We start from the raw sequence: 144,179 nt of genomic DNA on the forward strand, positions 1-144,179 counted from the left end.
TACATGGACTGTACAGGTTCTATCAGTGGAACATTTATAAATCTATTGGATAAATGGACACAAACCAACATATATGTGGAAGAACACATCATCATATACCTGGAAAACAGCAGCAAAACAGCACTTTGGTCATTAGTTCAACAAATAATCTAATTAAAATATGGAACATTTAACACATTTGATGTCAGAGGCAGATCATTTCTATAAAACTTTAGACCAGTGAGTTTTTGTGTGGATGTAAACAGGCCCAGTGAGGCCTCGGTCCCCTTACTGGACTGTAAACTGGACTAGAACGTGTTTATATAGATTTAACATCAGCCCTTATGAACTGAGGTGGATATTTCCATTTGTCTCATGTAAACTGACATGTACTGTTTAACAATCTTTGAGGATAAAATGCGTCTGATGCGTCCACTCCTTCCTGCTCTTTATCTCTGGCCTAAACATGGGTCAGATGTTACAGTAACAGCTCTATTAGCCGCACTTCGACGCCATCACATGATTTATCTGCACATTGTGGGAAAGGCCTCCATCATAAAGCGAGTAGCCGAGTGATTTCATGGACGGTAATGGAGCGGCGGCGGGTTAACACGGGCAGTGTGGCGGCAAGACCAGGTTGTAAAACGGGAAGTAAAAAGAGCAGAGCATGAGGACAGAGGTGGTCCAGATGACGAGGGTTTGAACACGCTTGAAAGCACGTGAAAAACGATCCAAATATTAACCTTCAGCTCTGAAAACCCGGTAAATGGCTTGACAGGACGACGGCTGACGGATTTATACAGCAGCCAGAGTCCTGGCTTCAGCTGGTTTCAGACACATTGAATTCATATTTTTCTGCAGAATAACGGTTTGCCCTTTGTCACCACAGTAACAGAAGCTGTGGTAGCTCTGCCCTGTTATGTAAGTTTTCCAGATGTTCTTCATTGTTAATGAAGCGGCGTTATTCAGCGTTATTCAGCTCCTACTGTCACCGTTTTCTATTCCAGCTCCACCTTCAGTTGTGTAATCCATCATCTACAGGAGCATCTGGATTCATGCTCAGCTCCGACGCCTCATTTTTACCTTTTACTTTATTAAATGAACTGATTCTGAAGTGATGGATGCATTCAGGACTTCACATCTGCAGTTTCATCTACGCTATGAAACCAAATACAGCTGTTATGTTTGGGTTTAAAAAGTTTAAAGTTGACTCATTAGAGGAAAAAATACACAGTAGGATAAAAAAAAAAGGCTCAATAATAGTTCAAATCCTTCCATCGGATCATTATTTCACTCATTATGTTTCTGTTTTTTAACTGGATTCACTTAGTTTCATCATCTGTTGTAAATGTTTTAACCCTTTGTCATTGCATTGACACATTTTTTGCACCCTTTTTAAAACAGTTAACACGGATGTCATTCAAACATCTGTGCTAAACTTCCCCCATATTTCCTAAATGTGTTCTAAACAGAAGTGTGTAATGTTGGTTTTTCTATTCAATCCCAAATGTGCTGATTAGTGTCTTTATTCTGGTAGATGTCAGTGGAAGTCCTTCCATAAACATGAACATAAATCTGTGTTGTTTTGAATCTAGAATGCTGGTTATCCCTCTATCTCCTGCTAAATTCTAAACTGATGTGGTTTCCTGGTGTGTCCACACATAGACACACGTTTGGGTTAAACTCTTCTTCTTCTCTTGTTCTAACATCCATCAACATCCTTTTTTTTGTCATTCATGTGATTCTAGTTGCGCAAAAAGGTCTTTCCATTGCAGTTTTGTGCGATATACCAATTTAACTATGCCCGAAAAACCACCTGTTGGAAGAGCAAAAACTTTTCATCTAAAAAGGAGTTTTGGTTAAATTGTCGTCTTTCTATTAGACAAATTTTTATGCACAAGTTATATTCACGCAATTTGAGGGTCAATGGAAAAGGGACTACAATATGAAACCACAGACGAGTTTAGTGATAAACCAAACTGACCAACAGGTGGAGATGATACATACGGAAATATTCCCTTTGACACTAAATTAGGTCCATTTGAACCCAAACTAAACAGTGAACTCAGTTAAAAAATAAAAGTTCATTCAGTCACTTATTGAGAATTAAACCCACTGAGGTTTTAGTTCAATGGAGGTCAAACCAAATCTGATGAAGTCGGTGTCAGATCTGAGTTTAAACATCATATGAATGTAAACTGTTGGTTCTTCTTTTATGGTGTTAAATGTCTGGTGTTAATTAGCATTACAGTGCATTAGTGCCCCCCACTGTTGAGGGTGTGAATGGACAGGGCTCAGCTCCATAAGTAATAACCCACAGATTGGTTTATTAACATAATTTTAACACAGACAAAGGCTCAAAGACCCACTGGAAACATGTATGGACTCACTTAAGGGTCCTGACCCACCAGTTGAGAACCCCTGGTCTAAGCAGTTGAATCATTTATAAACAGGTTTCCCTGATGATCTGGTGTCAGAGGTCGTCCCTGAAGGACCCCGGACAGACACCCAGATCCTCCATCCTTGGTTCATGGTCCAGTAACCACATAATCACCACATAATTCCTCGTATCCCCACCCATCGTTGATCATAAAATGAAAACACATTGGAGTCTGTCTGTGGTCGTACACGTGCACGTTTGGATGTGAGCGTGCTGGGTGCCACTGGAGGCAGGTAACGGTGCAGTGTAATGGAAAAACTGAACCTTACATTCACTCATTAGCCGTGTGATTAAGTCATGTAGGAAAAGCTGCAGCGCATGTGTCGACTGAGCACAACAGCTGCACGTTTGGACGACGGACCAGACGACACAGGCCACGCCCCTCCTTCTGATGTCACATTACAGACGTGAAGCTTCTGTGTGTCGGCTGTAAAAGCTGCAGTCAGACAAATGTGTGTGTGTGAGGGTGTGTGTATGTGTGTGTGTACGTGTCTGTGTGTGTGTGTGTGCGTGCATGTGTGTGTGTGTGTGCGTGTGTCTGTGCGTGTGTGTGTCAGTGTACGTGTGTGTGTGTGTGTGTGCTATTACAGCTGCTGTGCTGAACTGAACCTGGCCTCATACCAGTCTCCTTTACTGCAGATTTAGGTTTAGGTGTGGTCCAGCTGAGGTAAAGCCATGGAGCTGGCAACACACACACACACACACACACACACACACACATACACACCCACACACACACGTACACAGAGACACACACACACACACACACACACACACACACACACGTACACAGACACACACACACACACACACACACACTCTGGATAAGGGGAATTATGTGCAGTAAGTCAGCCAATAATCATCCTTCCATTAACAGTGTAATATTTATTCATAAATGTAGTATTTTTAATAGACCTGAGTTCATACTGTTAATACTGTGTCTCCTTTTGTTTAGGTTTATTTTTATTCTACTTTTAGGTCTATACTATTTTGCTTTTCATAAACTTTATATTCTATTTACTTATCTTGTTTTTAGTTTTTGTAGTTTTATATTTGATCTTTTCTTATTTTCTGAGTATTGTTTTTTTTTATATTAATGTTGCACTGATTAGAGTTGCACAATTACAATAAAGGATATTCTGTTCTACTCTATATTATTCCATATTACTCTATTCTATTGTATTCTATTGTATTCTATTGTATTCTATTCTATTCTATTGTATTCTATTGTATTCTATTGTATTGTATTCTATTCTATTCTACTCTATTCTACTCTATTCTGTTCTGTTTTTCTATTCTATTCTGCTCTATTCTGTTCTCTTCTACTCTATTCTATTCTCTATCATTGTCTTGTCTTGTCTTGTCTTGTCTTGTCTTCTCTTCTCTTTTGTTCCATCCTATTGCATTCTATTCTATATCATTCTATTCTATTCAATTTTCTTCTATATTATTCTCTTCTATTCTCTTTTATATTTTTCTATTCTGCTGTATTCTATTCTCTATTATTTTATTCAATATTATTCTCTTCTCTTCTCTTCTCTTTTATGTAAAGCAGATTAGCTGGTGTTGATAGACCACATAATGGTGACGCTCATTATTATCCATCGTTAGCGTGGACTTAAATGCTGTTCAGTGGATCCTGTGGTCGTGCTCGTCTTGGTGGGTTCTTAGATTCATGCTGTTATAGATTCTACCACTGTTTCCTCACATGCAACGTATAAATCATGACAACAATTGGAAACAGATGTGTGCAATAAGTTAATGCTCAGTGGTTTATTGTCGTTAATATTTTGGATTTGGATAATGTGTCTTCCACCGCTCATGTGAACAGTCTGATGATGATTCTGTGGAAAATCAAGGCTCTCATTAAAAACCCAAATAACCAGAAGGAGGATAACGACGGGTTTGTCTGGTGTATTTTAGAACATGTCATGATATGGAGGGGGAGGGGCCAAGGGGTGAAATGGGATTGGGCCTATGTGACTGAAAAAAACAATGGACTGATCCACACCTCTTCTTTTTATTATTGTTTTTTATGGCGGTTGGCATGGCAACGATGTACATTGTGTACTGGAGAAATGCGTGAAATCTAAAGAATTTAGATTTATTATTATGGGGTCTATTTATCTGTGAAAATTTTAATTATCTGAATTATTCAAATGAATTTTTCAATATCTGACCGATAATTATCAGTGCCGACAATTATTGTGCATTCCTACTAAAGCCTTGTCTGGACACGTTCCACCTCTGGAACAGTAGGAGGTTTCATTCCTCTGAGCTGCTGCTGTTCACCTTTACACACTAACAATGAAACCCCTGCTGCCAGGAAAGAAATCATACAAAATCAGATCAAAATGAGGTTGGAAGTGAGTGGAGTTTAATGTAAAGTGTCAGGTCGTTGTGTTTCAGACACCATGAGAATGTTGGATCTGAATAAGAACATGTTCCGTATCTAATGTTCTTGGTGGAAAACAGAGTAGACTGATGGTAAGAGAAGATCTGAATGGTTTCCTTGTCTCATGACTGATCTGTGCTGTGTTTCCCGACTATTAATGTTATTGGCGCCATATGCTTGGCTCACGCTGGTGCAGTTTACCATGATGTATGTAGTCTGGGCTTCACAACGCCAATAAACAGCAGCTAGGAGGGAGCAGCGAATGGATATGGACCTAATGATATCTGGGCTGTAAACACTGAATGTAAAGCTGCTGCAAACGTGGACATACATGGAATCAGGAACAAATACAGACAAAAAAAAGCACAACCTTTATTGGGAAAGAAGGAAATACAACATATCATTGGTCAGTCATACACTATATGGACCAAAGTCTGTGGACCTGTTGGATCCAGGTGTTTCTTTTCTAACAGGGTTCTGGGATCCAAAACAATAAGGACTAATGTCAGAATATAGTTTTATATAATGGGATAAATATCAGTGCATTGGTTTGTTTGGGTTCAATTGTTATCTTTGTTTCCAAAATAACTCAGAGATGGTTGGGACTGAATTTATATCAACATTGATTTTTTATTAGTATTTTTTGTCCATGACTCAGATTTTAAATGTTCTTCCTCTAAATGTCTAAAATAGTTTTCCTGCTCTGACTATAAATAATAATTTTCTACCACATCTAACCATCTACTTTCATCACATCTGGCTGAACAAGAAAAATCTACCATTAAACTTTAAGGAAATACTGACCATTTGGATGTTGGTAAACAGTGATGATGTATTTAGTGGGCGGGGCCAAAGTGGTGTCAGACAGTGACAGTTGTGGTGTCAGCAGTAGATGAAACCGGTGTGGGCGGGGCCTAAGTGGTGTCCACAGTAGATGTGAGATGTGGTGTGAGTTGTGTGGTCCTCTGTGTCTTTTATTTTTTTATTTATCTATTTTTATTGATTTAATTACTTTTTAATGATTTGATTTTGTGTTATTTAGAGCATTCCTGTAGTTTTATGTACTTATTTATTGTTTTTAGTATTTCTCTTAATTGTTTCATTGTTTGTATGATGTGCACCACTTTGGAAACGTTCTTGTTGTTTAAATGTGCTATAAATAAAGTGGAGTGGATTGGATTGAAGCCGTTGTCTGGTCAGAAACAGAGTCATGGCAGATCCAGATCCTTCTTCCATTATTGGAATGGTCTGTCCACCAGTGACAAGGTGTCTTCCATAGTTCCATAGATAAGTGGACCATTAGCGGTGGGGGGAGGTTTCCTGATCCAGACTCACCGTGGGCTCAGTGGGCGAAGCCAACCAAATGGACCCAGCTCCAGTGGACGGACATGTGTTTGTAGGTGGGTGAAAACCCCAGAGTTAACACTAAAAAAAAGCTGATGGCAGACAAACCTGTCCATGACTAGAACTGTGGACTATAGGGAAATGTCAGGATGTTGAAGACCCAGATTAGTCTGGTGGTTCTGGTGTGTTGGACCGATGTGCTGCCTAGTCAGAGACAAGGACATAAAATATGGTTTGACCAGACGTGGACGATCATGGACCAGTGGACCAACTCTGTACTGACAGACCAACTGCATTTGTATGGGTGGGATAGTGTTGGTTAATGGACATTAAAACCATGTCAGTCACTGCTAGTGTTGCTACTAGTTAAGTCAGACATGAGCCACATACGACATAAGGGCATCTGACGTGAACCATCTCAATCCAGTATGCAACGACCTCAAAGGAAAACAGAACCACCTCCAAAACATCAATAAAATACAGCACTGAGTTAACAGAAAACAGACCAATCAGAACAGAGGATGAATGAATGAATGAATGAATGGATGAATGAATAAATGAATGAATGTACTGGTGCAGGTCTGCTGCAGAGTTTATCAGAACACAAAAGGATTTATTCATCAATAAGACACTATTTGGACAACGTTAGTGTCTGAATATTCATATTTCCTCATTCAGTGATGGATCAGGTCTGTCAAACAGGCTATGAATAGTAGTAGTAATCTGTCATGTATACACCACATTCATGGAGCCTCGTTAACACTATTCAACTCCATGTTCCATGAAACCATCAGCGTCTACAGTTTGACTCCAAGGGTGTCTTCAACGACGGTATTCAGTAAAAGTGAAGGTTGGTTATTTAGCGTTTTTTTTCTGACAACCTACAGCACTAGACATTTGTCCTCCTCTTTTCTCTCCGTTCTCTCCGTTTACCTCCATTCATATCCAGTGTTTTTCTGACACCAGACTGTGAACAACTGCGGTGACGTCGACTCTGAAGTGGTCTATAGAAAACAATAGAAAAGATCTTAATTACAAAACATTACTGTACAAAAATATCACACAAAATACTGAAAAATGTAAGCAATGTACGAAGCTACAAGATAAAATAACTTAAAAAAAAATCGTATCGCACTAAAACAAAGAACAGCCTGTATTTGTTATTGTTTACATGTTGTTGTGTTGTTATTTTGCTGGTTCTGATCCATTTTAGATCATGTTGGTCTGAATGTAGAACCTGAACCACAGTGCCTTTGACGTGTCTGGACTAAAACATTATAATAAAGGTTGAACATGGGTTGATGTGAAGCCCACGGTGCTGTGACGGACCACCTGAGTCTGAGTCTGTGCTGCTGGAGTCATGTTGGATTAGAGTGCGGGCTGAAGATGCCGACCACGCCGCCGTGTCCGTCCAACTGGTTTGAAAATGATGAAGTGCAGAGTTCTGCAGGTGAGTGGACCATCTAATGACATGAAAGAGAACATCTGTTGAGGAGATGTGAAACCTGAGTGGAAGCTCTGCTGCTTGTTTAACAACAAAGCGTAACAAAGTGTGACGGCAGCGGCCATTTGGCGGCTTAGTGCTTGTGGCGGCGTCTGCCCGTCTTTCTGTGAGTGTGTGTCCAGGTGTTAAAGACAGCGACAGGAAATCCTCAGTGACAGTGAGGACCAAAAGGCGTTTACTGAGTGACGGGCCGGAAGGAGGGGCTGGCAGCTCTCTGGGTGGCGGACTCCCTTCAGAGGTGGCGGCGTGCTCTGATTGGCTGGCTGGGACCAGATGACTGATGATGTTTGTGGAGTGTGGGTGAGTCTGGGAGGAGGAGGTTGGCTTTAATCCTGCTGGTGTGTTGTTAACAAGGCTGAAACAACACGATCACCCACATGGTTTCCTCTGGTGGATCCATTTACAGCCTGTCTTTATCTGGAAACGCCATCCAGACGCTCAGGGGTTAAAACAGAAACACTGATAAAGGCTCTGAGGTGGACCTTCAGGACACACACACGACTCATGATCTAATGTTTAACCCACCGGAGTAAAACTGATCTTACATAGGTTTCCTTTACTGTCAAGAATCATGAGTTTTTTGTCCTTAATTGTCTTATTTTTGTTGTTTGTTTGTGGTTTAGAGGATGTTTATCAAAGAGGGAGAAGGGAAAACATGACACTTCTTACAGAAAACAGTCTAAAAGTCATGTTAATGCATAAAATAATTCAGACTCAACCAGCTGTTATTTATTCTCTTTACATCAATACAATACTTTTCCATTCACTGCAAAAATCTAAATCTTACCAACTGTATTTTTCTCATTTCTAGTCCAAATATCTTACCACACTTAAAATAAGACAGAATCACCTAAAGAGGAACTTTTCAGTGAGATATAAGAACTGATTTATTGACAATAGATCTGGAAAATCTGATTTCAACATTTTTTTTTGCTTAATTCAAGCCCAAAAATCTGCCAATGGTACAAGTGAAAATTATCTTGTTCAGATTTGTTTAAATCAGATTTTCCAGATCTATTGTCCATAAATCAGTTCGTATATCTCACTGAAAAGTTCCTCTTTAGGTGATTCTGTCTGGTTTTAAGTGTGATGAGATATTTGGACTAGAAATGAGAAAAATACACTTTGCCAGATTTAGATTTTTTACAGTGTTGAAATCCATGTGTATGATGAACTTTTACTTCTGTTGAATGAAATGGACTAAAATGTGTGAATTAATGTCAGATTATTTTCTGCTGTTTTTCCCTGTTTACATGACAAAAATTGAAATAAAGAGAATCATATGGAATGAGTCTGGATGGTTCTGTAAACCTGAACATTTTAGGAGCAAAGATAATCATTTAAAAAGGGATTAACTAATGCAATGACATTTGTACAGGCTTTCATCTTTGCACATTCAACAGTGGTGCAGCAAATAAACACTGACTTTGAAGAACCGTGATGTGTTAAATGTTATTACCAGTTGTTAGCTGCTAATTAACCAACTTGGCTGTTGTTGTAGGCATTTAACCAACCTCCTCCCTCCATACCCTTTCTGCCTACGCTACTGAAACAAACTATCTGGAATCCATACAGAATGGAACAGAACCATTGTGGAACCAGGTACATACTGTAGCAATGTTTTCAGACCCACTGAACTGTACTGTTGCCAGTGCAGGTGCCAGTTCCTGCATGTAATCTGGAACCAGCCGACGTGTTCACACCCAAAGTCAGAGCGTTTGGGAACAGAAAATTTGGTTCCCAACAGGCACCAAGGTCATCACCAGGTCACCAGTCACCAGGTCCATCTGGGTCAGAAGCAGAAAAATAAACCAACCAAGAAAAATGAGTGTGGAAAATGGACCAGAAACCCAGTTATTATGTTCTGTGTTGCATGAAAACAAAACCATCTTTGAAGAATTCTGGGTCGTCTTTATTGACGCTTGCACATTCACTTACAGACATTTGGTTTTTCTCCTACAACCTATCCCATCATGCATCAGTTGTACTACATCTACGGTAAGTGTTGAGGGACAAAACAGTAGCAATACGACATCTCCCTTTTTGTTTTTTAGTCTTTTTGTTATAATTAAGGCTGAAAATCAATACAAAATGGTCCTTAAATGAGGGAACGATTCAAGATAACTTGAATCTGGTGATTGGTCAGTTGGAATTTGTCAATTTGTTTCCACAAAACTCACCAGAAGTCACAATTTAAAGGGTTATTTTGCAAAATTTTCCTCCGGGGGACCATGCCCCCGGATGCCCCTAGTGTTGCTAGGTTACTGACAAAGCACTGCTGATACAAAAATTTGTAGAGGAAGCACTGTTTATCTCAATATAAAACTATGTTCTGACATTAGTCCTTATTGTTTTGGATCCCAGACCCCTGTTAGAAAAGAAACACATGGATTCAATGGGTCCATAGACTTTAGTCCATATAGAGTATGACTTAGGCAATTATATTATGAGAATAACGATATGTTTTATGTTTATTTTCATGACTGGGTTTTTACATTTGGAAGCTGAAGACACCGTTGGTTCATTCATCTCAATTAAAATTATATAAATGATAAACTAAAAGCTTCTAAACCTGTCACTGAAACATGTCTACGTTGTGTTAAATACTGACAGTAAATGGAATTGGATGTTTCAAATGTAAATGGTGAGATTTTGAAGGATCATGTCTTGGCTGAAGCTTCAGTTTCTCTGTGACTTTGGCTCAAACGTCATGAAGACGCTGAATAAAATAAGGAAATAACGACGTAGTCTGTCGAATCCAAGTAAAGTGCAGTGAAGGAGGCGTCCAGGTCTGTGGAGACGGTTTGAACAGAAGCAGTAAATGTGCAGGAAATGGGCCCTGAAGCCTCTGTAGAGACGACAGGACGACGCTTTACTCATATACGATTAAAACAGTCGGGTTCGTTTATGGAATGGGTCCTGATGGGATTAGAATTTAACATGTTTCCTGTTCTGTTCTCACTGGGTCTGGTCTAAACGCTGGATTCAACCAGATCTTCATCAAAACTCTGACCACAAATGAAAATCTCTTACTGGTGCTAGTCCTTCTGGGTCTGAATATTACCGGTCCAAACAGCACGGCGGTTCGGCTCTAATCTCCACATACTGACCTGGCGGCGGCGGCGTTTCCTCCAGCTGGAACGGCGTCCGTCTGGTCTACTGGGACAGACACATTCACCAGTGTGAAGTTCCCACTGCTGCTGGATCTGAATAATAACAGATCTCATTTCAGATTCTGGACAAACTCACAGTTAACTGACAAAATGAAAATCGCCTCAATTTGTCTGTGTCTTTGCTTTTCAGAGCGGCCGCCAATCACAACACGGCGCCTGATGAAAAGAGGAGAAGGTCCAAATTCTGCATAAATCCATCTGACACAATGGGCCGTGGTGTTTGGTGTGAGTGAAGCCCTACCACAGTCTGAAACACATCCTATAAACCTGTCAGCCCAGTCAGTCTGTGGTGGATGTCCAACTCACACTTCTGTTCAGACTGAAGTCAGTAGAAAGTCTACATCAAATCAAGTTTAAGGGGATGGACACATGGATGCACAGTAAACTGAACTATAACAAGTCTCTTTTCCATCGTCCATCTTAGCTAAACTGTCCCCATCAGGGGTGTTAGAAAATATTGGTTCTGCAATATATCGCGATATTTATTTCACAATAGTGTATCACTATTAAAAAGTACTGTATCGATATTTTTAGGTATTTATTCAAATGCAGATATTGTGGAGGTTCGTTTTTGTTTTTTGTTTTTTCTTTGTTGTTTATATTTTATTTATTATTATTTAACACTGTTTTATTAAATAATAGTTATTTGAATCATCCTAAAAGCACTTTTTACTGTCTGAGAGAAGCAGATGTTAGTTCCTTTGTTGGGACTGCACAAAAATAAAGTTATGATGTTAGTTCTGAACTAATAGAATATGAACATTTGAACAGGATCTTAAACTGTAATATCTATAAAACAGAATTTCAGTTTGAACAAAGGAACATTTTGTGATATAGCATTAGATCCTGTTCTGATCAAATAAAAATGTGTTTAGTATTTGTTCATATTTCTGGTGTAATTCAATTCTTCAGGAAATAATCATTTTTATAAAAGAAACAAACAAAAAATTGCCTTTTTAACAATATGATGTATCGTTTTATATCGTATCGTGATCCTAGTATTGTCATTTGTATCGTATCGCATTTGTATTATATCGTATCATATATGATACAAAACTGTAATGGAAAGACCTTTGAGTCCAACTAGAGTCACATGACCAAAACAAACAGATGTTGATGGATGTTAGAACAAGAGAAGAAGAAGAGTTTAACCCAAACGTGTGTGTATGTGTGGACACACCAGGAAACCACATCAGTTTAGAATTTAGTAGGAGATGGAGGGGGAACCAGCATTCTAGATTCAAAACAACACAGATTTATGTTCATGTTTATGGAAGGACTTCCACTGACATCTACCAGAAGAAAGAAACTAATCAGCACATTTGGGATTGAATGGAAAAACCAACATTATACACTTCTGTTTAGAACACATTTAGGAAATACGGGGAAAGTTTAGCACAGATGGACGATGGAAAAGAGACTGAGATGATGCAGATATATTTATGGATAACTAGGTTCTGATTATCATGGTATCATGTGAACCTACTTTTTGAGGTACTTTTTCAGGTTCCTGGTCCCAGAGCTCCTCAGACTCGTTCTGTGTGATAGCAGAAGCTGTGACAGAGGTTGACCAGGCGTCTGACTCAGCATTTGACTCCTTCAGATGCATTAGTCCAGTCTGTGCTGATTAGATAACCCAGATTCTCTGTGTTCACTGTGATGTCCTGGGGTTTCCTCTGCACGGACACCAACACCTGTACTTTAAAGTATCTGCACGTTATCAGATGACAACCATTATGAGCTGCTCCAGCCTCTGAAATGAGTCTGAGCAGCTGAGTGCACTTAGTGGGAAACAGAGGAAGTGTGTGTGTGTATGTGTGTGGTCAGATCATTGGGCTACAGCATATATTTAACAGACTGAATTCACACACACTGATCCTGTTTGAGCTTCCACCTCCTCCACATGCATGTCATGGTTCTTCTCTGCTGCTACTGGTTGAGTTTAATCAGCACCAGGTTTAACCCTTTATCAGGCAAGTGACTATTTCCACATACATTACAAGACAGTGACATCACCAGTTCCAGTGAAGACAGTGAGTCCCCAATCTGAGGTCCAGTGTGGTCTACAGGGTCTGTAAAGTCCACCTCAGAGATCCAATGTGGTCTCCAGGGTCTGTAAGGTCCACCTCAGAGATCCAATGTGGTCTCCAGGGTCTGTAAGGTCCAATGTGGTCTTCAGGGTCTGTAAGATCCAATGTGGTCGCCAGGATCTGTAAGGTCCAATGTGGCCTCCAGGGTCTGTAAGGAACAATGTGGTCTCCAGGGTCTTTCAGGTCCACCTGTGCATGAACAGTGAGTGGACCTGCTTTGTTTGGTTCCATGAAGTGATGGAACTAATGTAAGGAATAATGTTCAAAGGGATCATGTGGATGTGGACAGGGGTCTGGACCAGCACGCATGGGGGTCTAATGGGACCAAAGGAAGGTTCTAATGGGACCAAAGGAAGGTTCTAATGCAGGGGTCACCAATTCTGGTCCTCGAGGGCTACTATCCTGCATGTTTTAGATGTATCCCTCTCCCAGCATACCTGACGGTCATTATCAGGCTTCTGCAGAGCCTGATGATAGGCCTATCATTTGAATCAGGTGGGTTGGAAGAGGGATACATCTAAAACATGCAGGATAGTAGCCCTCGAGGACCAGGATTGGTGACCCCTGTTCTAATGGGACCAAAGGCAGGTTCTAATGGGACTAAAGGCGGGTTCTACAGGGACCAAAGGAAGGTTCTAATGAGAGCAAAGGAAGGTTCTAATGGGACCAAAGGAAGGTTATATTAGGACCAAAAGAAGGTTCTAATGAGACCAAATACAGGTTCCTTTCACATTACATTAAAATCTATCTATCTATCTATCTATCTATCTATCTATCTATCTATCTATCTATCTATCTATCTATCTATCTATCTATCTATCTATCTATCTATCTATCTATCTATCTATCTATCTATCTATCTATCTATCTATCTATCTATCTATCTATCTATCTACCTACCTACCTACCTACCTACCTACCTACCTACCTACCTACCTACCTACCTACCTACCCACCCACCCACCCGTCTGTCTGTCTGTCTGTCTGTCTGTCTGTATAGCCACATATGAACAAGGAACCAAATATGGTAACTTCATTGACCTTGATTTCCTACATGACAATAAAAAATTTGAAAAATTTCACAAAGTCCAATAATACACTAAAGTTGAAATTGCAATGGAATATATCCCATAGATACTGAATATATTCCTGAATATATGCCTCAGATATAGAATATATTCCATATAGATGTGTAATATGCTGAATCCTACTGTCATATGTCGTGACAAATGTCCATAATGAGACCGTTTTGGTCCAAACAGAACGTGTAGACTTAACCTGGGTTAAATTCTTGTTCTAGCGTCGTGTTCAGAACAACAGAATCGTGTTCCTGTAGAGGTAGGGATTTATCTGTTCCTGCCATCCTATCGGATGAAAGGTCGACCCTGGACCATGACAGATGTGGGCTGTGGCTGTGATCCCATGGCAGGTATAGCCTACATCCATCTGGAATTTCAGGTGCAGGACATTACATGTGGACACAGGTCTTGTCTCAGACCGTAGTCCATCATGGGACCCCATGTGGAGAGGGCTATGTTCAAGGACTCACTCAGATATATGTACAGTACCAGTCAGCAGGACGCTGGATGAGAGGTGCATCATGGGAACGATATTCACACTGTGGACGTAACGGGAGACCGACGGCTTCAGCAGCTTCTCACGAAACACAGACAGCTTTACTGAATGACAACATGTGTGTGAGCACGAAGGGGGGAAACTGACACAACCTGTGTGTGTGTGTGTGTGTGTGTGTTGCAGTCGTGTGTTCAGAGACACATTAGACTTTTGACACCTGAAAAATTTATAATGGATCTAATATCACCTGATTGTACACATTGATATTTGTCTTTTTAGAACAGAAGCTTCATGTCACTGTTAAAATACCACTGGACAGAACAATGGAATCATGTTGTTATGACCTGGAATGTACCCACAATAAATACTTCTGTTTAGCTCCCCGGTCAATAGGCTGTTGTGAAGGTGTGTCGTCTTTGCAGTTGTCGTTTTTGTCATCTTTTTCATTTTTATCTTCTTTAGCAATTTCTTCAAACATCTTCTACTCCTAAACTACTGATGGATTAATTTCATATATTATCTGTTCCTTCTTTCTTCTTCAAAGTCTGTTCACAGTTTTCAGAAATTCAGATTTTTGAATTTATGATAAGTGTTTTAAATATTTTAACTGTTCCTTTCCTTCTACTGGTCCATCTGTTGATGGTTTAGAACATGTAAATGGTTCCAGATATCAGTCTAGTTCCTACTGATCACTGATAGAAGTCATATATGGACTGTGATTGGATGAGTTGAGTTCTCCTCCGGTGAAAGTCCCGCCCATTTCTATAGTTAGATTGATATGCATCCAGACCGCAGGACTGGAACATAGAACAGAACCTGACAACCTCACACATTCAACTGGTTCTGATCCACATAGAACAGATGCTGATGTACAGGGACACTGGACCTATTGTTTTTATATATATGGATATAAATGAAGGTTCTGACAGACATAAAGGGTGTTTTGTATGGTGTATGGTGTCAGACTGGACTCAAACTCAAACACTGACATATTTACACACATACATAAATGTTCCATTAGTGTAAACGTCTTATGTGGGTTTGGTTTGGACTCATCCCATCCACACATCCCTTCTATATTATTATAGATCGGAGCTTTTTCTGACCACATTCACATCCACAGAACAGAAAGAGGCCATGGACTGAAGAACATGTGCACAAAGGGTTAAAACGTGCTGAATTAGAGACTGACATGTAAACGGACGTGGGTGGATTTCTGCAGCTAAAATAAAAGTCCAACAGAACCACAAATACTTCCCATCGACAGACATCACATATCGACACTATAAATACAACCGTCAGTATGGACATGTGACTTCAGTATCAGGACAGAGTTACATTTCACTGTTTCCTTTAAATCTGAGCTGATATTTTTCTCCAGTAGCTGTTGTCCCATGTCTAATTTAACTGTTACAATAAATTAATAATTAAATACTAACCACATAGAGACTGAAACAGGATGTACTGTAGTGTCTCCACATCCTTTAGTCCAATAAAGCAAGAAATCAACTGTCAAATGAATTAATTACAGAAAAAAACAACAACAGTAAAACAGTATCAGAAGGTTTTTCTCTATAAAAATAAACAACTCAAAACACAACTGGAGTAAGATTGCAACGATCCGATACTAGGATCAGATATTGGCCCCAATATCAACATTTTAGCTGGATTGGGGATCCGTAAAAGCAACCGATCCATAATTCTGATCCTTCCTCTTTAAATTTATGTGACACAGGCCACGTCATGCATGTCGAACGTAATTCTAAAAGTAACACGATGGACCTGTAGGTGGAGGATGTGGTGGGTCATAGAGCTCTGTAGATAAAGCTCCCATCACTTTATCATTGACTACCTGGTGAATCTCTTCCCTTATGGTGAACAGTTTCGAAGTGTACTCCATAAACACTCTATGTATAGGTCACTCGGGCATTTTCAGAAACGTTGCTTTGTGTGAAGTCCACACTCCTGCTTTTGTTTGGTTGACATGTTTGTTGTTGCTGCTACTGCGGCTGCGTGGCCAGGTCGCATTTATCCAACTTTTACGCTATTGAAATGCGACTAACGTCACCATTCTGTGTCCCAGGAGTGTTATTTCCATAAACACAGTGTGTGTCTGCGTGGACAAGTATTCCATTAGGACCTCTTTAGTGCATGTGGGTCACTTCAGGGTCACATTCAGTTCAGACTCAAAACTGATAGAAGTCGCATTTAATGTGGAATATGAACCAACACACACAAAAAAATCAGATTTCAAGAAAAAAAATCCAAATTATGGATTAAGACCTGCAGTGTGAATGTAGTCTATGAGTATTTTTGTTTATAATCTTTGAACAGTTGTTTTACTGCATGTGTTTACTTTTTACCAAATGCTGCTGGGATGTTTTATGGCAAGAGAAAGGAGACTGTTGTCACGGTAACTGACGAGGAGGTAGATGACGACATCCAATAACACACTACTGTTGAAATGTTGAATTTCAGAGTATTTCAGTGACTGACCGATAAAGGGTTAATTCAATTCCAGGTCAGAGTTTGAACAGATTATATGTGATTATGTTCTGTTTTCTCAGTATTATTGACATTCATTTTCACTTTCATTGAAGGATTAATGTGTGAAAGTCATAAAGAAACAGAGAGAATATCAACTAAACTGAAATATACTTTAGTGAAACACCACAGGAGCCTTTATCCACCTTTTTATCCACCGTTCCAACAGTACTGCCTTCCCCCCTGAGTGGTACTTGGGGAATATGATGCATTACATCATCACTACATTCCTCAGTTTTCTCTGTAGAAAACCTGACAAGTGTCTGAATGTAAAGAAACACTGGGCTGTGTTCTTTGGCAGAGGTTCCTCTCAGTGTAATTCCCTGACTCAATCTGGCCTCTGTCCCAGAAACAGACGCAGCATATGGTTGCCGTGACAACGGAGGTAACGGGACACGAGGATGAGGAAGGTGGATGGAAATGCAGAAAAACAACACTCAGACTGAACACGCAGAGGTTTAAGGCTGATATTCAGATGTATTTACAGACGTGACACATCTGTGACATCATGCACCAGTGGGCGTGGCTAATGCCTGCCACCATCCGACCCCCAATCGTACATCACATCTGACAGTTAGCATTCTTGTGGAAAGTAACATCATGTACAAACACTTGTCCAGAACCCCAGCGTAACCACATGTCTGATGACAGTATTTATGAATGCACTTAAACGCTACAGACGCTGCCAAGACGCTTGGAAAAAACATCTTAATGTAGCGTCAGCGAAAACGGCCAAATGCAGCTCACAGATGACGGATCAGCGCCTCCTTCGTACAACGTTAAAAATAAAACCTACACATAAATCAAACTGCACTGGACCAACATCTGTATTTAAACCCACAAAGACTCACTGATCAGTTCATGGATGTTCGCCTTTCATAAGTGATTTATCTGCATTTAATAGAATATTATCCTCTGTATTTTACATTATTTTCCGTGTAAATCATGTATTGTCCTATATTTAATTCACTGATCATGTAGATGTTAATGAAACTCAGAGTACATTCAAAGGTTATTCTATCAGAAACAGAGAAAAATGAATAAATAATGTCTTTTTCAGTCCAATCTGTCATTAACTGAACATAAACCCAGTGTGTCCATCCACTGTCATTGCTCCAACTCCATGGGTTTTACTGGTGAATCAGTGTTGTAGAAGATGATGGTGTTTCCACGGTAACTACGGAGCCTCTGAATGTCCAAATGGGTCATACCTGATCCACAATGATCAAACATGAATAAGAACATTTTTCAAAATAACAAATGAAATGGAGAAAATAAACAACAAATTGAAGAAAAATTAAGGAAATTTAACAAAAACTGCAACTAAATGACTGAAAACAGCCAAAGTCATCAATAAAATGAAAAAAAAAAAGAATAAAAAAAAAAAAAAAGTAACATGAACAAAATAAGCCACGAGACAAAAAAAAGAAAACAAAAACAAGAATGAACAGATGAAAAGATGAAAAACTGTATTTTACACCAATTATTGACATGAATTGATAGGATTAGTGGATCTATAGGTATTAAACAGTTTAGATCAGTAGATGGTTTAGGTTAAAGGAGTCAAACTCATTTTAGTTCAGGTTCCACACAGTTCAATTTGATCTCCAGTGAACCAGACCAGTAAAATAATAAAAGAATAACTTAGAAATAATGAAAACTCCAAATGTTTCTCTTTGGTTTAGTGTAAGAAGTTAAATTACAGCTTGAAAATCATTATACTTGCAAACTATTCTTAACAAAAAAAGTGAATAAGCTGAAATTTATTAAGAAAATAAGTGAATTTTAACAATATTCTGCCTCAGTTTATGATTGAAATGGGTTTATTACAACATGCAGGTCATAGTGGATCTAAAGAACATTTAATAACAGGCATCTGGATCTGAAACATACAGCTTATCAAGGCTCAGTCGTGGCTTTTCCATTCATCCTCAAATTATGTGAATATAACTTGAGGATTAAAATTTGTCTAATGGAAAAGCGACCATTTTGCTTAAAGTCGTTTTTCGATTAAAAGTTTTTGCACTGGCAAGAGGTGGTTTTTTTTAGGTGTAGTGTAAATGTTATATCGTGCAAAACTGTAATGGAAAGACCTTTTTCTGCAACTAGAGTCACATGAACAACAACAACAAAAAAAACAGATGTTGACAGATGTTCCAACAAGAGAAGAAGAGTTTAAACCAAACGTGTGTGTATGTGTGGACACACCAGGAAACCACATCATTTTAGAATTTAGTAGGAGATAGAGGGGTAATATATAAGAATAATGAATATATCTGTAAATAAACACCATATTTACGTTCGTCACCATGTTTATGGAATGACTTCTTGTGATAATAAATAAACAAATCATCACATTTGTGATTTAATGGTAAAACCCATATTACACACTTCTGTTTTTGACAGTTAGTAAAGTATATCGGTAAAGTTTTGTGCAGATGTCCAATGGAAAAGAGACTAATGACACTCAGGACTGTCAGTGTCTTAGTAAATGTTGTACTTTGCAAATTAATCCTAAGGACCAGATTGAACCATTCAGAGGGATGTTGTTGGTCCGTGGGCCATATGTTTGACACCCCATCCCTGGTTTAGGTCTTTATGGGTTAAAGAATCATGACAGAGGAAAATAACCTCATATATATATATATATGTATATATATATATATATATATATATATATATATATATATATATATATATATATATATATGGCTGTGTTTTAATGGCTGTGGTTGATGCATTTGCAACAGTTGTCAACAGACTCGAATATATGTGGTGGAACCTCTGAACTCTTCACTGACTGTTTGATGAATGAAGTGTGAATCTGATCCACTTCCATCCAACATGTTCTAATGTCACACAGTTAATGAACACATACTGGAGCTAATAAGACGCTGACGTCCACTCACCTTCACCTCATCACATGGGATCCATGTGTCTGATGGAAACGGTGTGAAGGTGTTTCGTCATCGTCGTGGCGACGCCGTTTCCCTAGCGTTGGGACCAGGTGTTGAACAGAAACAGCTGTTTTAATGCTGCAGTAGAATCGACCTGATGAGGACTGAGGTAAAGCTGAGCAGGATCAGCAGGAAAACCTGATGGAGCCACTGGAATCTGCAATAAAACACCATCCATCCAGTCTGGGCCTGGGTCTGGGCCTGGGTCTGGGCCTGGGCCTGGGCTTGGGCCAGTGCTCCAAACCACCTTTTTGGTGTCATTACTCAGAAATAGGGTTGAAGATGGACCTGTGGAGTTGAATTAATGAAGAATTCAGACCCAAGCAGAGCATTTACAGTTTATGGAGAACACAGGGAAATGTGGGAAAAGGAAGAATAACGTTGAAAAAAGACTAATATAACTGCTTTAAAGTTCCTGAGGTGGAAAAGGATCATGGATGAAACGCTTGAATAATTAATCTCATAATGACCTATTGAACTGGACGTGTTTTACACTTTATCAGTGAAATCTGGAAGACGATGCAAACAGCTGATCAGTCACATGATGGGTCACATGTCATCTGTGTGCATTTAGGGGTGGTGCCAAGGGGTAGGGGTAAGGGGGGGGGGGGCAAGGGGTGAATTGGGATTGGGCCTTACTCTTCAACACAACCTCAGCCTTTTCTGTGAAACTGATAATGGTTTTATTTTGTGGTTTCTGTAAATGCACTTTAAAACCATTTGTAGAAAAGCATGTGTTTAAAGAATGGATGGAAGTGAAACCAACACAAACACAGTGTCCTGATGCTCTGGTGGGAAGTGAACGCCTCATGCATGTCAGACCTCCTCTGCTCATGTAAATCATGTAAATCCTGCGCTGGCGAAGGTTAAGACTGTTGTGAAATCTGGGCTTCTTCTGATTCTGGGGGCGGTTGTTCTTCAGGGAGGTGTGAGGAGGATGAAGGAGGATGAAGGGCTGGAGAAAGTGTCTGAAGGGTTAAAAAGGGACAAACAGGCACAGACGTGAGGAGGTTAACACACTTAAAGATGGGGGGGAGGTCACACGTTCAGGGAAAGTGTGTGTGTGTCACTGGTAGCAGCAGCAGATGTGAGTGCAGGGGGTAAGGCTTTATCCAAACTGAACGGCCCCCCCACCAACAATAGTTACCAACAGACCACAAGGAGCAGACGTGGGGGGTCGAGAGGAAGAGGAGAGGCCATGAAAGGATAAGAGAGTGGAAAGAAAAACCCAAGGGGGGAGGGAGGGAGGAGGGGGCATGAGGACGAATAGGAAATTCAACAGTAGGAGGTGAAGGGGGTGGGGGGGCATTAAACCAGGAGATCACAGGGAAGGATGTGTCCTCAGATGTGTTAAACCTGGGGGTGAAGGGTGTCACAAAGAAACAAAAACAGTGGATGGAGACGCAAAAATGGACAAAATGGACAGAGTTAGAGGAGTTGGACCAACAACCCTCCAGTCTGGAAGATGTCAAACATAAAACAAACGGACGACCGAAGACGAGGTCATGGATCTGAAAATGGACGACCAGCGACGGATCTGAAAATGGACGACCAGCAACAAGGTCATGGATCTGAAAATGGACGACCAGGGACGAGGTCATGGATCTGAAAATGGATGACGGGAGACAAGGTCATGGATCTGAAAATGGACGACCGGAGACGAGGTCATGGATCTGAAAATGTCCACCTGTGTTCACACCTGGAAAGTCCTTTGGTCCGCTTATGGTTCAGATTAAATCCAGACTATTTTTTTCATTTGTTCAATGTCATTCCACTTTTTTACTAGTGGACCAACATGTGTAAACAGAAGCAGCATGTGACAAACTGCACTGGCACTGGACAGACGAGTCGTGGGCAGGGTCAATCAGAGATGTTGTGTGTTGATGAAAACAAACATGGAGGTCCTACATACAGTTATCGTTCTCAGAATATGTATTCTATTTGTACAGACACAGATTTACTAAAATAATGTGAACTGTGAAGAACAGCTGATTGGAGCCAGATTGGTAAAATGGACATGTGACCAAATGAGACATTCAGTGTTCTTATTGGTCCAAATGTTTGAATTTATATGAATATTTAAATAAATCCTACATTCATAACATTCAGCACAGACAGGTCAGGGGCTAAAGGGTTAACATGTGATAATTCAGTTATAATCCAACAGACAGTAGTTTGGAAAGAACAGATAAATATATGTTTACGAGGCACAAATGATCATTTCACACTCACTTCACGCTGTCATGTCTCTGTAGGTTTGGTTTCATATATTTTCATGTAAATTATATTTGATCTCTTTTATGTATTTACATCCTGTTTACTTTCACATCACATGACCATCAGGACGATGTCTGACTGATATTTTCACATTCATTCCATGGACGTCTGGTTTGAAACGTAGAATGAAATGCACAGGGACAGTTTTAAATGTGATCCAGTGTTTTCTTTTTTTGTTGTTGATCCAGTATTTTCGACTGTAAACCCCGTCTTCAGACTCTAATGTGTGGAATACATGAAGCTCTGGTTGTAGAACTGTGTTAGTTTCAGTTTACACAGGTTCTGTCCAACCAGTCAAATGGTTTAAATGTACTATTAGAATGACTGAAGTAGTGGTGAATCCTTGACAGGGTCTAATCAGTTACGCTACAGCTATGTGGCAGTGATTATTATTCAAACACTGGTAAAACTGGTCAAGTTTAGTTCCCACTCTACAGTTTTCATCCGCTTCATCCATGATGATGTTTTCAGTTTTACTTTTAATGCCTTGTACTCAGTGGATTTTAATGTTGACTTTACCTTCTATTTATTTATTTTAACCCACACAGACCCAATGCTACTCTGGTGACAGTTCCAGAATATTTTGTTATGTGATTTATCACCATGTATTCTAACATTATCCTCTGTATTTTGCATTTTTTCAGTGTAAATCCTGTATTTTCCTATATTTAATTCGCTGATCATGTAGATGTTCATTAAAGTTCAAATTAAAGTTGATGGTTCTTACCTCCGCCAAGGAGGTTATGTTTTTGTCGGTGTTGGTTTGTCTGTCTGTTTGTCTGTCCATGTGCAAGATAACTCAAAAAGTTATGGACAGATTTGGATGAAAATTTCAGGACATGTTGATACTGGCACAAGGAACAAATGATTAAATTTTGGGGGGGTGGGGGAGCCACTGATCTGCCTTGGCGGAGGTATGCGCTCTCCGAGTGCTTCTAGTTATTTCAGAAACAGAGAAAACTGAATGAAGAGTGACTTTTTCAGTAAATATGTCAATAACTGAACATAAAACCATGCATTTCCATCCACTGTCATTGATCCAACTCCATGGGTTTTACTGGTGAATCAATGCTTATCAGTACTTGTTTTTCCTTCTCAGTTCAGTTTGTGGCTAATGTTGTTAATGTTGCTTAGTATTTTGTTGATTTTGTTTTTGTTCATTTTTTAAACTACTTTGGCTCTTTTTGTTCATTTTGTTGTTTTTTAAAATTCTTTTTACTTTTAGCTAGTTTGCTTATTATTTACATATTGTTTATTATTTTGTAGGTTTTTATACATTTTTGTTCATTTTCTCCACTGTCATTGATCCAACTCCATGGGTTTTACTGGTGAATCAATGTTGTAGAAGATGATGGTGTTTCCACAGTAACTACAGAGCTTCTGAATGTCCAAATATGGTAATATCTGATGACCGTGAAAAGATGAATAACTGTATTTCACACCAATTATTGACATGTATTGATGGGATTAGTGGATCAACAGGAATTAAACAGTTTAGATCAGTAGATGGTTTAGGTTAAAGGTGGATTACTTTGTTTAAAACATTTGGCTCTGTTTTTTTTTTTGTGGTGCACAAAACAATAACTGACGTTTATCTGTTTGTCAAATTTTTATTTCCTGAAATGTTAATTTTCTGTCTTTGTAGTGCCACGTTTTTCATTAAAAGAAAATATTTTTAAAAAATCAGTCCCAAAGCAAAAGCCCAGATCAATCAAACACATGTATTATATATTAATAATATGAGGTTGGGTCTCAATGGCACATTTTTTGTGCAGAGCAACATGAATATAAGACTTTTTTGTGCATATTTTAGACTGACTGCTGATCTGGAAATATTAATACAAAATAAAAATACACAATGTTTAAAAAAAAAAGGAAAAAAATAAGGTGTATGTTTGGGTCTTTAAAGGTTAAAGGTGTATGTTTGGGTGTTGAAGGGTTAATATCATTGTCAGTGTTTCAATTTTCCATAGTTTAATGTGTGACGGTGCGATGACAGTCCATGGTTGTACAAACCTCCTCAGAGTCCTCTTGTGGGAACGCTTCAGTCATGTGGACGGTTGTGGTTCAGAGGACATAGAATGACTGTCTTCCATCCACTGCCATCCTCATCCTCATCCTCCGTCAGTTTCATCTCTCTGGGGGGCAGATGATGAAGGGTTTCTGGAAACGCTGACGAACAGACTGGAGCAGATGGAGTTGGCTGAGGCTCCACCCAGAGAAAACAGGACCAAAGCTTCACTGACAAACGTATAAATGTGTCACAAACACATTCCAACGGACCACCGTCTTCAAAACCATTTCCTGTTGGAAGAACAACTGTCAAAGTGTCTTTGAACAGTCAAGTGTTCCTCGAATCCATCTGTTATTTGACTTCTCACATTAATCTGACTTCAGTCTGCACTCTTCAATCTGCTCATGTCAAACTGTTGGTGTTGGTGAAAACATTCACATTCCATTAAAGTATTTAACAAACTGAAAAAACAGAGGCCGATCTGTGGTGTTCAAACAGCCTCTGAAATAACACAACCATGGAGATACACTCAACCCTGTCCGTTCTTTTATATATATATATATATATATATATATATATATATATATATATATATATATATATATATATACATATATACATATATACACACACACACACACACACACACACATATGTATATGTATGTAAAATAGTTGGATTATCACTGATGACTGGGTTTGTTACATTTGTCTTTTGTTTCTAGACATGAATGAGACAAATGAAGGTAAAAAGGAACCAGGAAACATTTGACTAGTAGAGTTCTACACCTCCTCCTCCTCTTCCTCCTCCTCTTCCTCCTCCTCTTCCTCCTCCTCTTCATCCATCTCCTCTTCTTCCTCCTTCTCCTCCACCACCTCCTCCTCCTCCTCCTTCTCCTTCTCCTTCTCCACCTCCTCCCCCTCTATCTCCTTCTCCTCTACCTCCCCCTCTATCTCCTCCTCTTCTTCCTCCTCCTCAGTTTCAGATTAATCGTCGGTCCACACCCTGCTGGAGTCACGCCCTGGTGCATTGTGAGGCTACTCCCCTGTTTTCTCTGGCTCTGGTTCCAATTGGACTCAGCGGGTATGAACCCATATTCCCACCGGGTCGTATGGACCGGGGCTGTTTGGCATCACAGCAACACATGCACAGAAACACAGCAGACGATTTACAGACATAACCACCACCAGGACAACATGCATCCACACTCTAACTCATGTTGGTTCTGTTTGTGAATCGGTGCCTCCCACAACATTTCCCACTCATCTGCAGAATAAATCTTCATTTGTCCCATGTTTGAACAGTTCAGAGGATTAAACACATATTGTCTGTGTCCTAATCGGTGACAGCTGCTGGAAGACTTTTATCCACTGGTTCATACCATGGTTCTGTTTGTGGCTTCAACAGTTTGAACAGCTTTTATGATGAACCAGTGGAGACGGTAAAAGAGGTAAAACTAAAAATGTTTTTATTTCATGGTCATCAGATGTGACCCATTTGGGCATTCAGAGATTACCATGGTTACCATGGAAACACCATCATCCTCTACAACATACATTCACCAGTAAAACCCATTGAGTTGGATCAGTGACAGTGGATGGACACACTTGGTTTATTAATTTTATACATATTAAATACTAATTAAAATGAGCAAAAAAAATATAATAATTATAGCAAAAAATGACTAGAATTAAGAAAAAAAAAATTAGTGAGAAAATTAGCAAAAACAGCCAAAGTATGCAATAAAAATGAATAAAAAGAATAGAAATGGACAAAAATAATAAGTAACAAGAACAAACTAGGCCACAAACTGAATGAAATAATAACAAGAATAATAAATAACATCATTTATAATAATAAAAATGAATAAAAACAACCAAAGTAATTAATAAAATGAAGAAAATCAAAACAAATTAAGAAAAAAATAAGCAAAAAGAACAAAATAAGCCACAAAATGAACAAAATTGAAGAAAAAAAATAAACCCACAGAGTTGGATCAATGACAGTGGATGGACACACTGGGTTTATGTTCAGTTAATGACAGATTGGACTGAAAAAGACAGTTTGATCTGTTTCTGACATAATAACCTTTGAATTTACTCTGAGTTTAATGAACATCTGAAAAATTGAAAAAACTGAAAAATACTATGTACAGAGGATAATATTATAATAAATGGAGATAAATCACTGAATAAATGTTAAACATTCATTTGTGAACTCGTTTGCTCTGGGTGTGAATGGGTTAAAGACAATTTTTGCTCAGAACAGATCTGTGGATGTCATATTTAATGCTTGAAGTGTGTACGACAGCAGAGGTTGGATCTTATCTTGTTTCGTAGAAATCAGACAGTTGTGTCATTTGGCGTGGGCTGCTCACATCTGTTCTTCTGCACATGTTTCAGATCCAACAAACACCGATCTGCAACTGTATGTGCACAATGTGACATGTATTTACACATGTTCTCCTAAATGTGCAAACACATTTAATCTGTGTGCATTCTGGGTAACGTCTGCATGTGCATCATCCTGTTAGCGCTGGTGCACATGCACATGAGTGTGTGTGAGTTTCCACCCAAACGCTGAGTGTTTCCTAGAAGGACAGCTGAGCGGTGGTCTGGATGTTTGGGCTCAGAGGCAGGGGATTTTCCTCAGCAACCTAATTAGACCAGCGATGATGTCATGAGGCAGCCGTGGGTCACTGTTGTCAAGACGACAGGTACTGTGTACACTCAGAACCACAGACAAATTAGAGCACAGGTGTCAAACATACGGCCCGTGGGCCAAATCCGGCCCACCAAAGGCTCCAGTCCGGTCCATGGGATGAATGTGTGACCTGGGTCTGAAACTGGGTTTATTTAGATGTGGGTCTGTCCATGAAACTGGGTTTATTTAGACCTGGGTCTTTCCATGAAACTGGGTTTATTTAGACCTGGGTCTGTCCATGAAACTGGGTTTATTTAGACCTGGATTTTTCCATGAAACTGGGTTTATTGAGATCTGGGTCTGTCCATGAAACTGGGTTTATTTAGACCTGGGTCTGTCCATCAAACTGGGTTTATTTAGATCTGGGTCTGTCCATGAAGCTGGGTTTATTTAGATCTGGGTCTGTCCATGAAACTGGGTTTGTTTTAGTATCTGTCACTTTTCCATCTTTTTAGACCCAATAATAAAAGGTAAATGTAGACACATTTACCCCCAGGATGGACCTAATGATGACCTCAGATAAATGCAAAACAATTATACTCCTGCTCTGACTCATCCCATAATTAATGAATTTATAATCAAATATTGGGTCCAAAAATAGGACCCAGATATGGACATTAAATCTCCCTAGATATCAGTGGATTAGTTGTGAAAACGTGTGTAAATGGTCTTCTATAGACTATAAATAAAGACACTGTGTTAAATGTGTCGATCCTAGTGGTTTTTCTAATCCACACATGTGGGTTTTTCATCAATCTCAGTCTCATTCCAGGTTTGGTGTGGAACCCATCGTGTCCACTGGTGTTACATGCGGAACCTGAACATTTAAACACTAATAAAGCACCAGTGATTATACAACAGCGGTCATTTTTGTCAAACACTCTGCCTTGAATATTTACTTCAATTCCCAGAATGCACCTGCGAGAGAAAATGGGATCACCATCTCACCTTTTTTACGGGATCTCTGTGTAAAAGTGGCTAATGTTGTAGAAGATGACGGTGTTTGCATGGTAACTATGGAGCCTCTGAACGTCCAAATATGGTCATATCTGATGACCATGAAAAAATGAAGAACTGTATTTTACACCAGTTATTGTCATGGATTGATAGGATTAGTGGATCAACAGGTATTAAAGAGTTTAGATCAGTAGATGGTTTAAGTTAAAGATGGACGTTTGGGTCTTTGAGGGTTAAAACCATCAAATCAAAGCAGCCATTGTTGTTCTGCTGTTCAAACCTCTGTGTTTTCATTTTTCACTTATTAAAGTCAACCCATTCACATGTGTAAGTATTTGACATGGATGATGAAAATGAGCATGTGTCCGTTCACCGGCCGTTCCCACCTCTGATCTTGGACATACATATGTTCTGGTGGGTCTGTCATACACGCATGCGTGCATGCACGCGTGCGCACACACGCTCGCTGAGCTGCAGGATGTTTGTGTGTGTTGCTGTAATTGCCTCAAAACAATACAGTCTTTCTCTGAGCTGAAGGAGCTGTAAAGGATGCATGGCCAGATGTTGCCAGGCTGGTTGTCTACCAGTGTTTGGGTGTTGGGGGGGCTGTGTGGGGGTGTGTGTGTGGGGGGGTGGTTTGGGTCCTCATGTGTTCCTCATTTGATCAGCACGGTGACACACCACAGACCCACTATCTCCATTTAAAGGCTCCAACAGAAGAATAAAGGCTCTGTGCAGGTTTCTTGGAAGTGAGTGGACATGCATGTGCATAAATACACATCCATCCAACGTACAGAACCCTTCAGCGTCTGACGGAACATTCTGTCAGCACAGGCATGAACATCTAACCAGTCAGTCCTACTTGTGTTAAGGTCAGTGTCCTTAAAAGAATAGAAGCCTTTCACAACGCCAGGCGTAAAGAACATATTGATTTGATGAAAAGTCTATGTGGCAGATTCAGGCTGTTCCCACTACTGTCTGCTGAGAAACAATAGAAGTGTTCGGAGATGAATTTGTTAGCGATACGTCCACGGAGCAGAGAAAACAAACACACTGAGGAGAAAAAAGACAGACCAGCGAGAAAGGCCCATCTAACCCCAACACAAAGCTGTTCTTACAGTCAAGTGTGTATGTTACCCCCAAAGAAGGAAGAACAAGTGATTAATGATTCATTTAGTAAGAACCAAGTCAAAGTCAAGGGGATTCTGGAAATAGAGGCAGAGGAGACAGCGTTGTTTATCACCCAAATACAGACCTGGCCAACAAACTGGAAACAACCTGGGAGTGATTTTCTGAGACAAAAGGTAGTCTGTCTGCTTCCACAGCTGACGCTGCAGGAACAATGTTTGGTGCCTCATGTACATGATGATGATGATGATGATGAAATAATAGTGGATCTGGAACAGACTAGAACTGGCAGAACCTGAGGAGGCGTGGAGAAACAGATATGAGAGGTCAGATATGAGGACGATGGAAGAGCAGAGCAGGAGCAGATGAAACCATGGACCATCAAAGAGCTGATAGATGACACCTATAGACTTGGTGAAGGGTTGGAACATTAGTTACAAATGCTGACGTGTGTTGGAGGCGTCTACCTCCTGCAGTCCGACTCTATCTACAGACAGTCAGCTGAAACTGGGTTTATTTGGTATCTGCCACTTTATACAGATTATACTCCCGCTCTGATCCATCCCATAATTAATGAACATTTAATCAAATATTGGGTCCAAAACTAGGACCCAAATATGGACATTAAATCTCCCTAGGTGTCAGTGCATTAGATTTGTAAACGTGTGTAAATGGTCTTCTATAGACTCTAAGTAAAGAGACTGTGTTAAATGTGTCGATCCTAGTGGTTTTTCTAATCCACACATGTGGGTTTTTCATCTCAGTCTCATTCCAGGTTTGGTGTGGAACCCATCGTGTCCACTGGTGTTACATGTGGAACCTGAACATTTAAACACATATAAATCACCAGCAGTCATATTTGTGAAACATTCTGCCTTGGATAATTAGTTCAATTCCCAAAATGTACCTGTGAGAGAACAAAAAATTATTCACAAAAATAGTAGCACATAATTTTGGTGTCCTTTTTACTGTTACATGCAGATTTTTGTATGAAAGCGTCAAATAAGTGTGTTTTATCTGAAAAATGTTTTCTCTTTTGTCTCAGTGAACATTTATTTTTAAAACAGAGCCAAAGCTCTTCCAAACCTGCTTCATTCGTCTCCATCTGGTTTGAATGTTTAGCCCCTCTGTCCTGCTTCAGAGACCAGTTTGACAGAAACACCCAGATACAACATACGCTGAAGACCAGCGGATGATGTTATGAAGCAGCAAGGCATCATGGGAGTTTTTGTTTCAAAGATATATATATATATATATATATATATATATATATATATATATATATATATATATATATGTGTGTGTGTGTGTGTGTGTGTGTGTGTGTGTGTGTGTATATATATATATATACATATATGTATGTATGTATGTATGTGTGTGTGTATATATATATATATATATATATATATATATATATATATATATATATATATAGTATTTGATGTGGCTCCGGTTGAAAAGGGTCCGTTCACCCAATACCAGGGTTTGTCATATTATCTCATGGTCTTGGTATTTATGTGTATTTATGTCAGTGTCAGATTGACTGTATTTATACAACACAATTTAATAACCAGTGTCTCTGTTCAAAATGACTGGACAGGATTAAAATATCAAGTAAAAAATAACACAACAATAAAAATACAAAAACAGTTAAAAAGAGAACAGAATACAGTAAACATAATCCATATGTGTGTTCATGTAACTGTACGTGTTCTGTCAGGGTTGTATATACTGGATGTTTTTGTGGTGCATTTACCGCCCACTGATGGAATCAGATTGTACAGTTATAATAGTATTATTTGTGTTCATGATTCCAGCTGCAGCACAAATGAGGAAAGGTTTGATGTGAATCTCATAAATGTCAACCTGGACTCATACAATATGTACAGGGTTATTTAAAAAGAATGAACTGATTTCATGAGGCATTACTTCAGTTCTCAAGCATCGTCATGGAATGAGTCAGTGTCCATTTGAAAGAGGAGTTTTTTAAGTTTTGAATGGCTGCTTTGATGACCTTAAACATCAAATAACAACAGCGATCAACTCAGTGGATGGTGATCTGCTGATACAAGTCTGGGAGGAATTCTCTTATCACACTGATGTTGTCCGTGCTGCAGGTGGTGGATACGTTGAACACTTATAAGACAGGAAATAAAAGTTGATTTTGAGTAGAATATTTGTGACTTGGCTGGGCTTTTCTATTGCTGTTCCTTATTAAAATATTGCGTAATCAAATCGGTTCATTCTATTTGAATGATCCTGTATGTTGTCTTTCAAAAAAAAAACAAACAAACAAAAAAACTACCTGAAATAAAAAAAAACAAATATTCACTGTAAAGGTGATAGAATGCTGTCATTCCACTGTTACATTGAGTAAATATATAAATCTGAACTGTTATATTGGACCAGATCCACAGGGTTGGGCAGGTTTGGCACAGTAAAGTACTGTGTATCGCTGTAATCTGTACTGACTTTGTGCGGTAATGAGCACACATTCAGATGGGCAGTTATTACTTTACCCGATGTACCTATGTCAAACTAATTAAGTCTGAATCTGGCTTAAGATGGCGTACATCCCAGCCCCTGATATTGTCAGTGCTACATGTATACATATACACTTTCTCGACGAGACACCCCCCACAATTATTCCTGGCAAATCCCAATGGTGTTTTCCCTACTTTTAACCTTTTTCACAATACCACTGATGTTTCCATGGTTATCCTCTTCACAGAAATGCCGGCTACACACAAACATACTTCCTGATTGGATTCTGAAGTTCGGCTCCTCATCTCAACAAAGTACAATGACCCAATTCTTCTTCTCAACTAAATCTGAAGGAAAACCATGAGAACTTGACTATGGTTTTCTTTGTTTATTGGATGTCCACTGGGACACACAGCAGTGACACTTCGACGTCTCCTCTTGACACGTAAACCAGTAGAAGCCGAACTCAGACTCAATAGAGGGTATGCACATACATCACTTCCCCCCCCGGGCCACACCCCTCTAAGTCAGACTGAGTGTCAAAAACCAACCTGCTCAACATGACGGTGTATAGCAGTAAACACTGTGAGACTGGGAAAATGTGAAATATGAAATTAAATTGAGGTCAGTTGGACTGAACATGAATCTGTACGAGCTCCCAAAGAACAAGTGGTCAATGAACATTGACACGTGGACAGAAATGGAGTATCCTGACATCCAGGGTGTAGGGGATCATCGCTATTTTTCCCTGAAACAAATATACATGGCTTCATCATTACTGATGACCAGGGTCCAAAACTAGGGCCCAGAACCAGGTGATCCAAAGTGCATTTACAGTAGACCGTGTACTGACCCCAGTGAATATATGCATGATCTACTGGTACTGAGGAGATTTACGTCTGGTTCAGATCAAGTACTTTATACAACACAGATACTGGTGCTGTGGACCAGCAGGGGACCACTGGATTCTGGGAAATTAGGAGATTTTTACCACCTGTTTTTAAATTAGGACATTATTCTCATAATATTATGGCTTTATTGTCAGAATATGACAACTTTTATCTCATAAACAAATGACATTTTTGTTAAATTATGAGGTTTTTTTTTATAACTACGACTTTATTCTCATAACATTGTGATTCTTTTTGTATTCGACTCTATCATACAACTACGGGTTTTATTTCGATATTTTATGACTTTACACTCGTAGTGACAAGCGTTTTTATTTTCTTATGTGGTCCTAATACTCTGTCGTAGCTTTATTCTCCAGTTTCCCCGTATTTGAAAAACTGGGTTAGCCTCAGTTTAAGTTAGTTTACTAATCATGTAGGAGCACAAGGTTCAGAATCACAAAATGAAGGCAAAACCCATGAAAGATCGGATAATGAAACCAAGAGCTTTACTAAGAAGTAATGTTATGTCATTTAAGGTATGATTTTACCCAAAATAGAGCATAAATTAATGTTACCTTTCACTAAACAGGATCCACAGATCTAGGTTTGGTTTCCTGGATTTGTGGATCCATCTACTTCTCTTTTCTTTGTCTTTCGATGTCTGTAAAACGATAGCTCTGACTACTTTTCAAACTTGTTCATACAATCAATCGCACAACAGCTCTTCCCCATTTTTTTTATTAAATATTGTTCTTCAGTTTAGACAGTATTAAAGCCAATGCTGTCACTCATCTCCCTCTTTCTGCCACTCAGTGGGCGGAACCGCGGTGACTTCTACTAGTGGTGACGTCACGTGCGTACCCTCTATAGGTTCAAACCATTTCCTGGTTATATGTGAAAAACTGGACTGTACCAAAGTCTACCTGCAGTTGAAGCCAACATGACAGAGGGAAAAGCAGCTGAGGAACTTTTATCTGATTGGTTTCTCATTTAGCACAAACAGCTGTGAACGTTTCTTCTAGTTCTTAGAATAGAAGCTTCATTTCAGTCGAATCATCAGCGTCAGTTTGATTCTAATTCGTCTCATTTGTCCTGAAGCGCTGTCGGTTCATCATTCATAATCATGTCAGATCGTTTTAGTAATTATTGAACGTCTATAAACAGGACCTTTATCCCATCATTTTATTGCAGATTCGTGTAAATATGTCGGTGGGACTCATCAATTATATTTGGACAGAAAACATTTGGCTGCTGTAACCGTAGCAACTGCAGAGTTGTTTGGCCGTCCGAAGCCAAAGTGAGTATGTTGAGTGCGTCCTGGGACTTGGGGTCGTTAGCACTTGTTGAAACCCCCGCTCATGTTTGGCAAAAACACCCCCACGTGCAAAACCTCTGATTATTGTAAAGCAGCTCCGATGAAGCCGGATCGGGTCAGGTTCAGCCGCGTCCACGTCTGCCGACTTCTGGCATCTGTAACGTGTCGACTTTTCAGGAATAGAGGAAAAAGCTGCTCAGTTTCAGTTCTGACCTCACGGACATTTGACAAGAACCAATGCATCATCGGTGCACGTTGAAACATGTCTTTAAACGGGAAATAATGTGCAGTGTGAGTTCCAGCTCCTAATGCTTCACATGTGGTCAATGAGACGCGTGAGGCTCCACATTAAGGAGTTTAACAAAGAAATTAAGCAGGTTAAGGTCAACACGGCCCAGAGGAAACACTGCGGTGGTCAGGTCCTTCTACACAAAATAAATACAGACCCAGGAGTTTGTTTTCACTGTGGCTAAATGGGGGGGCTGGGGGGCTTGAGAAAAAGAGAAGGAGAACGACAAGAAAAGACGCAGTTAGAGAATGGGAGAAAGTGGTTTATTTTTGCTGCGGTAAAATGGGTTTGTTTTAACTCTGCAGTGTTTGGAGTCTGCGTTATCCCCTCTGTGAAGTCAGAAAAAGAGGGGGGGGGGGGGGGGGGGGGCGGCGGCACAGGAAGGAGTAATACAAGGAGGGAAAACTGGAACACAAGGAAAACCAGGAGAAGAGCAACGGAAAACAACAACAGCACTCTGTGTCCAACACCAAATCCACAAGTCTCTGTCCGAGTCCATCACATGGACGCTCTTGGTGTGAATGGTGACCGAAGATGTGTCCTCTGGCGTCTCCTCTGCATCATCCTGACGTTGTGGTCTAATGGATCCCTGCAGGAACAAACAGAACAGACTTGTTGGACTGTGTGTGTGCGACAGCAGATCCTTCTGTTACTAAGTCCTGTTTCTAATCAGACAATAAAACTCCAGCAGCTTTTTGTTCTGCAGTTTGGGGGGGATTTGGACCAAAGGTTGAACTGTTTTTAACTGTTTCCTGGAGGAACATGAAGTTGGACTGAGCCATGGTTTTAATCATAGGATGATGTGGGACATGAATCCTGCATCATTGCAGTTGTTATCGGAGCAGAATCGACCCACGGGTCCTGTTTTATGGTTTGGTCCAAACCTTTTCTACTGCTCTGATGTTTGATGTTATCCCACTGTGAACGTTCACTGTTTAGTATTTAGGGAAATCCTCTAACGTTAATGCTGAGCAGACAGAGGTGAAGGAAGGTGATCAGACGGTTTACATCACAAGTGTGAAACATGCGGCCGGTGGGCCAAAACCAGCCCACCAAAGTGTCCAATCCGACCCGCCAAAGGGTCCGATCCGGCCCGCCAAAGGGTCCGATCCAGCCCATGATCCAGTGGATTTGAACCAGTAAAACACTATCATAATAACCTCAAAATAATAATAAATTATATACAAAATCTTTGTTTTGGTGTAAAAAAGTAAATTATATGAAATATTTCCATTTACAAACTATCCTTTAACAATAAAGATGTATAACATGAACAAATATGAACATCCTGACATGTCTGAAATAAATGAAATTTTAAAATTTTGCTGTTTCTCAAATATTTGTTAATTTTTGACCATGTGTTCTTGTTATTACTTATTTTCTTTATATTTGTAGATTTTTTTGGATTACTTTTTGTTTATTTCTGCCCTTTCTTTTTTGTCCATTTTTGACATCATTTATAGGTTATTGTGTTATTTTTTTTACTGGAACACATGATTAAAATGAAAGATGTGAAAAACCTGAACAAGTATGAAAAACCTGAAATTTGTAAAGAAAAAATAGTACAAATTTACCAATATTCTCCCTGTTTCTAAATGTTTTGTGTGTTTACTGTGATCCTTAAGTTGAAATGAACATGTGTAAATGAAAAACTGAGACAGAAGGTTGTTAAAATTGAACTTACTTTTCTTAAGAAATTTCAGGTTGAAGTTATTCCCATTTTTAGTAAACTTTGTAGATGCAGACACTTTCATAATGTAATTTTTACTTAATTGTGCTTTCTTCACAGTTTTATGCTACTGTACTGGTCCGGTCCACTTCAGATCATACAGGGGTGAATGTTGACAGTTTTGGGTTAGATGAAGGTTCTACATGTACATAGTGGGTAATTCAAGGTAGGGCTGCTTGATTATAGAAAAAAAAATAATCACGATTATTTTAGCAATAATTGAAATCACGATTATTAAAAATGATTATTTGTTAACCTTAAAGTTGTTTATTTTTTTCTTGCAAAACAATGTAAAATATACTCTTTAAACATAAATAAAGCTTTTAAACACTAAAACAAAGTATGTTCACTTTTGTACGAAACAAGAAAATCTTTGAATGCAAATAAGTGTACTGTAAATTCAAGTATGTTTCCTTTTGTAAACAAATAGTGCACTGGAATTAAACTGCTATAGACTTGCCATAGAACTGTAGCAATAAAAAAAAAAACCTCACGTAAAGTGCAAATTATAAATTCAAGTATGTTCAGTGTAGAATGAAACAGTGAATTCAGTGGCGTGCCGTGAGGTTTCAGTTCAGGCCCTCTGTATACATCAGCCATGTAGAAAACGCACGTTAGGGTTATACGGGTTAGGTTAATACAGGAGTTGCAGTGTAAAGAGATTCGGAGACTGAAGATTGCATTGCGGACGAAGTTGTAGACGGAGTTGTTTTTATGCCTTTCAGTTTTTCATAAGATTATGATAAAGGTCGCGGTGGTTAAACTTTAGATGGTTAAAAAGGTTTGTTGTGTTACCGGTCGGTGCGGACACAACTACGAAACACTTTTTGCACGTGATGTGTTTTTGCTCTTCGTCTTCTTCATCAAACCCAAAGTGATTCTATGCAATTGAATTTGACTTGCCTTTTTTGTTTACCAAGCACTTCAGCTGTGATTCTCCTGCCATTTTTCCAGACCGCTAGGTACAACTTTCCTCTTTGGGTGGACCTGCCGGCTAGCTGGCTGCAGTAGCTTAGAGGGGGGCGGGGCAGAGCAGCTCATAGTAGCTTGCGTGCGCGTGAATTAAAACAACACAAAATTAATAATAGTTTTTTCTCGATTACATAATTTTTGTAATCGTTGCATGTAATAATCGAAATCGTAATTGAATTTCGATTAATTGCACAGCCCTAATTCAAGGATCCATTATTGTCGTCCATCAGGAGCCATGAAGAAGGAAATAAAAAGTAAAAAGATAAAAGAAAAGTAAAACAGCTTGAACAGTTATGGATGTAAAATTAATTTAATATAAATGTAAATATCCCCACGCCTGTTAAATAACTACTTAATAAAACCAATTATAACAAAAGTTAAGTGTTAAACGTGGATAACAGTATTATCTCCACTCATTACTGTAAAAACACTTTCTTTGTGACACTCGGGAGTTAAAACCATAAATCTCCCTCTGCCACATGTGTTGACACACATGAATCAGATGACCTTTGACCTTAGGACATATCAGATCTGTCCAGGGTCAAAGCCTCTGTGTTTGCATTTAACACCTGAAAACCTGGTGCAAACCCAAACACCATGAAAAATGATGACGGCAGCACGTCAAAGAGCAGATAATGAGCAGATCTGACGAACTTAACCCTTTAAAGACCAGTGGAAACACATGGGGTCAAAGGTCAGACCACAGTTAGTTACCTCCTCTTGGAAGTACAGTCTACTCTCGTGAAACCGCCTGCCGTTATACCGCCATTTTCGCTCACCGCCGACCAAAACCATTGCACAAAAATCCCCAATGCATTATTCCATTAGCTACCGCCATTTCCGCCTATCGCCATCCGCCAGCCCAATTCCATGCACAAACAACACTTATACCATTGATTTCCTGACCGTTATACCGCCAGCGTGATTGCCATCGAGTACACATAAATTTTAACAATGCACTGAAACAAACGCGCCAGACGCTGATCGCAACAAGCTACAAGTAGGTCTACGGAACGGCCACTGTTCATTTATCGCAGAACACTCAGTAGGTCAGGATGTCGGGAAGAGGACGTGGGATTAAGCCAAAGCCTCAAGAAGATGGGGTGTCATTTCCCGACACGGTATAATAATGCTTAAAATGTTTCCCCACTTTAAATGATCCCTTACAACATAACAGAATCAAGATTTATTTAGAAACGCAATTAGAACGGGTTAACGGAGGCAGCATAGACATCATATAGTAAAGATATGCACATTATGGACGCAACCCTTTGTAATGCCATTTTCGCTATACTGCCAATTTGGCCGCGAACGGAAGTTGGCGGTATAACGAGAGTAGACTGTATTGTGATCGCTTTGCTTTGTGTGCGTGTTTTTTTGTTTGTTAGCAAGATAACTCAAAAAGTTATGGACGGATTTTCATGAAATTTTCAGGAAATGTTGATACTGGCACAAGGAAGAAATGATTAAATTTTGGTGGTGATCGGGGGTGGGGGGCTTGCTCCTTGCTTTTCTTTCATAACAAGAAAAGCACTTGAAGGGCTCAGACCTCTGCCAAGGCAGATCAGTGGCCCCCCGTGGCTCCCCCACCCCCGATCACCACTAAAATTTAATAATTTCTTCCTTGTGCCAGTATCAACATTTCCTGAAAATTTCCATCCATAATTTTTTGAGTTATCTTGCTAACAAACAAACACGCATGCACGCGAGGCAGATCTGTCTTGGCGGAGGTCTGCGCTCTCCGAGTGCTTTTCTTGTTATCTATTGGTTTATTTTACAGGGACATTTACATTAAATCCATCCATCCGTCCTTCCTTCCTTCTTTCCTTCCTTCCTTCCATCCATCCATCCGTCCATCCATCCATCCATCCATCCATCCATCCATCCATCCTTTTATCCATCCTTTTATCCATCCTTTCATCCATCCATTCATTCATCTGTCCTTCCATCCTTCCTTCCTTCCTTCCCTCCACCCACCCATCCATCCATCCATCCATCCATCCATCCATCCATCCATCCATCCATCCATCCACACAGCTTTACCTTCACTCTCTACTTCTGTCATTTATCCTTATTTCTGCAGTTGTTGCCTTGGCTTTTATTTGTGGATTTTTCTGTTTTTACTTTGACTCCAGACAAAGCAGTGACTCATCAGACACTGGACCATGTTGGACCAGGACACTGAGGTCCACTGGATCAGAACCTTGGACCTCTTGACTATAAACCCGTTGTTGACTCCTCCCACCTCCTATTCGTCTGGATTAGGCTGATCCACATGGTTGGTTTCCAGTTGGCTTCGATTACAGTCGTGTCGGTCCAGTTGAGATTTGATACAAACCCCTGAACAGAGAATTAAACGTCAGTGATTGATGAGAAGCAGAGTGGACGTCCAGCCAACAACGGCGCCAACACAAACTCTGACAGGGCGTCGCTGGCTGCTCAGGTGATCACATTCACATCCAGCACTGGTTTATGTCAGAGTCTGATTGGACGCCAACATCAACCTGGATGTGGTGTTTATCTGTCAGGTGTTAACCATCAAACCTGGAGTCAAACGTCCAGGCCATCATCTTCACTGTCAATAAGTGATTAAATCTTAACCCTTAGGGGTCTGAGCCTGTTTTGGCCGTTTTTCAGTACTTTTGATTTTGCCTTTATATACTATATACAAAAATGTTTATTATATCCATGTTTGTTTGTTTTTTCAGCACAACTTCATCTAATCTGTTTATTTTTTTTTTTCACTTTAACCTACTATATCAACACAAAAGGACAAAAAAAACACACAAAGAATATAAAATCCAATTTGAAAAATTTATATATTTTATTGGATAAATAACACAAAGATGCTTAACAAACCTTTTCAAAGACTTTAAAAGTGAATATTGGTTCCAAATATTAGGTATATGAAATTAAAATTGTAATAAATTAAAACTATACTCAAATATTTGACATAAAAGCAGATCTGTACATAGACATTTTCTACGGTTTTCTTACCCCCCACCCCCCCAGTTTCTTCATCCGGTTCAGGTGGGGGTCATTCTCACCCTTACCTGTAATACTAATGTAGTCTGTGGAATAGAAGCCGCAGATTCAGACAGTTTTTTCTGTTTTGAAAAAGGACAAAAAATGATGTAGGTATGGTCAGAAATCTAACCCCCCCCCACCTCATTTTTATACTTTTATTCACGTTTGTTTGCTCCAGTTTCAAACCGTCATATCTCCGATTGTATTTGCTCTATCAATATCAAATCAAAAGTGGGAGGGTGTTTCAAGTCAGCACTTGCGAATGCAAAAGTGGACCAACTCCAGACGGAACGACGTGTTGAAAATGTCATGTGACTGTTAACCCCTAAGGGTTAAACTATGGACAACAGCTGAGAACCCACTCACTATGGAACTCACACTATGTATTCACTGGTTTCACTGCAGGCCAGTACTTTTAACAGTCACTACTTTCTTTTCAGTTGCTTTTGCTGCAACATCTGAAACATAATGGAGCAGATTTTGAGGGTTTTGCAACAACCATGTGTTATATGAGCGACAGATGAACGTCCGCCTGAGGATGGGTTAGAGTTAGGGTTATGGTTTAACCCTTTAACCTCTGACACATGATTCCAGCGTCTGTTTCAGGTTCATTAAAGCTGCTGTGAGTATGTGCTTGTGTTCCTTTTCTTCAGTGGTTTTGTTTTACTGTGTGTTTAGGGTCAAAACGGGTGGAAGAACAGAAAAAGACAAAGAGAGGAACTTAAGTTTGACAGGTCTGAACTAAATAAGGCACTAGAATGGACATCAATAAGAGATTTAGGATGTTGAACAACAACTGTGAACTGGAACACACTGAACAACAAGGATTTGAACTCTTTGAACCATGTGGAGGTAATGGTGGTTCATGAACCTCCACAGATGAAGTCCATTCAGCTGCTTCACCCTGAACTAGACCTAACTGAAGTTCATTTGATGGGTTTTGTTGACCAGAACCACAGTTTACTAAAGGACTGTTCTCCTCCTGTGACTACTCTTTTCTTTCTTTTTCTGACTCTTATGTTCGGACTTGTCTGTATCGATATCAGTTATTTTCAGATGTTTTTCTGTGATTGACGAGTCACTGCAGGTCGTCCGTTGGTTTATTTCAGTCTGATTGTTATGTAACTCGGCGCTGACCCGGTGTTTGAGGATGGATTCGACCCGTTGGAGCACGGCGCCCTTCCATCCATGTCTTCACACAGATGGTCTTTAACCCTTAAGTGTCTCATGGACAGTTTTGTCCATTTGGGGAAAAATGTTTCGTCTTCATCTACATGTTGTCATTTACTTACGATCCTTTTTCTCATTAGTCTCTTTTCCATTGACCCTCAAATTGCGTGAATATAACTTACACACAAAAATTTACCGTAATAGAAAAATGACAATTTTGCCAAAACTCTCATTTTTCCAATGAAAAGTTGTTGCATTTGCAAGAGGTGGTTTCTTAGGCCTACCTAAATTGGTATATCGCGCAAAACTGTAATGGAAAGACCTTTGAGTCCAACTAGAGTCACATGACCACAACAAACAGATGTTGATGGATGTTAGAACAAGAGAAGAAGAGTTTAAACCAAACATGTGTGTGTATGTGTGGACACACCAGTAAACCCAATCACTTAAGAATTTAGTAGGAGATAGAGGGGGAACGAGCATTCTGGATTCAAAACAACACAGATTTATGTTCATGTTTATGGAAAGACTTCTACTGACATCTACCAGAAGAAAGAAACTAATCAGCACATTTGGGATTGAATGGAAAAACCAACATTACACACTTCTGTTTGGAACACATTTAGGAAATATGGAGAAAGTTTAGCTCAGATGGACAATGGAAAAGAGACTAATGATGATGCATTCAGGTCCTTGGTTTGTGTCATAACTCATGTGTTTTTACATCATTTATAGTTTCCGGTTTGTAGTTTAGTAAAATGAGTCCTTGAACATTATATTTGTATCTTCATCAGGTCCTTCATCACATTTACAGTCACACATCCTTATCCTCATATCATAATTACTGAACTCATCCACTATATGGACCAAAGTCTGTGGACCCGTTGAATCCAGGTGTTTCTGTTCTAACAAGGGTCTGGGATCCAAAACAATAATGACTAATGTCAGAATATAGGTTTATATTATGGGATAAATATCACTGCATTGCACTAAAGTATAAAAAAATGCAAAAATACATTAAAGTAAACAAAAACTATGCAAAAAATACACTGAAAATGCACAAAAGTACACTATAACTTCTACTGACATCTTGTAACGGGTACAACGGGAACCCAGATGCAGACCGACACTGAGGTAAGAGTTGGAAAAGCTTTTACTGAAGCTTAGCAGGAGTTCAATGTTACAGTTCACAGTTTTAAACAAAGTCACAAACACAGTCTCAGTAAACCAACAGGGGTTAGGCAAAGGGGGGCGTCGGGGACAGGCAGATAATCCAGGAACCGGAGAGACCGTAGAATCCAGAGGGGCAGTGACTGAAGACAAGGTCTGAGGTGGAAACAGGTCGGTACCAGGCGGCGGTCAGAGACGTGGTCTAGGAGGAAGGGCAGGTCGAGTACCAGGCGGCGGACGAAGAGACGTGGTCAGGGGCAAAGGGCAGGTTGAGTACCAGGGCACGGACGAAGAAGGCAAAACCAGGCAGACAGATCAGGCAGGGGATCAGGCAACGGGTAGGCAGGACAGGTCAGGGACGAACAGGATCAGGCACGGAGAATCAGGCAAGAACAACGCTGGAGAGTTTCACACGGGGTAGAAAACAATCTGGCAACGACAGACATCAGAGCAGTGAATATATACACACCACCCCTAATGAGACGCAGGTGCGCTCATCAGGTGAATGGAATCATGATAATTAGGAGGTGTGTCAGGGTAAGAGGTCAGAGAGAGAAAAAAGCAGAGAAAAAAGCAGAGAAAACAGACAGATATGACACATCTCACTGTAATAAATGAACAAATCATCGCTTTTGTGATTTAATGGAAAAACCTACGTTACACACTTCTATTTTTTTGTCATTTAATTAATATCTGTAAAGTTTTGTGCATTTGTCCAATGGAAAAGCACCTACTGACGCTGAATTAACTGTGAATGGAGGTGATTTATGATGCGTTCTGCGGACACTCTTATGCAACAGCTCCAGGAGACGACGGCTGGGAGGTTCTGACAGGTTCTGATCCAAGGTTATAATAGTTTTGGATTTTTAATTATAGTTTAGTTTTATTTAGTTTTGACTTTTTTTTTTCTCTAATTCAGTTAATTTTAATTAGTTTTTAGAGCATGCTTGCTAGTTTTTGTTATTGTTTTTTTTTTTTTTTCTGAATGCTTAGTTTTAGTTTAGTTTAGTTTTAGTATTAGTTTTAGTTATTTCATATATTTTATCTTCCTCACCATCCTATTCAAAGAAATTAGTGAGGCACAGCTCAGCAGGTTACCCTGGACACTTTATTTGGGGGTCGGGTTAGGGTGGCTCATTGACTAAGCAGAGACACAAACACATGTACATTATGATGTATAAATTCCCTATAGCAGGTTGGGGGGGTGGGGGTGTGATCCATACATAATGTCACTTACGTGAAAACAATGCGAAGATGTGCAAAGCGTAAGAGGAGATGCACAAAGCAGCCAGCAGTTTAACCAGATAGAATCATATGTAAACCAGCTAACCAGCAGTTAAAGCAGATAGAAACATATATAAACCAGCTAACCAGCAGTTAAAGCAGATAGAAACATATGTAAACCAGCTAACCAGCAGTTAAACCAGATAGAAACATATATAAACCAGCTAACCAGCAGTTAAACCAGATAGAAACATATATAAACCAGCTAACCAGCAGTTAAACCAGATAGAAACATATATAAACTAGAAGCACTCGGAGAGCGCAGACCTCCGCCAAGGCTGATCAGTGGCCCCCCCCCCCGTGGGCCCCCCCTACGCCAAGGAGGTTATGTTTTTGCCAGGGTTTGTTTGTTTGTTTGTTTGTCTGTCTGTCTGTTTGTCTGTCCGTTAGTGTGCAACATAACTCAAAAAGTTATGGACAGATTTTGATGAAATTTTCAGGGTTTGTTGGAAATGGGCCCCCCCGTGGGCCCCCCCATCCCCGATCACCACCAAAATTTAATCATTTCTTCCTTATCCCATTTCCAACAAACCTTGAAAATTTCATCAAAATCTGTCCATAACTTTTTGAGTTATGTTGCACACTAACGGACAGACAAACAAACAAACAAACAAACAAACAGACAAACAAACAAACAAACAAACAAACCCTGGCAAAAACATAACCTCCTTGGCGGAGGTAACCACTTAACCAGCAGTTAAACCAGACAGAAACATATATAAACCAGTTAACCAGCAGTTAAACTGCATAGAAACATATATAAACATATATAACCCAGTTCAGCAGCAGTAAACCACACCTTAGCAGATATGTCATATCTGAGTCATCTACAGTTCCATTATTAGCCAATTTTGCTTCATTTCAGTTCAGCTAGCTGTAGCTAGTAACATCAAACGTTTTTTAACATTATAACAGGTTCCATACCTCTGCAATTGGATTAGTTTTCATCCTCCTCTTTTCTCCTCTTCTAAACTGTGCAGTTCAGGCCTTGGAAGGCCTTTTCATGGTGATAAACTCTCCAGTCTTTACCTGGATGCTTAGTTCAAATGCCTGTCTGACATTGTCTGTCCTTTAGCTCCACTCTGTCTCTGTCATTCACGCACACACACAGTGAGTGAAAAAAAAACAAAACAAACAAACAAAAAAAAAAATGACCCCACACATCACTAAAGTAAATCCCATACAGGACTCTGCTGCTATGTCCCATCTTTAGTCTGTATGTTCCAGGTAGAGTGGGGACCAGAAAACGACTGGAAACCACCAGTGACCAGACATGACAGACTGTGAAGTGTCGTATGGTGCCGCTAGCTCAAACTGCTGGAGTGAAATAAATCAATTTGATATCAATCCAACATTGACAAAGACGAAAACAAAGGGAATTTTATCCATAATTTTTATACGTTTTAGTTAGTTTTGTAAATGCACAATACAGTTTCAGTTAGTTATTGTTTTTTTATTTTAATTAGAGTTTTTTTTTTATCTCAGTTAATAAAAATGTTTTTTCAATTTTAGTTTTTGTCATTTCTGTCGTTTTCGTTAACGATTATAACCTTGTTCTGATCTCGGTCGGCAGGGGTGTGTGTGTGTGTGTGTGTGTGTGTGTGCGGGGTGGGGGGCTTCCTCCTGATTACTGACCACCACAGGCTCCGGTCCCTCTCCCCGTGGACTGCTGTGTCTGCTCCACTCTGACCTCTGGATGAAATATAGCTGCATGACCTGTACTGGTTATCTGCACCCGTCCTGCTGGGACAGGAATGAAAGAAGAAGATTGACAAGCATGGTGTTTGGGCGGGTGTGCAGAGGTGTCACTGTTAACGCTGGAGGAGGACCCGTTCAGTCCGCCCTGATGGCTGCGTCTGCATCAGCCTTTGTGCAGTAGAAGCCTTAACGCCGTGCATGCTCTTTTAGCCTCTTATCTGCAACTTCACAGGCGTCAGTGATGGAGTGAAAACACCAGAGGAAAAGTCGGAAACAGAGACTCAGTGACGGATTAGGGTTCAGATAGGGGATCTGCTCCAGAGGGTTTTAGTGTTCAACACTGGTATGAGTGATGGAAACTGTAATCCACAGGATGGAGAGGGAATGAACATTTAACAACATGAAATAGAAAGAAAACAGAGCAAAGCGCAGATGATAATAATAATAATAATAATAATAATAATAATAATAATAATAATAATAATAATAAACACAGAGGAGGAGAATTGACTGAATGTAAACAGATTATTACATTATTACAGTAATTGCACTGATGCCATAGTAGTAGAGGTTAGTGTAACTGAGGTTCAACTGAAACGGAACTATTTCAGTTTCTAAAATAGATTTAAACAGACTTTATTGATCCAACAATGGGAAATTCACAGCTCATGCAGCAACAAAAGAAAGTGCAAGAAAAGATGTGCAGCTTAACCCTTAGGGGTCCAGGGTCACAGGCCCGTGACTCAATCACATGATATTTTCAACATGTCAGATGTCAGTCGTGTAGACCACTGGGGACAATTGCATTTGAAAGTGCGGACTTGAAACACTCTCCCACTTTGAACCCGGAGCAAACAAGTGAAATAAAGCAAGTGTTATATTTCTGACCATATATACATCATTTTTTGGTCCTTTTTCAAAATGGAAAAAAACTGGCAGAATTTGCAGATTCTAATCCACAGACTGCATTAGCAATACAGGTGAGGGTGAGAATGACCCCCACCTGAACCAGGTGTGGAAACTGGCAGGATTAAGGGGTGAGAAAATGCCTATGTAAAGATCTGCTTTTATGTCAAATATTTGTGTATAGTTTTAATTAATTACAATTGTAATTTTCTATTCCTCATATTTGGAACCAATATTCACTTATAAAGTCTTTGAAAAGGTTCATTCAGCATCTTTGTGTTATTTATGCAATAAATTACATACATTTGTCAAATTGGATTTTATATATTTTTTGTGTTTTTGGTCCTTTTGTGTTGATATGGTAGGTTAAAGTGAAAAAATAATAGACAGATGAGATAGATGAAGTTGTGCTGAAAAAAAAAAGATACTAAACATGGGTATAGTAAACATTTCTGTATATGGTATATAAAGGCAAAATCAAAAGTGTTCAAAAATGGACAAAATAGGCTCAGACCCCTAAGGGTTAAAGATAGTACATAAAACAAACAAAATAATAACAAGTAATAAAACTCTACAGACTGCACACATATTTACAACAGTGGAATTGCTGTGATAAAAGAGCGATTTAGTGATAATAGAAATGTCAGCGTCTGTGTTTCTGTGACAGTAGAATCATCAAATCCAAACCATTTCAAAGAGACTGAAGCGCAGCTGAAACAGATGATGTTTACAGGTGAATGTTTAGGAGACGATGCAGATAAAAGACATACAGTGAAAGCACAGACTCAGCAACATCAGCATCAGTCTGTGGGTTTGCATTAATGAGTGGGCAGGTCCTAAATGTCCATCTGCGGTGGGACAGAGCCGGCTTCAGTTCAGGCTCCACAGGTCCAGGTCTAGGTCCAGGTCTAGGTCTAGGACCAGGTCCAGGTCCAGGTCCAGGTATAGGTTCAGGTCCGGGACTAGGTTCAGGTCCAGGTCCAGGTCCAGGTCTGTAAATAAGGTGCTGGTTTCTGGTTCTGCTGCTGGAGGCTCAGAGCTTTGATGCATGGGTTTCCAGCTGTGTGTTGGAGGGTTGGAGGGTTGGAGGTGACACTTGAACTTGTGGGATGTGAGCCCTGCCATGGTGCTCTTTGGCCTCTGGGGCTGGAGATCATCCAGGCCGTTATGTGTGGCCACTGACCATGAAGAACTCAAAAGGAAAGCCCGCTTCATTTATCACTGTTGGACCTGACTTCAACACTTCCACTGCTCTGCTGTTTCTACTGTTTCTGTCGGACACTTGGAGCGTGTGTGAGCGTTTCTGCTTGAACGGCTCCAGTTTTTACACTAAACGTGAACATTTTACAGAAAAAAGAAGAATTTGACCCGTGGTTCCCCTGCTCCTGGACCAGCAGGGGTATGGTTCTGTCACATGTTCTGCTGTCAGCTCAGATAAAGCTCAGTAGAATGAACAGACAGCAGGATACTGTGGTACTGTAATGGGTTAACATGCACCTATCACCCCCCCACACACACACACACCCCAAAACCCCCCAAAAACCCTCACATCATCAAAGCCTCTAATCCTGATCCAGATAAGAAAGACTGTTTTATGGTGTCAGTACGCAAAAGAACCACCGTTTACAACAAGAACAGAGAAGATAAAGATGAAAAGTCAAAGGAGATGCAGCAAGAATCAAAGAATGAACTGAAACTGTTGAAACCGTGTCCTGTGGGTTAACGCTGCAGTGCATCATGGTCCTTCATGAACTCACTGTATCCTGTTCTGACAGGAGACCAGCTGACACTTTGAATCAACTCCAAGCACAAGCTTTCCCTCAGTATCAGGAAACAACAACAGTTTCGTTTCTGTCTTTATTTTTTCAGTCTTAGTTTTTGGATGAAAAGCAGAACCTTCACATTTTCAGCTCCTTCATCATTTCTTCTCCTGTTTTGGCTCCTTTATTATTTCTTCTCCTGCTTCAGCTGCTGCAGCTTTAATAAATCTGAATTTTGCTTTAAAATCCATCCATCTTCTTCTATGTTCTGGCTCCATATTGTTCAATATTTTTGTGTTTGCATAGGTTAAATGTTTTCTTCTTCCCACTCCTTTTTGAGCAGCACATATTGAATTTATTTCGTTATTACTAGTGTACATGGCAATTACTACTTCGTCTTGATCACCTTTATTCATTAATGTATTTACTCTGCCATTAGTTCCTTATACACAAAAAATGTTTAATTTTTTTCTGCTGCTCAAAACAAATGAATGAAATGTAAAGTTTATTGTCCACACAGTAAAAAAGTGTTGGTTCCACATAAAGTAAACAGGATATAAGAATGTAAAAGAGACAAAATATAATTTATATAAAAATACATGAAACACGTGTAAAAACAAACCTGCAGAGACATGATGACGTTAAAACAGTCTGATAATTATGAATGTGAGATAGTAATTTGTGACTCGTAAACATATGTTCAGCTGTTATTTCCAAACTACTACCTGTCTGGATTATGACTGAAGTAACACATGTTAATATGTGAACCTTTACCTTTAATCAAGGCTCAGGGGTTAAAGGGTTAATATGTGAACCTTTACCTTTAATCAAGGCTCAGGGGTTAAAGGGTTAATATGTGAACCTTTACCTTTAATCAAGGCTCAGGGGTTAAAGGGTTAATATGTGAACCTTTACCTTTAATCAGGACTCAGGGGTTAAAGGGTTAATATGTGAACCTTTACCTTTAATCAGGGGCTAAAGGGTTAATATGTGAACCTTTACCTTTAATCAGGGCTCAGGGGTTAAAGGGTTAAAGGAGCTGGACTGTTGGACTTTATCTCCACAGTTTCAGTGAAACCTAATGATCCTTCACCTGATCTTCACCTCAGTCCAGGTTGTGGTTATTTGACCTCATCTGCAGGTGACCTTCATTTTCTTCATTTTCTGATTCTAACCCTGGTTCTGGTTCTGGTCTCACATGCAGACGTATAATATTTCTGCTTCATCCATATGATGAGCTCTTACATAACACTATTGGAAACCAGAGGACAGCGTTTTGGTGAAACATAAGTAACTGGTGTCATGGTTCCACTCGTTTTTCATCCACTCTTCACTGTTTGACTGGTTTAAAACCATGTGTGAAGCCCAACGCTGAAGCTGGACTTCATTACCTGAAGGAAACGGGTCATGTGATCAGTGTCATAAATGAATCTGGTACAAAAACTATGCATCTAATTTCATGAAACCTGTGGAAGGGTCGGGCCTGGGCTGAACATGAGTCCAGTCCAGTTTAAACTTTGGTTAAATCTGTCTATTTTTTGTTCAAATGCAATGAATCCCCCGTTAACTCTAGAGGGTCTGTGGATGCGTCGGTGTGTCCTGATGACGCGTGATTTCAGATGACGTGTCAGAAGGCGGAGCTTCACTGAAACTCTGTTTGAATGTGTGTGTTTAGTGCAGATGTCAAACTAATCCCTTTTTTTTTTTTTTACACACCCTGTTTCTTTTCTCTTTTTTTTTTTTTTTTACACACCCTGTTTTTTCCTTTTACACACCGTTTTTTTTCTTTTTTTAACACACCCTGTTTTTTTTTTGGTTTTTGCACACCCTTTTTTACACACCCTGGTTATTTTCCTTTTTTTATTTTCACACACTGTTTTCTTTTTATACACATCCTATTTCTTTTCTTTTCTTTTTAAGAACCCCCACCCCCCCCACCCCCATTGGTCCATTTCTGCCTCATGCGCTGGTCCAAACCCATCCAGCCACACTGTAAAACTGACAAACATAAACTGAACCTTTTCAAGCTCTGACACATGAGAGGCTTCATGGTCATTATGTCATGTGACACTCAGACGTTGTGTTCAAGTCTGTAGTTTTTCGCATCGTCGCCACCACACGAGGCCTGTTTCCCTTTAAGGTCAGCGTCCAGTCGTCATTAACCCACATTTACCTGGAAATGTTTCACATGTAGGTACACACTGAACCAAAAGAATGAAGTGACATCTACAGCAGGTTCCATCTGCTCATTTAGTGACTGTGGTTCCTGTTCACGTCTGATGATGGAAGCTCTTTGATGGAGGACTTCCTGCTTCAGTCCGGTTCTTCAGTCCTGGGTTTTGGTGGTTTTCAGCTTGTCCAGAGTCAAAGTGGATGTTTTAGATTCCATTAGTGAATTAATTAATTAATCATCCAGTTGAATTCTACACAATGTGATGAACAAAATGCTTTAAATTCTTCTAATTAATAATGTTATTTTTCTATTTAACAGAACATTACAGTATTTACAGTTCTGTGTTTTAACCCTTAAAGTCCCAAATGTCCACCTTTAACCCTTAAAGACCCAAATGTCCACCTTTAACCCTTAAAGACCCAAACGTCTGCCTTCAACCCTTAAAGACCCAAACCTCCGCCTTTAACCCTTAAAGACCCAAATGTCCACCTTTAACCCTTAAAGACCCAAATGTCCGCCTTTAACCCTTAAAGACCCAAATATCCACCTTTAACCCTTAAAGACCCAAATGTCCACCTTTAACCCTTAAAGACCCAAACATCCACCTTTAACCTAAACCATCTACTGATCTAAACTGTTTAATACCTGTTGATCTACTAAAACTATCAATACATATCAGTAATTGGTGTAAAATACAGTTCTTCATCTTTTCATGGTCATCAGATATGACCATATTTGGATGTTCAGAAGCTCCGTAGTTACCGTGGAAACAGCATCATCTTCTCCAACATTGATTCAACAGTCAAACCCATGGAGTTGGATCAATGCCAGTGGATAGACACACTGGGTGTGACAGATTGGACTGAAAAAGACACTGTTTATTCAGTTTGATCTGTTTCTGATAGAATAACCATCAACTTTAATCTGAGCTTTAATGAACATCTACATGATCAGTGAATTAAATACAGGAAAATAAAACAAATACATTATTTACACAGACAAAACAAAAAATACGGAGAATGACAATATAATACATGGTGATAAATCACTTAATAAAGGTTTAATATAGAGAAACATTTGAGAACTGACACAAAAGTAACATTGGATCTGTATGGGTGAAGTTCAGCAGATGTTTAAGGTCTGATACTTCATCTAATGTTCATATCCTCCAGGTTCTATGGTCTTTTTTTTTTTTTTTTTCTTTTTTGTCTTCTTCTCCTTCATCTTTTTCTTCTTCTGCTTCTTCTTCTTCATGTTCTTTTTCATCTTCTTTTTTTTCTTCTCCTTCTTCTTCTTCTTTACCTGATGTTTTCATATGGATTCCACCAGTTCATGACACATGGATCATTAGTTTGACATGAGTTGAGGTTTTTTTGGCCTCACAGTTGTGAGGTTGTTGTAGAAGATGGATGTGTCTCAGAAGACGAGCTGTTGGAGCCTTAATGACGTTCTTCATCTGCGATTAAAACCTGGACCCATCCATCAGTGGGAACCCCTCAATCCCAGGTTTAGTCCCACATGGACTCGGCTGCATTTGGAATAAATCTGATCCTGAAAATAGAGACAAATCTGTGCAGAGTCTGTGTTTTATCTGTGTTTATTTAATGGAACGGTGTCGTCATTAATGTCATTATTCTGATTAAATGTGATAATTGGTGGATTTTACACAAACATGGCAACCCTTATTATCATGTATAAACCATTGTAAATATGTCAGTTGATCTGACTGTGCATTATTGTTCTGTACATGTATGTTTATGTGTGGTATATCCGTGTATATACAACTCCTTCTATACGACATATAAACATGATGACGTGTCATAAACTCTATAAACTGTAGCTGTTGTTCTCCTTTTACTGCGTCTTCATAAAACTACAGCATATTTATCAGTGCTGAAGTTTTCTCTCGGCACATCTCCGCTGCCACTCATAAACTATAGCATGCACCCGTCGCCAGCCTTTGGCGCACATGGACTCAGTGTGAGTGCTTTTTTGGCCTGGACTCGTCCAGTCTCCCTGGGTTTCCATGTTGCAAACATATGGTGCTATTGGTAAATGCTGTGCATTGTCCTGTGAGGGGGGGACGATGATTGAATACATGTCAACTGTAATTCACACAGGTTATGGCCCTGAGGTCTACATGACCTCAAATCACCCAGCAGAGACATGTCAGAGGGAGGGAGGGAGGGGGAAGAGGAAGAAGAGGAGGGAGCGGGAAGAGGAAGAGGAGGAGGAGGAAAAGGAGGGAGGGGGAAGAGGAGGAGAAAGAAGAGGAGGGAGGGAGTGGAAGAGGAAGGAGCAGGAAGAGTAAGAAGAAGAAGAGGAGGAGGAAAAGGAGGGAGGGGGAAGAGGAAGAAGAGGAGTAGGAGGAAGATGAGGGAGGGAGGGGAAGAGGAAGAAAAGGAGGGAGCAGGAAGAGGAAGACGAGGAGGAGGAGAAGGAAAAGGAGGGAGGGGGTAGAGGAAGAGGAGGAGGAAGGTGGAGGGATGGGGAAGGGGGAAAAGGAAGAGGAGGAAGAAGAGGAGGAGGGGGAAGAGGAAGAAGAGGTGGAGGAGTAGGGTCAGTGGATGGTCATACCATGTCAGTCCAACTCATGTTGTTCCACATTCAGTCCAGTTTGATCTGAAATGGACCAAACCATTAAAATAACAGAAAAACCTAAAAATAAAGACAAACAAAAACTTTACTAAAGTGGAAACAGTAAAATGACATAATGAAAAGGTTCATATACAAACCATCCTTTAAAAATGACAATAACATGAAGAAATATGAACAACATGACAGTTCTTATGAAGAGCCTGTTTGGACCGGTTTGGGTCCATGGACCGTAGGTTTGACCCCCCTGCAGTCACAGAAACCCAAAGTGGACTCAGACAGAGGGAAGAGCACTGGGATACTGATCCTTTAACACTTTAATAACTGCTCTAATTCCTCACGGTGGCCTGAGCTCAGCCGTCACCATGGTAACGACACCACAACATAGTGGGTGGGGTCTCCCCCGGCCCAGACCCTCTCTCCGTCCTCTGACTTGTTCTGCACCGTCCTGATTACTGCAGCCTCCGCTTCCTTTGTTCCTAATTTGGTTCCTTCAGTCAAATCAGGGTTTGGTTCATGTTCAGATTAAACGTGTTTGTGATGCGGTGGCGGTGGAGGCGTCAGCGTCTGATCGTTGCCTCCACAGATAAAAACAGCTGAAGCAGGTCAGCGCAGCGCTTATGGAAACTCTGAGCCAGGACTCAACTACGACGACGAAGACGCTTTCCGTTCCCTCTGGGGTTCAAAGGTCACCTCTACCCATTACCCAGCAGAGCTCCACCTCAACCCACGTCTGCACAAGCACACACATACACACGCACACGCACACACGCACGCACACACACACACACACACACACGCACACACACACACACATCTGAACAGTGTAAAGTCGCAGAAAATTTTTTTAGCTCATCTAAAGTTCTCCAAAATAATGGTTCTGTAATCCAGTACTAACTCCTGTGTGTGTCATGTGACTAAAACAGACAGAAAAGAAAACATGGAATGTCTAAAAGCACTGTTTTTGTCAGTACAATGACATTTGATTTTGGTTATTATCAAGAAAACATGTTAAATGGATAGATATCAGCTTGGCAATTAAACTACTATGAACTATATTTGTTGTTATCATTATATTTGTCCAAACAAATGTACGTATAGTTGGACCAGGCATTAAAATGAACAAGAAACTGAAGAAAACAAGGAGTGGTTCAATCATTTTTTCCACAACTGCGTTCTGCAGAAATGGAGGTGCAGGTTGTGTAATATTGCGGCATAAAAGTGATGTGCGTGGTGGAATGTATTATCAGATCCTGTTCATTACACAAACAACATTTCAACAGTTTAGAACATTTATTCAACCATGTACAAATGAGCAAAAATAGTTTAGAAATAAATAATTAAGTAATTAAAAACTAAGATAATGGTGGAAAATAATACCGTTTTCCTCTTTTTTCAGTGACTAGAATTACAGATACTGTGAAAGTGAAACTACAGACTCTACTAATTCCTCTATTGCCGCATTTTCACTGTGTGGAATCGGTTCAACTCTGCCCGTCTACCATTGTTGTGCATCTCATTTCCGTTTTCCTACCTTCGGAAACTTGTATTTGAGGGGTTACGACGTTTGTTGCCCGCACCGGAACCGGAACTGGGCCTGGATGACGGCCTGGTGTTCACTCTGCTGCTAGATTCACAAGCGCCACTAAGTAGCGAATCAAATATATGACATTCCTGTAAATGAATCACATGCTGTTGACAAATGTTTGAACATATTGGAGGGATTCCACCCTTTAGAAGAAATGGAAGCTTTAACAATGTTCCAGTGGACCTGGCGTTGTCTGTTTAGACCGTTTTTGCCTCAAGGCCATGTTGGCTAAGTTCTGACCAAAACAATGCAGCATACGTGTGACGTCATTGCGCATGCACAACGAAGGAGAAATCAATAAGCAGTATCGTTAAACAGGCAGGCAAACGATTCCATGGAATCGAGCTACTGGGATCCAGTTCTCAAAAAGAACCGGTTCTTGATTCCCATCCCTAGTTTCCTGTCATAAATCCATCCCAATTTACATTTTATCTGTGAACTACAGATACATGAAGTAAAGTGATGTTTGAAACCACAAATATGGTTCACATCAGCGTTTCTAAATACGTGTAAATCCTACTTTATAGCTTTTCAATCACTTGAGTCATTTTTCAACCAGAAATCACATTCATGTTTATGTTTTATGGTTATGTTTGGACTCTAATTGGAAAAGATATGGATTTAATACAACACAAGAAACACAACCATGTAAAGGATGGATAAAGTAGAAAAATGACAAAATACAAATTCACAGATGGGTTAAACCACACCAGACACTGGTAAAAAAAAAAAAGAAAAGAAAAAAGAGACTAAACTAAACAATGGTCAAACCAAAGTATTTGACAGTTAAACCAGATTTAAACGTGACAAAACTGGACTCAAGTTAAAAAAAAAACAAAGAAAGAGGATGTTTGAACACAATAAAAATAGGTTAAACCTTTACCAGAGGCAATAAAAACTAACTAAAAGAAAACTAAAGAAGGTTCAAATCAGACTGAGAAGAAGAAGGGATTACCCATGATGCCTAGTGCCTATAGGGGCAGTCATTACCCATGATGCCTATTGCCTACATGGGCAGTCATTACCATGATGTCTAGTGCCTACAGTATCAGCTGAAGGTGGTTCTCTTACATCTGTGCTTTGGAACGTTGCCTTTTTTGGTCCACGTTGTGAATATATTTGTGGTTTCCAGAAACGTGCAGATAGTTGTGATGTCATCACACACATTTGACCAAACACTGAAACATGAGGCTGATTTAATGAAACATAACTCACATGTGTTAAAGGGTCGACAGACACTTGAGTTCTACATTTCCATTAAAATAATAAACGGACTGTGACTGTACGCGGTGCATTTATGAAACTGGGAGATCTGCCTCAGATTTAGTGCCCTCTAATGACAGTGCTTGACCTTTGACCTTCCTAAATATTATTCTTCCTGATGACTGATTGCACTTTGAGGAGGAGGTAAAAAAGATTTCCCCATTTTCCTAATTTTGAGTAAAACGCAGCTTAATGTACAGCCCTCCAGAGAGCGAGCGCTGATGAAATAAGCGCCTGACAGTTGCCTGGTGTTCCAGCGCTCACACACATGGTACCAATTGGACCCAAACTCCAGCAGAACCTGTTGTGTCACACAGAGACCCAGGAAACGCATGTGTTGGACGTTTCTACCACAGCTTGTCACACCCCAATCAATCCATTCATGTTGTGGTTCTGCACATGTTTGTGCGTCTCGGTGTAATCCCATCAGCCCTGGGTCCGTGGTGCCATCCAATCAGACGCCGTGTTCTGATTGAGCTGTCGACAAACTTCACGCCCTGAAACCACACCTCCAGACACTGCTCATTTGTGAGTGTGGTTTAACTACTATTAGCAGTAATTTACCACCCCACACACACACACACACACCCACACCCCCACCCATCCACACCCACACCCACTCTGAGCTGCATCTTCAGGACTGTTTTCCTTTTTCCGTGACCTCATTTAACCTCCACCGACATAAAACCAACGTAATCCAGATGATAGAGTCAACATATAAACCACCTGGTTTAATTATTTTTACTATATTTGTGTTACTTTGTTGAACGTTGGGGAAATGTATGTAAAACAAATATACAAACAATACATATAGTGGGCATAAAGTGTACACACCCCTGTTCAAATCACAGGTTTATGTGATGTACAAACATTAGACCCAGATAAATCATTTCAACCCTTTATCCACCTTTAATGTACCCTCTAACCTGTACAAGTCAAATGAAAAACAAACTGAACTTTTTTAATGGAAATGAAGTAAAACTAAACAACTGAGATCATGTGGTTGCACTAGTGTGTCTACGGTCCGTGTATCTGTTGGTAATTGGATTTACTTTAAAGAAACAAAACAAAAACTAGTGGTTCATTGATTTTTGTTTTAAAATAGAAGAATTAGAATTGAATTTCAAGGCATTTTTCTTTTTCAGTGTCAAAACAGATAAATCAAATTTAAAAAATGGATTTATATTCATTTTCACTTTCTAATAACAAAACAGAAAGTTACTATCTGACAGAAATGAAAAAATGGACCAAAATTGCCTGGTTTTTGATTTTCTGAGGCTGGATGTTGTCATTTTTAAGGAAAGAGCGCTAATGCCATCGAGGTCACAAAGATTTTCACAAATGATGGGTTTGTACGAATCTTCCAGTTCATACAAAATCTGGACTTCATAGACATTCATGGAGGGAGCATGTTTATGATGTCCAGATTTCATACGATGGCATTAGCGCTCTTTCCTTGAAAATTACAACATCTGGTCTCAGAAAATTAAAGAAACAGGCGCTTTTGGTCCGTTTTTCCATTTCTGTCGGGTAGTAATTTTCTTTTTCGTTATTAGAAAATGAAAATTGATCCATTTTTTGAATTTGGTTTATCTGTTTTGAAAAAGAAAAATGCTTTGAAATTTAATTAGAATTCTATTTTAAAATGAAAATCAATGAACCACTAGTTTTTGTTTTGTTTCTGAAAAGAAAATCCATTTACCAACAGATACACTGACCGTCCACCCTCTGATAACTTGGGGCGTGGCTGTGTTCAGAATTAACCAATCCCATTTAAACTCTTGTTAAATGCTGGCCAGCTCACACCTGACACCGTTTAAAGACCCTCTGATGCACCCACATCCAGTTGGACTGGTCTACAGGCTGTTTCTGGTCCTCAGAGCTTCCAAAGCATCAGTGGGACGTCAGAATTCAGCCAAACACTCTCATCTGTGGGAACGTTAGTGTCAGAAAACTCACTGGGATCATGGGGCACAACATTTCCCATGATGCCTCTGTGTTGCCCATACATTCAGGAAGCCTCTGTAAGTGTGTACGTCCTTGTAAAAATAAATAAGTGAGTAAATGAGGTTGTAGTGAAGCACAAAAGCAGAGTTAAGGAGTCATTTGGCCCCTGAGACGGAGCGGAGGCCCCGTTTTATAAATGGACCAATGGAGCTTGGACGCTGTATGTTTTTACTGCGGTGGCTGTATACACATCATGTCTACGGGGGGGGGGGGGGGGGGTACGTCACCTTGGCTCAGGTTCCAAATGTGAAGCTTTACAAACCTTCACATCCTCTGAAAAACTCCACAGTTAATGTACAGATGTGAATCAATGGGTTTCATATGCGTGTGTGTGTATCTGTGCAGTGACGGGACCCGTGTCCTCACATGACCTTTAAATTAGATGATGTGCTGCTGCTGGTACTGTGTCTGTGTCCAACTTGTCTGGTTCTGGTTCTGGTTCTGTCCTGTATGTGTGGAACCTCACATATCATTAACAAGCAGAACTAAACTCATAACAAGAAAAGCATTCGGAGAGCGTAGGCCTCTGCCAAGGCAGATCAGTGGGCCTGCGTGGCCCCCCCACCCCCCCACCCCCGATCACCACCAAAATTTAATCAGTTCTTCCTTGTGCCAGTATCAACATTTAATTTCATGAAAATCCATCCATAACTTTTTGAGTTATCTTGCTAACAAACAAACAAACACGCACGCACACAAAGCAAAGCGATCACAATACCTCCTGGCGGAGGTAAAAACAGCCTGGTTCCTGGATCCACATGGACTTTTCCCCAAGTTTAACTCAGCCCAAGATGATCTGAACCGAACCAGAACCAGAACCAGTACAATAAGAACACAATAATATATAAATAATGTCAACTCTAAACTATCCTCTATGTTTATGAAAGAAAAAAATGAAATTACATGATGAAAATGTTTACATCTATAAACCATCCTTTAAAAGAATAAAAATCAATTCAGTTTTAACAGTATTATGTGTGTTAATACTACTACTACTACTACTACTACTACTACTACTAATAATACATCGGTTTTATATAGCGCTTTTCTAAGTATTCAAAGACGCTTCACAAAGTGTTCTTTATAATTTACAGATACAGTGGATCCACAAACACACAGAACATTTAAGAACAGACAGAACATGGGTAGAATTACACTGGAGACATTTAAGGGTGTTCATATCTTTTCAGGTTATTCAAGTTTTTTGTGAAATGATAATCTGTTTTAGTATAAATACAGTAGAATTACATGAATGTGTTTACATTTACAAAGAGACAAATGTGGACCGAATTGGACCCTTTGGCAGGCCGGATTGGACTCTTTGGTGGGCCAGACTGGACCCTTTGGTGGGCCGGATTGGACCTTTTGTCGGGCTGGATTGGACCCTTTGGTGGGCCGGACTGGACCCTTTGATGGGCTGGATTGGACCTTTTGTCGGGCCGGATTGGACCCTTTGGTGGGCCGGATTGGACCCTTTGGTGGGCCGGATTGGACCTTTTGGCGGGCCGGATTGGACCCTTTGGTGGGCCGGACTGGACCCTTTGGTGGGCCGGACTGGACCCTTTGGTGGGCCAGACTGGACCCTTTGTTGGGCAGGACTGGACCCTTTGGTGGGCTGGATTGGACCTTTTGGTGGGCTGGATTAGATCCTTTGGTGGGCCGGACTGGACCCTTTTATGGGCCAGATTTGGCCCCTGGGCCACATGTTTGCCCCCCCTGGTTTAAATCCTCCTTAAACTGAACCCTGGTATCTTCAGAGTCTCCGTCTCCTCTGGTTTGACTCTTCAAACTCGTCTTTTCTCGTGGACATCTTTGGATTCAGTGGATCTGAGCCAGAGGAGAACCCTGAGTTCTGGTTGTGGTTCTGTTCAGATGTTGCCTGTCAGTAGCAGATCCAGTTCCAGGCCTGGATCCGGTTCTGTGACGCACAGCACTGCCTGCTGGTCACAGACCGGAACTGCACGGGACTGAATCAATGAGGTGACAGATTCCACTCAGTCCAAGTCCCACTGGTGCGTGTAAACTTCACTAAAGTGCTTTTATTTCCGCCCCTGTCGGTGTGTATAATCACTTTTATGCCTGGTGTGTCTTTTAATCATCATTTCGGAGCCCAGCAGCTCCTGTTGGCAAAGCTCAACACCTTCTCAAAGTCAGGACTGCGTGGATCTGTGCCAAATTTCACACTTGATCCAGTGGATAATGAGGACAAATCCTGGTTTAAGTGCGTCTCGGGGACCCTCCACCTCCTCAGATGTGCGTGGGGACGCGGGGTGTCGGTATAAAGTGACTGGGACTGAGTTTGAGGACTTTGAATGAGTGGATGAGAGTGGATGCGCCCCCTCTGCTCTCCTCTGCGCTCCTTCGCTCCTCCTCACACCCCTCTTATTAAAACAGGCCCGTCGGTTGTGTCCCGGTAAAGGGCTTTGGGAGCCGCAGCAGCCGTGAAGGAGGCTCCGCTCCTCCGTCTGGAAGGAATTAGACTGTAGAGCCTCCGACGGCGGCACAGGCTTCGGCCGCTTCTCTGAGTGACCTGGATGCCTGAGGAAACTGCAGACAGCCTCACCTCCACCCCCCAAAGACACAGAAAACCCAGAGGGTGACATGTTTGGAGCATTTGGTGAAGAGTCACTGCTTTGAACCCATGAATGAAACTGATGGAAACATATTTATCATATTCAAACAGCCTGTTTTTTTATTTATACTTTTTTTGTGATCAGTGCTCAAGTTGACGTGTGTTCATGTCTGCACAGTGAAACACTAAAGACCAACTGTTTTCAGTAATTTTGTTGCGCAAACACAAACTAACGTCCGTGAATATTCTTTTCTTTTTCTTTTCTTTTTTTGTTGTTATTGATGAGAACCTTTTTGAGCGGATTCATGAGACTCGTTACCGGCAAAGTGTCCTCAGAAGGTTTTTCGAGCCTTTTCGTCCCAGTGGAGTGGGACCAGAGCGGCCGGAGCTGACCGCATCCCTCTGGAAGACCGAGCGGACAGCAGCTGCGTAAAGGTAGGAGGACCGGGCTCTGAGGGTCTGAGGTCTGAGGGTCCGGAGGGGCATGACTGGGCTTATATCTCACTTCTGTTTAAATGCTTTTTAAAAATATTTGAGCTCTTTGTGATCTGCTCTAAATGTTGGAAACAGAAGTGAGGCTCAGTTTCTGTTTTTTTGCTCAGTGCGTCTCAACAGGTTGTGCGTAAAAGTTGTGCGTTACGCTCTCATCTCTGCTCTGATTCCTGCTTTTTCTTTTCCAAACAAACGAAAACAAAACGAAAAAGTCACTAATTTGTTTGTGTTCTGTTGTCAGATCCTTTATCCATCCGGTCGAATCAGTGATTTACACTTCTATCCTCATCAGGTTTTATTTATTATTATTATTTTTTAATCCTTTAAACTGTCTCGGTCTTGGCGCAGCCTCTCACTGGAACAGGATCATAAACTGCATTAATGACGTTGCATTTTTACGTCATTGTTTGAGGTTTCTTGGCCAATGGCAGGACTGGATTTGGGCACGTTCGGTGTGCCTCGTAGTCGGAGCGCGTAATTTGATGCGTAACATGAACACTAGCATTTGTGCGTCCATTGAAAGTGAATAAGGTGTATTTAAGACGATGTTATGATGAATACGATGAGGTTGAGTGTGTAGACTAATTATAGAGTCCAGACCAGGTTCAGACCAGATCCAGGTCTAGACAAGTTCCAGATCCAGACCAGGTCCAGACCAGATCCAGGTCCAGACCAGTCCTGTATGTGCCATGGTGTGTCCCAGGTGCCTGTCCGGTCTAGGTTGGGATCAGATGCTGGTCTGGGTTGTGATCGGATGCAGGTCTGGGTTGTGGTCTGATGCAGGTCTGGGTTGTGGTCTGATGTAGGTCTGGGTCGTGACTGGATGCAGGTCTGGGTTGTGGTCTCATGTAGGTCTGGGTTGTGGTGGGTTGCAGGTCTGGGTTGTGGTGGGTTGCAGGTCTGGGTTGTGGTCCGATGTTGGTCTGGGTTGTGACCGGATGCAGGTCTGGGTTGTGGTCTGATGTAGGTCTGGGTTGTGACCGGATGCAGGTCTGGGTTGTGGTCTGATGTAGGTCTGGGTTGTGGAGGGTTGCAGGTCTGGGTTGTGGTGGGTTGCAGGTCTGGGTTGTGGTCTGATGCAGGTCTGGGTTGGGATCAGATGCAGGTCTGGGTTGTGACCGGATGCAGACTTGTCTCTGTTGGCGTCCTCCCACATATGAACCCAAATGCAAATGCACATCTGTCTCCTCCGTGGACGTGCTCTTGTCTCCGTCCGCCCTTCTTGTCGTACATATGAACCCACATCAGGAATGTTCATCTGTGAGTTGGATGTCTAAACATTCCTGACATTTATCCCTGATGCATGCCTGGGCTTCCGTCCTACACGTGGACTTCCTACTGTCCTGGACCGTCCTTTCATACATGTTCATGTCCATGACTGTTTCCTCCGGTCAAACTCCTCTGTCGTCCTCATGGAACTGTTGTGTTTGGACGTGTTTTCAGACTTTATTCCTTTCATTTATTTCAGTTTTGTGTCAGTGCTGTTTCCCACCCAGCCTTGGGAATGGGTGGACTCCTCTAGACCTTCAGTACGAACCCTCTGGATGGAGTCACACACATGGACTAACTGGTCCACTGCAACTCACTTTAAACCAACTGGTCAGGGTTCAGGACCCACTATCACCCCCCAATGACAAGACAAGACCCAAAAGGACTAAAGTTAACCCTTTCATGCATGAATTATGAAACAAGTACCTAGATTTTATTTTTTTTTAGATTGATTTTATTTCTCAAAATTAGGCTTAAGTTGAAATGTATTTTGAATTTTTTTAAAAGTTTTATTAAGAAGATATTTTCCCTCCTCAGACCCAGGAAAGGAAAAGTTTGGGCTGTTTTTAATTCAATAATTGCAGATGCTGGAAACATCATGATACAACAGGTTTTACCTACGGTTATAAATAAAGTAACCTTGACCTTTCAGATGCTTTTTTAAAATGTTATTACCTCTGCCAGGAGGTATTGTGATTGCTTTGCTTTGTGTGCACGCGTGTTTGATTGTTAGCAAGATAACTCAAAAAGTGATGGACGGATTTTCATGAAATTTTCAGGAAATGTTGATACTGGCACAAGGAAGAAATGATAAAATTTTGGTGGTGATCGGGGGGTGGGTGGGGGGGCACTGATCTGCCTTGGCGGAGGTCTGCGATCTCCGAGTGCTTTTCTTGTTTTATGGAATGTCCTCTGCGGTGGACAGTTGTTTTTGTTGTTTTTTTTGTCTAAAACTGTGAACCTCTGGTCCAAATGTGGACAGTAAACCCATGTCTGGGTCTGAGGAGGTTCTCTGTAGCAGATCCTAGATCAGTCCACATTCTCCAACTCAGAGGATCCTTTAGTTCATTGTATGTCTGAGGGTCTATACAGACTGAACACATGTGGTTTGGGTTAGGTTTTAGTCCAATGGAGGTCAGACCAGATCTGATGGAGTCCGTGCCAGACCTGAGTTTAAACATCATATGAATAGAACCTTTTGGTTCTTCTTTTATGGTGTTAAATGTCTGGTGTTAATTATCATCACAGTGCATTAACGCCCCCTACTGTTGGGGGTGTGAATGGATGGGGCTCAGATCCATAAAATAAAACACAGATTTGTTTATTTAACATTATTTTAACCCAGACAAAGGCCCAAAGACCCACTGGAAACAGGTTTGGACCCACTTTAGGGTCCTGACCCACCATTTGAGAACCCCTGGTTCAGACCTCTATTGTACCTGGACCGATAGAGACTTGACTTTAATTCACAGGTTCTGCATAATCTGCATGTGTGGATCTACTCCAGACTGTGGCCCACATGTGGTCCAATAGCTGACCCTGACCGGCTCACATGAGATCAGTGGAAAATTAAAAGTCAATGCAAATATGTATCAGTATAATAGATGGAACCAATACAAGGACAGTGCTTTTATTTGGAAGGATCTGCTAAATGAACATAATTTCACATGTATGTTCTGTCCTCAGTGTTGGGCTAATGAACTGATTGGTTTGATGGTCTGTTTAAGACCATGAAGATGTCAGCAAAAAATACAGATTCATTCAGAAGATAGAGTTTTTAACATGACATGGACTTCCAAGTATTTCTTCCCTGAAGTCAGAGATAAAGAAAAGAACAGAGACGTGCAAACAAACCTGGATGCACTTATGGTTTTTCATGTAAAGTTAATCACTATATTCATGTATGAATATCATTGTATTGTTTCATTTACTCATTTACTGTTTTTATTTTATAGATATATATTGAGCAGAGCTGCAGGTGGTGTCCCCCCCCCCCCCGGTCTACTCAGACTAACACCATTGTCAGTCTCTAGGACAGAGAACAGACCCCAGAAGACATTTAGACCTGATTAATCCACCAAAGTGTGCTGGACCAGTGTTCTAATCTGTGAGGATGTTTGACACACATAGTGAAGTGCAGACTCATCAGAGCTGCAGGCTGTTCAGAGGGAGCGCTTTACTACTCACACTAATATATCTGGTCCCTATTAGGGTTCCAAACTGGACTCACGTGCCGTTACTGCTCACAGTGAGGGTTGGTCAGAACAGAGGCCTGAGGGCTGGAAGCACAACTACTGAAGGAGACCAAATACACAGCCCCCCCCCCCCCCCCCCCCCCCCCCCCCCCTCCCAAAAACACACTCACCTCAGCACCTACCTCATCTTTTTACATTAATGCTACAGTTTTCCAGGTTCCCTCCCAGAAAAAGAGAACATGTGTCTGTGAGTGAGGTTTGGATTCCCACTACCTCATCTGAAGTCACAGAGAATCTCACAGGGAGGGATGATGCCAAAGCTGAAGGGTCCAGGAGTCACAGTTTACCCCAAACCAACACAAACACACGTCTGACAATCTGCACAACAGGCTTAATGTTTGGATTTAACCAGTATTTAACCAGAAAAAGAGTCCTGACTGACACAGGCAGCAGCAAATACAACAGACTTACAGAAGACACATTTTAAACACAGAACACACGCATTTGAACATAAATACGTACTAAAAATAACACTTACAAACAGATTAGGAAAAACTAGTGCCGGTTATGCAGTCATTTACTTTGTCTACATTTACTCGCCTTTAAGATGCAAGATTCAGTGTCCATTTACAACAGAGGTTCCTAACCTTTTTTGGCTCATGACCCCATTTTAACTTCACAAATTTCTGGAGACCCCAGACATTCAAAATGGAGACTTTTTTTTTTTTTTTTTTTTTTTTTTTTTAATTTTTTCTAAAATTAATTTGTTTTTAGACATGTAATAGTTCACTATACTACGTTGCAAATAAACGTAAATTTTAGAGGACATTAGTCTATATAATGTATATTATTATGGACGGAGGCAGTAAAGCCAGGTGTAGATTACTGCACAAAGGGAGATTTGGATTTTCCTTGGTCAGGATATGTACAGTCAGTCCAGCTTGCATTTACAAGGCTGACGATTAATACTGAACAAACAAGAACTCAAACTATGAATTATGAAAGAGCTGCAGCATCTGAAACCGACCACAATGAACATTTGACAGATAAATACAAACACAGTTCTGCAGTTTCACAACCACAGTATGTCATGTCTTTTATGTATTGGGATTGTCTCTCTCAACTCACAATATATGTTTTATTAGTAAGTTGTTTTTTTTTTAATCAATTACTAGAAATTTCAGGTGACCCCATTTGAATTCCAGGCGACCCCACGTGGGGTCCCGACCCCAAGGTTGAAACACACTGATTTACAAGCTCATTTGGAAATATTTCCCTGATAAAATGTGCAACATTCTAAGTCCAGATCTGCCCTTCTGTCTATTGTTTGTCTGTGTGTCCACTCATGTGTCCGTTCACAGGGAGGTAGACTTCCTGTTTCCAGTGTCTCTAATCTGTGTCCTGATAACAGTCGATGCTATGAATAGTTTGTGAAGTCCAGATAAGGGTCAGATCAGAGGCTGGTAAAAGGACAAACATGATGATGCTCCAGAAGCTGTGTTCGATTCCAAGGACATGTCCACGTCACACCACACCTTTTACTATCCCATCTGTTTCCTTGTCATTTTCCAAAAAGTGCTTCGTGAACACAGAGTTGTTTTAGGAAATATCTGCGTCCGCTTGAAGCCACTGAAACCATGTCGTACTGATGCCAGGCCTGTGGGTGGTGGTGTGATGCTCTCACAAAAACAGAGAAGAAGACGTGGAGTATGTGCATAAATCTTACTTGGTTGTAATGGGTCTGATCCAGTATTTCCTCCTGGTTGCCCTTCTCCACTCTAGATCCAAGAGCATGTAGTGAATATTGTATCTATGGTTGTTTGTTCCTCATTGTAATGAAAGAGTAGATGAAGATTTGGATTCAATAGTTCCAATCCGATCAATAACTGTTGCAGCACCAGCTCTACTCTGGAGCAAGGTTAAAGTAGTTTTGGATTTTTCACTATAGTTTAGTTTTATTTAGTTTTGACTTTTTTTCCCCTCTAATTCAGTTAATTAGGTTTTCGAGCAGGTTTGCTACTTTTTATTAGTTTTCTTTTTTTCTAAATGCTTAGTTTTAGTTAAGTTTTAGTATAAATTTTAGGTTTGTCGTATCTTTTATCTTCTTTGCCGTCGAATTCAAATCCCAGACAGGACTCTGCTGCTTTCTCCCAACTTTAGTCTCCATGTTTCCAGGTAGAGTGGGGACCAGAAGATGACTGGAAACCACAAGTGACCACAAGTGATGGACCGTAAAGTGTCGTATGGTGTCGCTAGCTAAAATTGCTCGAGCGAAATAAATCGATTTCGTATCAATTTGACATTGACAAAGACAAAAACTAAGGGAAATTTAGCCATAATTTTGATACGTTTTGGTTAGTTTTGTAAGCACACAATACAGTTTCAGTTAGTTGTCATTTTTTCTTTTAATTACAGTTTTTATTTATTTCAGTTAACGAAAATGTTTTTTTCAATTCTAGTTTTCGTCATTTTGTTAGTTTTCGCTAACGATAGTAACCTTGCTCTGGGGTTCGCCGTTGGTGTTGTTGTGGTTGTTGTTGTTGTTGTGAAGTGGCGTCTTACTTCCGCGGTGAAAGGTTAGAGAGGTGGGACTATGACATCATCGTTTTAGAAAAGTTGTGGTTTGGTCATACAGATGAAGATGTGAAACTGGTGTTTTCAAATTTATCCACTCTGGGACCCAGTTTCAAAAACCTGCGGTTTCAGCGACTGAAAACACTGGTTTCATGTGTACGAAAGGACAATCCAGTACAGAAGTTTTACAGATGTGACTGAAACCGTCTTCATCTGGACAGGGTCTGAGACTGAAACCTTCCAATGAAAACCTTACTTCAGCATCCACACTGATTGAAAAGAGAATTTAAGATAAGGATGAAAATAGAAAAACTAGAAAAGTAAAAAAAAAAAACCCCAAAACAAAACAAAGTGGCATTTAAGAACAGCAAAAAGAGAATGAGCAGAAAATATAAGCTATTATTACTGAGTAAACATATATTTACATAAATGTATAATGTAAATTGTATTAAACGCTCCAAAATGTGTTGTGTAATTGCTGCAAATGTAGAAAAAACCCAAACCCATCCTCAGACACGTGGTTTAAGGGACAGGAATGTAGATCTGTACTTTGGAAACGCTGGAGGTGGTGGCGTGAGTCCAATTCTGCAGCAGAACGGGGGTTAGCCTGGGTTTGGTCCATTTACCCCCCCTTAAGTCCTCCTTCACTCACCTCCTTCTCTTTTTTTTTTTATTTTCTGCTCTTATTCATTCACAAAACCAGGGAGCGAAGGATGAGTCAAAGGAAGACAGAGCCAAAATACCAAACAGAACCTCTTGGCTTCAGATGCACAGTGGTTGTTTAGATGATTGAGTCCAGCTCCAGCTCCATTAAACCACACTACAGTTCTACAGACCAAAGCATGCACACAGAACCCTGACACCATGACAAACAGCTTTAACACACTTCTCAGCCTGGTGGGAACTGGTGGGATTGGCCACTTTGAGTTTTATCAAAGCGGGTCGTAACAGGCTTCAGAACCGGGCCGGGGGGTTCTGCACCTTCACCACCTGATTCTAATCAGTGTGTGGTTAGTGTTGACTTCAACAACAGCACTGGGAGCACATGGGCGGTTTACGAGGAGGAAGAGGAGAGGCAGCCACTTCCTTTTATGACCCGTCTGACCTTTTAGTTCATTTAGCGGATACAGTTTCAAAGCGTCCACTGTTCACCGCGCATCCACTCTGTTCTACAACCGTTCTACAACCGCTGCTTTTACATCACTGACCCAAGTCTGGACATTGTTCTTCCACTTCTTCATGTTTTTAAAGAACAAACTCATAATAATAATCATGTGTTTACATGCAGAACGTATTGGATCTACAACCACAGCTCCACTAAACGTGTGGTTCTCAAACTTTCTACAGTGGAGTACCCCCTGAAATGTACTTTTTACAGTGGAGCACCCACCGAAATAGTCTTTTTACAGCGGAGTACCCCCTGAAATAGACTTTTTACAGTGGAGTACCCCTGAAATAGACTTTTTACAGCAGAGTACCCCCTAAAATAGACTTTTTACAGTGGAGTACCCCCTGAAATAGACTTTTTACAGTGGAGTACCCCCTGAAATGTACTTTTTTATCCAAGTATCCCCCAACTCTCACTTCAGTGTTTTTGATTGAAAAAAAAATTGTCTAAATGTGTTCCTGTGCCAAAGGTGTCTGTTTATACTTACAAAACTGTGTCGATAAACAACATATATTTAACTGCATTATATTAAAAAAAAACAAGTTTTTTAAAGTAAATTTTGTGCAAAATATCAACTGAAAAGTGCCCTGTCACTGATAAGAAAAATAAATAAATTGGTCATTGATTAATAAATGAACCTTTCATCAACAAAAAATAATAACTGAACTAGAAGCACTCGGAGAGCGCAGACCTCCGCCAAGGCTGATCAGTGGGCCCCTCCGTGGGCCCCCCCACCCCCGATCACCACCAAAATTTAATCATTTCTTCCGTATCCCATTTCCAACAAACCCTGAAAATTTCATCCAAATCTGTCCATAACTTTTTGAGTTATGTTGCACACTAACGATCAGTGGCCCCCCCCCTGTGGGCTCCCCCCACCCCCGATCACCACCAAAATTTAATCATTTCTTCCTTATCCCATTTCCAACAAACCCTGAAAATTTCATCCAAATCTGTCCATAACTTTTTGAGTTATGTTGCACACTAACGATCAGTGGCCCCCCCCGTGGGCCCCCCCCACCCCCGATCACCACCAAAATTTAATCATTTCTTCCTTATCCCATTTCCAACAAACCCTGAAAATTTCATCCAAATCTGTCCATAACTTTTTGAGTTATGTTGCACACTAACGGACAGACAAACAAACAAACAGACAAACAAACAAACAAACAAACAAACCCTGGCAAAAACATAACCTCCTTGGCGGAGGTAATTACTCAAACTCATTTTGAATAATATAAAATATAAATGTTCTTCCAAAGCTTAAACAAGATGATTGACAATAAAACTATTATATGAAAGTATTTGTTGTGTTTTATATTTCAGCATTAGTTCTGATTATTTTTTAAAGGGTTAATTAAAGGGTTAAAGTGTTACTACTTGTTGTGTTGTTGTTGAGTGTAATTCGTTTGATGTTTAAATCCTGTCTCCTCCGTTATCACAGGTGTTGATATTCACTCTTTCCTCTTGTTTAACCAATGCCGTCACAGACACAACAATAGTCAGTAGTGAGTTCATCACCAACCAGACGTTCAACTGGAACCACCATGGACATGTGGTCATGTGGACATTTGGACATATGGGGTTGGGTCTGTTCTACTGTTAGTGCAGATCAGATGTATGGTGTTGGATTCACAGATCCACTTTAACCCCATTTTCTGGGTTTGCATGTCCTTTTTCAGTCCAGTTTTAGTCGGACTAATGCATGTATTCATTTTTTAAAGTGTGTTGTAAACCCACTGAAAGCTCCAGTCAGGAGGTGTTGAGCATTTCCACTCTGCTCTGCCTTGGACGGCGGCCAAACGTCCAGTGTTTCCCAGCCTCGCCCTCTGGTCTGCCTCGTCATCTGCTGAGGAACATGCGTCCTTCTACAGCCACCATGAGGATCGTCTCCTCTTTAATGCTCTTCATCCTGGTCTTTTCCAGCCCAGATCAGACTCAGACACACACCCACATTCTGATGCACGCCATCACACTTCCATTTGTTCGTTCACTATCTGAAACCCTCCCTTCCACTGTCTGCTCTAGGCCATGACATGAACATATCCAGTATTTATTAACCCTGTCAAACCTGACCCATTAAAATTAGCCACAAAATTCACAATTTTTGGAACTAAGATGTTTATTAGACCTTTTCACAAAATCCAAACAAAACATTCTGCCATATCATTTTGTTTATTGGGTGTTTTTATAAAGTCCCTTATATAACTGCAGTATCAAATTTGTTAAATTTTTACCACAAATTAACTGTACCATAAATAATTAATTATCAAGTAACTATGCATTATTTCAGTACATGAAGTACTTATTTAAAAATGAATAACAATCTAAATGTTTTTCTTAATGTAACTTTTTGAAAATTACCAAAGACTTTCCTGCAAAAAGTGTGTGGACAATTTAACGTTTAGCACCCATATTGAAAAGGACAAAAAAAGCCCTTCCATTGGCTGCAGTGGGACGATAGTCCACCAAGGGGGCAGAAAACAGGTATCGGGTCAAATACAACAGGTTTAGAAGGAAAATATTGATCTTATTGATTAGATAGAGGTCTGAGAACCTGGTGTAGCACATATGATACAATTGGTTTTGAAGGGTTTAGGGACTGTGGTTGTGATGTGTCACCGTGGGTTCAGGGTCTGTGCAGCTTCTTGTGAAATGCGTGATGGGAAATGAGTCAAGGACATAAAGAAGAAATGAAGGAGAGTCTAAGGCTCCGTTCACAGCAGGTCTAATGCACAGTTTGGATTTTTGGGTGAAATCTGATTTTTTTGTGTGTTGGTTCATATTCCACATTAAATGCGACTTCTATCAGTTTTGAGTCTGAACTGAATGTGACCCTGAAGTGACCCACATGCACTAAAGAGGTCCTGATGGAGTCTGAGACCACGCAGACACACACTGTGTTCACAGAAGGAAATATGGTTTTCCTCCACTCCAACCAACAACTGGGACCAACAACTAGGACGTTTGTTGCATTTCAATGACGTAAAGGTTGAATAAATGCGACCTGGACGTTCAGACTGAAGTCACATTGGAAAATATCAGATCTGGATCAGATTTAGGACCACATATGAAAGTGGTCTGGGTCAGATTTTGAACCAGATATGAAAGTGGTCTGGGTCAGATTTAGGACCACGTATAAAAGTGGTCTGGGTCAGATTTAGGACCACATATGAAAGTGGTCTGGGTCAGATTAGTGCTGTTTAGACTGTCTTTAACAGATCCGATTCAGGTCGCATATGGGTAAAAATCAGATTTGGGCCATTTACCTGCAGTGTGCTTCAGCTTCTGTCAAAGTCGTTAATTTTACTTTCATAACTGTAGGTCGACTGATTCATAAGGCTGTGAAATGACCATGACTGTAAATGTAAAACCGATAAAACCACTGGATCAACTTTAGATGAAGATGATGAGGAGGCTTTTAGCAGAACTCTGTTGTGCTGCGTTCATGCTCACAGTTGATGAACAGCCTTTTGTGGCTCTGGAACTGTACGTCATGTCCTTGACGCAGCCACAGGTGTGAGGCCACTCCATCTTCAGGGCTGCATTAAAACGTGATTTGTGAATCTGCACACAGCGGTGGATTTGTGAGCGTTCCACTCCCAGTGTCTGCTGAGTCACGGTAACATAAAGATGTAGTGGGGGTGTTATCTCAGCTCCAGCGGCTGTGGTCTTTGGCTGCGGTTCAGATCTGCAGTAATGGCTCTCACATCCACATCCACATCCAGGACATGATGTATGGACACGGCCGGTCTGCAGAGTCCTGTTAGACTTTATGTTCCAGTGCTGGCGTCCATGCTGACAGAGATTCCACTTCCTGCTCTCCAGGGACCTCAGCTCAAACTCCTCGTCCTCCCTCCGTGGGGTTAAACATGCACACGTGCACACATGGCATGTCGTCAGCGGCAACGGCCCGGCTTAACGGTGTTCATATACAGTATATGTGAACGCCATCCGCTGTTACGTAACATGCATGTGGTGATTCCTCTGGCAACAATAAATCACTAATCCACAGAACCGGCTGTTGAACCTGACTGTAATGGACTTCTCAAGCTGAGTCAGTCCATTTGGTTCCCACGGAGACAGGTTATCCCAAAGACCCTCCATTCATTCATTCATTCTGTAAAATTAGCATTAGCATTAGCATCAAATATTAACATGAGTGATAATGTGACGTGTTGCTAAATATAATGAGGTCAGAAAATAGATGTAAGCCTGTTTTTTCATTCATATGTTCATTCACTTATTTATTCATTTTAGAGTATTAGCATTAGCATGAGTTATTATCATGAATGATGTTGAGTGTTGCTGAAGACTTTTAATATGATTAGAAAATACAAACAAGTGGTCATTCATTCATTCATTGTTTATTCATTTAGTCATGAGGCAAATTTAGTGTTAGCATGAATTATTAGCATGAATGACTGTGAATGGTGCTGCTAAAGTTTGAAGGATAGCGCTTTCCAATGAGATCAGAAACGTAAGTCCATTCATTCAGTCTGCAAAATTAGCATTAGCATGAAATATTAGCATGAGTGATATTGTGAAGTGTTGCTAAAGTAACAAGGATAACACTTTAATGCAGTGTGTTTCAACCTCTGGGTCGGGACCCCATGTGGGGTTGCCTGGAATTCAAACAGGGTCCCTTGAAATTTCTAGTAATTGATAAAAATAAAAACTTACCAACAGAAAATATATGGTGAGTTGAGAGACACAATCACAATCCATAAAAGACACGACAAACTGAAGCTGAAACTGAAGCACTGTTGTTCTGTTTATCTGTCAAGTGTTCATTGCGGTCGGTTTCAGATGCTGCAGCTCTTTCATAATTCATAGTTTGAGTTCTTGTTCAGTATTAATTGTCAGCCTTGCAAATCCAAGCTGGACTGACTGTACATATACTGACCAAGGAAAATAAAATTCTCCCTTTGTGCAGTAATCTACACCTGGCTTTACTGCCTCCGTCCACAATAATATACATTATATAGATTAAATGTCCTCTAAAATTAACCTGGATTTACAACATAGGATAGAAAACTATTTTAGTTTAAGGGGAAAAAAAAGTCCCTGTTTAGAATATCTGAGGTTGCTAGACATTTGTGATGTTAAAATGGGGTCATAAGCCAAAAGTGGTTGGGAACCACTGCTTTAATGAGATCAGAGAATGAATGAATGTATTCATTCATTCATTCTTCATCTTTTCATCTCTTGTATAACCCTCCATTTGCTCTTTATTGTTGTAAATGCCTCATGTTTGTGTTAACACAGACTCTGTAATGGGAGTTTACTCATGAGACTTAATAACGTCAGAAACTCTGTGCTGTTGCATCAAACATAAGGTCAACATAAGACAGACAGACAGACAGAAACACACACACACGCACACACGCACACACACACACACACACACACACACACACACACAAATACACACACGAGTCAAGGAAAAGTAACAGTTCCAGGATGCAGACGCTCAGTGACATCATTCACATGCACTAATGATGGCTTCAAAGACAGACGCCGACTGTTGGACAGATCTGCACATGTGCATCATCCATGAACCCAGGTGTGAGTCCACATGCACAGCACAACACAACACAGCACAATGACATCATCCACATGTGTCCAAGATGCCCTCCTCTCAGATCCTCCAGTAGGTTTTATCTCCTCAGACTGAGGACAAATGTGATGACCAACCTGACTGAGAATTAGTCTGGGTTTAACCTGTGTCTGAGAATTAGTCTGGGTTTAACCTGTGTCTGAGAATTAGTCTGGGTTTAATCTGTGTCTGAGAATTAGTCTGGGTTTAAACTGTGTCTGAGAATTAGTCTTGGTTTAACCTGTGTCTGAGAATTAGTCTGGGTTTAATCTGTGTCTGAGAATTAGTCTGGGTTTAATCTGTGTCTGAGAATTAGTCTGGGTTTAACCTGTGTCTGTAACCAGTCTAATCCAGATTAAACCAGTCTAATCCACACCAAACCAGTCTAATCCAGACTAAACCAGCCTAATCCAGACTAAACCAGTCTAATCCAACTCAAACCAGTCTAATCCACACCAAACCGGTCTAATCCAGACCACAGGTGGTCTACAGATCTGATCATCATCTCCTGAACTTCACCTAACTCCTGGTTTTCCTTTACCTGTCTATGACACAACAGGAAGTGACCTCTTTTCCTGGGACTTGTAGCTTTTGGGCGTAAACACCTGGTTGAACCTGGTTTTATCACAGATGTGTTTGTTCGTTAGTATCTGTCTGACTTGGAAGTTTGATGTCAGTATTTGGGTGTAGTTCATTTAGATGCACGTGTAAAATGGACATTTGATTTGAGTTTCTATAGTTTATAAAATGAGTTTATATTGATACTCCTGTTCATTTTTCTGTGGTTTGAAAGGACTTTGTCACATTTCCAGTTTTGAAGGCTGTGGAGGTCTAGTTCTACGGTGGCTTCTAAAGGGTTAACAGGTGCGTTTTGTATTTGATGTGTGTATGGAGGGTCTAGTAAATGAACAGCTGACGTTAAGAGCTTCTCCACGTGCCAGAGGAGGGTTTACAACGGTCATGGTTTTCTCATCCAATGATCACATGAACAAACCATCATGTGTGAATGTTCTGGTCTGTGCTGGTCTGGGTTTGGACTGTAGACCCTGTGGACATGTTGGTCTGGGTTTGCACTGTAGACCCTGTGGACATGTTGGTCTTTTATCCACTGTGTCTTTCTCCTGCCCTGTCTTCAGCTCTTTTCACCCTGAGTGTTTCTGGATCCCTCCCTCCATCTGTCTTGTGTATTTAGGTGTGGTGCACAGTATTCCTGCCAAATCACATCCACTGCTGCTCTTTGTGTTCTGCTCTTTTGATGACTTTATGGCTTCCCATCATCAGCGTTTTCAGAGAATGACTTAAACATCTAATGAGTGAAAGGCCGTCACCATGTGTCTGATTGGTCCTGATCCACCAGGGGGTGCCCTACTGACTTCATCATGTCCAGGGGTCAAACCTTCTGTGATCTTTGCTCTCGTTCATATTCATCAGATCCACATATTCTCCTCATCCTCCTCTGTACGTCTGTCACTGAGGCTTTCCTTCTTCTTCTTCTGTCAGTTTTTCTCTTGTCGTCAAGGAGAGAAAATGCACACGTGCTGCATCTTAAAATCTGAAAGCCCTTGTCTTCTTCTTCTTCTTCCCACGGAGATATAAACAGATGACATCACAGGGTGGTCCGCTCGGCACTGAGTCGAGCCACTCTGAGTGGGTCTTCGTGGGTCTGCCAAACAGATGGCGGTAGCAACATAATGAGGCCTGGAAACAAACTCAGCATTTGAAGCAGAGGATTGTGTTGAACAGAATGCTGTCGGACGGTCCTCCCCCGATACGAGCTCCTTATAAGGGGAATTCTACCAAATGTTCTCAACTCTGTCTTTATTATGTTGAAGAAAAAAACTAATCGTCTTAATAGTTTCTGTGAAGTTTTCAGAGTGTTTAGATGTGTGGCGAGGGCAGAGCGCCCGTTGGTTAATTAGGTCAAGAAATGTTGTAATTTGGCCCAAACACACAAAAGGAGAGTTGGAACAACTGGCCACTCACAACCCTGACATTTAGACGGAGATGTGGGGAGAGGGAGGGAGGGAGGGAGGAGTAGGAGAGGAGGAAACTTTACTGCCTTGAATGTGCATTAAGTCAGTATACGTGTTCAGACGCCGTGAACACATATGTCTGCACTTGGACTTAATCTGCATGTAGATGTTTCCACAGACTATTCATTAAATGCTGTAAACTGTGACCCCCCCCCCCCCCCCCCCCGTAAGAAGCAGACAGGAGAAAATGTACTGCAGCAAAACTGGTATTTAACACTTAAAGAATCAGTCAGATTTAGTGTTCACTATGCATCACTTCTACTAAAGTACACATTTAACGGAACCAGAACATCTGCTAAAACCTCAACAAAACCAAGTGTCAGAAAACAAATAACAGTCTGAGATCAGCGTATGTCAGGAAGAATTTAATAGAACAACAGATTTCTGTGGAGGTTCATATTTGACCAGGTCATCATTCTTCTTGGTAGTTCTTTTACAGTTGCAGAAGTCTCTAGGATGAGGGACGAAACATTTTCAAAAGAGCTAAGCCAGTGCAGTTGACCCGAGAAGAACTACCAAGAAAAAAAAACAACAACAGAGCAATGAGACGAGATAATGAATGTTACCTTTGCTGTTTTCGGATCATAACTTGGTTTTATATGAATGAAGCCTCTGCTATTGATGCTAATCCATCGGTTAGTGTTACATTGAAATGGTTCAGACTAAAACAAATGGACCAGAGTTTAACAGATTAAAGGGAACTGAAGTCCTGAAGCTGTTTTAAAACCACAACACTCACTTGACAAAATAAAGAATTTTTACCTCTTAGTTCAGGTTTTACCGGTCTGCTCTGGACTTGACTGAGTAGTTTTCTGACTTTGGTGTTTTAACATTTTAATCCCGATCCAAAATGACAGAAAAACAAACTGATTGAGGCACCAGTGGAACCAGCAACACTCATGTTCTGTGACGTAAAATTCCTGTTTTTATCAGAGGAGTCTGGCGGCTGTAACTGGAAAACCCTCTGTTGACCTCCACCACAGCTGTGGTGATGTTCTCCCATCAGCTTCTCCAAAATGACCATAATACACGGAATATTAATGAGGATATCATATATTCACACTAAAGAGAAATCCTTAAAAGTACCAAAAATGGAAATCTGTGCAAGATATCACACTAAAGTGTTTTTTATTTGCTTGTTTTATTGAATCTGTTGTTTCCAAAGTCACTAAACTCATCTTTTTCTTTTAATTCCAGATGAAATGTCAAAGAGTCCTCACCTACCTGAGGATATTTGGGACCACCATGTTTGGTGTGTCCCTCCTGGTGGGCATCTCCACCGCCTACATCATGGGCTACCAGTTCTTCACCACAGCACGCAACCATCTGTCGTTCGGCCTGTACGGTGCCATTTTGGTGGTCCACCTCATCATTCAAAGCCTCTTTGCACTCCTAGAACACAGAAACATGAGGCGGTCCCTAGAAACGCCAATCAAGTTGAATAAATCGCTGGCGTTGTGCATTGCGGCGTATCAGGAGGACCCCAACTACCTGAGGAAATGCCTGGTGTCGGTGAAGAGGCTGACGTACCCGGGGATCAAGGTTATCATGGTGATTGACGGGAACTCGGACGACGACATGTACATGATGGAGATTTTTAAAGAGATCATGGGTTGGGACAAAGTGGCCACGTTCGTTTGGCGGAGTAACTACCACAACAGAGGTCCAGACGAGACCGACGAGAGCTACGCTGACAGCCTTCAGCACGTCTCCAGGGTCGTCCTCAACAACAAGTGTGTGTGCATCATGCAGAAGTGGGGAGGGAAGAGAGAGGTGATGTACACCGCCTTCAAAGCACTGGGCCGGAGCGTCGACTATGTTCAGGTAAGATGCTAACACTGACCCATGGAGGAGACGGAGGACATTAATGAAGTTAAGAAAGGAAGGAGAAAAGACTAGTTATCTCCTGAAGGTGGAGACGATGCCTGGAGATAATGTTCCATGACACAATGTAGGACTGTGACTGATTTAAGGTGGTGTTACACAAAGGTTAGAGAAGTTGACAGAAGGACAGGACAGAAGGAAGGTCAGGAAGGAAGATGAATCAGTACATTTACACATTTTTTACAGATTATTGCATCAGTTCAACTAAAACTGGACTTTAAAAATACATGTATGTGTGTTTGATGGATGCCCAGATAATATGATTAAAGTGGATCTGCTCCTGCATATGAACAGACAAGTCCAACTGGAACCAGACCAGGTGTTCTGACCCTGAATCCAACATCATGCATCTGATCTGCACTAACAGTAGGACAGACACACAATTCCAGATGTCCACATGTCCACCGTTGTCCATGGTGGTTCCAGTTGGACCTCGGAGTTGTCTATTGGTAACTGTTGACTATTGTTGTGTCTGCGTTGCTTAAAAAGAACAAAGACTGAATATCTCCACCTATCGTAGTGGAAGACACATGATTTATGCATCAAATCATTTACACTCTCGTACAGGTCGACTGGGACAAAGACAACAGTCGGTTTAGTTGAGCTAACAGTTGACCATAGCTTGACGAAGGTGAACATATAAACGTACTGATTGAGATGCAAACGAGGTTGGTTGAGCTTCAGGTCCAGAGGAGACGAGGGCAGAGGGAGGACTGGGGGGCGGCTGCAGAGGGTGGGGGGTGGGGGGGCTCTGCCAAGTCAAACATTGGGTTCACAAAGAGTCCTTTGTGTTGCTTTTAGACGGATGGTGGTGTGTGCATCATGTTGTGAAGCGTAGCGTGAAGGAGGGCAGCAGTAGCTGCTGTCTAAGTGTAATAACAGATCTGTTACATCATCTACATGAGTTCACTCAGGTAATATGTGTGGTCATGGGCTGGAGCCACTGATCTGCTTATTCTGTCAGTTCACAGCACGGGAGTAGACTGCTGGGTGTGAATGATGTACGTTCATGAATATGGATTATTTTATGACATAGTCTTATTGTGACGTTGGAATCTTATCATTGGTTTCACTTCATCTGTTCTGTAACAGTGATGAACGCCAGAAAACTCCTTTAACAAAGTCACAAAGAACTTCTTCCAAAGCTGCTGCTGATGCCAGCGCCCATACACATCTGTGCTGTTTTTATATCACCAGTCTGTAACAGATGGGGTTTGTTAATAGAAACTGGGCTTTAAGACTGTTTTCATCACCTGAGTTTGTGTGAGAGGAACACTACCATTTATGGAAGAAAAACAAGGAAGCAAAACACATCCAAAAGACAGAGGGGTGGTTATAGGCTGATAAAAGTCAAGAGCACTTCTCTAATCTTTGTTTCAAAGGTTTATCAAACACACATTCTGTTATATTTGATTCAGACCATTAACATTTGTAGTTGGATTCATGACAACCTTTAATTTATTTCACATGCTGTCTATGTTTTCCCACCAGAACTAAGACAGGGAATCACTACAAATAATTTCATTTTAATTTGTTTGTTATTGTTATATTTCGAATTTAAAACCAGAAACAACAACAAAAAAAAAAAAAAAAAAAAAAAGAAAAAAAAAAACCCCAAAAACCCATATTCTACGGGACACAAAGTCCCATGATCCACACAATAACTCTAAAATATTACACATATCAAAAATAAACTCTGTTCATGCCTGTATACATGATATACACTGTATATAATAGTCCATTATTCATAAAACACATTATATACGTTGTATGATAATACATTAACCCCAGCCCTATTAATACATTCTATATGTCATACATGTGCCAGATTAGCTGTGATAGTGATGGTTTATTTTCACTCAGGTGTGTGACTCCGACACGATGCTGGACCCAGCGTCTTCAGTGGAGATGGTGAAGGTTTTAGAAGAAGACCCCATGGTGGGAGGTGTAGGAGGAGATGTTCAGGTACAGACGCTAAACCACAACACTAGAAACACGGTCCTGTCCGTCTCATGTTGTCTGATGTATTTCACGGCACCATCTCGTCCTTGTTTCTAGATTCTGAATAAGTACGAGTCGTGGATTTCCTTCCTGAGCAGCGTGAGGTACTGGATGGCGTTCAACATCGAGCGGGCGTGCCAGTCCTACTTCGGCTGCGTGCAGTGCATCAGCGGGCCGTTGGGAATGTACCGGAACTCTCTCCTACATGAATTCTTGGAGGACTGGTACAATCAGACCTTCATGGGATCCCACTGTAGTTTTGGAGACGATCGCCACCTCACCAACCGAGTCCTGAGCCTCGGATACGCCACCAAATACACAGCTCGGTCCAAGTGTCTGACGGAGACACCAATCACGTACCTGCGTTGGCTGAACCAACAGACTCGGTGGAGTAAGTCGTACTTCAGAGAGTGGCTTTACAACTCCATGTGGTTCCACAAACACCATTTATGGATGACGTACGAGGCTGTGATCACAGGGTTCTTCCCGTTCTTTCTCATCGCCACCGCCATCCAACTCTTCTACCAGGGAAGGCTCTGGAATATTCTGTTGTTCCTCCTGATCGTGCAGGCGGTTGCGCTCATCAAATCCTCGTTCGCTAGCTGCCTCCGAGGCAACATTGTCATGGTTTTCATGTCCTTCTACTCTGTACTGTACATGTCCAGTCTGTTGCCGGCAAAGATGTTTGCGATAGCGACGATCAATAAGTCTGGATGGGGGACGTCTGGGAGGAAAACCATTGTGGTGAACTTCATCGGGCTGATTCCGATATCAGTCTGGTTCACGATCCTCTTCATCGGGATCATCTACACCGTAATCCTGCAGACTAAAAAACCCTTCCCTGAATCTGAGAAGCTTGTTCTGGTGATTGGGGCGGTGGTCTACGCCAGTTACTGGGTCATTCTGTTGACGTTGTATGCTGTGCTCATCAACAAATGTGGGAAGAGGAAGAAGGAGACGCACTACGACATGGTGCTGGATGTATGACTCCGTACATTTACCACTGAACTCTTCATGTTTTTGGGAAACAGATGTTGCTCTGGAGGCAACGTTGGTTGAAATCAGCTGAAATGGGCAAAGAACTGGAGCTTCGCAAAACCAAACCACTTGAACGTCCAAATATGTACATGGCAGCGGCTGCTTTTTGTACATTCATGACCATAGCATTCATGATGTTGGAATATCAGTATGTGTATGAGAGCTAATTCGTACCCCGGCTAACGTAACAGGTGAAGGTCATTGAGTGACAGAAGGTGGGATGACCCCATCACATACAGTGTACTGCGAGAGTGCTAGGCTTTATAATATTAGCTACCTCTTACCCATGTCATTTTCACTGGGCTTAAACATAACATTAGCAACTTCGCCAAAGAAACTGTGGAGGTTTAGCTTTGCCCATTGAGGTTTTGCTCAACCAGTGAGAACATCTACCTCCATGGTATCATTGTGTCTCCGAAACCTTGGAACGCTCTGACCAAAATAAATCAAACAACATGTTTCCTTTGGCAAAGGGAGGAAAAAGACCACCTCATAGATCGATGCTGAGGTTTCAGTCAAACTACCAAATATCCACGTGTTCCCTGTTCACGGCGGCTGCTGTAAAGAGTAAAATAAGCGCAAAATAAACGGAACATATGGAACAGAAACAGGAACATTTTGTAGGACGTAGAAGACGCGTCGATTCGATGGCTGAGGCGACATGTTGGATGTGATTACTGTAAACTGTAGCGGGGTCGTCCACTGCATCTGTCCAGTGACTTAAGTCATTCAGGAACATCTACAGCATCAATAAAACAAGCTGCAGAAAGGGTTAAAAGGCAAACCCGTCCTTCTACATTTAACCCTTTTGGAGTTGAGAGTCAGAACATATTTATTGAGACTCCACTGCAAAAAAGGGGTGTCCAAAAACAAGATAAAAACACTAAATCTGAGGACAAATGGCCTCAAAACAAGTGAAATGTCTGTCCATGCAGCAAGAGAATTTCACTGGACAAGATTTCTTGAATTCAGATGTCGAATCTAGAACAAAGCAGGTCTACAGATGTATGAACACTTAAAATATTAACTCTTAAAACAAGATAAATAAACTAGGGCCCAGTTTACACGACTACGCTCTCAGGTGAAAATGACAAAATATTTGATCAGATGTGCCTTTTGTTTAGACGGCAACAGCGGGGGCTGAAAACGCAAAAAAGTGAAACTACCTTCCAGAGTGGAAATCCTAAAAACACTCCACTCTGGCATCACCGTCTAAAGGGTTAAAAACGCAAAACTGCGTTTTCACATTGTGTAGAGTTTACATCACAGGCACGCGCCAGTACAGGAAGAAGAGTATTTCCCTTTGACGGACCTTCAAATTTCCCTAGCCGCTCTAATTTACATCCAAGAGTCGTTTTAGCTATTGTCATATTCTGTTTCCTGTTCTGTGATTATATTTGGTTCTAAGAGAGAACAGGAAGAAAAGTAGAATGGCTCTACGTAGGCTCTTGGTCTGGGTGGTGGTGCTGCCACCTGGTGTATGTACTACATCCATAAATAGGACATTTCACACACTTTAGCGTGTCCGTCTTCTTGCAGATATTTCCCCAAAACACATGTCTAAACTTGGAATTCAAAGTGAGAACGCCACTTTTGCGTTTTCAGTTCAGATCTTTACCGTCTAAAGGTAGCCTTAATGTAAGTGTTTTTTTATCTTGGTAAGAAGCAAATAATTGTCCCAAATGTTGACGTAAATGCACCGTATGTTTGGAGCATCGACGTTACAGTGACAGCTTGTCCAGATGCCTCATGGGTAAAGCCGACGGTACAGGTGGAATGTGAAAACAATCAGGTCGTGTAGAATCTGAACCGTTGACATAAAGAACTACACATACGTTCTTTTCGGATCCTTTAACCTTTATTCCCAGAAGACGTGACTGCAGTATTTTTCTCAGCGTTTACAAAGCGATGAATCTCAAAGTGATCACTGATTGGTAGATGTAATCTCCATCGGATCAGCTGATCAGGTGAACATGTGACCAGAGAGATGGCGTTTACTTGCTGCTGTGACTGTTTTATTTTTTACAGACAGTGACTTTTGTTTGACTTTTTTATATGAATGATAAATGTATGATGCAAAATGATTTAACACTATTTTTATTAATGTGTTTCTTTCTGTCGAGTCGAGTTAAAACCACCAAGTAAACATAGCGAACGCGTTCCAATCCAAAGATTTACGATTTATATCCTTCCATGTGCCCTTTTCTCGTTTCCTTCAGACACATGAAGATGATGTTTGTTCATCTTTACTTCTTTACATTTGCTAAATTTAGTAACAGATGACAGAAAACTCACCGTGTGCAGGATAAAAAAAACTGCGACAGCGTATTAGGGCCACGGAAGAAAATAAAAACACTGTCACTATGAGAATAAACTTGTAAAATATCGAGATAAAACCCATAATTTACAAGAATAAAGACGTAATATTTTGAGAATAAAGCCGTAGTTTTAATAAAACTCAGAATTTAACAAAAATAATGTATTTTTATGAGATTAAAGCCATAATATTTTAAAAAATAAATTCTCAATAGTGTGATAAAAAGTCATCATTTATAAATCTTAAACCTTAATCCTTGTTGACAACAGTTTCCAGTTACAGCAAACGCAACAAACAAAGCATCAACTTTCACTTCTGTTGGAGTGGACGACTAATGCTAATGTGTTGATGGTGGGCAGGGCTAATAGGCTCAGTATTTGGTGGGTGGGGCTAATAGGCTCATTATTTGGCCTTTGTGCGTAAACCTCAAATGAAAGTAGAACCTCACAGAATGTTCATTGTTCTCCGTTATGAGACCAGTGGGTACGACTGTATTCTGGTAAATTATGTTTTTTTTCCACCTGTTTTTAAATTACAATGTTATTCTAATAATAGTATGACTTTATTCTGGAAATATGATGACTTTAATCTCATAAAAGTACGACATTATTTTTGTTTTGGTAATTTTTTTTTTAACTACAGCTTTATTCTTGAAATATTATGACTATTATCGTAAAATTGTGACTTTTTATGTAATCGACTTTATTCTCATAAAATTCTGGGTTTTATCTTGATATTTTATTCTCGTAGTGACAGTGTTTTTATTTTCTTATGTGGGGCTAATACATCTTTGTAAAAAACTAGCTGAAAACAGGAATGTGAATCAGGGCAGAGGGTGGAAGGGTTGGTGTTTTGGAATGAACCCAGTCCGATGTTTGCTTCAGACCAGGACCAGACATGAGTTTAACTTTAATGCACTTTTATGTCGGTCCTGGCGTCCGGCGTGATGCTAACCCAGATGAAATACCTCAGTGGTTCTCTTTGCATTGCATCAAAGTGTCAGGATGCCGTCCACATTCTGAAGGTCTCAAGTAATTTATGATCCGTTTGTGATATTAAATATAAAAATGTTCTTTTTTTATGCACAATTCTTATTAAGTCAGAGCTGGATTTTTCTGCCTTGTCGGCCCTTTGCTGTAGCCAAAGTTACGTGTATTTTAATGCATTTTTATATAATAGACATTTTTATTCTATTTTTGCTTAGCTACCAAAGATTCTTTATTTTCATTCATGTTTTTATAAGAAAATGGAAAAATTGTATTGTTGTGCTTTCAACTGTTCTAACATTGACTTGTGTATCTGACCAAACAATGTGAAATTATGAGCGGGGGTTTTGTCTGCAATAACAACAATAAAATGCAATTGGTAGGGATAAGTTATTGAGTTCAAGAAAGGAGATGAACCTGTGGTTTTATAACGTTGTACTTAGAAGATTAGCATTTATGATTTAAGAACATTCTGTGGTTTCTAGGAGTTATATATGTAGGTAGATGTACTTGGATATAGTACATGTAAAATCATTAAGGATCCACTGCAGCTCAATGAATAAATTCAGAATTTATTTTAATATAGTTTATACAACTCTTCATTATATATTTTAACAAGTATTATGGAGTTTATTTACAGAATAAGAGGGCGTGCCAGTGCTATAAAGAACTGAATATGCATGAAACTAGTCTGTTAACTAATCTGTCATTCAAATCTGTGTTTTTCAGTGTTGAAACCACGCAGTGACCAGGTTTAGTTGTAAATACAGTGAAGCCAAAGCAGACGGAAAACCTTCACCCACAAACTTTGCACAAACTGACGTCATCTGCAAAGAAACGAATGCCTTAAGGAGCCGTGACCAATGAACTGGAGTCACGTAGTTACGGGGTTTTTGTTAAACTGAGACCAATAATTGAATCATGAGGTTCTTTTCATGCCAAACCAACAATGGGCAGTGTTATAATGAAGCACTTTTGTGTTGTGCCAAATAAACAAGAGAAAATAATGTTTTCATCTGCTGTCGCCGGTCTCTTCTTTTATCAGTTCATATTATTTAGTGTCTGGGAATAAAAAGAAAGAAGAAAAAAGTTAGGATTCATAAATGTATAAGTTTTATTTACTGGTTTATCGACTCTTTTCCACCGTTAGAACTTTAAATTTACCCTGGATTCGGAAAAACCTGGTCGTATTTCCACTGAAATCGTGGTAAAAACTTTCCCTAATTGAAGTTCCTCGAAGGGGTGGGGATTGGACTTTTCAGATTGCCTGAATTCTTGGGGGCGGGGCTGTGTGGTGCAGAATGCTGATTGGTGGAACCCACTGTCAGTGTTCCTTCCACACTTTTGTTCACCTCTATGCTAAAGCCAGTGGCATCTGTCAAGTGGTTTATTCCATTTACACCAGATTCACTGGGTTTGTATTTGGATCATTTATTAAATGGAGCAAAAGAAGAAAACTTATGAGAAGTGAACGACAAACACCAACATTTGACCAATACAATTAAAAAAGCCTGGACCTTGTATACTGAAATACGCAAAAATATGGTAAAATACACAAGAAATACACTAAAATACTCAAAAAAGCTAAAATACTCTAGAAATACACTAAAATACACAAAAAATATGCTAAATACACAAAAATATGCTAAAATACTCAAGGAATAAACTAAAATACACAAAAAAGCTAAAACACTCAAGAAATACACTAAAATACACAAAAATATGATAAAATACTCAAGAAATACACTAAAATACACAAAAATATGCTAAAATACACAAGAAATACACTAAATTACACAAAAAAGCTAAAATACTCAAGAAATACACCAAAATACACAAAAGTATGCTAAAATACACAAGAAATACACTAAATTACACAAAAAAGCTAAAATACTCTAGAAATACACTAAAATACACAAAAATATGCTAAATACACAAAAATATGCTAAAATACTCAAGGAATAAACTAAAATACACAAAAAAGCTAAAATTCTCAAGAAATACACTAAAATACACAAAAATATGATAAAATACTCGAGAAATACACTAAATTACACAAAAAAGCTAAAATACTCTAGAAATACACTAAAATACACAAAAAATATGCTAAATACACAAAAATATGCTAAAATACTCAAGGAATAAACTAAAATACACAAAAAAGCTAAAACACTCAAGAAATACACTAAAATACACAAAAATATGATAAAATACTCAAGAAATACACTAAAATACACAAAAATATGCTAAAATACACAAGAAATACACTAAATTACACAAAAAAGCTAAAATACTCAAGAAATACACCAAAATACACAAAAGTATGCTAAAATACACAAGAAATACACTAAATTACACAAAAAAGCTAAAATACTCAAGAAATACACTAAAATACACAAAAAATATGCTAAAATACACAAGAAATACACTGAAATACATGAAAATATGCTAAAATACACAATAAATACACTAAAATACACAAAAAATGTGCTAAAATACACAAGAAATACACTAAAATACACAAAAAAATATGCTAAAATACACAAGAAATACACTAGAATACACAAAAGATCTGCTCAAATACACAAGAAATACATGAAAATGTACTAAAATACACAAAAAATTACTAAAATACACAAAATATACTAAAATATTTTAAAATACATAATTCCTATCTTAATATACACAAAAATACAATAAAACACTCAAAGAATACATGAAAATACACCAAAAATATGCTAAAATACACACACACACACACAAAAAAAAAACCACACTAAGCTGTAAACACAAATGATCTACGATAAATGGACGACGTCACCAACATTTGACCAGTATTGGTCTGGTCCAAGGTCAGTGTAATAATCTGTGTCCTTGTGAATCTACTCTGGATAATAAACCTGGACCAACAACCACAGATTTACAGAAAATCATCAACAGAAATTCAGCAGAAACAACTGAGTCTGATGTAAAACAAATGAAACACAAACACAAACCACAGATGAACAGGAAACTCAACTTACCAGGAAATAAAAGTTCCTGTCAATGTCGGTGTAAAAGGGTCTAAAGTGCTGTTCATGTGAAGAGGAGGAAATGCAAATATGTGTTGGTGCATATTTATAAAAGATGGATGAATTTGTTGAAACTGATGTAAACAGTCAGTGAAGCTGTTCCGTATCATTATGACAAACATTCCTGTCCTTTGTGTTCATGGTTTCACTCTGTTCTGGTGTTTATTTGAGGTTTTTCTGTGATAAAGTTTGGAATATCCTTCAACACATTTACACTTTCCAACAATCTTTCAGTTTTCATTTTCACCGTCAAACAATATTATATGTCAGTAAATGAATGAGCTGCAGCCTGTGGTTGATCTGAATCCTGAATTATCCAGGACCCAAACAGAGAGAACATGGAAACACAGATGTGATCACAGATGTGTGAGTACGTAGGTTTGGACCCAGTGAACGCAGTCATGAATCTGAGTGGAAGTGGTGTTGGAGCCGTGAGTTCCAGTCCAGCTCCGAACAGAGGCCCTTTATTCATCAGCGTATCAGGAGGTGGACGGTTGTCAGGGCAGACACAGACTATTTACTGGATACAGTCACAAACAGCTTCACATGGGATCAACGGCAGCACATGAGCACAAGTGTTAATGAGTTTGACCAGTTTACCAGGTCAGACTGTAAACCCCTGATGGAGGTGTAGGTGTAGATGTAGATGTAAGTGTCGGTGTAGGTGTAGGTGTAGGTGTAGATGTAGATGTAGATTTAAATGTAGATGTAAGTGTCGGTGTAGGTGTAGGTGTAGGTGTAGATGTAAATGTAGATGTAAGTGTAGGTGTAGGTGTAGATGTAAATGTAGATGTAAGTGTAGGTGTAGCTGTAAGTGTAGGTGTAGATATAGGTGTAGGTGTAGATACAGGTTGTATCTGCTGTGACATGTTCATACATTCTCCTTCTGTCGACATTGGCAGGACTTTAGGAACATTTACACAATCAGCTGCAGCTTTGAAACCTACAGACTTAAAAATGCATGACACAGAGTAGAATATAGAATAGAATAGAACAGAATACAATACAATACAATACAATAGAAGAAAATAGAATAGAATAGAATAGAATAGAACAGAATAGAATAGAACAGAACAGAACAGAACAGAACAGAATAGAATAGAACAGAACAGAATAGAATAGAATAGAATATATTTACTGTCATTGTAAAAAGTACAACACAATTTAAAAGTGTGATCCAATCTGTACATTAAATATGAAACCTACTGTAGAAAAACAAATAACAGCAGCTAAAATAAACAGGTTTCAGTTCAGATAAACTGGTTTCACTTCAGTCTGAACTGGTCCACATCAGTTTAAACCCATCACATTCCTTCAGTTTTTGCTCTGATCCTTTAAATCAGTGTTTGTTTGTGTTTTCTGTACAAACTCCTGTGGGTAAAAACTGTTCTTTAGTTTGTCTTTGATGAGTTTTCAGTTTTATTTTTCTATGTAATTCACAGACTGACACATAGAACAGTTGTGGTTCTGGTTCTGGTCTGTTTCTGTATATATGCAGCAGCGTGGACGTGGATGTGGGCGTGGCCAGGCCTCAGTCTCAGTGCGTCATCAGTCCACGCTGTGGCTGTGTGGTCTGTGCCAAATGCATGACGGCACCGCTGGGCGCTGCTAATGAGTCCCCACTGTCCAACAGCGTCCAGCAGCTGATGGCGCTGGCCCCCTTCAGCTTCAGCTTCAGCTTCTGCTTCAGCTTCTGCTTCAGCTTCAGCTTCAGCCAAACGCTACCTTCGTGTTGGTGCCCCCCCCCTCCCTGGACTTCTAAACCAACCCTGGTCCTTAGACCTCGGTCCTGGAGGTTCAGAGGTAACCGTCAGAGCTCCAGCTGACGTCAGCAGGTCCGATTGCACCACAGCTTCTAAACTGAGCTCAGACTTGGCCCGGTCTGACTCCAGCTCCGTTTACTGCTCCCCGTCGGCAATGCTCTGTCTAATGGGTTCTGTATGAGCTGGACTGAGCACTGGAGGCTGATAGAAGAGTATTGATCAGAACCACCTGGAAATACATGAAGTTTACAGCAGAAGAAACAAACAGAGGTGGAAAACAGGCATGATTTTATTCAGAGTTCACACAGATCACTTACTCTTAAAGCAGTGATATTTGTCTTTTTTTAATGTCCTTCTTCCTTTTCCCACATTTCCCTGTGGTCTCCATGAAGTGTAAATGCTCTGCTTGGGTCTGAATTCTTCATTCATTCAACTCCACAGGTCCATCATTTCTAAGTAATGACACCAGAAAGGTGGTTTGGAGCGCTGGCCCTTTAAATGCACATGAGACACTTCAGGCCCCGCCCCCTCCAGGTTGTTGGCTGTGCTGCTCTGTCCCGTTCAACCAATAATTGAACATTTTAGGTAATGGACTCCAAGTTTGGACATATTTTCAGTATGGACTACAACTGCTGATGACAACAATTATGGAGAAATACTGGAGAAATGTTGGTCTGAAGTCTGGACCTGATATGAGCAAATGTGGAGACGGAACTAGTTATACGTACACGCAACTAATTAAGAAGGAATTCAAATGAAAGAAAACGAATGAAAATCAAGCAAAATAACAAAAAAAATGAACAAAACTGAACAAACGCTGAACAAAATAATGAAAAAAGTGAACAGAACTGAACAGAAATCAACAAAATAATGGAAAAAATGAACTAAACCGAACAAAAATTGAGCAAAATAATGAAAAAAAATGAACAAAACAGACGTGCAAATGTCGTAACTAGTTATAGACAGAACAAATTAAGAAGGAATTCACATGAAAGAAAAAGAACAAAATCGAGCAAAATAAAAAAAAGAACAAAACCGAACAAAAACTGAGCAAAATAATGAAATAAATGAACAAAACTTCGACTGTCACCCAATCCTATGGTCATGAGCTTTGGGTCATGACCGAAAGGACAAGATCCCGGATACAAGCGGTCGAAATGAGTTTCCTCCGTCGGGTGGCTGGGCGCACCCTTAAGGATAGGGTGAGGAGCTCAGTCACCAGGGAGGAGCTCGGAGTAGAGCCGCTGCTCCTCCGCGTCGAGAGGGGCCAGCTGAGGTGGCTCGGGCATCTGTTTCGGATACCTCCTGGACGCCTCCCTGGGGAGGTGTTCCGGGCATGTCCCACCGGGGGGAGACCTCGGGGAAGACCCAGGACACGTTGGAGAGACTATGTCTCTCGGCTGGCCTGGGAACGCCTCGGGATCCCCCCGGAAGAGCTGGAGGAGGTGTCTGGGGAGAGGGAAGTCTGGGCATCCCTGCTTAGACTGTTACCCCCGCGACCCGGCCCCGGATAAGCGGAAGAGAATGGATGGATGGATGGATGAACAAAACTGAACGAAAACCAAGCAAAATAATGAAAAAAAGGAACAAAACCAAACGAAAACTGAGCAAAATAAGGGAAAAAAAAATGAACAAAACCAAACGAAAACTGAGCAAAATAATGAAAAAAATGAAAACTGAACAAAAATCGAGCAAAATAATGACAAAAAAACCCCGACAACACTGATACGTGCAAATGTTGTAATGAGTTATAGACGCAACTAATTAAGAAGGAATTCAAACAGGTTGGAGAAATCCACTAGATTTTTGTCCAAATAAATCTAAAGATAGTTTTGCAGCAGCTGGAGGGTTCAAATTCAAACTGTATGAACTATTAGGGTCCAAATACACAAAGAAATGAACCACAGACTAAGAAAAGTGGGTTTAGACAAGTGTGAGCCCTTTAAAGTCCTGGTAGCAAAGCTCTACGTCCTTCACTGAGTTGAAAATGTAGGTTGAGATGTGATTGTAGAACAGGATCTGAGTTTGTTAAACTTAGCCCGTTTCTTGGTGAATGTGGCGCTGAAATCCTCGCAGATCCTAATTGACTGTGAAACTAAATGTCCTGGTTGTTCTTGGCTGACAACAGCACACACTCTTTGCGAGTGTACTTGTGGAAACAGATGATAAAGGGACTAGAACCTTCAGATGGTTTTGGAACCAGGCTGCATGTGCACGTTCTAATTCCAGATCCTGTAGCACGTCGCTGGTCACCTCTTTTAGCAGTTCAGTCCCGAACAGTGGGGCATCAGTCCCCTCCGATCCTTCTGGAATACAGATAATATGAAGATGTTGGCATTTGGAGCAAGAAATCCGATCGTCTTCTTCCAGCTGTAGCGTTTCATTCACCTGCATTGTGGATTCGAGCTTTGATTTCGATGTGGATACCTCTTTTTCCAAAGTGGATATTCCGTCTGAGTGAATGGAGGGAGTCGTTTCCATTTCGCAGATGTTACTGTGTCAGTTATCGACTGAAGCAAACCAACACGGCGTTCAGAGGCAGTGACTTCACCAGTTACACTTTTATGTAGTTTCTCAAGTTCTCCGACTAGCATCTCAAGGGTTAGCGGCTCCTTGCTAGCTGCTGTTGCATGATGAGTAGCCCTGCTGGCGTCTGGGCTCGGTGGGCTGAAGTTTTGAGTAAGATGAAGTTGTTTTTACCACGACCGCTGTGACATTTACTTATTCTGTCACTGGAGGACGATAGATGAAGCTTTTGGTGGCAAGGAGGTAACACAGGAAGTTTTACATTGTAGGGAGGCAAACTTCACATGTCTGTTTTCACCATCTTATTTTTGCATGGTTTTTAAACAAAAACCATCCCATAATAAACTGTTAAATTCCTACTCTAACAATCTTTTACCAAGTGAGAACAAAATACACACTGACACATTTAACATTTGACCTAGAACCAAAAATAATAATGATAGAACAGGACAGGGGACCAGTTCCCCAGACTCCGCCCACACCACTACGCTCCTGGTATTTGTCTTTAGTGGATTCTAACAGTTTGTGGTCCATACTCATATGGTTTCCATAAATATGTGCGTCCAGGTAGAAACGGTCCAACTGGGTTAAACAGTGTCACATGACTGCCACACCTATATGTGGCGCTGTACACAAACACAGACAGAGCCTATGGCAGGATACACTCAAACCACAGAAGAATGCACTGAGCATGTGCAGGGGGTTCCGTCTGGGGTTTTCTTCTTCTGGTCACATGGTCCTATGGTCATCATGGTTTCCATACAGTGGTGTTGGTCCTATCCATACGCTAACACCAGGGGGGTGGAGCTGGGACATGTTTATGCTCTGGGACCTGTTCGACAAAAATACCGTTTCAGGCACCAACAACGCCAGTGTCATGTGACCAAAGGACCAAACCATGGTAAACTGGGGCGTATATTCCATATATGAGCACAGTACTGTGGACACAAGAGGACAATGAGTTCATGGAACAATGTCCATGACTGGATCTGGGACAACAACATGTCCTTACTGCTGATTGGAACAGGACAAATGAGAACATCTGATTGGTTGTGTGGACATAGATACACCCATATTTGGTGCCTCAGTACTGTGGACATAGACAGTGACTAATACTAATGTGTTTGTGTCTGATGCATCTACACGACACACACATAAATGACAGTAGTACTGTGACCTCTCACCTCAGACCCATCCTTAAGTGCTATAGAAATTTAATGCATTATTATTATTATTATTATCATTATTATTATTATTATTATTATTATTATTATTATTATTATTATTATTATTACCCATAATCCACCTGAACTTGTCGTTTATTTCCTGCTCTTCATCTAAACACTCGTTCATCTTTAATTCCATCATGTGTTGTGGATGTCGTCAGTATTTACTTCTTCTCCTTCATGGTTCCCTTCAGTCTTAACAGCGGTCGACTCGTCTGAACCCACCAGCGGAAATTACATGGTGCACATCTGAAAGTGTTCGACTCCGTCTGATTGGAGGAAAATTAAAGGTGAAACTGGAAAATAAGGCAGAGGTTTAGATAAATGTTGGAGTGTGAGATTAGAAGGTGAAGCTGGAGGAGTGGGTTTGGTTTATTCTGTTCAGCTTCAGCATGTTTCAGTTTCACCAAAAGGATCCGAAACAGAACCAGCATGAATAAAACCAGAACATGAAGGATCCACAGCAACTGATGGACCTGGGTCTGGGTTCAGTTCTAGATCTGATGGACCTGGGTCTGGGTTCAGTTCTGTCTCAATATTTCTACATTTTTATAGTTCTGTTTAATATTTGATTTTGTCTCCATTTGATGCAGTTTTTACAGAAAATCAATGTTATAGTAACAAAAGTAGACGATCAGCAGCGTTCACCTTCTTCCCAAACCCCTGTTTTCTCCTCCTCCTCTGTCTCCTTCTTCCTCCTCCTCCTCCTCTGTCTCCTTCCTCCTCCTCCTCCTTCTCTTCCTCTTGCTCCTTCTTCTCTTCCTCTGTCTCCTTCCTCCTCCTCCTCCTTCTCTTCCACCTCCTCTTTACTCCTCCTTCCACCTCCTCAAACCCCCTGTTTTCTACTCCTCCTCCTCTTTACTCTTCCTCAAATCCCTGTTTTCTCCTCCTTGTCTGTTCCTCGTCAGTGTCTTCCACCCACATTCCCACACTTTCTTTCTTTCTTTCTTTCTTTCTTTCTTTCTTTCTTTCTTTCTTTCTTTCTTTCTTTCTTTCTTTCTTTCTTTCTTTCCTCATTCCTTCCTTCCTTCCCACCTTTCTTTCTTTTGATCGTCCATCTCTCTCTCTTCCTCTTCCTCTCTTATAACTACATAATAAGGCTCATTCACCACAGCTAATTGTGTTAAAAACTCCCATGTGTTGCTGTGACCTGGACTGTAGTTAAAGCAGACAGTGTTGGTACCCACAGCCTTTCCCTGGACTGTAGTTAAAGCAGACAGTGTTGGTACCCACAGCCTTTCCCTCTTTAAATCATACACCACACATTTAACCGCATCTGTTTGGGGCTCATGTCCTCACAAAAACTAAAGATGATTATGGACATGTTGGTCTGTTTGTGACTGGGTTTGTGTGGATTGAGGGGGTTGGGTTTGTGTGTGTGTGTGTGTGTGTGTGTGTGTGTGTGGGGGGGGGGGGGTGATGTTGGCAGAGTCCAGACGTCTGTTGCCCTAGGGCTGAATGACTGACCACCCACCGTTCAGCCCCCCCACCACTTTACTCACACACACGATGTGGAGGATCTACTACGAGTTTAATTAACACTGGCACATATTCTATAATACCTGTATATAGCCTATATATTATCTGTATACATTCTATTCTATTCTCCCTGTATTTACATGTCCAACCTCCATCTGTAGTCTTCTCCACTAACTCCAGTACCTTTGTGTGTGTGTGTGTGTGTGTGTGTAGTTTTTGTATTGTGTGTTTCTCTGGTGTCGGAGGTCATGACCTTTCGTCCTCCTGGTTCCATCTCACTAACATCATCCACACATTAGATCAGTAACATAATCAGATTATATAATGCAGGTCAAATGTTAAATCTGATTTTCTGTTAAAATCATTCCTGTTCTGTGGCTCAGGGCCAGGTTTCCCAGTGTGTGGGTCGTGTCCCTCTGGTGGACGTGGATGGTACTGCAGGTGGACGACCACAGGTCATTAATAAATCAATTGTATGGGGGCAATTCTTGGACAGTTTTAGGAGGTTTTTCAAACACAAAATCTTAAATTCAGCAAACTGTAGAATATTTACTGAAACATGTGGACATAATAGAACTCATGTGTTAGGTTTGTTTTGTTTGTTGTTTTCTCTCCTCCAGGTGTGTGAGTGGGCGTGACCTATGACCAACACCTGTGTATTTAACCCAGGTCTGTCCTCGACCACTTCACCACATGATTCCACTGTGAGCAGGCATCTGTGACAGGTCCACAGACTGTGGTCCATTTGTGTCTGAGTTAGACAATTATAATATGAGGATAAGGACATGTAGAGACATGATTTCATCTGTATTATAAAAGCCAAGTGCTCTGTGTGTGTGTGTGTGTGTGTGTATGTGTGTGTGTGTGTGTGTGTGTGTGTGTGTGTGTGTGTGTGTGTGTGTCCGAACATAGCTGACTGCCGCAGTTTGTCATACTTATATATTTTTGGTCAATGAACAGACTAGTGAAAACAGTAAATTGATCAGACCAATATTTTGTCAGATATTAGTCATTTTTAATCCAATATCCTTACAGTCACGTTACTATGTCCATAACACTTTGGTGGTGCCTGCTGGACAAATGTGGTACTGCATGCACAAATACACAACAGCATAAACATTATGTCTGTTCACTTTAATCCCCCTCAGACAAATCTAGTGTCAGATTGTGTTAAAGTTCCTGTTCTATAATTTGTATTAGATTGTCTTTATGTCAAATTTATTCCATCCATATTTATGTGAAAGTACTCAGAACTGCACAAGGACATGTGACCTGGAAACAGGAGGTCAAAGGTCACCTGTGTTCAATATTCTTCTGCTCCAGGTGCATCCACAGCAGAAATGTGGAGCAGATATCTGAATGATTTCTACAAAGAATGAGATTATGTCGTTGAATGGACAGACAGATGGGCAGATGACAAAACCATTCCAGTCCTCCTTCAGACAGACGTTGGCCAAAGGGGTAAAATCGACCCCCTCTAGAACCCATGGATCCCCGCAGCTCAACACACTGTCATATATATGTCATATGTTGATCTGTACTTTTGCTTTGTGGACGTCTGTTTTTGTTGTTTTGGCATCGGTCCAGTTTACATCAGACCTGATTTCCTTTTACCGTAACAGACTTTTCTTTCTGTAAATCGTTTCAGATCCTTTTTGTGTCTTTGCTACATTTCGACGCTGACTTGGCGTTCAATAATCCCGTATATTTTAGGGTAAAGGTCAGACTGTCTCTGTACACTGACCTCATCTTCTGGGACCCTCATGTCCATGGATCCAACTGGACCCACAGTGATAGAGGACATGGACGGTCACATAACCACCATATGATCCCATTCCAGATTCAGATCAGTTCCAGCCGTACCCAGACCCATGTGGATTCTGCTCTGTACTGTCTGGGACACATGCACTAATTCAATAGAACCTGACTCCTCCCAGTGGAATCCTATTGGCTCTGGTGAAAGAGGGTCTGATGGATGCTTTAGGTCCTGGATGTGGAAATAAAACACATGAACCCCCCCCCCCCCCCCCCCCCCCCCATCCCCCCTGTCCCCTGACTCCAACACATGCAGGTTTGGTTCTGAAGCTGTTTCAAAGCTCAGTTCGAAGCACGCACATACTTGTATTTATTCAAATCATGTCAGAATCCTTTTTTCCTCAGTGAAACAATAAACAGGGCAGAGTTTTCTTTAATACTGTCAGTGTTAATAATGAGGAACAAGGGTGGGGGGTGTTCAAGTGTTTGAATGCTGAAATCCCCAACGGGATAAACAGCAAAACTGTTATTATATCAGAAAACAATGTGGAGCTAAAACTGGGAAATCCCCAAAGTATGGGGTTAGAGTGGTCTCAAAATATAAATGTGCATACAACAGACATATGTGCATATTAGTCTGTAGATGTACAAAAATAGAGTTGTACAAAAAAATAAATGTGTAAACTGTTGAGTTCAGTCGTACATTAAATGTATTGTGTGTATTTTAACAGAATATGAATGAAAAAGTTTAGACAAGAATTACAAACAGGACGTTCAACTGTGCGCTTGTTTTTTCTCCATCATGAATACGGATTCACCAACGTGATAACAACGTGACATTTAATGTACGACTGAAGTCATTCAGCAGTTTACACAGGTTTATTTTTTGCACAACTAAAGACTAATATGAACACAGATCTGTCTGATGCACAGGAATATTTGGACAGCTTCCTAACCCCATACAAAACGAAGAAGCAGAGACACCGATATGTTGATAACAGGTGCCATTAAAGTGAATCCAAATCCAGACCCAGATCCAGATCCAGAACCAGAGCCAGAACCACCACAGGTCATTTTTCACTAACTCACACAGTCACTCTTTGAGAAGTTTTACCATTTATGGAAATTATTCTTTTCAAATCTCAACACTGACCCCTGTGGTTCCCAGTGGTACTGCAACGTATCTGTGTGAGCCAGATGGACAGAAATACAGACATAATGAAGACAAGAGGACAGACAGAAATACAGACATAATGAAGACAGGGGACAGAAATACAGACATAATGAAGACAAGAGGACAGACAGAAATACAGACATAATGAAGACAAGAGGACAGACAGAAATACAGACATAATGAAGACAGGGGACAGAAATACAGACATAATGAAGACAGAGGATAGACAGAAATACAGACATAATGAAGACAGAGGACAGACAGAAATACAGACACAATGAAGACAGAGGACGGACCCAGCGCTGTGTCTTTATCGTAGCTCATAAAGGGACCGTTAATGTTCCCACATGGACCAACAGCTGAACACAGTCTGAACACATCTATGAACAGGAACATGTGTTAAACCCCAGCAGACGTTGTCTCTCCATCGTATTATTTGTTCAGATGTGAAAACCCACAGAGTGTCCTCTAAATGTCTCTAAGAGGGACTGAAGACCTGAGTGGTTCAGTCTGATCCCAGTTTTACGTCTAAATATTCCACTCATGTCCAGGTTAAAGATGATCAGATGTGTTAACTCTGTCAAGCCCAAACTAGACACAAAAGACACATTTGTTGGAATTCAAATGTTTATTATCAGCCTTTTAAACACCATCCAAACTAAACAGTTTCCATATTATTTTATTTGTTATATATTATTTGTATCATATTCGATACATTGGGCGTTTTTGTCGACTTTTTACTCACAACATTAACTTTAGATACAAAAATAAATTTTACTAGTAACATTTTGAAAATATAGAACATTTCACATAGATTTAAAATTTTTGCAGCCTTTTTATTTCCCTTGAATGGCACCATAATTTCAATATTTTCAACTGAATAACAATATAAATGTTCCTCTTAATGTAACATTTTGAAAATTCCCAAAGACTTTTTTACAAAATGTGTGTTGGATGATTTAATGTTAGCGTCCATATTGAAAAGGGTTAAAAAAAAAAAAGAGCCCTTCCATTGGCTGCAGTGTTGATGATAGTCCACCAGGGGGCAGAAAGCAGGTATCAGGTCAAATACAACAGGTTTATAAAGGAAGTATTGATCTCACTGATTAAATAGAGGTCTGAGAACCTGATGTAGCAAATATGATACAAATGGTTTTAAAGGGTTAAAGGACTGTGGCTGTGATGCGTCACTGTGGGTTCAGGGTCTGTGTGGCTCTTGGTGAAATGCATGATGGGAAATGAGTCAAGGACATAAAGGACAGGTGAAGGGGAGGTCAAAGAGGCTTCAGCTTCAGTCGAAGGTGTTCCTTTTACTCCATAAGTGTAGGTCGACTGACTCATGCATGAAGGAACGTGTCAAACTGTAGATGAAGATGATGATGATGGTGGGTCCTTTTCCATTGTCCATCTGAGCTAAACTTTACCCACATTTATGAAATGCTTTAAAAACAGAAGTGTGTAATGTTGGTTTTTCCATTAAATCACAAATTCACGTGACTCTAGTTGGACTAAAAGGTGTTTCCATTACAGTTTTGTGTCATATACCAATTTATCTATGAAAAAACACCTCTTGCAAATGCAAAAACTTTTCATTGAAAAAGGAGAGTTTTCTCAAAATTGTTGTTATATTCACACAATATGAGGGTCATTGGAAAAGACACTAGTGTCTCATGGTGATGTTAAGAGGAGACGGTGGAGGTTTAGAGGAGATGGTGGAGACGGTGGAGGTTTAGAGGAGACGGTGGAGACGGTGGAGGTCAGACGACAGCTGAGGACCTCGATGCTTCTGTTTTCCCAGGGCCAGTCGTGCCTCATTTAGACCTGAATTTCTCACAGGAGACCAAACAGGAAGTTCCCAGTTTGTCCTTAAATGGGATTTCGGAAAATAATGTGACACAGATCGAAACAAGAGAACGAATAATTAGTTCAATGGAGTGAAAACACTGGTACTTTTACAAAACCGTGATTAAAATGACAATAATTTGAGTTCATTAAGACCAAATCGATTTGTGCGACAAATTCTGAGGCAAACATCAGCTGATCTGGAGGATGAATTCAACGTTAATGAGCTCCTTCTGAATGTCTGGATCATTCCTCAATGTCACAGTTTATATTTATCTAATTAACTGTGTATGAGTCCAATCAAACATGACATTACACTGCGTTGAACACATCAGCTGTGGCGGCGGCGGTGGGCTCCATGTTGATTTAGTGTTGCCAGGGGAACGGGGGATTCTGGGATTCTGCGCTCCAGATGTTTGGTGAACAACGCGGGGACTTCCTGGTTTTAGGCTTTGTGTTGCTTGTGTGTGTGTGTTTCTCAGAGGCTTTCGTTCAGCTGTAAATGCACCAGTATGTGTGTGACATCAGAACAGACCTCATTCAGACCATCTCCCACTGGGACGGGACGGTCTCTCCTTCACACAAAGACCAGATTTACTGTCAGTATAACCCCCCCACCACCACCACCACCACACACACACACATTTATCGACCGCCTAACTCTGCACATGCTCAGTTTGTACATGTCATCTGTACTGGAGGCCAACAGCTGAGGGAAGCTCAGACCAAGGTTATTATCGGTGACGAAAACTAACAAAATGACAAAAACTAGAATTGTAAAAACATTTTCGTTAACTGAAATAAACAAAAACTATAATTAAAAGAATAAAACGATAACTAACTGAAACTAATATTTGCTCACAAAACTAGCTAAAACGGATAAAAATTACGGATAAAATTCCCTTCGTTTTCGTCTTTGTCAATGTCGGATTGATATAGCATCGATTTATTTCCCTCAAGCAATTTTAGCTAGCGGCACCATATAATATTTAGCGGTCCGTCACTTGTCGTTTAGTCATCTTCCGGTCCCCACTCTACCTGGAAACATGGAGACAAAAGTTGGGAGAAAGCAGCAGAGTCCTGACTGGGATTTATTTGAATACAACAGAGAAGAGAAAAGATATAAAAAAAACTAAAACTAAACTAAAACTAAGCATTTAGAAAAAAATGAAAACTAATAAAAACTAGCAAACCTGCTCTAAAAACAAATTAAAACTAACTGAATTAGAGAAAAAAAAAAGACAAAACTAAATAAAACTAAACTATAATGAAAAATCCAAAACTATTATAACCTTGGCTCAGGCTCATCTTCAGGTTCTGGACGTGTCTCAATCCATGGAGCCCAGTGGGATGGAGTGTGTCGTGTGTGTGTGTGTGTGTGGGTTCCGCTGAGGCCTAGAACCCTGGGAACCGTCTGCAGATCTGTTCCTGTCAAATACACATGAAGTCAGGGACACGACAGGATGAGGAGGATCAGCATTTAAGACACAAGCACAGGAGAACAGCTGACTGCAAACAGACCATGGACATGAATGATCCAGGTGGTCAACAGGACAATACCAATGAAGGAGACCTCCATGTATCCTAGAACCTACACAGTAATCTGCACTTATGATGGATGTCTGTAGTGTGTTTTTATTGGTCAGAAGTTCAGAATGTTTAGGCTGACGGTACGTGAACTGAACCCAGATGCAAGACCCTCAGACAGGAATATAGTAAAAGGGGATTTATTAAATACAATCAGAGTAATTGGTTCACACAGGAAGATAATGAATAAATCTTCAGCGGGACTGAGCTGGGGAATCGTCTCTGCTTCAGACTTCAAGTGAACCACTTTGCAGCCCAGGTCGGGAGCACACGAGGGGAACCCGACTAGGAGAAAGCAAAGGATAGTCAGGGGACAGACCAGGTCATACACGGGCAGACAATCAGACAGGCAAACGTACATTGGGATAGGCAGGCTCACGTACCGATAGTCCAGGCAGGGGTCAGAACCAGGATAAGGCACCGAGGCGGAGGAACAGACAGGGGTCAGGCGTATTCTCAGGTGTGATGGACAAACCAGGTCGAAGACAGACGAGCAGGCAGACGAGGAACAGGCAGAGTCGGAGGTCGATGGGCAAAACAGGTCACAACAGGCAGGCAGGATCAAAAACCGCTGGTAAGTTATCACACCAAGGGTTGAAAACAAACTGGCAACGGACAGGGGAAAACACAGGGTTTAAATACACAAGAGGGCGGGAAGACAATTGGACACAGGTGGAGACAATCAGGGAGGAGTCAGGTAATCAGGGAAAAGGTGAACACAAAGAGGAAGTAAAGACACCAGACAAGACACATGAGGGAAACTTAACAAAATAAAACAGGAACCGACACACAAGACAGACGAAACAAGTAAAAGTCCGGGGACTGATATGACACAGAACAGTTATGATTGGTACATGTTAGATGAGTCATTTACTCAAATGAAAAGTACTTTAAGGATTTTTTTAACCCTTAAAGACCCAAACGTCCACCTTTAACCTTTAAAGACCCCGAAGCCTTAAGTAGAAGACATGTGGGTTAAAGGTGGACGTTTGGGTCTTTAAGGGTTAAAGGTGGATGTTTGGGTCTTTAAGGGTTAAAGATGTCTATTTGGGTCTTTTAATCCCAGTCAAAACAGAGTTAGTGAATGTGTCTAATCAGAATGAAAACAGTGAGGTGTCATGTTGGATTTAATGATCATCTACATTTATCTGACATTATTTCAGCTAAAAGCTGAACAAACCAGGGGCTGATAATGCCACTTCCAGGTTTTGAGGCTGAATTTCTGCAGAAAAACTGAAGGAATTCACCGAGATCTTCAACCATTTCAGTGAAAAGTCAAAGCAGACTCATTTCATATCCATATTTAATGATATATTCTGTCCTGTGGCTCAAATATTCCCCAGATAGAGTGGAAAAAAAGTCAAACAAAGGCTGATGAACTGTGTTCCTGTGTTGATTGGTTTATACGACAGGACATCGGTTCCAGTCCAACATCCCTGCATTTATCCACTGGTACAATAGCGATAATAATCATTTAAAACCAACAATAACAGACTCTAATGAGTGAATCAGCTGTTGGTGCTTTTGCTCCTTTTGCTCCTGAAGCAGACCTGGGCCTGTGGTGGATCCAGATGTTTGGATGTTGGACGGTTCCTACTATCAGGACAATGTGGAGTTTATCAAACCAAAGCACTAACACATTTCATCAGTGTCCTGGAGGCAGCGCTTTGACATTTAATGCCTGGTATTGGACTGAAATTGACTTCTGATGTGAGAAGAATCGATCCAAGTTTGTGAACACTTCATGTTTTTGGCTTTGGACTCAGAACACAACATCCTTTTGTCTGTTCTGAGACGACAGTGACGCTGGAGGGAATCAAACCACGACCGGGGTTTCAACACCGTCATTTCATCTGAGCTCATCAACCAGCCTCTGATTATTGAATAAGAATAATAATAATGATTAAAACAATGTAAAACAGAAACAGGCGACACAGTGGTGCAGTGGTTAGCACTCATGCCTCACAGCAAGAAGGTCCTGGGTTCTCCCCGTGTCTGCGTGGGTTCTCTCCGGGTACCCCGGCTTCCTCCCACCATCCAAAGACACGCTCTGTCACTTTATAAGACCTGAACCTGGGAGCTTCCTGCACTTTTTGTTTGAATTTGAATTTTGAAACAAACATGTCTACTGTCTAAGATAAAAAAAAACCAAAAAACTTTAACGTTTCAAATCTGAAAAGCTGTTGAATAAACATATGCTTAAAGGCATTTAAATTTGTTTAAACAAAGTGAAGTGTTGGAGTTTGTGTTATTCAAAATTTTGACACCAATATTTTCACTTTTACTGCAAATGAATATTGGCTCCAAATATCAGTTATTGGCCTCCTTGACTACTAATAATCAGTATTGGCCCTGAAAAAACCATATCAGTCTATCTGTAGCATGGAAGCTGTTTGTTTTATTCTACCTATTGTTGAATGTGTGTATTTGTAGATCCACTGTATCTGTATGTTCTAATGAACATGTGTAAATGATAAACTGAGGCTGAATGTTGTTGAAATTACCCTTTTTTTCTTCAGTTCTGTTGGGTTATTAAATCGCACCCATATTCTGCCTAGTTAATCCTTTACACATGTCCATTATAACGTCCAGATCATAAGAGAGGACACGCCGTCCTTTTGTCCCTTCTGTCGTCATGGTGACGCTGTTGGGAATCAAACGGCACCGTTGGTTTCATCTGAGCTCATAGATCAGCCTGTGGTCCCTTAATTCGTTAATGCTTCAGATGGAGGTGTTACCTTTAGTGTTTGAATCATTTCCTGGTGTTGGTTTTACACCCAGCATCCACAGTGGACGTCAGACTGAGCTCATACACAAACAGGAAATGCACATGCACTTAGAATAGAATAGACTTTATTTGCCATTTGCACAGATACATAGCAGTATAGGTACACTGGAATTCTTGTGCATTTCCCTGAGTCAGAAAAGGAGTTAGAAAAAGGTATGACAAAAAAGACATACAAAACAAAGACACAGCTAAAAATATATATAAAAAAACCGAGTTATTGCACATACAAGCACAAATACACATTTGTAAAATAGAGTATTCTAAAAAAAAAGTGTAATAATAATCATAGTAAGAGTACTGAGAGGTAACAGCAAGTTATTGCACATTTGAATTAAAAGTACTGGGACGTAGAAGCAGGTTATTGCACATTCAAATTAAAATACTGGGAGGTAGAGTTGGTAGGTTGGTACTTACGTAGATGAAGTGGACCAGAGCTGATCCAGCGGTGGTCGGACCGGGCAGAACCACCACTACCCCCCCCCCCACCCCCACCCCCACCCCCCGTGGCTGTGGTTGAACACACAGTCCAATCCAGGGAGTTGCGTCCTCCACCTACAGGAGCAGTAGGTGACTTTCCCAAAAGCTCAGTAACATCTGAACGCTTACCCTCACTGCAGCCAACAATGGACTGAAACAGATCAAGGCACTGAATCTGTTTGGGAAACTCACCCCTGCTCCTTCTCACCTGAACAGACTCCAAACACCCACTGGTTTAGCCCCGTATTTAACACCTGCTCAGCCTCATTACATAACTGTCGAATACACAAGTGGACAAAAGGATGTGGACGCCTTGGATTCAGGAGTTTCTTTTCTAACAGGGTCTGGGATACAAAACAGTAAGGACGAATGTCAGAATATAGGTTTATATAATGGGATAAATATTGCTTTGCACTAAAGTATATAAAAAAAATATGCTAAAAATACACAAAAATAGGCAAAAATACACTAAAATACACTAATGTATACAAAAATATGCAAAAATACAACAAAACAAAAATTCTGTCAACATTGATTTTCTCATTAGAACCTACCTTTGATCCCATTAGAACCTGCCTTTGGTCCCATTAGAACCTGTATTTGGTCCCATTAGAGCCTGTATTTGGTCCCATTAGAACATTCCTTTGGTCCCATTAGATCCTGCCTTTGGTCCCATTAGAACCTGTATTTGGTCCCATTAGAACATTCCTTTGGTCCCATTAGATCATGCCTTTGGTCCCATTAGAACCTTCCTTTGGTCCCATTAGACCCCCATGCGTGCTGGTCCAGATCCCTGTCCACATCATTCCTTACACTAGTTCCATTACTTCATGGAACCGAACAAAGCAGGTCCACTCACTGTTCATGCACAGGTGTACCTGACAGACCTCGGAGACCACATTGGACCTCACAGACCCTGGAGACCACATTGGACCTTACAGACCCTGGAGACCACATTGAACCTTACAGACCCTGGAGACCACATTGGACCTTACAGACCCCGGAGACCACATTGAACCTTACAGACCCTGGAGACCACATTGGACCTTACAGACCCCGGAGACCACATTGAACCTTACAGACCCTGGAGACCACATTGGACCTTACAGACACCGGAGACCACATTGAACCTTACAGACCCTGGAGACCACATTGGACCTCAGATTGGGGACTCACTGTCCTCACTGGAACTTGGTGATGTCACTGAATGTATGTGGAAATGACCAAATATAGTCACTTGTTCGGTAAAGGGTTAACCGTGGCTCTGTGCTGTTATAAACTCTGCTCAGTTTTGACAGACATGTATTTTCAGTGTTGGCTTCATTTCCAGTGAGTGTGAACGTTTACATTTCCATACTTTTGTTTGAAGTCATGATCAATAGAATAAACTGAATACATTGAACTGTTTTTTACTCCAAACCGAATTGACTGGAAAACATGTGTGAATGTGAGTGTGGTTCCATTCCATGAAGATCAGTTCAAGGTTGGTTCTGGACTGAGGATAGTCATCTGTCCTGGGTTCAGGTGGTCCAGTATCTGCATCCTAGCGTTGGTCTGATGGTTGTCCTGGTTGTCCGATGGTAGTCCTGGTGGTCCGATGGGTGGTCCTGGTGGTCTGATGGTGGTCCTGGTGGTCCGATGGTTGGTCTGGTGGTCTGATGGTGGTCCTGGTGATCTGATGGTGGTCCGGTGTTGGTCCTGGTGGTCCGGGGCCAGAACCGGCTCTGGAAGCTGAGACACACTGAAGCTTTAGGCCTTTAATGGATGAGAATCTATTATTCTAGAGCAGGGGGGTCATTCTAGTGAAGGTTCCACGTTCAGCCCACTATGATCTGAAGTGGGTCAGAACCAGTAAAATAATAACAGAGAAAAAAGTAAAATCACATTCTGAAAATGTTTACATCTACAGAGGTTCCTTAAAAATGTGAATATCATGAACAACCTGAAACATCCCAAGAAAAATCTGTGTAATTTTAGTAATATTCAGCCTCAGTTTATCATTTATACATGTTTATTAACATGTACAAATACAGTGGCTCTACAAATACACACAACATTTAATAACAGACTGAATATTGGTCCAATTACACTAATTTATATTCAGGTTGTTCATATTAGTTCAGGACATTTTTTAAATGCAAAAAAATTTCATGTAATTTTACTTGTTTTACACTAAACAAAGATTAAAAAAATGTGTATTTGTCATTATATATAGTTTTATTCTGTTCTTATTTTCCTGGTTCTGATTCACTTTAGATCATATTGGTCTGTATGTGGAACCTAGACCCTGTTCATCCATTCATGGGCCTGATCGGACCCTTTGGCGGCTGGTTTTGGCCCACAGGGCTCATGTTGGACTCCTGTGTTGTAGACTAAACACTGGATGAAGCACAGTGGACACAAACAGTCCAACATGTGTGAGACAGAACGGACGTGTTTTCCTTTAACGTCTACCTGCAGATGTGATGTTCTCAGACAAATATGCACAGAAGACCCGACGATACGAGTCGTAAAAGAGACACCTGACGATGCTTCAGGGTGGATTCAGTAAACGGAGTAAACAGGACGGATCTGCACCGGACAGGCTGAATGCAGACAAAAACAACAAACAGGAGGTCAGGACTCTGTTTAACCCCCAATTCAGTTATTGATGGTTTCATGGTCACATGACCCATTTGGCTTTAGTTCATAGGTTGAACAGTGTTGATCAGACAAACCTGTAGTTTACACCAGATGAAACAAACATACGTTTTAGTTCATTCCGTTCATTTATGAGACATTAAACTGAGAATCAGACTGAAGTCACTGAACTCATGATCCTTCTGCACATGCTCAGTTCTACTGAGGTCAAAACTGGATGTTTGAGCAGAAAATGAAATGCATCCAGGACACGATGGAACTGACAACAGTGGAGTTTGGTTAAAATATCTCGATAAAACCTGTAATTTTACGAGAATAAAGTTGTAATATTTCCAGAATGAAGCCATATTATGAGAATAATGTTGGAATTTAAAAACAGGTGGAAACAATATTATTTACAGAATACAGTCATGCCCACTCATTGCATAATGGAGAACTCTGAACATTTTATGAGGTTCTACTTTCATTTGGGGTTTACGCACAACGGCCAAACACTGAGCCGATTAACCCCCGCCCACCAAATACTGAGCATATTAGCCCCACTCCCCAAATACTGAGTATATTAGCCCCGCCCACCATCAACACATCAGCATTAGTTGTCTGCTCCAACAGAAGTGAAAGTTGATACTTCGTTTGTTGCGTTCGCTGTAACTGGAAACTCTGTCATCAACAAGGATTAAGGTTTAGGATTTATAAATGAGAACTTTTTATCACACTATTGAGAATTTATTTTCAAAATGTTACGATTTAAATCTCACCAAAGTACAGCATTATTTTTGTGAAATTGAGTTTTTTTTTTTTTTTAAACTATGACTTTATTGTCATAAAATTAGGACTCTTTATGTATTTGACTTTATTCTCATAAAATTACAGGTTTTACCTCGATATTTTACGACTTTATTTTCATAGTTACATGCGTTCCTATTTTCTTTCGTGGCCTTAATACGCTGTCGTACATTCAGTTTGTTCATCATATAAAAGCTACTGTTCAACTCAACTTTATTTATAAAATGTTTTAAAAACATCACAGTCTGCATTAGGTCAGGTCTAAACCAGACCCCAGTGACCCAGTTCCCAGAATCCTCCAGGAGCAAACACTTGGCTGGGCTTGATTAGGGTTCTAGTACCTGTGCCTTGGTGCATTATGGGTAAAATACATGGTCTGAACTGAAACTACCACATTAAATCAGTGAGGTCGTGTGGTTTAATGTGATTATTGCTTTAATAGACCCCGCCCATGCATGAACGGCCCCTCCCATACAGAACACATAGCTTTTATGAGCAACCAATGCACAGGTCTGTTTTACACAAACTCCCATGATGCAACACCCCAAATGAACACATGCCTCAGCAAATAAAACCTTTAAATCCATATTAAATGACATTCACTGCCTGTAAAATATGAAAAAAGAGGCGGGGCTTATGTCTTGGAATGACAGGTCACATGCAGCAGAACCATCAGAACTGGACGTTATCTGTTCCAGTCAGTGTTGGAATAAAAACCTGCAGAACGTGACTTTAAATCAGACATAAACCCCATCAAATGGGTTAGAATGGGTTCATTTAACATCAGTGGGATGGGGTTATTGTCCTTAAGTGAGTCTAGTTTAATGTCCTTAAGTGAGTCCAGTTTAATGTCCTTAAATGAGTCTAGTTTAACGTCCTTAGGTGAGTCTAGTTTAATGTCCTTAAGTGAGTCTAATGTCCTTAAATGTGTCCAGTGTAATGTCCTTAAATGAGTCCAGTTTAATGTCCTTAAATGAGTCTAGTTTAACGTCCTTAAATGAGTCCAGTTTGGACGCACATGTCCAGGTGTGTCTTCTTCTCATTGTCCTGTAAACCTTTAAACTCGTGAATATTTGCATCAGTGTGTCTGCACACAGCCACGCCCATAAAGCCTCCACACACATGGTAAGTGAGCATCACATGACTCAGACGAGTTAGAAAAGCACCAGACGTCTTATAGGTGTGTGTGTAAGTGTGTGTGTGTGTGTGTGTGTGTGTGTGTGTGTGTGTGTGTGTAAGTGTGTGTGTAGGTGTGTGTAGGTATACAAGGTAACATGTGGTTCCAGTCCCAACAAACCCCGCCCCTCACACATATTGTATCTTATGTTGTCATGGATCCAGCTGATGTCATTATGTCTATGCTTGTGCTGATGTCATATCATTTACCTCTATATTTGTGTCAAGTCTGAAGTAAACTGAAACAAAATGTTTTTATAGACATTTGAAATTTCATCCATTAGAAGAAAATGGGAGAAAAAAGATTTTAAAAATTCATACAAAAATTGGAACTTTGATCTACTTTTCTCAAAATGTAATGAGATTTATTCTGGGTCAGTGGTAATCTATAAACCCAATTAGTTCTGAATTCAATCAATAATTTTACTGCTAAAGTGTAAACAAACAAACAAACTAACTGAACCAAAAACAATACCCTTTGCCCCCCCTTGGGGGGTGGAGAAATAAAAAAAACTACAGTGGTGTATCAGGGCCACATAAGAAAATAAAAACACTGTCACTACGAGAATAAAGTCATAAAATAGCAAGATAGAATCTGTAATTTTCCGAGAACAAAGTCATAGTTTTTAAAAAGAATGCTTTGCTTGCTCGTTCAAACTCATGTTTTTTTTTATACATGTTATTTGTAAATTGAGTCTTGACAGAATATTTTGTAAGTTCAAACTTTATCTGCATCATTTTGTTTGTATGTTCAGACTTTCCTGTTTAAATAAAGGTCAAATAAAATAGAAGGTGAGTGAAAGACACCATACATGTTCAGAGGTTGAATTCAGACCAACATTAACTCTGGACAATGAACACATCCAACATTTAACTGTTACCTACAGACCTGCAGATGTCCAAACTGTCATTTTAATGTGACGCAAAATCAATTTAATGTAAATCCATGTGGAAGTAGCATGACCGTCCTGCAGCTGTCAACACCATCCAGTAAACAGAGAACATGGAACATATGTGAGGAAACGCACGTGTATGAGTGTGTGAACGGGTTTGAAACTCACACCCACGGATAAACACTGACAAACCTACATGGTCCATGGTCCAGCTTCCATGGTCCAGGTTCCATGGTCCAGGTTCCATGGTCCAGGTTCCATCGTCCATGATCCATGGTCCATGGTCCAGGTTCCATGGTCCAGGTTCTATGGTCCATGGTCCATGGTCCAAGTTCCATTTAAATGTTCCTCTTATATATATAAATATAACACCAGTCTGGTGTCCCATGATCCCATCCATCTGATTAGTTGATGTAGTTCATTTTTCCTCCTTATAATCCTGTTTTTTCCATCTCTTCCTCAACTAAATATGTTGATATTATCGGTGTAAATTCTGTTTTTGTTGTGTATCATGCGTCTGTTTTTTTCTTGTCCTTTCAACACAATTAATTTCACAGTTTTACTTCCACATCTGCTCCTTCACACCAGTGTAAATGAAGACTCAGCAAGGCTTTAATCAGTTTGTTATTTGGACATGATGGTGCGTTCAGGGACTCCTAATTAATAAACATCAGTAAACATCCAGCTCCCACAATGCACCACAGACTCATACGCATATTATACCATTACCTCTAATGACATCACCAGTCTGTTCAGTCTGTGAGATGGAATAAAGAGACCCTAAGAGTCCTGTTAAAAGTACCCGGGTCCTGGTTGAATAAACACCCAGAGTGAGATGAGGAGTAGAAGTGCTGTTTGGGTGGGCCTGGGGGGGGGGGCAGGCACTGGGGTCTAAATCATGTGTGTTTGACGGGTGGAGTCCAGGATGTTTAGATGAGCAGCTTTGGTCATAAAGCTGTGACTGATGTTCTGTAGTTTAACACTGAAGTCTTCAATGAACACCATTTACTCCTGTTCACTTTCATTCAAGGGTGTCCAAACACAGCCCACCTCTGAGGAGGATTATCATAGAAACACTCATTAAACTGCACCGTCAGTGAAATGAAACACCTACAGGCTGGAGGTCGACGACGACGTGAAGCTGAGGGTTTTTCAATGTGAAGAAAACCAGAGAAAATAAACCCAATAACAGTCAGATGATCAGACACAACGAGTTCATGTTTAACCCATGAAGACCTAAAACCATCTACTGATCTAAACTGTTTAATTCCTGTTGATCCACTAATCCTATCAATCCATGTCAATAATTGGTGTAAAATACAGTTCTTCATCTTTTCATGGTCACCAGATATGACCCATTTGGACGTTCAGAGGCTCCGTAGTTACCGTGGAAACACCGTCATCTTCTACAACATTGATTTCCCAGTCAAACCCATGGAGTTGGATCAATGACAGTGGATGGACACACTGGGTTTATGTACAGTAGATTAAATAAAATGATCAAAAATGAATGAAAAAAACATACAAAGTAATAATAATGTGGAAAAATGAAGCAAATTCTTGACTAAGATTAAGTAAAAAAAGAATAAAATAAGCCACAAAATGAACAAAAACAGCCAAAGTCATTAATACAAAGAACAAAAATTAATAATAAATCAACAAAATAATACATAAGATGAACAAAATAAGCCACAAGCTAAACAAATCAGGAAAAAAAGGAAAAAGACAACAAAATTAAAAAATGAAGTGAACAAAATGAACAAAAACAAATAAGAAAATCTACAAAATAATAAATGGAGATAATAAGCAACAAAATAGATAAAAACTTAACATATTGATTGACCAGTTGGAACAGTGACAGTGGATGGACACACTGGGTTTATACTCAGATGATAAAAAGGCACTTTTCCTTCAGTTTTATCTGTTTTTGATAAAATAACCTTCGAATTTACTCTGAGCTTTAATGAACATCTACATGATCAATGAATTAAATACAGAAAATACATGATTTACACTGAAAAAAATGCTAAACACAGAGGATGATATTAGAATAGATGGATATAAATGACTATGGAAAGGTTAAATGTAAGTAGTTCTATGTGTTTTCATTACATTTATTAAGATCCCCATTAGCAACTGAATCATCAGTTGCTATTCTTCCTGGGGTCTCCTCTACATTACATTACAATTTAATTATTTACATTAATCTTACACCGTTCATGCCCACACACACACACACACACACACACACACACACACACACACACACACACACACACACACACACACACACACAAACGAGACATATGCAACAGCCCAATGTAATAAAAATAAACAAACACAATAAGTTTTATACATTTGTACTCCTTCACCAAACCATAGCTTGTCTGATACAAATCATAAGACATCTTTCAATTTTATCAATACTCTTTCCATTTCATATCTGCTGTGTAAACAAAAAAAGTTTTAATTTCTTTTGAAAACATTTACTGTTATTTTCCAACAACAGAAACCCTGGCGTCCATTCTATGCAACCATGGCCCGATAAAAAACAATTCGCTGTAACTGATTTGTTGTGCCTTAAGGCAGAGCACACCATGGTTCACTGGTTTGTCTTGTACAATAATTATGTCGATCAGCAAAAAATGACAGTTGTCTGTGAATAATTTCTGGAGTTTGTGTTGCTATAATGTTATGAATAAATGATAATAAAAAATATTTCAATCTAGATTTTACAGTTAACCATGCCAAACTGTTGTGCATTGTGGTTTTATTAGTACTGTATGGGCAACCCAAAACAATTCGTGCCGCTTTGTTCTGTGCATCTTGCAATTTGTGTAAATTATTTTCATTTGTATTTGACCAAATAACTGAGGCATAATCCATATGAGATAATACTAATGACTGAACTGAACTGTTTAGGGGTTAAATAGTGTAGAGGACACATGCAACAGCGGTAATAAAAGCTGTGTTCCCTGGAGTCGTCTGTCCACATGTGAGGCTGTGATTACACATGAGTTTGGCGTCGTCAGTAGCTGCAGCAGTGAGCAGAGTTCAGGGAAACACAGTCCACGGCTCCACCCACTGCGATGGAAACGGCACGTTTGAGCTCCACAAACACTTTCTGTTTCTGCGCCTCGGCCGTTCACTCGTAAACACATGGACACATAGATACGAGGCCCAAACACACTCACACAGAACCCCTCCCCAGGTGACACCTCGAGCCCACATCATGCACTGAGCTAACGCTTCTAGGAAGAGATGGGGGGGACGGGGGGACCCTAGCAGAGAGCGTCCCACAGCTGGGGCTCACTGTGATGGTGGGTTTGGGGCCAGAACCCCCCCTGTCCCCAGGGGCGTCAAACTCATGTTCATTCAGGTTCCACATTCAGACCAATATGATCTGAACTGGACCAGATCCAGTACAATAACAACAGAAAAATATGTAAATAATGTCAACTACAAACTTTACTCTATGCTTTACAGTGAAAACAGTCCAATTACATGATGAAAATGTCTATAAACTATCCTTTAAAACAATGTGAACAACAGGAACCATCTGAAATAAGTGTAATTGTACCAATATTCTACCTCAGTTTATTATTTACACGTGCATTATAACGTACAGATACAGTGGATTCATATTTGTTCATGTTATTCATATTTTTTGTGAAATGATAGTTTGTTTCAGTATAAGTACAGTAAAATTACATGGAAATGTGCATATTTACAAAGAGAAAAAAGTGGAATTGTCAGTATTTAAAGGTCATCCATATTCAGTCCAATATGATCTGAACTGGACCAGAACCAGTCAAATAAGAACAGAATAATAAATAAATAATGTCAACTACAAACTTTTCAATATGATTTACTGTGAAAAAAAGTAAAATTACATGATGAAAAGGTTTACATCCAGAAAATATCCTTTAAATAATTTGAATAACCTAAACAAACTGACACGTATTAAGAAAAATATGTGTAATTTTACCAATATTCTGCCTCCGTTTATCATTTATACATGTTCTGTCTAATGTACAGGTACAGTGGGTCTACAAACACACAAAACAGTTAATAACAGACTGAATATTAGTACAATTACACTGAGAGGTCAAAGGTCAAGTTTAAATCTATAACCCATTTAAAACAAGACTGATAAACATAAGGGTGAAAATACAAGATGTGATCAAACTAGTAAAAATGTATACATATATAAGATAAAATATACTAAAACTGATCAAACAGATACATAATAATAGGATCAGTGGTTCTGACGTGTGTGTCATGGGTTCTATTGTCTGTTCTGTTCAGTTTAACGACCCTGATCCTCATCAAACCTTCAGTCCAAACCAAACCTGTCAATCAAAGTGGGTTTTCCCTCCCTCCAGTTTGACTCTAATCCCTTTCACTTCTGCTTCACCTGCAGACACCTGATCCACACATCAGCCCCGTTCTGGCCCAGAGCGGAGCAGGAAAATGTCAAAGCTGAGTGACAGGGATTAGAGGAGCTAGTCTGAAGGAATGCAACTGCACATGCTATTTACTACAGAGGAGATAAAGGAGCAGGAAGGACCAGGGAACACATTAGGTTGAAGTATTCACCAGACCAGGGAACACAGTAGGTTGAAGTATTCACCAGACCAGGGAACACATTAGGTTGAAGTATTCACCAGACCAGGGAACATAGTAGGTTGAAGTATTCACCAGACCAGGGAACACATTAGGTTGAAGTATTCACCAGACCAGGGAACACATTAGGTTGAAGTATTCACCAGACCAGGGAACATAGTAGGTTGAAGTATTCACCAGACCAGGGAACACAGTAGGTTGAAGTATTCACCAGACCAGGGAACATAGCCGGTTGGAGTATTCACCAGACCAGGGAACATAGTAGGTTGAAGTATTTACCAGACCAGGGAACACATTAGGTTGAAGTATTCATCAGACCAGGGAACACAGTAGGTTGGAGTATTTACCAGACCAGGGAACGGAGTAGGTTGGAGTATTTACCAGATCAGGGAACATAGTAGGTTGGAGTATTCACCAGACCAGGGAACATAGTAGGTTGAAGTATTCACCAGACCAGGAAACACAGTAGACAAAATAACATAAGGTGAGATTAAATAAGATAAGATAAAATAAGACAAAATTAGATAAGGTAAAATTAGATAAGATAAAATAAAATAAGATAAAATAAGATAGAAAAGATAAGATAAAATAAGTTAAAATAAGATAAAGTAAGATAGATAAAGTAAAAATAAGATAAAATAAGACAAAGTTAGATAAGATAAAATAAAATAAGATAAAATTAGACAAAATAAGAACAATTTAAATAAAATAAGATAAAATAAGATAGATAAGACAAAATAAGTTAAAATAAGATAAAGTAAGATAGATAAAATAAAATAAGACAAAGTTAGATAAGATAAAATAAGATAAAATTAGAAAAGATAAGAAAAATTTAAATAAAATAAGATAAAATAAGATAGATAAGATAAGACCAAATAACTTAAAATAAGATAAAATAAGATAGATAAAATAAAATAAGATACTAAAATACTATCATAATAACCTATAAATACTGAAAACGCCGCTTTTTTCTCTTTGTAAATATAAACATTTCCATGTAATTTTACTGCATTTGTACTAAAACAAACAACAAATAACATTTCACAAAAAATATGAATAATGTGAACAAATATGAATCCAATTTGATCTGTATGTTATAATGTACATATGTAAATGATAAACTGAGGCAGAATATTATTAGAATTACACTTATTTCAGATGGTTCCTGTTGTTCACATTGTTTTAAAGGATAGTTTATAGACATTTTCATCATATAATTTGACTGTTTTCACTGTAAAACATTGAGTAAAGTTTAGAGTTGACATTATTTATATATTTTTATGGTATTATGGTACTGGTCCTGTTCTTACTGTACTGGTCCGGCCCAGTTCAGATCATATTTGTCTGAATGTGGAACCTGAACTTACATGAGTTGGACAGATGTGGGTTAAATCTGTTCCAACATGGAGGTGTTTACAGACTGAGGTGATGCTTTTAAAGGCCCTGGGTCTGTGTGACGGAGGAATGAATGAAAAGACACACAGAGGAGGGAATGTGTGTGCGTGTGTGTGTGTAGGGTACAGCCCTGTATAGACCCTCCACGCTGCACTGCTGAACTGGTGTTTGGAGTTCCCCTACATTCAGACCGTACAACTGTCATTTTCTCCACTTAAACTATCCATAAAACATGTACACACTCAAACAAAAACCTCCTCCTTCATTAATGACACTTGTAATAGATCATGTGCATATTGTAAACATACTTTAACCCTGTGGTGTCCCACCCATAGACGTCCTTTAACCAATTAAAGCTCAGACTCTGCAGTGTCGTGCTAATGTCAAACTGTTTTTCATACAGTTGGTTTTTAATGTTTTTCTGTTTCATATTTTTATTGAAGTGTATACAAGAGAACAAGGTTATTATCGTTCACGAAAACTAGCGAAAGGACGAAAACTAGAATTATAAAAACATTTTGGTTAACTGAAATAAATAAAAACTATAATTAAAAGAAAAAAGAAAAAAAAACCCAAAAACGATAACTAACTGAAACTGTATTGTGTGTTTACAAAACTAACTAAAACAGATAAAAATTATAGATAAAATTCCCTTCGTTTTCGTCTTTGTCAATGTCATATTGATACAAAATCGATTTATTTCCCTCAAGCAATTTTAGCTGCTGGCAACATGTGACACTTCACGGTCCGTCACTTGTGGTTTCCAGTTGTCTTCTGGTCCCCACTCTACCTGGAAACATGGAGACTAAAGTTGGGATAAAGCAGCAGAGTCCTGTCTGGAATTTATTTGAAAACGACGGATATTTTTTTAAAGATATAAAAAAAAAAACTTAAACTAATACTAAAACCAAGCATTTAGAAAAAAACAAAAACTAATAAAAACTAGCAAACCTGCTCTCAAAACTAATTAAAACTAACTGAATTTGAGGAAAAAAAAAAAAAGTCAAAACTAAATAAAACTAAACTATAATGAAAAATCCAAAACTATTATAACCTTGCAAGAGAAACAAAGGTACACACATATACCAACATCAGCCATGTTTGTAAACACCATCAGGTTTAGATTTGCATATTTTTAAGAACAAATAACAATGAAACCTGACAAACAATACAATGAAAATAATACTAAGACATAGACTGTATAAAATGATTAAACTGGTCACATAAACATAACAAACAAACAAACAAACAAACAAACAAATAAATAAATGAACAAACCAAAAAAAATAAAAGAAAAAACATGTTTTTTTTTTTTTTAATGTTTTTACATGTTTTTGTATTTCATCAACTTCAACCATAAACAAAAAATACCAAATACTCAATAACTGTCATATTTTTAACCCTTTAAACCCACTTTTCTTAGTCTGTGGTTCATTTCTTTGTGTATTTGGACCCTAATAGTTCATACAGTTTGAATTTGAACCCTCCAGCTGCTGCAAAACTGTCTTTAGATTCATTTGGACAAAAATCTAGTGGATTTCTACAACCTGTTTGAATTCCTTCTTAATGAGTTCTGTCTATAACTAGTTCCGTCTCCACATTTGCTCATATCAGGTCCAGACTTCAGACCACCATTTCTCCAGTATTTCTCCATAATTGTTTGTCAGCAGCAGCGGTTGTAGTCCAGACTGAAAATATGTCCAAACTTGGAGCCCGTTACCTCAAATGTTCAGTTCTCGGTTGAACGGGACAGAGCAGCACAGCCAACAACCTGGAGGGGGTGGGGCCTGAAGTGTCTCATGTGCATTTAAAGGGCCAGCACTCCAAACCACCTTTCTGGTGTCATTACTGAGAAATTGGGTTGAAGATGGACCTGTGGAGTTGAATGAATGAAGAATTCAGACCCAAGCAGAGCATTTACAGTTTATGGAGACCACAGGGAAATGTGGGAAAAGGAAGAACATTGAAAAAAAGACTAATATCACTGCTTTAATATACACTATTAGTTTTGGTTCTAGGTCAAATGTTAAATATGTCAGTGTGTATTTTGTACTCATTGGTAGAAGGGTGTTAGCGTAGAATTTACCACTGTTTATTATGGGATGGTTTTAGTGGATGGATCAGAATTAAAAAAAAAAAAAAAGGCAAAAATTAACAACTTTTGAACTCTGCCCTAAAACAAATTGTGTAAAATAATCTGACCTTTAATAATATGTAGAGTTTAGTGTGCATCATCATCATCATCATCATCATCTGCACCCCTGGACAACAGAGGGTTCATACAGGTTTGTATTTTACTTTCACAATAAGACTCTGCAGACTCTCAGAGGTGTATTTCTCTTAAACCCTGTCAAACTAAATCCATAATTAGTGCATCCTAAAAACCTCCTGGGTTTCCAACGTCATTCTGCTCTCATAAATGAATGTAAATGTGTGTGTAGACATCCATGTAAAGCCTAAATGTGTCTGTCATCCTGGATGGAGTCACAAAAACCTGGACTTGGCCTGGATGAGCTCTAATTATATCTGCATGCTCCGGCTCTTTCTTTCTTTCTTTCTTTCTTTCTTTCTTTCTTTCTTTCTTTCTTTCTTTCTTTCTTTCTTTCTTTCTTTCTTCACCCCTACTCCCTCAAACACTATTACAGCATTATCACTTTCTGGCAGAGACTCGTCTTTGAGCAAACTGTTTTCTCCTCAGTTTGTGAGATGTGTCTGGGGCGGTTACCATGGTTACACATACGCACACACACACACACACACAGTGCAGCTGTTACTGAGGACGGAGAAGGGCAGGACATGTGCAGAGGGCGCCCTCTGGTGGAATGGTGGAGTCACTGGGCCTGTTCACATCAACATGAACATCTGACAATAATCACATAATTAGAATAATAATCAGATCTGACGAGTTTACATGAACTTCAGAAATAACTGGAAAAAACAAAACCTGTTTTAGTTGTTTCAATCCATTATTGGATTTATTTCAGAGTTTGTACGTACGTAGTGACGCAGAATCCAATGTCTGCTATTGTCTTCAACTGCCGAGCTTTGGTTTTGTTCATTTTTTTTTATTACTTTCATACATTTTTATGTAGTTTTCCTCATTTTATACATTATTTCACTCAATTTTGTTTTGCTTTCTTTGAGTCTAGTGACGTAGAATCCAACTTCCACACCACACCCATACCCACACCTATACCGAAACTATACCCACACCATACCTATACCTATACCTATACCTATACCTATACCTATACCCATACCCATACCCAAACTTTACCCACACCATACCTATATCCATACCCAAACCATACCCGTACCTGTACCTGTACCTATACCTATACGTATACGTATACCTATACCTATACCTATACCTATACCCATGCCACACCATACTCATACCACACTCACACCCATACCTTTACCCATACCTATACATATACCTATACCTATACCTATACCTATACCTATACCATGGATTAAAGTTCTCCGTCACCACGACGAATTTCCGTCAAATGGAAAAATTGAGGGGGGGGGGGGGGGGGGGGGGGGGGGGTGTCATATTGAAGTAACTTCCCCACGTGTTTCGCGGAGTTCCAGTCGGCACTGCAATCCTGTCCTGGGTCTGCAGACCTGAATCTGCAGGTGTTTAACACAGGCACGCCACACACAGGGGGCTGATAGGTTTAACAGTGATGATAATAAGATGACTTCTTTATTTTTATGTCAGGAGGAGAGATTGATGACCATTTCTCTTTGGAAGGAAACGCTGCTCATTCTGTGCCTCAGAAACACATGGACAAGTTCAGCTTTACCGAAGTTCAGCCTCCAGACTAACTTTAGTTTAGTGCTAACAAGTAGCTTTCATTATGAAAGAACCACAGCGAAAAGGGAAGAAGACACAACTGATCTACATGGACCTTCATGTTTGGGTTCATAGCTTATCTCCTCTTGCCGGTATATGACTAGTGTGTGTGTTTGTGTGTATGTGCCCTTCCCGTGCGTGCGGCTGTGCGTGCCGCGGCCTTACGCGGTTACGCGCCCGACTGCATAAGTGCTTTATTTGGACCTGTTTAGCATCTTATTTCTATCTGTGTGGTACAGTACGAAGATAAAACTGAATGAATGAGTAACACCCTTGGTATTTGCAAAGCCACTGTATTTTAAATACCCTCAGAGAGGATCTGGAACGGAATATAATTTCTGTGTCAGTTGACGTAATTTCTTCCAGTCAAAAGAGAACATGATATTGGCTGGGGGGGGTTGTGGACGCAGGTTTGACGACGTACAGATTATTTTGGCTAGCATATACGACATCATGGACACGTTTGTAGAGGAAGGTGCTGAAGTGGGAACTATTGAGAGATGCGTGAAAAATAGATGGAGGTGGGCGTGGCTTAATGAGAAGGGAGACGATGGAAGTCCAATTAGATCATGGTGCAAAAAAATGAAGCAGCCTCACTCATTTTTTGCAGTAAGGTTTTCTTCTAGTTATTATTTTCACTTGCTTCAAAGGTTTTCATCCCCTTTAAAATTAATCAGAGAGCTCCAAAATTGACCTGAAGCTTTAAAAATTTTCTGGGGGAGGACCCCCAGACCCCCCACCAGTACCACTCATGACATTTTTTCTATCCATGTTATTAATCTTCTACACCTGTACACTCTCCAATTCAGTGTGTTTTACAGTATTGCCAAATTTGACTATATAAACTTGTACGCTATAATAGTATTGTATTGCATCATTTTTAATAGTGGCCAATGATTTTGACCAGAAGACAATTTTCAGTCAGATGAAAAATTTTTGCTTTAATCCCTGACCTATACCCATACCCAAACTTTACCCACACCATACCCACCCATACCAATACCCATACCAGTACCCATACCCATACCAATACCCATACCAGTACCCATACCCATACCCATACCTATACCCATACCAATACCCATACCCGTACCCATGCCCAAACTATACCCACACCATACCTATACCTATACCCATACCCATACCCATATCCATACCATACCAATACCCATACCAGTACCCATACCCATACCCATACCCATACCCATACATATACCTATACCTATACCCATGCCACACCATACTCATACCACACTCACACCCATACCTTTACCCATACCTATACCTATACCTATACCCAAACTTTACCCACACCATACCCATACCCATACCCACCCATACCCATACCCATACCCATACCAGTACCTATACCCATACCCATACCTATACCCATACCAATACCCATACCAGTACCCATACCCATACCCATACCCATACCCATAACAATACCCATACCAGTACCCATACCTATAACTATACCTATACCTATACCTATGCCACACCATACTCATACCCACACCCATACCCATACCCATACCCATACCATACCCATACCAATACCAGACCCCAGTCCCAGATCCAGACCTCAGATCCAGACCTAGACCTCAGACCCAGACCTCAGTCCCCAGACCCAGACCTCAGACCCCAGACCCCATACCCATACCAGACCTCAGATCCAGACCTCAGACCCAGGTCCCAATCCAGACCTCAGACCTCATACCTAAAGCTGTATGTCCTGAGGGAAGTGTCTGTCGACCTCCTGATGAAGTGAAATGAAGTACAAATTATTATTAATCGCTGTTTTTTATGGATCATCTGTGCATATGTGACCTGAGACTAAAGTTGACATAAAGTAAATAAGATCTTACCACAAAGTTATACATGGAAATATTAACATTCACACAAACAGGAACTAGATGCAAAAAGCACAAACATTACAAATATTCCATATCAGCATTTTAATGTGTTGCGAATCATAAATTATTCATGTTTTGTGTCTTTTAAATATGAGTCTCAAAATAAAGTGAATTAACTGATTGAGTTAAAACAGTCTCAACTAAAAACCATAAATAAAAGTGAAAAACCTTCAAACCTGAGTAAAAACGTTAAATACAGAGGAGACTGAGCCAGTGTCCACCGAAGCCCGTCTATGTTTAGTTGAATAGACGACTAATGGAGAAAAATGAATGATGAATCCTAATGAAAAATGGGGGTGGGGGTGGGGGGGCCTGCATTTTCAACCATCCATGTCATATAATTTTGACCATGATGAATTAAAGAATATTATTGCAAAAGTAAACTGTGTATTCATTGTACGGGGTATCATTTATCACCTCCTGACCTGTCACACTACTTAATCAATTAATACTCGTGCGTTAATCCATCATCAGTGTTCCCATGAAGCCAACACTGGATGTCAACTGGAAGAGGTGATTCATCACTGGCAAGATTTCAGAAAAGAGTCTGTGTCTCTGTGTAAAACACAGGCTCATCTGACGGAATTAAGTCAATAATTAAACAGTTACATAAAAAAAACCTCCTTACATAACAAATCAGACAGGAAGGACAAATGAACATAAACAGTACAACAAATTTAATGTTTGACAAAAATTATTAGTATTTTATTTATTTTTAGGATTCTTCTTCTTATTATTATTATTAGTAGCATTAATAATAATAATAATAATAATAATAATAATAATAATAATAATAATAATAATAATATTAATAGTGATTTATTAGTAGTAATTTATTTGTCCATTTAACAGACCATATATATACAAACATACTGTATAATTTGGATTTCTATATTAAGTATGGGTGAGAAGGCGTAGGCTGAAGGAACAGCTTATTTTTTCCTACCTTATTTACAAGAGAGAAAGTTGCAGAAACAGAACAAGCTGGACAACAAACTTAAATTTAAGGACACAATGCTGTAGTAATATTACTTCATATTTTGAATGCATATATTTTTAGTTTTATTTTACATCTTATCAATATTTCAACTGTAAACTAAACTATGAAAAATCAATAACAAAAAACAGTAAAATAAATACATAAATAACACAAGAGACTAAATGCATAAATACATGCACTTCAACAGCACTTTATTACTGTCACCATCACTTATTTATATCTGTGTGCTGTTAAGTCAATCTGAAGTCTGTAAATATAATGTCTTTCCTTTTCTGGGAATGCAAAATGTTTAATTTCAGTAAGCTAATGTATTTCTTACTCCCTTTTTTATTTGATAATTAGAATACAAATTAATGAAAAGGTATCTCTCAGTTCAAGTACATTATATTAAACTGCAGTGTATTATGATACTGTTTCTGTAAATTACATGTTAAACTCGGTCCGTTTGTGTTCAGGATGATCTTAAAAGCACCGTTTACAGTTAATATTTCCTAAATGTTTGTATTAACGGGCTACGATCACCATTTAACCCTTTTGGACGTGTTCATGGTTTGTTTTTCCCACGAAACCGGAATCAGCTGATACAAGCTGTTAAGAAGCAGAAGAAGAAGTAAGCCCCGCCCTCCGCGGTGACGCATGGTTCTTGCTACGGTACGCCATTTGTGTCTAGCAGCAAAAAGCGCGGACAACGGAAAGATTCACGATTTCACAGGTAACTCTAATTAAGGCAATGCTGTATCACCCAACGCTTCCTTCAGAAGGTTTTGCTGATGTTATAGATGCGTGTCAGGGGTGCTTACGTGGGCTGCTTCGTTTATTTATATTACTGTTTTAGAGGTCGATGTTAGCCTCCTTTTTGGGCCACTGTGCTGCCGTCGTTTTCCAAGCCTGGAAGCGGATAAATCCCGCCTTTGCCTTGCTGTGATTGGCTCACACCGCTGAAGTAATAATTTAATTGGTCGCTGCGAACACATGTCAAAGTACAGTTGAGGACATGTTGCTAGAAGGCAAGCTAGCTCAATTTGCTAGCAACAATATCCAAAACAGCTCGTGAAAGTATTATGTGCCCCGGTGCAGTGTGTATCTAAAAGGTCATGAGTTTTCTCCCTGTTCTGGTTTTACAGTGGGAGAATGTTTGCTCGTATTTGTTGTCTATTTAAAATTTTCCGCCAAACTCGGTTAGTTTAACGTGCTTGGTACCAGAGGCAACATTATGAAGCTAACATTAGCATCTACCTGGTTGAAGTTGATTACTAGTATTTGTCAAAGGTTTTATTAAGTCCAGATTTAATGAGCTGCTTCATCCTCTGACCAGATATCATCATTTAGCTCCATACTACACGGAGGTCTGCTGGGTTAATAATATTAATATTTATTTGCAATCAGTTGCCTATTACGAGCCACCCAGGATTATCTACTTTCCATGTAAATTGTCTGAAGTTTTAGGCTTAGGTTTATTTACTCCTGCAACCAGACGACAATATCAGGCAAACCCTGTGGTGTATCAACAGTAACTGAAGCTACAATGTACTGTAGTCCTTACTCTGATATAGAAACAACTTTTACATATGCTACACATAAGTTGAAGGTAACACAACTCATGATAACCCAGAATTATAAGGCACATAAATGACATACCCTGTTCTAATTCTGTGAATGCAGCTATCGCTCACTTATATCCTAATTTAGCTCACAGTGTGACATATGCTGACTATAAATGTAGAAACAGATTAAGGATTAAAACGTGGCAATTAAGAATATAGAAGTCCCGGATCAAACCTATGTGTTGGCTAGTATTTCATTAATATCAAATGCAAACTTCCAAACTTTAGCATTTATTCTGTTGCATCATATTTCAAAACTAGCAGCTCTGTAAGCATTACAAATATGAAATTTATATTTCACAACTGGATCATAATTAGATGATTTTTTTTTTCTTCATGAAATTACTGAAATCAACATGTTGCTTTATTACAGGCAGCATTTGTGTTGCTTATGATTCACCTGACCGTTTGCTTCAGAAGCCACTAGATGGCGACATTTACTCATGTTTGATTACAGAGTGAGCGTGAGTTATTGCCCAGTTTGAGCTATTGCAAAACCAAATTGTTTTAAAGAAACTGTGGAGAATAGCATGACATAAGACATATTTGCTTTTTTCTTCAGGGTATTGACCACCTCCAGATTACAACAGTCACCTTCACTCTTGTATGAAACATCATAAAAAATGCATCTGAGGATGAAACATTAATATCAGGGAAAGCGAGTGCAACTGACTTCAGAGGGAAGGTCCAACCAGCTCATGAGAAAATGGAGGAAAGTACAGAGTCTGTAGTGTGCCAAGATGGAGATGACCTCTGTACTATCTGTGGCTTTTTAGCCAAATGTCCAAGATCACTGAAGATTCACTACGCAAGGAAGCACGGAAAGAACACGAAGGACACAAGCAGAAGCACAAAGCCAGCTGAAGGTGAAAGTATTGATAATGTGAGTTCCACTGAAATCCAAGAGGACATGGAGACTCAAAGTGCTCCTGAGAACACCAAACAGCAGTGTGGTCCTGATGAGGTGAGATCATCACCCACTGATGATAAGATGAACACAAAGGGTGGAGGTGAAATAGAGAGTACATTAGCAAAACAGCAGACAGATGAAGAAGAGATGACCCCGACACTAGAAAGACGAGTGAGCAAACGAACCCCAAAACCCAAGATTATTTACTCCTGCAACTACTGTGGACAAGAGTTTAGGGACAAGTCTCCTCTTGATAAACATGTCCAGAGATACCACACCAAAGACACCCCATACACATGTGAGTATTTACTGTCATTTCAGTCCAAATCAGGATGTTTTCTGTGTATAAAAACAAATTGAATTAATTGTATCTCTGAATTCTGTTGCAGTTGATGCAGATGAGAACATGGATGAAGGGGAGGCATCTGAGGATCCCGTCAGTCACGTGAACACCATCCAAACGCATGCGGCGTCCAAACGTCCACTCAGCCGCTTCCAGTTGAAATGCGACAACTGTGATTTTCGGGTGAGCACCCCGGCGTTGTTGGAGAACCACACTCGGGTTACACACCCGGACCGAGACTGGTACCACTGCAAACTGTGTAAGGTTTTTTCTGCCACATCTGAGTGGATGGATGCTCACCTGTCCTCGGATCAGCACCAGCAGAACCACAAAGGGGAGACAAGCGCAGACTCTTCCTCTGTTCAAGTCTACGTTGAGAAGGTGAGCAGGCAGAGTGTTGGAGAAGCTGCCACTGAAGGGTTGAACCCTGGGTCTGATGGAGACCACGACACTGGGGAGTCGGGGACGGTGCTTAATGTTGCATTGGATGAGGAGGAGGAGGAGGAGGAAGAATCAGAGATTGAACCCCCCAGGAAGAAAAGAGGAAAGCCAAAGCAGGGGTCCTCCACCACCTGTGGATATTGTGGCCTGGTGGTGTCCAACGCCACCAACCTCAGCGTCCACGTCCGCCGTAAACACAGCAAAGAGTACGGATACAGCTGCACCCTGTGTAACTACAGCTGCGTGACCAAAGGAGACATGGACCGCCACTGTATCACAAAGAAGCACGTTAAACGTCTACAGGAATGTGCAACTAAGAACCCGGACAGCAGTAAAGCCAGTCCAGCACCTGAGGAACCCACCACGACTGAAGTCCAGGACCTGAATGAACCCTTACAGACGGAGAAAGAACAGGAACCTGACGCCACAGCGACTGAAGACCTGAACAGAGAAGGGGACACTCAGGCAGACACGAGTCAGAAGAAAACTAAATATGACTCTGTCAACGCTTGCAGCCATTGTGATTTTGTTGCTCAGTCAATTCCTTCGCTACATCTTCATGTCAAGCGAAAACACACCAAAGACTTTGAATACGTGTGTCTGGCCTGTAGTTACTATGCTGTGACCAGCAGGGAAATGTTGCGCCATGCTAACACTGAAAAACACAAACACAAGAGCCAGAGATACCTGGAACATCTGGGGACGGAAGGACAAAAGACACCAAAAGATGTCATGCAGATGGATGGAGAAAGTCCAAACCCTGAATGTGCTCCTCTGAGTCCCAACGAAGATTCAAGGAAAGGTCAGGACGCTCCAGAGGAAGCTCCAAAAACCACCACTAAAACTACCAATCAGAGCGAGATGGTCACATCTTTGACTGATGATGATCCAGATCCTGATCCAGACCAGAGGAATGGAAGGAGCACCGTGTCCGATGTGCATCCGGGTCCAGAGGAGGTCCAGTCAGAACAGGACAAAGAGCAGAAACAGGCCGACAGCGAAGGCTTCGATGCAGATGCTGTTCCAGATGCTAAAGCTAACAGCGCTCATTCAGATGCTCAAATCCCCAAGAACCCATCCTTCGATGCTTGTATCGTATCCATTAAGACCCTTTCAGAACAGGAGCAGTTGCAGGAGGGTCTGGCTCTGGAGGGGGAAGCTGCCGTGATCTGTCTGACTGGAGGAACGCCCGTGACCTCCTACCAGCCCACTGCAGCGGCGTTCGTCAAAAAGTTCAAACCCAAGGACACCAAGGTTCGTGCAAAACCCTCTGTTCTTGCAATAACAATGTAATCTTTATCAAACATAAATACACTATTTTTATAGAGTTGTTCATAGATGTTCATAGACTGTTACTGTTGTTAATATTGTGTCTATTCATGATTTATTCTACCTTTAGTTGTATTCTTATTTTACTTCTTGTAAAATTTATATTCTATTTTCTTCTTTTACTCTTTAGTCTTTGTATTTTTATATTGCGCTGATTGCTCCTAATTTCATTGTACAGACGATGACAAAAAGGCTATTCTGGTTCTGATTCTGGTTCTGGTTCTTATTCTGAAGGTGAGAGATGATGTCAAAGGAAACTCTGCCCGTATCCGCTGCGAAGACTGCGGTTTCATGGCCGATGGCATCAGCGGCCTCAACGTTCACATCTCCATGAAGCATCCGTCCAAGGAGAAGCATTTCCACTGCTTGGTGTGCGGTAAATCCTTCTACACTGAGAGTAACCTGCATCAGCACCTGACCAGCGCTGCCCACCTGCGCAACGAACAGAACAGTGTGGAGGAGCTGCCCGAAGGAGGCGCCAGCTTCAAATGTGTCAAATGCACTGAGCGCTTCATGTCAGAGCAGGACCTGTTCGTTCACATCAAGGAGAAACACGAGGAGCTCCTGAGGGAGGTCAACAAGTACGTTCTGGAGGACACGGAGCAGATCAACCGAGAGCGGGAGGAGAACCAGGGCAGCGTCTGCAAATACTGCGGAAAAGTGTGTAAGAGCAGCAACTCCATGGCCTTCCTGGCCCACATCCGCACTCACACCGGTACGTACGATCTCTGCTTCACACCTGTGTCTGGGTGGTCCTTTATTTACAGGGTTCCCATGGGGTCTTAAAAAGTCTTGAATTTACAAATCTGCATTTAATACCTTAAAGAAAGTCTTTAAAAGTTATTGAAGTTCGTATGGTAGGTCTTAAATTGTGTTTCCGTAATCGTGTTGGCTGTGTTGTGTTTACAGGGTTTCTGCAGGTCATTAAAAAGCATTAAAAGTCATTAGATAGATTTTGTGAAAATTAAGGCCTTAAATGACATTAAAAAGCATTAAATAATATGTCAAGAGGCATTAAATTAAATACACTTGATGGAAAAAAAAAGCACTGTTATTCACGATTTATTTTGATTATATAAACATTTAATAATTTTGATTGGAAGTATAGTGTGATGATTGACAGGTTGAACCCTTTGATTGACTATTGTTTATGGCCGATACATGAAGTCCCAACACCAGATGCTTGGAATGCTTCGTGGTGTGTGTGTGTTCATGCTGTGGTGAAGGAGTGGAGGGAGTATTAACAAATGTGGGAAAAATGGGAAAATGCATGTTTCAGCAGAAGTGATTGGAGGAGGAACTATTGAGAACCTGTTGAAAGCCTATGGACGGTAAATGAACATAAAACTATATGTAAAAGTGTATGTGCAGTTGGACATGAGCATTAAATGTGTTGAAAGTGACTTTAAAAAGGGCATTAAAAAGCATTAATTAGATTTGCTGATTCCTGCAGAAACCCTGGTTTAACTGTGTCTGTTAAATGTCCAGACTACAAAGACAATAACTTTAGTCGACTCAGTTCCACCCGTTCCAAAACTAGACAATTTATACTGAAAGTAGGAACCGATTATTGCCATCTTTGCAGAAATGATCACAGAACATTCAACCCAATGCATGTGCAGCTGTTAGTCAAGCAGCATCACTAGAGAAGCTGACTTTGGGATCTTTAAGGGACGACTCGCAAACGAAAAGTAGCCATGACGAAGTGTAAATGTAATAATGTCTGGTTGGAGAAAAGATCATTCTGGACCTGGTTCCAAATTCTAGGAGTTGCAAATTTTTGCCAGTATGGCTGTGAAATGGGTATTAAATTCTGTTCTAAGTAGTCTTAAAGTCTTAAATGTAACTTGTAGGAACCTGTAGGAACCCTGATTTAACATAATGTGGACACATGATAAAGTTTAATATCAACTCTAATAACTTTATTCATTCATGGTTTTACCAGAAGTAGATTGATAAGGTAAGTTTAACTGTTAATAAAGTTAAGTTAGTAAAAACGCTGAAAAAAAAGAAAAAAAAGAAAAAAGGAACAGTTAAATAAAAATTGCTGAAAATATATTTCATATCTTATTTATTCTTATCTCAGTGGAAGTATTTATTTTAGGAACTAACCAGTTTGAAGGGAATGTTAATGCAGATTTTAAACTCATTCAACCTTTTCCATGGAAGTCCTTAATATGTTCACCCGTGGACATGGTTTAGTTGGTGATAGTTTGACTTTATTCTATACTTTATCATTATGGCACCGTCATTTACATCAGTGATACACATATATAGTCCTGAGCTGCCATGAGTTAATGCGCTGTCATAACATTTCCATCATTTTGGAAATGTGACCCACACACTTGGGCTGTAGCCGCTAGGCATGATGGGTAATCAGGGTCAGTGTGGACTCATCAGACCACATGACCCTTTTCCATTGAACACAGTCCAGTCTTTCTGTATCAAACTGATGGTCGTCTTATAAATGAGAAGCTCCTCATGCATCAGTTAAAGGGTTAAAGAACTGAAACATGTGACTGAATGATCCAGTGTTTGCATCTGAGCCGTCTGCAGAGTTCGATGCAGGGGGTGGAGTCCTGTTTTTGGATGTGCTGCGATTCTATGTATTGTTACTCTAATTGTTAACAGGAAAGTGGACTGCCTTAGTGAAGCTGTGCTGTTGTTGGTCTTTGTCTGGAGATAGAGGCTCAGGCTAATGTTAAGGCCACTATCTGCTCCAGCCAGGTAATAGCTGTTTCAGTGGAGGTGAAGGTGAAGACTGATTGAGCTTCAGACCAGCAAGAGAGACGCTAATGGACCCCAGATTGGGATTCCCTGAGCAACGCTTGGTCAGAGACATGTGCGACTCATAATTGATGTGTCCATTACCAAGACTCAGTTGTAATTATAGTCAATAAGTCTCTGTAAATGTGTTAAAGCTTAGGCTAAAAGCATTGGAGGTCCAAAGAGAGGTGGGCTAATAATTTAAAATAATCAATGCAGACGTATTCAAAGCCTTTAATTTCCCCAGTGTCTGTATGTCCATGTTTGTGTCTATGTGTGTGAGTGCCTGGATGTGCTCTGAATGTGTGTATATGTCAGCCTTCATGCCCAGCTGATTATCCTCAATCCATTAAGATTTATCTTGTCATTTATAATGCAAAGCAGGGCTGTGTTGGTCAGGGCTTGGGCTGGAAATGTCCAGCAGGTTAAGAACATAGGGCGCTCCATTACTTCTCGCCTGACCATGTGTATTAATTGCTTTTAAAATCAACTTAATGCAGGAACGAGATGTGAGGGCGCCATCAATAAATGCCCTTCTCTCCCTCCTATGGCCCATCCCCCTCTCAGCCCAAACTTTAATGGGACTTTAATTGAAGTCCTTGTTCGGTGCTTTGCATGTGTGCACATGAGTGCAGGCGTCTTAGTGTGTGTTTGAAGAGTCTGAAGGATAGAATTAGACTGATTTAACGTTATTGGGATGTTCGGTCGGCCGGTAGAAAACCAGCATTAACTACAAACAGGACTGACTTCACTCTGTTTTGTCCTCGTGTTTAATACACGTCAGGAAAACTGGACTGAAATATCATTAACCTCACAGCATCATTGTTTAACTCATCCACTATGTGTTCAAAAGTCTGTGGACCCGTTGAATACAGGTGTTTCTTTTCTAACAGGGGTCTGGGATCCAAAACAATAACAACTAATGTCAGAATGTAGTTTTATATTATGGGATAAATATCATTCAGTCAGAGGTGATTGGATCATCAGCCAACTGCTGAGCTTTCATCCAATGACTTTACTCCGAATCCATTTTGTCAGTGTTTTCTACAAAGCGCCACCTGTGAACGACAAATTAAACAAACTCATCTAAAGCAGAGCTGTGATGATAATTATCCTCATATTATAGCTGTCTAAGACACAAATGGACCAAAGTCTGTGAATGAATCCAGGTGTTTTTTTCTAACAGGGGTCTGGGATCCAAAACAATAATGACTAATGTCAGAATATAGTTTTATATTTTAGGATAAATATCCTATAATATAAAACGGACACACAAACATCAATATTAATATTGGTGTTTGTGTGTCCGATCGTCCAGAACAGGACATCTGACAGCTGGAGACATGATGTGTCCACATATTTATGTCCATAGAGTTGAGAAACATCAATATTTCACTGTAGTTTAATGGTAGATTTTTCTTCCTCAGTCAGATGTGATGAAAGTAGATGGAAATTATTATTTACAGTCAGAGCAGGAAAAATATTTTGTAAATTTAAAGGTAGAACATTTAAACCGTAAAAAAAACAAAAAAAAACAAAAAATAAACTCATTGTTGAATGAAATGAAGTCGAATCCATCTTAGTCATTTTAGAAACAAAGATAACAATTTAACCCAAACTAATCATTGTTTTGGATCCCAGACTCCTGTTAGAACAGAAACACCTGGATTCAATGAGTCCACAGACCTTAGTCCATTTGTGGACGAGTTAGACAGTTCTGATCTGAGCAGGTGAAGTGTGAGTAAACTACCAGAGGTCACCTGTGTTTTCCATCTGTCTGTTTCTTTTCTAGACTGTTCTAAATGCCAGACACCATCTGAGCCAAAGTCAGAATACTAAAGCTAAAATAAGACGGTGGAACGCTCAACCAATCGGAGGTTAAACTCCGGATGATTAATGTTGAGCCCTTACTTTCTCCTTATTAACAGTTAGTCTATATGTATTCATAATTTTACTCTGTGCCATAATTTGTGAGTTTTGAGGTCAGCAGAAGTCTTACTTAAGAAAATGAAAGCTGTGACTCTGAGGTTCCAACAGACGGCTTTAAGTCAAGGACACGTCCCAAGGCCCCCAGTCAGGAAGACTTTGTTGTTTTGTTGGTTTTTACGTCTTTTTATTGAATTGAGTTACGTTCTTGTTTATCTCCACTTTCATTTATGCACTTCTTATTTGTAGAAAGGACCTATTTCTCTTCATTTTGACAACATATGCCACTGGTTATTATTGCTAAGTCCCTCATTACAGTGAATTATTCACCTTTTATACGGTGGTCATTTATTCTGGGAGTTTGTTTGCGGGGCTGTGGAGTAGCGTGGTGGGGGTCTGCCAGCTTCCAGGCTGGGAGCATGTCCAGATCCTTTTAATTAAGACCTAGTTTTTATCCACTTGATTAATCAGTGAAATCAGGAGACGGTAGTGGGAGGCTGTACACAGATTTGTCAATTTGTCCCTTTAAGGAAACACGTACACATACTTGTGTTTTGCCAATGAGGGTACAGCTGGTATTTGCATTTTGAGCTAAATTGGTCACTTTTTCACTGGATGAGCTGTCTGACCTCAGACTGAGCCTCAGAAGTAATGGACACGTTCGGAAGGCACGATTCTACACAGGATGGAAGGTGTGTTTGTAGAAAGAACAAACTGTAAAAGGGAAAAAAAAACTGCCTTTAAAGAGATGTATGGCATCATGATGGAGTCAAAGGGAAAGTTGGACTTATTTAATGAAACTCTTATTTATGTTGCAATTGATCCAAACCCTAACAGCTCCTACATGTCAGACTTTTGTTTAACATCGTCAGAATCAGAAACTGAATCTCTTTATTGTCATTGTACAAGTACAAGGAAATTAAGGTAGATCTCTGCAGTTTAGTGCAAGAAATTACAAGGCACAACAAATGACAGTATGAAGGCACACTGATTTACATTAGAAAAAATAAAATATAGAAGTATTGCAACTAGGAATGTTTGTAAGAAAAATCTAGAATTAAGTAGTGCAAATGACATGAGAAGATAAATAATGTGGAATAAATGGTGTGAAAAGATAAAATAATATGGAAGACTGTAAACATTTGACAGATATTGCACATAGTATCATTTATAGTTGATCTAACTGCAAAACCAAAACACACTCAAGTACAGTTTTTACCCCCTCCATGACTGAATGTCCACCCCCCAGTCTAATTGACAATGCAGTACTCACCCTATGTCAAAATACTCACAACACACACAACTTGTTTTTAATACCAGTATATATTCTTTATTACCTGTATATATCCTTATATGTTGTGTATATAGGCCTATTTCTTATGTGCAGTATAGAGTTGGTTTTTGTATATTTGAATAGTAATTAGTAGTATTTGTATATTTACTATTTGATCTCAGTAGTTTTTGTATATTGCCGGTATTTCTCAGTGATTTGTGTCATATTTTTATACAGTCTTTGCTGTTGAACAGATTTCTGTTCTAAGTGCAGAGTCTGAGCTGCTGCAAAATGTAGAAGTAGCAGATGTAGAGTGTGTGTTAGAGCAGCTTTATGTGGTGTTTTTTCGTACCAGTTTGTCTTACTGCGGGGGTCGCCCTGCATGTGTGTGTGTGTGTGGGGTGTCTGCAGATGTAGGAACAGTGTTCATGAGATGGCATCAAACCACAGGAAAGAAAAAAAAAAAACCCAAAAAAACAAAACACTGCTTCTCTACAGGCAGATGCAGTAGGATGACTGTCCTGAACCAGGGCTGGAAGTACAGACTGCAGGGTGGGAGGAGTTCTATCTCCCCCACACCCCCCCCCCCCACACACACACACACACACACACACACACACACACAGTTCATGTGGAGCTGCCGAGTTCAGCCTCAGAATTGCCAAACAGAACAACCACACACCTCTGACACAACAGAACCAAAGCCTCATGTCCGACCAGAACCTGGACCCAGCGGTAGAATCAAAAACATCTGGTTCATTACGTAGGGATGATGTTCATGTTTGTAGTTTATTTAGTTTTTTTGACCGTCCACATACCAGTTGTAGGAACACACACTGAAGTGGAATGGTTCAGGTGATCTTCAGCATCGATACAAACACCTGAGGGCGTGGCCGAGCGAGTAACGGAATGAGAAAGCACTGTACAGCAACACTAATCAGTCCATATCTGTTTTAAAAAATTAATTCAGTAGCATCCATAAGAGCTCAAATGGTAGGTAAGTACTTTAACATACCATTAAGGAATAATTACCAAATATTGAATAAAAACATGAATTTATCTTCATTCATTTTTGTGGTCATCAGATATGACCCATTTTGACGTTAAGAGGCTCCGTAGTTACTATGGAAACACCATCATCTTCTATAACATTGATTCACCAATAAAACCCATGGAGTTGGATCATTGACAGTGAAGAAAATTAATAAGAATTAATAAAAACAAATAAAACCATGTAACATACTAAAGAATGTGAATAAAACCAGCAAAAAATGTACTAAAGTAAAAAAAAAAGAGAAAAAAAAAAAAAAAGCAACAAAATGAACAAAAATGGGCAAAGTCAGTATTAAAATGGACAAATTTAACAAAAATAATTAGCAACAAGAACAAAATAAACCTCAAACTGAACAAATTTGAAGCAAAAAAATCTTAAACCCATGAAGTTGGATCAATGACAGTGGATGGACACATTGGGTTTATGTTTAGTTAATGACAGATTGAACTGAAAAAGACACTATTTATTCAGTTTTGATTTAATAACCTTTGAATTTACCCAGAGATTTCATGAACATCTAAATGAAATATATACATGATTTACAGTGAAAAGTCCAAAATACAGAGGATAATTTCATAATAAATGGTGATAAATCACTTAAGAAAGGTTAAATATAGAGAACAATTCATTTGACAACTGCCACAAAAGTAGCTCTGGGTCTGTATGGGTTAACCATGTTTCTGTGATTCCTGTGATTCTGATCATTGTATAATTTGACTGGATATTTGCCGTCTTGTGTTTGTGATGATGCGTTTCCTGTCAGATACTGTAGGTCATATATAGGGGTGTAAGAAAATAATGGTTCAGTAATATATCGCGATATTTCATTTCACAATACTATATCAATATTAATAAGTACTGTATTGATGTTTTTTGGTATTTATTCAAATGCAGATATTGTGGAGGTTCATTTTAGTTTTTTTTGTTATATTTTATTTATTACTATTTAATACTCTTTCATGAAATAATGTTAGTTCCTTTGTTGGGATCGCACAAAAATAATGTTATAATGTTAGTTGTGAACTAATAGAATATGACCATTTGAACAGGATCTTAGAATTAGAATTTCAGTTTGAACACAGGAACATTTTGTGACATAACATTAGATCCTGTTGGGATCAAATACAAATGTGTTTAGTATTTGTGCATATTTCTGGTATAATTCAATTCTTCAAGGAAATAATCATTAAAAAAAGAAACAAACAAGAAATAGCCTTTTTAACAGTATCATGATATATTGTGATATATTGTATTGTGATCCTAGTATTGTGATTTGTATTGTATTGCCAGAGTCTTGCCAATACACAGCCCAAGTCATATACGTTCATGTAATTCACAGCTGTGTATTGGTAAGTTACAGTGAGGGTTTTCCTCTATTAACGCTGGTGAAAATCCTAGAGAACAGGGTGTCGCTGGCTGCGTCGCTGGACTCTGAAGCACAAACGATGTGTATTAGCTGGTTGGAAAATCTGCATCCATGTTCCATTAATGTTCTTCTAAACAAATTGAAGGCACCGGTGGAAGCCCAGCGTCTGACAGCGTGGCAGGTGCAGGGCTTTAGTTTGGACTGAAACATCGCATGAGGTTCCTCTCTCCTCAGGAAATGAATTAGTCATTCCCTGTCTCATCTGGGATGTGAGGGAGCCACATCGCCCCTGTGTGGATGGCAATATTAATTTAACATGACACTGCATTGATGGTCAATTTCAGTTTCACGGAGGCTGTTTAAGTGGAGTGGTGGAGTATTAATGTGATAAGATGTGAGAACTGAGGGACGTTACATCTCTCTCCTTTCTGCCATGTCTCATACTCAGCCAGCCATCTGGACAAATCCCCCCCCTCCCCCTCCCCCCCTCGCCTCCCTCTCACCTCAACTTTAGCTTCTGTGAGTGAGAAGGAGGGAGTGATTGTGTCTCCTTCTGTTTGTCCACGGACAAACTCTGCATGCGCACCCATAGGTGTAACACTGGGTTCTGAATGTTGATGTGTACGTGTGGAGGTGTGACAATGGTGCACGTCTTGTCTTTTGGTTTTTTAATGGTGTAGATGACGACGCTGTTCTTTTAAGTGTGTGCATGTATGTGTGTGTGAAAGTCGTCTGCATATTCAAGTGTGAATGGCGGTTCCGTGTCGCTCCGTTGTGTGTTTATTTCTGCTTGTGTGTGCCTTTCTGACTATGTTGTGAGTTATTTTGTGCGGGTGGTGTACTTCAGGGCCTGCTCTGCCATTGCCCACATGTGGACCCCCACCCCACCCCCACCCTGCACCGCCTCGCCCCCTGTGTTTATGGGCCTTGTTAGCACAGGCTTGCCTTTCAATCTTCGTTACTGGCTTAAAATTCGATGTGTCGTACTTGCAGCTCACAGCAAGTGAACCGTGTATGAACGAATTAGTAATCTACACAAAGTGCTTAATCAAATCAGCGGCTGCCCCTGGAATAAATATTGTAGAATATCTGGGGATCTCGGCTGGGAGAGGGTGAAGGTTTGCTCAAAGATGCGTACGTGGATCTCATACCAGGCTGCCACTTAGATTGGAGTGTCACACTGATGCTGGCCTCATTTTGGCAAAGGCTGACAAAAAAGATCTGCTCTGTTTTACCAAATGCATGTGTATGTGGACATGCAGATTTATTTTTCCCAGTTTAGAGTTTGGATTAAGAAACTTTCTTTTCATTAACACGAGTCGGACTGTGACCACCAGTCGACTAGTTGACAAACAGTTGACGGCAAAATTAGTTGACAGATTGTTATTGATGTCATGGAAAAATGTGTATTTTATGACTGATTTCAACTCTAGAGTATTTAGTTGTTTGTTTGAACCCTTTAACCCCTGAGCCCTTATTCCAGGCAACGGTTCACATATTGGTCAAAACAGGTGGAATAACAGGAAAAGACAAAGAGAAGAATTGAAGTTTGACAGGTTTGGACTAAATAAGGCACTAGAATGGACATCAATAAGAGATTTAGGATGTTGAACATCAACTGTGAACTGGAACACACTGAACAACAACAAGGATTAGAATTTAGGCCCAGTAGTTTAAGTTTAGGCTCTTTTTGTATAAATCAGTTCAGCTGCTTTTTGACACCTGTTTAACTCCATAAAGCAGTTCCACATCAAAAAAAGAATAAAATAAGCAACAAAATGAACAAAATCAGCCAAAGATATCAATAAAATGAAGAAAAATGAATAATAAACCAACAAAATAATAAGTAACAGTAACAAAATAAGCCACAAACTGAACAAAATTGAAGAAAAAAATAGTAAAATAAAAACACACAATGCAGAAAAAAAGCAACTAGATGAACAAAAGCAAATATTTACAAAATAATAAATAACATGAAAAAATATGCGAAAGAAACAAACTAAAATGAAGTAAAAAAAAAAAAAAAGAAGAATAAAATAAGCAACAAGTATTTGAATTTGGGCCCAATAGTTTTAGTTTTGTCTCTTTTTTACAAATCAGTCCAGGAGCTTTTTAACACCTGTTTAATTCCATAAAGCTGTTCCGTAGACAAAACTGAGTAAAAACACGGTAAAAAAACAAAAACAAAGGAAAATCGACAAACACTGGAAACAACAGGAAAAACAAAAAGCAGAAGATTCGGTCTCACTCACTGCTCTGTGTTTTACCACCCTATTCCACAGGGGGTGGGGGGTGAACTGAGCATGCTCAGATGTCTATGGAGAAAACAAGGTCTTCCTGTCAGCACAACTGGAAATTTAACTATTGAGTAAATTTGAATTGTTGTCACCAAATATTCTTGAAAAAGGACCGAAAATGTATGTTATTGCTGCAGTGAATATAAATAAGAGTCATTATGTATTTTTCTTAAGGATGCACTGATCTGATACCAGTATCGGGCATCAGCTCTGATACTCAGTGTGTGTACTCGTATTCGTACTTGTAAATGTAATCTGATACAACTGCACCGATACCACTTATGGCCGTGTGACCTTCCCAGTTCAGTGCAGCAGGTACGAGGAGGAGGAATGATGTGTGGGGAGTGTGAAGAGTGTGGAGATTTTTCAAAATAAATGACATGATGGTGATAAAAGTAACACTGACTGCAAGTAACGTTACAGTTACGGACGCAGCATTCTGTCCGTCCTCTACGTACATTCCATCCGTTTTCCAGGTGCTGGCGGATGTGTACCCAGACGGAGAATACCATCAGGAACCGTGGAGGTAGAGGATCTGTTGAAAGAGCCACTGTGTGAGTTAGACAAAAACTACTTACACATTTATGACAACTACCCAGGGCTGGGCCAGGGGTATGGGGCGGTGCGGACCGCCACCAGCAGAAGTGAAAACCAAGCTTATGGCTCATTTCTCTTTTCTCTACCTGCTGAAGCTGAACTTTTAAACCTTACTATCGAAAACGCTGCCACATTAGTATCACATTAGTGTTGCCTCTGTCGTCTCCATGTTTGTTATTACTGACTTTCTTCTTCTTCTTCTCAAAAAACTTTACTTTTCTTCGTGGCATTTGTCCAGCATGGTTAATTAAGAGTGGCGCCCCCTGGTGGATTAATTGAGAAACGCTCATTCCAACACATTAAATGTCAGTAGCAGCACTTTGTTCCAGTCAGACTAACAACAACGACAATAAAGCACATTTACAAAAAGAATCAACAACTGGAATGGGATTATTAAGGACTCATATCGGTACTCGGTATCAGCAAGTACTCAAATGTAAGTACTCATACTCGCACTCGGTCTGGGAAAAAGTGGTATCGGTGCATCCCTAATTTGTCTAATAATAATCTGACTGTTCGGCTAGTCGTTCCGGTGGTCGATGACTCGTCGGCTGTTGAAGTCGTCAGTGTTTGCACCCCCAGTAGTTGTTTCCGTCCCTTTGTGTTTGTTGAAATTGTCAGTAGTTGCAGCCCCAGTAGTCGTTTCCGTCCGCTGGTGTTTGTTCTGAAGCGTCCTCTCGTCTCCACATGCGTCTGTAGATGCTTGTGGTACAGAGATAGAACTGACATCAGCCCTCGCAGCTTTACTCTTAAATGACAAATGGCAGGCAGCGGCGTTGCCACTCTCTCAAACGCTACCCCGCCCTCTGGACTTATTAATGACAATAATTAGGGAGAAACCTCCCTGCGAAGCCCGCCAGAGTGATTAGCGCTTTAATGATGGAATGGGAGGTAGTGAGCACACAGAATTGATTTACGTATTCGCCCTGACCTTTGGAATCCAATTTACGCATCCGCAGGCAAAGAAGTAGGTACGAGATGAAGGAGACTGACAAGAATAGAGTGATGGAGGAGACGCCTGGCACTTGAAGTGTGACTGTAGTTTTTATGGGGACTGGAGTAAGGGCATGTGTTTTTATAATTCAGTCATTCTGCGGCTGTGAAGTAGGATGAACTAATAACAGTCCATGTGTCTGGCTTTGAAAAATGACGGTGAATGTAAAATCAAATCGGGCCCTGCTGTTATGCAGTCATGTTTTATTAAGACTGCCACTTGTTTCTCTCAGATGTAATATTATTGTTGTATGGACTCTCTCTGTTGTGCAGGATCCAAACCCTTCATGTGTAAGATCTGCAACTTTGCGACGGCTCAGCTGGGAGACGCCAGAAACCACGTGAAGAGACACCTCGGCATGAGAGAGTACAAATGTGACATCTGCGGGTGAGTTGGAAGGATAACAACTTTTATTCACACTCTGTCGTATCAAAGGTAGAACGGGAGCGCTCGTGGTGCATCTTATGTTTCAGTTTTGGAGTCAGAGGTGATCGGATCATCAGCCAACTGCTGAGCTTTCATCCAACGACTTTACTCCGAATCCAGTTTGTCAGTGTTTTCTACAAAACGCCACCTGTGAACGACAAATTAAACAAACTCATCTAAAGCAGAGCAGTGATGATAATTATCCTCATATTATAGCTGTCTAAGACACAAATGGACCAAAGTCCGTGAATGGATCCAGGTGTTTTTTTTTCTAACAGGGGTCTGGGATCCAAAACAATAATGACTAATGTCAGAATATAGTTTTATATTTTGGGATAAATATCCTATAATATAAAACGGACACACTAACATCAATATTAATATTGGTGTGTCCGATCCTCCAGAACAGGACATCTGACAGCTGGAGACATGATGTGTCCACATATTTATGTCCATAGGGTTGATAAATATCAATATTTCACTGTAGTTTAATGGTAGATTTTCCTTCCTCAGTCAGATGTGATGAAAGTAGATGGAAATTATTATTTACAGGCAGAGGAGGAAAAATATTAGACATTTAGAGGAAGAACATTTGAAATCAGAGTCATGGAGAGAAAAAAAACAATCACAATCCATGTCTGACTCATTTTGGAAACAAAGATAATAATTTAACCCAAACAAACCAATGCACTGATATTTATCCCATAATATAAAAATCTATTCTGACATTAGTCCTTATTGTTTTGGATCCCAGACCCCCATTAGAAAAGAAACACCTGGATTCAATGGGTCCACAGACTGTTGGGCACAGAGTGTATTAACAACTGTATTTTCATTGATTTGTTCATTTTGTTGATTATTTTGTTTGTTATTTTGGTCTTTTTTTTTTTTTTTTTTTAACTAATTTTATTGATTATTTTGTAAATTTTGTTCATTTTGTTGATTATTTTGTTCATTTTGTGTATTATTTTGGTCTTTTTTTTTTTAACTCATTTTGTTGATTATTTTGTCTGTTTTCGTTCATTTTATTGATTATTTTGGATTTTTTTACTCATTTACTCATTGACTCTGAACACCCAGGATCCTGGACCTAGTCATCTCAGATTCATCCTCTAGGACTAACAATGAAATAAAAATCATCTCTGAGTCATTTTGGAAACAAAAATAACAACTGAACCCAAATTAACCAATGCACTGATATCTATCCCATAATGTAAAACTATATTCTGACATTAGTCATTATTGTTTTGGATCCCAGACCCCTGTCAGAAAAAAAAAACACCTGGATTCAACGGGTCCACAGACTGTGGTCCAAGTGTGTCCGAGTTTGGTCATTATACTGTGAGGCTAACGAGTATTAATTTGTATGATTTAAGAGGACGTTAATGTTTTATAGGTGCTGTTCCAGAGGCTCAGAGTTGTATAATTTATGTGATGTGTGGAGTATAAATATATATTTAATATGTTTTGACATGTTCTAATGGAGCTGATAGACCAGATGTCCATAACAGACCTGGACAGAATCTGTCAACAGCCTTTAACAGTTTTTCTTCTGGTCAACTCCATGTCAAGACTTAAAAATACCGAACTATGGGTTTTGTTTCACCATCATTGTTTCAGCTGTGCAAATAATCCTAATTGGAGGTTTATGTAGGTAACCACAGCCCTGTAAATATCCAGCGGTGCGTACAGTATCCATCCCAGGATCGTGTACCCCCTACATGTGAACCATATGTTGTGCAGAGCGTGCTCCGTTCCCGTGGTAGACCTCCTCACTGCGGTGCCATGTTCAAATAGACGTGTTAAGCTGTTTAACATGCAGTCGGGGAATAGAGGAAATTGTGGGATTTCCAGCTTTGTGCAACGGAGCTTCTGTGTTCCACCGTACACTCACTAAGATGAAGACATATGTAGAGTTATTAGTTTCTCCCTCTGTGTAATTCTGTGTAAACCGTTCCATTTAGTTCAGTCGCGAGGCCGATTTTGTTCTTCTAAAGCCGAGCAGAGCGAATGTGTTTATTTGCTCCCGCTGATGTACGCAAACATATTACAGCAGGAGCAAACAAGCTTTGGTTTAAACACAGCTTCTCCTTTAATGAGAGGAAAGGCTCATGTTTCACAAGCCTTCCAGCTGAACAGCCCTTCTCCCAAGTGAAGCCCGTGTGTTGGGCTGCGACCAGGCGGCGCACACGCATCCGTGCACATACAGACCCAAGCGTTCTCCGATATGCCTTTAAATGGGACTACTAAATACAAGCCCCGGTTTCACAAATCATGCGGATGGAGGAGCTGCGAGCTGCCAGAGCCGGGCGCCGCTGACAAATCGGCCCGGTGTGTGCTTTCAGTCCTGACTGATCACCGGGCCATCCCTCGTCTTGACTAAAGAGCAGCAAACACAAAGAAACCCCCAGAAACACACTCATTAAGGCCACAGCTATACATACAGCCTGCTCCCCTTCCTAAACTTTCCACGTTTGACGATGTGTCCTTAATCTGAAACTAAAAGCATGTTACTAATGGCGGGCCATGTTTCAGGTGGAATGTGATTACCTGTTTTGTTTTTCGTGACCTAGAAAAGTGAGATCATTGTGCGATTAAGCTTAGCGTTCTCCCGTGGATACTAATGACAAGGCAACATTTCACTTAACGAAACATTTTTTTTTTTTTTGAATGTTTATAATCAGCATTTATCATCGCAATTAACAGAAGACGATGACGGGGCAGCTTTATTAACAATGTAAAATTTAGTTTTCTTTCATTTGTTGCATACTTCTCATCTGTAGTACAGAGTTAACTTTTGTGTACATCAGTAGTCTCTGTACTACTTTAGTAACATGTGTATTTAATATTTTATCCCGTGGCTTTTTGCACATGCCTACATTTTCAGTATTTTGTGTGATATTTTTTATACGGTCTTTTTAAGTGTATTTGCTGCTAAACTGGCTTTTATTGGTCTTGTGACAGTAGTCTCTTTTCCATTGATTCTCAAATTTTGTGAATATAACTTGCGCATAAAAATGTACCTAATGGAAAAATGACAATTTCACCCAAACTCTTTGTTTTTCGATGAAAAGAGGTGGTTTTTCGGGCATAGTGTAATTGATATGTAATGCAAAACTGAAATGGAAAGGCCTTTTTCTGCAACTAGAGTCACATGAATTTAAAAAAAAAAGGATGTTGACAGATGTTACAACAAGAGAAGAAGAAGAGTTTAAACCAAACATATGTGGGTATGTATGGACACACCAGGAAACCACATCATTTTAGAATTTACTAGGAGATAGAGGGGTAATATATAATAATAATGAATATATCTGTAGATCAACCATATTTACGTTCGTCACCATCTTAATGGAATGACTTCTCGTGTCATCTCGTGATACTAAATAAACAAATCATCGCATTTGTGATTTAATGGAAAAACCGACGTTATGCACTTCTGTTTTTTGGACATTTAGTAAATAGCAGTAAAGATTAGCACAGGTGTCCAATGGAAAAGTGACTAATGACAATAAAGATCTATTCGATTCTATTCGATTCGACTCGACTTTACTGTATTGTATTCTCTTCTACTCTCTTCTGTTCTACTCTATTCTACTCTATTCTATTCTGCTCTCTTCTGTTCTACTCTATTCTATTCTATTCTATTCTATTCTATTCTGTTCTCTCTGACTGTCGTGCCCTGTGGTGTTGTAGAATTAGCTGCTGTAGTTTATTGTGCTTCTGTCGTTGCTTTAGTGCAACTCCTTCCTCTCCTCAGAAAAACCTTGGCCTTGTTAAACGTTCAGAGCAGACGATTACCTCTGCGTTGAAGACGCCGACAGATCCACGCGCTGCACCTCGGCTGTCCACCTCGGCTGTCCACCTCACTTAAGCTTCATCCCACTTCCATTTGTCTGTTTCAGGAGCCTGGAGGGGGGGTCGGTGATAGTTAAAGATCATATTGTTGTGGCATTTAATTAACAAATGCAAATGCAGGGCCAGGACAGATTGGAACCCTTGACCATCCTGTCAATCAAATGTGAGCGGGCCGGTCAGCTCCTTGCTCGTTGGCGCTAACACCTTATAGGCTTTCTGTCCGAGCGTCGGTGTTTCTCTCACTTCCTGTGCTTCTCTGTGTTTCTGCTCATCCATCCCACCTGTGTCTTTACTTTAAAACAGATTGATGTGTCTTAATTTGCCTATAAATAACTCTTATGGCCCAAAAACAGCAGAGAAACACAAATTGGCTGTTAGCATGCAAGATAAGATTCTTCATATTTAATTGGTTGAAGGAAGAAAAAAAAAAAAAAGCTCCTTGGGCATGTGAGACGGCAGATTCTTTGCATTTCCTCCTGGCATGTTTTGTCCACAGTGGGGCCCGGCCACTTAATGAGCCTCCTCCTCCTCTCCTCAATCATCTCCTGGACCAGAAGGGCCCTGGATTCAGCATTTCCACCCTCCCGCATCCACTCTCATCCTCCCCAAAGATGCAGCGGACATCCAGTGCTGTTGTAGGTGTTAAATTATGCATAAACAGTCTAAATGCTTTGAGGCATTGGTTTAATATCTGAGCCCAGGCCTTCGCAACATTAACACTATCACGGACGTGGATGGTCCTCTGGTGGACCGCCGCTTTATGATTATGGGTCATAAGCTGCTGTTTCCTACTGTCACTTCAGGAATTTGAACCAAACTTAACAACCATCGCTTTTCTGGTAACACAAAAAAGTTTGCGTCGTCCTAAAGTTTTCCTTGTGTGTGGAGGAGGAGGCGGTGTTGGGCTTCTCCCCCCTCCCTCCCTTCCTTCCTCCCTCCCGTACTGGTTTCACTTTTCTTGACTTAGTGTTGGAGAGTGTATATATAGTCATGATTTCATGTTGGCTGTTGTGTGTGTGATTTGACTGTTAACAGGATGGGGCTGGCTCATGTCAGGGTTTTTATGTCCCCCCTGTCTTGTGAGATTGTCTGCCCTGTTCCTAGAATAGCCCATCAGTTCCGCCCTGCGTGGCTCATCCGCTGTAATGTGCCTTAATGCCCGGGCCTGTATGAGGAGTGTGAGGCCCAGCAGTGACAGTAGAGGAGCATCTTAGCTCGCTGCTTATCCAGAGAAAGCCGTCACTTAACTCAGCCCCTCTATTGTCTATCCACACCCCTCTCCTTCTCCCCTGACGTGATTCTCTATAATCCTCAAACAGATTCTGGTTAGAACTTCCTGAGAACTATTTTTATGTTTTTTTCCCTCCCTTCCTCCCATTTAAACATTAATGGTTGTTGCAGATGAAGAGAAGGATCCCTATGAGGATGATTATAATGTCACTCCACTGATCTCCCGCCGCCCCGAAATAATTGTACATCATC

At 40.1% G+C, this 144,179-nt stretch overlaps 1 protein-coding gene and 1 long non-coding RNA gene across 2 annotated transcripts; both read left to right on the top strand.

Moving 5' to 3' along the window:
• Positions 1-60,235: 60,235 nt before the first annotated feature.
• has2 (hyaluronan synthase 2) lies at positions 60,236-82,918 on the top strand. Its single transcript, XM_030157338.1, has 4 exons — positions 60,236-60,410; positions 76,503-77,129; positions 79,053-79,154; positions 79,248-82,918. The coding sequence occupies exons 2-4, from the start codon at positions 76,503-76,505 to the stop codon at positions 80,175-80,177; spliced, it is 1,659 nt and encodes a 552-aa protein (XP_030013198.1). The 5' UTR covers positions 60,236-60,410; the 3' UTR covers positions 80,178-82,918.
• Positions 82,919-87,237: 4,319 nt separating this feature from the next.
• Positions 87,238-103,643, top strand: LOC115435144 (uncharacterized). The gene is made up of 3 exons (XR_003937659.1): positions 87,238-87,256; positions 101,032-101,034; positions 103,511-103,643. It is a non-coding gene; the product is annotated as an uncharacterized LOC115435144 (long non-coding RNA).
• Positions 103,644-144,179: the final 40,536 nt, after the last annotated feature.

The sequence above is a fragment of the Sphaeramia orbicularis genome, chromosome 16, assembly GCF_902148855.1.
Source record: "Sphaeramia orbicularis chromosome 16, fSphaOr1.1, whole genome shotgun sequence".
In the NCBI taxonomy this organism is placed as follows: domain Eukaryota; kingdom Metazoa; phylum Chordata; class Actinopteri; order Kurtiformes; family Apogonidae; genus Sphaeramia; species Sphaeramia orbicularis.

Bases quoted from the DNA above. Each gene is read 5' to 3' on its own strand.
- has2 (XM_030157338.1), top strand. From the start codon at position 76,503: ATGAAATGTCAAAGAGTCCTCACCTACCTGAGGATATTTGGGACCACC. The intron at 77,130-79,052 runs GTAAGATGCTAA...ATTTTCACTCAG, and splicing joins GGAGCGTCGACTATGTTCAG to GTGTGTGACTCCGACACGAT. The intron at 79,155-79,247 runs GTACAGACGCTA...CCTTGTTTCTAG, and splicing joins GTGTAGGAGGAGATGTTCAG to ATTCTGAATAAGTACGAGTC.